This window comes from Pelophylax lessonae, assembly GCF_965119305.1.
Source record: "Pelophylax lessonae genome assembly, chromosome: 12".
Lineage (NCBI taxonomy): Eukaryota > Metazoa > Chordata > Amphibia > Anura > Ranidae > Pelophylax > Pelophylax lessonae.
This window is the reverse complement of record NC_138779.1, coordinates 89,385,026-89,529,204: the sequence shown is the minus strand read 5'-3', so window position 1 is coordinate 89,529,204 and position 144,179 is coordinate 89,385,026. Positions and strand designations below refer to the sequence as shown.

At 41.9% G+C, this 144,179-nt stretch overlaps 3 protein-coding genes across 3 annotated transcripts; 1 reads left to right on the top strand and 2 right to left on the bottom strand.

Moving 5' to 3' along the window:
• Nucleotides 1-23,664: 23,664 nt before the first annotated feature.
• On the top strand, nt 23,665-45,459 carry LOC309568880 (olfactory receptor class A-like protein 4; the record flags this gene model as incomplete). Its single annotated transcript, XM_082274663.1, has 2 exons — nt 23,665-23,757; nt 44,419-45,459. The coding sequence occupies 2 exons, from the start codon at nt 23,665-23,667 to the stop codon at nt 45,457-45,459; spliced, it is 1,134 nt and encodes a 377-aa protein (XP_082130789.1).
• Nucleotides 45,460-55,172: 9,713 nt separating this feature from the next.
• On the bottom strand, nt 55,173-115,879 carry LOC309568879 (taste receptor type 1 member 3-like; the record flags this gene model as incomplete). Its single annotated transcript, XM_082274662.1, has 8 exons — nt 55,173-56,089; nt 59,222-59,336; nt 78,442-78,630; nt 81,597-82,406; nt 91,371-91,671; nt 113,666-113,891; nt 113,996-114,099; nt 115,749-115,879. The coding sequence occupies 8 exons, from the start codon at nt 115,877-115,879 to the stop codon at nt 55,173-55,175; spliced, it is 2,793 nt and encodes a 930-aa protein (XP_082130788.1).
• A 2,693-nt stretch (nt 115,880-118,572) lies between these two features.
• LOC309568799 (taste receptor type 1 member 3-like) lies at nt 118,573-135,498 on the bottom strand (the record flags this gene model as incomplete). The annotated part of the gene is made up of 6 exons (XM_082274581.1): nt 118,573-119,471; nt 120,219-120,339; nt 122,691-122,888; nt 125,049-125,810; nt 129,138-129,438; nt 135,314-135,498. The coding sequence occupies 6 exons, from the start codon at nt 135,496-135,498 to the stop codon at nt 118,573-118,575; spliced, it is 2,466 nt and encodes an 821-aa protein (XP_082130707.1).
• Nucleotides 135,499-144,179: the final 8,681 nt, after the last annotated feature.

The following is a 144,179-nucleotide window of genomic DNA, read 5'->3' as shown; positions in this document are numbered from 1 at the left end:
CAATATAAAAGGGAGACAATACAGTTACACTACAATAAAATACAAGAGGATTAAGAGGGCCCTGCTCAGAAGAGCTTACAATCTAATGGGGTGGGGCAGGTGTTACAAGAGATTGTAACAGTAGGGAATGAGTTGATGGAAGATTAGTTGGCAGTGTGATAGGCTTCCCCGAAGAGATGAGTTTTCAGGGATCGCCTAAAAGCAGCTAGAGTAGGAGATAGCCGTACTGGTTGAGGTAGAGCGTTCCAGAGGATGGGAGAGGCCCTGGAGAAATCCTGGAGACGAGCATGGGAAGAGGAGACAAGGGAGCTTTGAGAGTAGGAGGTCTTGAGAGGAGCAGAGAGGACGGTTTGGGTGATATTTGGAGACAAGATTGGTGATGTAGCTCGGGGCAGAGTTGTGAATGGCTTTGTATGTTGTGGTTAGTATTTTGAATTTAATTTGCTGGACAATCGGGAGCCAGTGTAGGGATTGGCAGAGAGGGGAGGCAGACGCTGAGCGGTTGGTAAGGTGGATAAGCCTGGCAGCAGCATTCATGATGGACTGAAGAGGGGATAGCCTATGGAGTGGTAGGCCTATGAGAAGGGAGTTGCAATAGTCGAGGCGAGAAATAACAAGGGAGTGAATGAGTAGCTTGGTGGTTTCAGTTGTTAAAAAGGGGCGAATTTTAGAGATGTTACGGAGGTGAAGTCTACAAGCTTTTGACAATGATTGGATTCGGGGCTGAAAGGACAGGTCAAAGTCTAGGATTACACCTAGTACCATGACTTGAGGGGAGGGATTGATGGTTGCATAGCTAATTTTGATGGAAAAGTCATGGAGGGGGGCATGGGCAGGGGGGAATAATTTTTAGATATCTCTAAAAATAATTGTAAAGTAATGTAAAGTAAACCACTACATATGACATATGTTCTAACAAGGGATTAGATCATTGTGATATGCATGTACGATGTATTATGTTTACATGTAATGGGGTGTATTTACTACATGTAATGGGGTGAATTTACTAAATGCAATGGGGGTGGATTTACCACATGTAATGGGGTTGATTTACTAAATGCAATGGGGTGAATTTACTACATGTAATGGGGTGGATTTGCTAAATGTAATAGGGTGGATTTACTACATGTAATGGGGTGGGTTTACTACATGTAATGGGGTGGGTTTACTATAGGTAATGGGGTGGATTAACTAAATGAAATGGGGTGGATTTACTACATGTAACAGGGTGGATTTACTAAATGAAATTGGGTGAATTTACTACTACATCTAATGGGGTGGATTTACTACATGTAATGGGGTGGATATACTACAGGCAATAGGAGTGGATTTACTACATGTAATGGGGTGGGTTTACTATAGGAAATGGGGTGGATTTACTAAATGTAATTGGGTGGATTTATTAAATGTAATGGGGTGGATTTACTAAATGTAATGGGGTGGTTTTATTAAATGTAATGAGTGGATTTACTAAATGTAATGGGGTGGATTTACTACATGTAATTGGGTGGATTTACTAAATGTAATGGAGTGGATTTATTAAATGTAATGGGGTGGATTTACTAAATGTAATCAGTGGTTTTATTAAATGTAATGGGGTGGATTTACTAAATGTAATGGGGTGGATTTATTAAATGTAATGGGGTGGATTTATTAAATGTAATGGGGTGGATTTACTAAATGTAATGGGTGGATTTACTAAATGTAATGGGGTGGATTTATTAAATGTAATGGGGTGGATTTACTAAATGTAACGGGGTGGATTTATTAAATGTAATGGGGTGGATTTACTAAAGGTACATAGACTGAGCACTTTGCAAGTGAAGTTGCTCCAGAGCTTAGTAAATCTTAACTGATCCAAAAAGATAGAGACTACCTAGAATTGGCTATTATATTTTTACATTCCTTAAACACCACATGCCTGGTTCATTACTTATTTAACTCATGCATTTATTTATTTATTTCTTTTTGCAAATTGACTTTAATGCCGTTCTATGCTGTATTTAGATTTTGAGGAAAATATCGCATAAGGTGATAGTGAATTGACATTTTCAGCAGCGCATGCGATATTTGGGGTTTGGAGTCCTTATATCCGAGTTTTGTCCTTCATCATTTATTGTTTGTTATCTACTTTTTGTATTCTGTGCATTTTTAATGTATGCCACATTGTTAATATTTTTGTAATTTAATGTTCTTTACTGTCAGTAAGACATTGTCTTTTTTACCCATGCCAAATAATAAAGACTAGTATTTTTATTTATTCATATTCTTTGCATTTACACCTGTCATTGTACCCTTTTTGGTATTGCAACTTCCCTCGCCCGTCTGCTAAATCCCTTTTTGGGATTTAATTTTATGTTCGCTGTAACCGATTATAAAGTGCAAACTGGAGTTTGGCATTCAATTTGTTAGTTTATGTAAATCTGCTAATACATTTACCACCCCCCTCCCTCCCTGGCTGGCAATGACAATAAAAGCTTTGGCCATACTTCTCTTTAAAATTAGGTATTTTTCACTAAACCCACAATAGTCCAAGATCTTTAGTATTTTTTACTTATTTTTTTTATGTCAGTATATAAAACAAAAGCAAGCATTTCATGAAACCAAACCAAACTATTCCTCGGCATCCTTTTTCATGACCCACAAAGGTGAGAAATGGTTTCCATACTCAGTATCCTCTTTCCTATGTAATGATGTCTAGTCAATATTTTGTCTTCTGATGATATTTTATCACTTGAATTTATAGAGCTGTGCATCATTCAGGGAGTCAGGGACCTTTGGCTGACATGTGAGATATATTCAGTATACTCAGGTAGGTAAACAGACACGTCAGTGCACAGGGCAGTGAATCACGCTGTCAGTTGCCCAGCAGCTGCTTTTCTCGGTTATATCCTAAGGGTGGGACTTGTGTCGTTTAATACAATTAGCAGAGCCGAAGTACACCCAATTCTGTTTGTTGATTAATGTCCTTTCAGCTTCTATAAACCGTAATGGCACTCAAGGAGCAGGACAGAGCACGATATGCAATAGGGCCGCGTGTCTTGTAAAGTAGGTCATCATAATAAGACTTTCCTTATGGTAAGAGATATCAGTTTAAATGCGGAATACAGACTAAAGTCCATGGCGATGATTCAACTGAACAAGAGAAGAGGAAAGGAGTAGAAATAAAGAGTTGTTACCCACAGAGACAAATCGGGAATCTTTTTTCATTTTCTATACTGGCAGTAGAGCTGAGGTTTTAGGTTCACTGCTACCATGGGTTCCCGCAGGTTTGAGATTCATTCTTCCAGAAAATTTGAGAATTATTTTTTAACCCCTTTCCCCCGTCAGAACGCAAATATGCAGCTTCACCATCTGTGTTCCATCAGCTGTAGCCGGGTACAGAGAAGACATCCAGGGTCTAATAGACCCTGAATGTCTGATAAAGAGTACCTGTCACCTATATGCTATCACATAGGGGGCTATTGGTCCCCTTTGTAATGGCAATAAAAGTTGTGTAAAAAAAAAAAATATGTATCAAATTTAAAAAAGGTTTTAAACATTAAGCCCTCGTTCACACTAAGGTGACCTGTGAGGCGACCTGGTCGCCTCACAGGTCGCCGTAGGTCGCCTCCCATAGGGAAGCTGCGGACCCGTTTTAATAGGAGCGACACAAGTCGCTCCGACTTAGAAAAAGGGTCCGGAGCTTCTTTGGGGCGACCAGGAGGCGACCGCCATAGACTTCAATGTTATGAAGTCCGTGGCGGCCGCTCCGAGGTCGCGGCGCGCTGCTCGCACCGCGACCTCGGAGGTCGCGGTGCGAAGTAGCGTCGCCTGCATGTCAACGGGGGCTTAAAGGGACAGATAAAAAAACAAAACAATGTGATTGCCCTACACATGTTATGTATCCCTGCGCATGCCAGAGTGAGAGCAATAATTCTAGCATCAGAACTACTGCATAACACGAATCTTTTGAAACGTTGCCTATAAATAAAATATAGGGACCTGAAGTTTTTCACTGTTTCATGGGTGCACACATGCAAAGCCCCTATAGGTCATCAGTTTAGTGTATTGTAGGAGTTCTGGTGCTAGAATTATTGAAATAATTTTGTTTTTTTTTGTTTTTTGTTTTTTTTGGGGGGGGGCAAAAGTAGCTGGTCTTGCCTAGGGCACAAAATAGTCTAGCACTGGCCCTGCTTCCGGTTACTAAAGCCTTAAAGGCGTCAGATTTACAAAAAAATGACAGTATTTAAAACAGCCAAACTTGGCATTTTGAATGCTTTTAAGTGCAAAGAGTACCTGTCACTGCCTATTACTGTCACAAGCGATGTTTACATTCCTTGTGACAGCAATAAAAGTGATAAAAATAAATCAATAAGGCCCCGTTCACACACAAGCGACGCTACTTCGCACCGTGACCTCCGAGGTCGCGGTGCGAGCAGCACGCCGCGACCTCGGAGCGGCCGCCATGGACTTCATAACATTGAAGTCTATGGCGGTCGCCTCCTGGTCGCCCCAAAGAAGCTCCGGACCCTTTTTCTAAGTCGGAGCGACTTGTGTCGCTCCTATTAGAACGGGTCCGCAGCTTCCCTATGGGAGGCGACCTACGGCGACCTGTGAGGCGACCAGGTCGCCTCACAGGTCGCCTTAGTGTGAACGGGGAATAAAGGGACAGTGAAAATTTAAATAAATAAATAAATAAGAAAAAAAAAAGAAAAGAAAATTAAAGCACCCCATTCCTCTGTGCTCGAATGCAGAAGTTGTGCCCGCATATGTAAACGGTGTTCAAACCACACATGTGAGGCACAAGACCCCCTCTGTAAATTGTTAACATTTTTAAATGTGGCCTATGGAGATTTTTAAGTACCATAGTTTGTCACCATTCCACGAGTGTGCGTAATTTTAGAGCATGACATGTTAGGTATTTATTTACTTAGCGTAACATCATCTTTCATATTATACAAAAAAATTGGGCTGACTTTACTGTTCTGTTTTTTTTTTAATTTATGAGAATGTCATTTTTTTTATTTTTAAATTTCATTTGAATGACCACTGTGCAAATCCCGTGAGACATAAAATATTACAACGATCACCATTTTATTCTCTAGGGTCTCTGCTAAAAAAATATATATCATGTTTTGAGATCAGCAACAATAGCAGGGGCGGCCCGTCTATAGGGGGCGCAGGGGCGCCGCCCCCCCCCCCCCCCCCAATCTGTGGCCAAAAGAAAAAAAAAGGAAAAAAAAAAATAAAATAAAAATGTCAGCCCACTAGGGGCGCCGGACCTAGTGGTGGCTATGGGGGGGGGGGGGGGGGGTTTGCACGGCAAGCTGGTCACTGCATTGATGATGGGGGCACGGCAAGCTGGTCACTGCATTGATGATGGGGGCATGGCAAGCTGGTCACTGCATTGATGATGGGGGCACGGCAAGCTGGTCACTGCATTGATAATGGTGGCATGGCACGCTGGTCATGTCTAAGGCCTACATACACAGGGTATCTGTGGCCTATAAATATTAACATCCTGTGTACAGTATATATCTGTGTTGGAGTTACTTCATGTGCAGACCTTTACTAATTTATGAGAATTCAGTGTGCAGGCTCTAAATTATTTTACTTTTTAAATGGCATTGCTTTTCATAGGACAATTACTTCTCTTCAGAATATTAACTTTTTGTTTTAATAATTTTACTGAGTTTTATACCATCTTATACCAGGCCGCTATGTGCCATTTACTATTAATAAATATATAGTGCCAGGCCAGCAGCCTGCTTAGCAGTGTACACAATATAAGACAGTGCAGGCCAGGCCAATTACTTTGTACACAGGTAAAGTGCTATGCTAAGTGGGATTTGTGCTAGGGGGTCTGTACTGTGGGATTAGTGCTAGGGGGTCTGTACTGTGGGATAAGTGCTAGGGGGTCTGTACTGAAGGAATTAGTGCTAGGGGGTCTGTACTGTGGGATTAGTGCTAGGGGGCCTGTACTGTGGGTTTTGTGCTTGGGGGGCTGTACTGTGGGATTAGTGCTAGGGGGCCTGTACTGTGGGGTTTGTGCTAGGGGGCCTGTACTGTGGGATTTGTGCTAGGGGGCCTGTACTGTGGGGTTTGTGCTAGGGGGCCTGTACTGTGGGGTTTGTGCTAGGGGGCCTGCACTGTTGGATTAGTGCTAGGGGGTCTGTACTGTGGGATTAGTGCTAGGGGGCCTGTACTGTGGGGTTTGTGCTAGGGGGCGTGTACTGTGGGGTTTGTGCTAGGGGGCCTGTACTGTGGGGTTTGTGCTAGGGGACCTGTACTGTGGGGTTTGAGCTTGGGGGGTCTGTACTGTGGGGTTTGTGCTAGGGGGTCTTTAATGTGGGGTTTGTGCTAGGGGGCCTGTACTGTAGGGTTTGTGCTAGGGGGCCTGTACTGTGGGGTTTGTGCTAGGGGGTTTGTGCGGGGTTTGTGATGAGGGGTTAGTGCTGGGGGCTCTGTACTGTGGGGTTTGTGCCACTCTCAGTCAGTGTATCCCATAATAGGGTGTCTCTCACAGTATATCCCATAATAGGGCCCCTGCTCCCTATTATGGGATATACTAGTACTGATGGACCCCTTAATATGTGATATATTGGGAGAATTTGTTCACGCAAGCAAAATACAGGGGGCAAAATGGGTGGAGTCTATAAGGGGGGCTTCTGAGAAATGGGAGGTGTCAAAATTGAAGGGCGGGGTCTTGCGCCCCACCATCTTAAAACTTCACCAGCCGCCACTGAACAAGAGACCTCCCTACAGCCAGCATCAATAGGTCCCTCACTCAACAGTAGATCACTCCCAGCAGCAACTGACCCCCAGCAACATAAGACCCACCCCCATTAACAATAGACCTCAGCAACAACAGACCCCCCTGCAATACTATATCCCCTCCAGTTATAATAGATCCTCCAGCAGCAAGTATCAATAGGCCCTGCAGCACACCCCAGCACCCTTTGCCATTACATACAGTCAGTCCTGGAGGTCCCCTCCGCGTTCCCGCTGATAAAAAGCCCTGTATATACTGTATATGTGGATATATAGATATATATCTATATATATATTAGGGATCGACTGATTATCGGCAAAGCCGATATATCGGGGGGCGATATGCCCTTTTCTGGATATATCGGAATCGGCCCCGGAGGTTACCGGCATTGCCGATATTTCGGCAAAGTACTTGTACCGGAGTGATGTCTGCACCTACAGGCATCACCCTGGTACCGGCGTCCATAGCCAATGGTTGGCTGTCTTGTAATGACAACCGATGCGGCTGAGAAGCTGCTCGGCTGTCATTACAAGGAGCGGGAGGGGACGTTCCCCCCCCACTCCTGCCGCCTTCCGCGGCACAACCAGCCTGCACGCCCGCCGAAGGCCCGATCAAAGCCGCATTCGGCTCTGATCCGGTCTCCATTCAAAAACCCGGAAGTGATGTCATGAGTGACATCACTTCCGGGTACTGTCTGGCACCAGATTAAAAAAAATGACAGCATTCAAGACAGCCAAACTAGGCATTTGAATGCTTTTAAGTGCAAAGGAGGGGTTTGGGGTCTTTTAGATCCCCAGATCCCTCCACAAAAGTACCTGTCAAAAAAAAAAAATAAACATTTTTTAAATGTACAAAAATATCGGCCAATATCGGCCCATACCGATATGCATTGGCCAAAATATCGGTATCGGTATCAGCAACGAAAAAACTGATATCATTAATATATATATACATATTCTCTATTTTATCTAATTTTTTCTTTGAAATAAACATAAAACAATGAGGGTAATGAGGGGATCTTTTTGGCAGAAAGAACAGGTACAGGGTAACTGGAATGAGCATCTGTGATCCTCAGGAGCCATTTAAAGTCCATTGCCCCCTAGAAAGTCCCTTTATTTTATCTTCCCTATTGACTCATATGCATTTCACCAAAATTGCAAATATTGGGAGGAAAGTAATATCCCTATTCATCACTCCCATCACTACTGTTTGCTGGACAATCTGGGAAATGCGTGTGCATCTGATTCAAATTCAACTGAACATAAATGTAAGGTTTTTACTCCAAAACAAAGATTTTTACTTCAACTTCAATTTAACTTTGTCTAATTAGTCATATGAAATTCTGAAAAAATCAAGTTTGTACTTTATTCAAGGTAATGCCTACTCCAGCCAAAGCTTTTTTTTTTCCTTTTTGGATAAAACATAGAAATATTGCAGCTTCTGTAAAGTTAATGTAATTCCTTACTGGTTTTCTTAAAGGACCACTTTGCTTTTGTGAAAAAAAAAAAAAAAATAATAATAATAATATGGAATAAAAAATTACTAGACAGGCCACATTGTTATAGAATGTTATTTAAAAATGCATTTCCTTTGTAATCTGCAGCCACTGTAATTTTCTGTAAAATGTAGTACAATATGGCAACCTTGGATAAATGAAATTTCCTGCTTGTGTGATTGGCTCACTGATTTTCCCAGAACAGAAAAAGGTAGGACTGCTACTCCCAGAGAGGATTGCTTTTTTCTCAACAATAGTGTCACCCTCTAGGCACTGTGCATCATAAACAATTGTAAACTTTTTTCAAAAAAACACTTGTTTTTCACATTTTCTCACCATTTTTCCCATCTTAGTGCTGCATAGTTCTAAGCCTTTCACACGCTACCCAAAACTGTTTTCATTCACAGCGGGAGTCGGGCCAGGGGAGGAGCAGCGGCGATCGCCTCTGCTCTTCCCCGATCGTCGGGGAATCCAGTTTGGAGATCCGCCCGCCTGTGTAAACAGAGCGGGCGGATCTCCTCAGTGACAGGGAGTGACAGATCGGAGTGTTCAGCATAGCTGGACATCCGATCTGTCCCTGTCTCACACAGTCACCTCCCCCCCCCACACGTCAGTAAGCACCAGGCATACATTAACCCCTCCCTCTCCAATAAAATTAACCCCTTCCCTGCCAGTGTCATTTTTACAGTAACAGTGCATATTTATAGCACTGATTACTGCAGTAATGTCACTGGTACCCCCAAAAGTGTCAAAAATCTCAGTCAAGGGTCCGATCTGTCCGCCGCAATGTCGCAGTCCCGCAAAAAAAATCGCAGATCGCCGCCATTACTCGTTACAAAAAAAAACACCAAAAATGACATAAATCTTTCCCTTTGTTAGTAAACGCAATAACTTTTGCGCAAACCAATCAAAATACTCTTATTGCGATTTTTTTTTTTACCAAACATAGGTAGCAGAAAACAAATTGGCCAAAAATTTAAAAAAAAATTGGTTTTTACATCTTTTTTGGGGGGAATTTCATATAAAAAAATAAACGCTCTTTTTTTGTTTATAGCGCAAAAAGTAAAAATCGCACAGGTGATCAAATACCACCAAAGAAAGCTCTGTTTGTGGGAAAAAAAGGACGTAAATTTCGTTTGGGTACGGCGTCGCATGACCGCGCAATTGTCAGTTAAAGTTGCACAGCGCCGAATCGCAAAAAGTGGCCCAGACGTAAGACAGCAAAATGCTCTAGTGGTAAAGTGGTTAAGTAAACCCTACTATTGTTTTTAGCCAAGGAAACCATCTTGGCCTCTGTTTAATGTTCAACTGCCCTGGTGCGACACATGTGATCAGTTATGGCACCAGCCATTGGCTGGTCTGACAACCAATGTGACAGTTACATTCCCAGCACATGCCGGATATGTAACTGTTTTTTGAAACTGTTAAATCGATGGGTTTACTTCAGCTTTACAGTGACGGTTATTTTCAGCGGAGTCCAATAGGATTTTAAAATTACAGACACATGGAAAATAATCCTTTTCATCCTTCAGTTAAAGCTTCTATACTGAGCCTTGTGATTAAAATGTATTAATTACCAATGATGCTGTGGACTGGATTCTAATGTAGAAAGTGAATCCTCAATACTAAAATCAAACCACCAAGCAGAGACTACTTGCACACAAACAGCGATACTTGTCTCTATTTCTCTTAGGGATATTCAGTTTGACAGTTGCTCTTTAAAGTCTCATACAACAAACATCATCTAATGGACTTTCATTTCAACTACTTATAGATTTTTCCCAATCAGGATCTAATAATAGCTACCAATAGCTGCACACATTTATTGGAACAATTATGTTAGATGCTGAAAAAGTATATTGTTAATTCTGCATCCAGATGGTACATGTTTGCGCACTGATGTGTACCTGCCTACAATAAAATGATAAATAAATAAAATATGTACCTATAACCATGAAGTCAAGGAAGTAGCGAGCCAAGTGAAGGTTTATTATAACAGTTTACAGTTAAAAGTGGAACTAAAGGCAAAAGAATTATAGAATTATACCCCTGTCAGTTTTTTTTTTTGCCATCTGTGTCCCATTGGGGAGATTTGAATCCACTTCCTGTGTAATAGCCACAACAGGAAGTGAGAGGAAATCTCTCCAAAGTGAGGGAAATTCTTGATGGTTACAAGGGTCACCAGTGTCCCCACTGGAAGATTTTCCTGTTGCAGAGTGTAGAAATCTCCCTACTGCTTCCATCACCCATCATGCTGATTTTATGGCACTTCTGGAGTTAATATCAGCCACTGTGAGTGTGAAAGAGTTGTGCTGTTCATGTCCTCTATTCATTTATCAGTGTATACAAGGCTTTCTCTGATTGGCCAAGGGGGAGATGCCGGCAGATGAGATCATGATTTCCACCTCAACCAAGCAGAGGAAGCCTTGTACTTATTAATGCAAATAAAAAGCTTCTCCTGAATGGTGGAGAAAAACTTAAATTGACTCTTTAATTTCAGCAGCAGACAGCAAGTCATCCATACTTCTGCTGGAACATAGCGGCAATACTGTATGTACAGCCGTGGCCAAAATTTATGGGACTGGCACAAATATTATTTTTCACAAGGTCACCTGCTTCAGTGTTATTAGATCTTTTCGTCAGAGGTTACTATGGTATACTGAAGTATAATTACAAGATTTCATAAGTGTCAAAGACTTTTATTGACAATTACATGAAGTTTATGCAAAAAGTCAATATTTGCAGTGTTGACCCTTCTTTTTCAGGACCTCTGCAATTGCAATTCTCCCTGGCGTGATGGCAATAAACTTCTGGGCCGCATCCTGACTGATGGGAGCCCATTCTTGCAAAATCAATGCTTGAAGTTTACCAGAATTTGTGGGTTTTTTTTGATCACCTGCCTTGTGAGGATTGACCACAAGTTCTCAATGGGATTAGGATCTGGGAAGTTTCCAGGCCATGGACCCAACATTTCAAAGTTTTGTTCCCCAAGCCATTCTGGAAAAGGCATTTTTCATCACCAGACTGTTCTTGGATGGTTTGGAGAAGTTGCTCTTGGAGGATGTTTTTGTACCATTATTTATTCATGGCTGTAATCTTAGGCAAAAATGTGAGTCAGCCCACTCCCTTGGCTAAAAAACAACCCCATACAGGAATGGTCTCAGGATGCTATACTGTTGGCATGACACAGGACTGATGGTAGCGATCACCTTTTCTTCTACGGACAAGGTTTTTTCCGTATTCCCCAAACAAGGGGATTCATCAGAGAAAATGACTTTACCCCAGTCTTCAGCAATCCAATCCCTGTTCCTTTTGCAGACTATCAGTCTGTCCCTAATGTTTTTCTTGGAGAGAAGTGGCTTTCTTGCTGCTCTTCTTGACACCAGGCCATCCTCTAAATGTCTTTGCCTCACTGTGCATTCAGATGTGCTCACATCTGCCAGCTGCCATTCCTGAGCAAGCTCTGCACAGGGGGTGCCCCGATCCCACAGCTGAATCAACTGTAGAAGACGGCCCTGGTGCTTGCTGGCTTTTCTTAGGCGCCCTGAAGTCTTCTTCAGGAATGCAGCAGAAATGTTTTTTTTTATGGGATTAAGTTCATTTTCATGGCAAAGAGTCACTGTTATTGTAATAATGACACTATCAGGGAAGGGGTTAACCCAGGGGCAATCAAAAGGTTAAGTGTGAGCCTTGTGATGGGGATGGACTTTTAATATCAACACAGAGACCTGTGATCCTAAATAGCAATAAATCCATATATAGGAGAGAGAACAATGGTCTGCTGTGTTTACAACAGCAGACCGCCGTTCTCTCTTCACGGGGAGTGATTGTGGGTGCCGGGGGGCAATCGCGGCTGCCGGCCCCCTGCCTCGGCTTCCCTTCTTGCGAGTGGACGTGGGCGCGCCCCCAGGATCGCTTCCGCGGACCGACATATGGGTTCGCGGGAACGTGCTGACGTGGTCGGCAAGTGGTTAGTGTCCTGGACGCATGCCACTGCAGCTTCCCATTTTCGTTCCCTGGCAGAGTGATCTTCCTTCACTCAGCTCCCCACTCAGGAGTAGACTGAGAGAGATGGAGAGCAAGATGCAGTGAGATGGCAGTGGTGGCAGGCAGCTGACAGAATCCAGGAGGAGAGGGGAGGCCGGAATTCATCATGGCTGCTGCAGCACAGGGATGCCTGGGGGTGGGTGAAAGATATACTGCACTGTACATTACTATAATGTCACCATCTCTAACACACAGGCAGCAGTCAGCAGGTTCTCTCTCACAGTTTGTCACATAGCATGGCTGTTGGGTGCTGATTGGTCATAGGTTAACAAGGTCAGCAACCAATAGCCATGCTATGTGACACACTGTGACAGAGAACCTGCTGACTGCTGCCTGTGTGTTATCATAATGCTGATAATCTTAACCTGGCAGTGTTTCTGTGTGTTATCAGGGCTTCTTTCTCAGGGAGTGGAATCCGCTTGTTCAGTGGGGGATCTGTCCGCTGATCCCCTGCTGAACGAAGTGGGCAGATGACAGGTCCATGCCCACTCCGCTTATGCAGAGCGGACACAGACACAGCCCGGTCTGCTCTAAGGATGGCTGGTGTAAACAAACCAGCTATCTGTTTACACCAGACTGTCCTCCCATCCAATCCGCTAGAGGTGAACGGATCCCCTTTCCGTTTTGGTTAGAGGATCAGATTGGAGGTGGGTGTAAATGGACACAAGTAGTGAATGGAGGGTCAGATCAGATCTGCCTGAAAAATAGACAGGTGGACCTGATCAGACCTGTCGGGTGAACCAAACCCTAATATTTCCCCTTTAACTGCTTCCCGCACACCCTCAGTACATTTTCTGCATCACTGTGGCACAGGCAGCCTGGATGACATACATGTTATGTCATCCAGCCTGTTCCAGGTTAGGGACGCGCATACGTGTGCCTGCTGCTAACTCACTCTGTCATTGGCTGCAGTGGGATTTTGTCAGCAGGTCCTGGCCAATGATTTATGGCCGAGACATGCTGATCTGCTGTAGCCAATCACAGCACAAAGTCCTGTGTAAACAAAAACAGGGCTCCATACACAGATCAGCAATCTGGCTATTTCTTCTCCCAAAAACAGTCAGATCTGTAAAAGCAGCACATGTTACACACGTGACACTTGTTAAGCGCATAGTTAACCCCTTCATTGCCCCTTGATGTTGACCCAGCCAGTGTTATCAATATAGTGTACACTATACAGTATTTTAGCTGATCACTGTATTGGTGTCACTATTGATGTTAGTGTCAGTTAAGCCAGCCATAGATGGTTAGAATCTTGCTCAGTTTAGCAGGGACCGGCTAAGACTTGAACCATATATGGGCAGGCTGTCCCATTTTTACATGCGATTATTGTTTCAAGGTGGGGTCTGGGGAGGGGCCAGGGTGGGGTTGAGGGTGGGGCTGAAGGGGGCCCTGTCAGGTAGGCTGTACAGGGCCCCATGATTTCTATTGGCGGCCCTGACTGTGTGACACCCATTTTACTGTGCATTAGGGCAACACACGAATGTGCATGGGCCCTAATTACAATTAGAGCCGCCTGACACACGCATCAGCTTCCCTGCTCACGAGCGGGGGCGGGACCTAGCCTCCTGAGAGCGAGCGACGTAGACCTACGTTGCTTTGCCTGGGAGAAGCTGCCTGCCGCAGTAAATCTGCGGTAGGCGGTGGTAAAGTGGTTAAAGAACCAGAAAACATGAGAGCTTCTAGTAACATTCATATGTACATAAAAGTTTCCAGTCTATGCAGAAACGAATGCTGGGCATAGACAGTTTTCTATCGTTCAGCCAGGGAGCTGAAAGAAAAAACAGATTCCTCCATCCACATGAGTGAGATAGATGGAGGAATCCCTCCTGCTGGGACATTGTATTCTGACATTGGCTCCCACTGCTGTCAAAATACACTGCTCATTGGTTAAAACCACTGGTCAACAAGAGTTTCCAAGCATGTCTGTTCAACAGAAACAGGGAGGGTCACACACAGATTACAATTCGGCCGGCCTTGCTAAACCAACCTAATTTTCGATCCGTCTACACCCAACTTAAAGAGGAAGTAAACCCTTTGAAAAGAAAATTAGAAAAAAAAACCCTGTAAAGACAAAGGCATAATGAGCTAGTATGCATCGCTTATGAAGTACTTACCTAAAAACGAAGCCTCCTCAGTGCCACCCACTCAGCGACAGGACGGCCGACATGTTCGGCCATCCTGCTTCCTGGATCGTCTCCTCCGGCCATCCGATTGGCCGGAGGCGCGATTACATCACTCCCACGCGGGAGCCGCCGTTCACGGCACAGGGCTCTGAAGGACGTCATCGGCTGCATGCACTGTAAATATCTCCTAAACGGTGCAAGTTTAGGAGATATTTATAGCACCTATAGGTAAGCCTTAATATAGGCTTACCTATAGGTAAAAGTCTTTAAAGTGGGTTACAACCACTTTAAGACTACGTTCTACTGTATTTATTCATGGTATGTATGATATTGAGGCTATGAAAATTGGCAATGCTTCATTATAGAAGTACATCCTATAACTTATAATTAATATACTAAGTTTTGAAAAACTTCAGAAATATTTTAGCTTTTATTTCTACTGCTTTTTTACTATCAGAATTTAAATTTAGTCAGAAGAGCTTTTAGCTTACAAGGTTATATAGACATGGAATTTCCTGTTTATTTTTAGAGGTTAAAGTCAGTCTAGAAACTGTAATAAGCTGCATGTATGAATGTGAAAATGCTTTACAGAAGTACATAGTGTGCTATGGTTAGGCATGTTTATAACACAGTCACAGCATACATTGGTGTTGCTGCCCAAAAGCAAAAAAAAAACAATATAATAGAGTTAAATACTTTTTGAATGATAAAACCAGGGCTCAAAATTCCTGAGTTACTCGCCACCAGTTGCCCCACCAAACCCCTATTTTGCCCTGCCCCTAATTCTGCTCTTAAACCCACCCTCCTAAATGATCTCATGAGATGACATTGTTAAAAGTTTTATGCAAGATTAAGTTACAAAAATAAATACTAACAACAAAAGTTATAACAATATTAACATAAAGCCTATTTCATTGATCTGACTGTGATAAATAAAATAAGGATAAAATATAGCTGGGGTATGGTTAGAGGCTCTGTTTCTGTACTTTTATTATTTTCTGTTGAAAATACAAAAAAAAGAACCAATATATGATTGGCTAATATAGACACTTTACACAACTTTGCTGCCTTGTTAAGTAAATATGCGCTAGGTACGGACTGTAGGATTGAAAGGTGTGCTAGGTAATGAGCACAGGCCTGAGAGGTGTGCTATGTACCAAAAGCAGGGTTGAAGGGTGCGCTATGTACTGAGTTCAGGGTTGAGAGATGCACTATGTACCGAGTGCAGGATTGAGGGGTGGGCTACATACCGAGTGCAGGGTTGAGAGGTTCACTTTGTACCGACTGCAGGGATGAGGGGTGCGCAACATGCCAAGTGTAGGGTTGAAGGGTGCCCTACGTACCGAGTGCAGGGTTGAAGGGTGTCCTACGTACCGAGTGCAGGGTTGAAGGGTGCCCTACGTACCGAGTGCAGGGTTGAGGGGTGCGCTATGTACCGAGTGCAGGGTTGAGGGGTACGCTATGTACTGAGTGCAGGGTTGAGGGGTGCACTATGTAGAGAGTGCAGGGTTGAGGGGTGCGCTATGTACCAAGTGCAGGGTTGAGAGGTGCGCTAAGTCCTTGGAAAACCCACCACTTAAACAAATCACTGATCTGGATTGTACAGACAAAATAAAGAGCTTGCTGTTTGCTTGAAAGCCACAAGGCAGTGTAGGAGTTACCTCCCTGGATGCTTCTTCCATCTCCAGGCAGCCTAAGCTGACATTAGCCAAGCTTACCTCATTTGGGCAGTCTACAGATGGAAAAGGAGAAGTTGACAGGGACTTGAGTGCAAAGCATCATGTGTGGTTCCCTTTAAGTTTTTCCAGCAGTCAAACTGATTGCTGAGACCTGTAGTGGTTTTCATCTTCGCTCATAGTTCATTGCATGAAATTGTAACACCACTGACTGTGCCGGATGAGGCTAGCCTGCCTCCTCATGCAAACTGAGCAGACCCGCCCTCTGCTGGAGTCGAGCCATCCAGGCAGCCTCCCCGCATGAGCCAGCTGGCCCACCTCTCCACCCGAGCTGAGAAAACCTACCCCCTGCCCAAGCCAGCCAGCCGCCCGCCCAAGCCAAGCGGAATTGCCCTCTGCCTGGGCTGAGCCAGCCCACCTCCCTGTCCTAGCCGAGGGGACCCGCCCCCAACCTAAGCTGAGCTGGAACACTTGCCCTCAGTTTATTTCCACTCGCCAAATTTGAGCGGAAATTTTGAGGGCTGAAAAATATTATGTTTATTTTATTTTGTGTTTTGTTTGAAGTTGTTTCAAAAGTCTTAAAGCCTAAGTCCCCTTTCACACTTGTGGACTGACCGAGTCCGCCTGTCCGTTTTTCAGGTAGACCAGATCAGGCCACCCATTGCTCTCCATGGAGCGGTTGATTTTAGCAGACATGTGTCTACTGACACCTGTCAGAATTTGATCTGGTCCGCTAACAACAGAATAATGGGGAATGGATCGGATGATTTTCCATTTTCCATGACAGTCCATTTTTATCCGACCACCCCACAGAGTAAAACGGGCTGTGCCCGTGTCCGCTCTGCATAGCCGATTTTTGTTACACCCGTTTATAGCAATCATGCTACTAAAATCACCCGCTATCATCTATCAATAATTGCTAGTTGCGAGTAGTAGTGATTGCAAAGGCTTTGAGCATTGTCCAATCATTAGCAAATAATTGCTACTGCGTGCTACACTCCATTTTTCCTGTCAATTGTTAATTGCTAGCGGTTAATCATTGGGTGACTAAAGGTGATTAAGCAAAATTATCACTTTAGCAAAATTTGCCTATGTGCATGCACCCTCATTCTATAAGGCATTATTGGGGGAAGAAGGGTGTCTGCTTTATATGTAGAGCTACTTTTCTTCTGTACAGACCACCCAAAGAGAGAAAGGAGTTGCTGCATCTTATGGACGCAGAGAGCCAGCTCGGGAGTGAGCAAGCATGAGTGGCCCCACAGCAAGCAGCTTCCTATGGGGGAACTCATCAAGGGGGAGAGGCGCAGAGCACCACGGGGGACCTGACAAGAGGGGAATCAGGACTGCTCTGTGCAAAAAAACTGAACAAAGCACGTACATGTGACGTGTTTGTTATTTATTTATTTTTTTATAAAAAGTTTCCTTTACCATCACTTTAAAGTGTTACTAAACCCAGAACCTGCTTTCACTATATCTGATCACCCACAGTACACAGAACACGGAAATGCAATTATTTTAGTAAATATAAACGGATAAATACCTTTTCTCATCAGCAGTATATAGCAGTCTTGTGACTTGTATCAGTTCCAAGTAAAGCTTGTAGGAGGAGTTTTCATTCTCCTCTGATCCTCTGTCTGGACATGTCTGGACAGTGCTGATTGGCTGTGTGCTGATCACATGCACTCTCCCAAGAATAAAAATAAAATCTCTAGCAATACACACCAAACTGAGCATGTTCAGCCTGTCCCCTGGCTGTGTAAATATCAGACAGGATCAAACAGCCTTTATACACAGTGCAATGGATTAACCCCTTAAGTTCCACAATGAGTATAACATGCATGCTTCCTACATATACAGATTGATTTTACTGTTGTGGGTTTGGTAACACTTTGAATGGGGTGGGGGAGGCACATATTTTTATTGCCCACCAACCATAAATCTTTGCATATAGGAGACTATATTATCACTGGCACAATACCACCAAGCAACCTTATTCTGACATAAAAATGCATCTGGAAATGAACAAAATTCGTATTGTCTCCTTTCACCAAAATTATTCCTACTTCCGCCATTAGTTCTAGATCTCATAACAGCGATACCTAATTCTTCCATTAGTTCCTAATTTGACTTCAAAAGCAATTAGTTTCCAATTTCCTGTTACACTATCTCAGGACATCCACTGCTTTAGGCAGATATTTGTTGTGTTTGAGATAATAATGTATTGATAAATGACTGGATTATGTTACATTGAATTTGTATTTGAACTATGAATCACAGAAACTGTTCCATGTACACGTTATAGAAGAATGACGGGTATAATAAAAGCATACTTTTTGTAGTAACTTTTCAGCCTGAAATCAGACAATAGAAGGCGTATAGCACGTTTGTATTACTCATAAATTTGTCTCAATTTGCCTGCATCAGCCATTTGTCTGCATTAAGAGGATTTTTGCACTCATTTTTGTCAACAGAATGGCATAATGGAACAAACATATTATTTTCATGGCAAATCTAATGGAAGATGATTGCTGTTTTTAGAGATACTTAACCATGGAAAGCCCAGATATGCTGTAACTATACACATGGCCACTAGGTGGTGGTAAAGGAAACTCCCTTGTACCTGTCCATGTCAAAGACGCTGTAAGTTTTTATACTGAAAGAGGCAATTCATTTGTGTAGGTTAAAGTGGAAGTTCACTTCCATCACTGACTTTTAACTATAGGTAGTGTAAATATCTCCTAAACATGCACCGTTTAGGAGATATTTACTGTACATGCAGCCAGTGACATCACTGGCGCATGCGTTCTGAAGGAACGGCCACCCATGTTGTTCCTTCAGAGCTCTGTGCCGTAAATGGCGGCTCCGTGACGTCATCGCTGCTCCGGCCAGTCACAGAGCCAGAGTTGGCAAACCGGGAAGCAAGACGGGTGACGTCTCTGCACAGGAAGGTTTTGTTTTAAGGTAAGTTTAACATAATGTGCTAGTATGTGATGCATACTAGCACATTATGGCTTTACCTTGCAGGGTAAAAATAAAAAAACGTTTTACAGCCGCTTTAAAGATAAATAAACACTGGTTGATTTAAATAGGTTGTTCACTGTGCAAGGAATTTTCCACTTTGCAAGCAAATTTACATACCTAGAATTAAAAAGATAAGTGTCCATACTGTTTAAAATCTAGTAATACACTGTTTCACCCTTCTCTGCACATGCTCAGTTGCACTCCATTTTTAGGCATTTTAGGTACTGATGAATTTGTTGTGGCCGATCTGCTAACAGCCTTAAAGTGGAATTAAACCCCCCTATCCTTTACAGCCAAGTAAGCTGCTTCTGTTTGATCTGCAACTGCTTGCGATGCATACTAGCTCATTATGATATTACCTTGCAGGGGAAACATTTTTTTTTTTTAAGAAGCTTTACTACTGCCTTAATGAGTAATGCATTTCTGGGATGTACACCAATTAGCCATAACTTTATGATCCCCTCTTTTGTTGTCAAAACAGCCCTGTCCCATTAAGGCATAGACTCCACTAGACCTCTGGGGGTTTTCCGTGTTATCTGGCACCAAGCCATCAGTAGCAGGTCTTTTAAGTTATGAGGTGAGATCTCCATGGAGCGGACTTGTTTTTCTAGCCCATCCCACAGATACTCAGTGGGATTGAGATATGGAAAATTTGGAGGCCAGTGTCCAGTGTTTGGAAGACAGGGTCCAGATCTTAACCTGGGACCTCTGCAGTGTCTGGTTGTGGGCTCTTCTAGCTGTACATCCTGAGATGCTGGACAGCTCCCTGCCTGATTCCTTTGACAACCTTACTTTGTATCTTAATTCCAGTGAACCTTGAACTTTTTGCTCCTCACATGAACTTCCTATTTCAACCATTCTCTGTATGTCAGGACCTGGATCACCTGTTGGTGTCACTATGCTTCCCAGAAGAAACAATTTGAAGAGAAAGGATATGATCCTAAAATATTGGAAAATGACATAAAAAGAATAGAGCAATGCACACAAGAAGAATTGGTCAGCCCTTGTGGAAATAAAACATCAAGAACAAAATTTGATTTTGCTTTTGTCACACAATTCTCCAACAATTAAAGGTGGATGACCACCAGCAGTGATCTAGGTCCTGACACTGTACTTCTTGTTTGCCAGATTATTGCGCTCTTTCCAGGCAATATCTTACTTCTTTGCATACCTGATGCTGTCCTTATTTTCGCTAGCACTTATTGTGCATGTGGAGTTTTGGTTCCAGCTGTTTACTTTCCCCATTTTATTTATAGGGAAAGTAATGGGATAAGTGACATTGGCATTCCAGGAGGCATCAGGAGGAGAGTGAATATCATTTTTGCCTAAGCAGGGGCATACTGAATAAAGAAGCAAAATATAAATACCGAAAATACAAAAAGGTTGGCTGTATTGTAAACTGTGTATACGGAGAAAGGGGATGATGGGTGCAAAATGTAACTTTTGAGTAAGTGGTAAAGTTCAGCATTAAACTTCTGTCTAACACCAACTAGCCTTAATGTGAAAAAAAAAAAAATAGATCCATGTTATGCAGCACAGTGCTTGTGCTGTGTATTTTGGCCAGCTGTTTCACCTAAAATACCTGGCTAATCCTGCCTGGTTCTGCCCTCCCTCCTATAAACTGACCATGGTGTATCAAGGCTGCTGAGCCCTGACATTGTGGTTAGTTTATGTGCCTCTGTCATCCGCAGCTCTCCTCTACCCCCTCCCTCCCTGCCTGCTCCCTGATTCTGCCCTCCTGATGATAGAAAACCAGTGTAAAGTCTCTCCAGCTATGTTCCCCAGTGTGATGTGTACCTTGTAGCCGATGTGTACCTTACTCCATATCGCTGATCGGTGCTCATGTGACCGCCTGGACATCTTCTCCTCTCCTCTCCTGCTCCATGCTGACATCAGTGGGAATTCTCGGCCCCTCCCACTGTAGCTGTCAGCCTAGGAGAGAGCGGTGACCTGAGTGCCAATCGGCGCTATGGAATAAGGTACACAGCCTCTTTTTATAAAAAAATCACACACACTGGAGAACATAACCTTAAACAGAGGGGGTTGGAGAGACTTTACAAGTGGCTTTACAACCACTTTAGGAATGCCTACTTGTCTTTCCTGCTATCTTTGCTTACTAACCTGCATAACAAAATGTGTATACTTATCTATTTTTAGCCCGCTCTGGTACAATGAGGTGATCCAATCCGGCCCCTCTGTGTCAGTCAGCGGCAGCTGCAGGGGAGAGGAGGGAGTGCCAACAATGGGTGGGACATGGGAGCCTATGGATGCAGTTACGGCTCCTGGAATTTCCCAGCCATTGTTGAGGGCTCTCTCCTCAACCCTGCAACCGCCACTCACTGACACAAGGGATCACATACTGTAAGTGGACCTGAGCAAGCTAAAAACAGGTAAGTATACAGATTTTCTTTACACAGGTTAGTTAGCATAGCTAGTAGGAAAGAGGAGGGGGCGTTCTTATAGTGGTTGTAAGCCCTCTCATATATCCAGTGAAGTATCCTCCTACATAAGTTTTACTTGTTTATCTGCTGTCTTCTGTTCTCTACATCCATTCAAAAGTGCAGATTTGTGATAAAAAAAACCTTCTGCATCTGTGAAGAGTAGAGAGGAGGAGGTGGAGAGCTGCATTCACAGTGTGTGATTGCTGATTTGAGGAAAGGGACACACCCTCCTCCACACACGGCACCGGAATGAAGGAAAGATACAGAGCTGTGTTGTGAATAGACAATCTGTGTGCTGATCTCCCGCCCTCGACACAAATGAATCTCATGTGAATCTCATGAAAACTTCTCAAAAGTGACACATGATAACAGAGGAACAAGATAGCAGAGATAGGCGCCACTTAGAGCTTTGGAGATAGACAAGTAAACACTACAGATATTGTGCTTTGTTCAGATTTCATGACTGAGGTTGACAAGCTCTTTAGGGCTAGTTACTGTTAGGTAGGAAATCTACTTTAAGGCCCCCTGCACACTGTATGTTTACCCCTGATGCAGGCTCTGACATTTAGCTGCGGGCAGAGAGCACAGGTGCACCATCCAGCCCCACTACCGGCCAGTCACACTTTTTGAGAGGCTGATATTTTCTGTGGTTGGACGGGGTTGCACCAATGCACCTTATGGTACAAACATTGAGGGAAACACGCGTCCTGGGACGAATGCCCGGAGCTGAATACCAGAGCCCCATGCACCAAGGCTAAATGCTCGGGGACATGGGGCCTAATAAAGATAGTGGTTTTACCTACCTGACTATGCTGCTAGGCAGAAGAGTACAAACTACAAAACTGGCTGAACAGAATTACAACACCTTTGCAAGAAAAGACAGTTCACATATGTGTATACCACCTGTTTATTTAGCAGTTTGCATTGAACAGTTTTGCCCAGAGATTTTAAAAGACCAAAAAGTCAACAGTTTAGATCCTTCTTTTAACCTTCAAACAGACAACCTACATATATTAAAGAGATATTAATCGGCAAGAAGACTCAAGGTGTGCAAGGCTGCACAGAATACCGTGAGCTCAGCATTTCTTTGAAAGAAAATGGAATCTGCTGATTCCAGAGTCACAAGTAATTAATCTTAGGGGACAAGCTGTCTTTACTGAAAACCAAAAGTGATGAATCCTCCCTCGCACCATTGCTTTATCTTTCCAGCAAACAAGAAGTCTATAAAAGACTAGGAAAATGAAAACAATGCTGAAAGTATATAATGCAGTAAAATGGAAAGGTTTGTGATTAATAAGGAGTATCTCAAGGCCTTTTTTTTTTCAGCTAATTAAAATTAACAAATGAAATACAGGAAAAGTATATTTATTTGAAGTGTTACTTAAAGCGGAGTTCCACCCTAAAAATAAACTTTACAGCATCAGTTAGAGTAAAACAACCTAAAAAAGAATTGGATAATAAATATTTTTTTTTTGTTTCACTTACTGTACCTTGTTTTTAATGAAAATTAACTTACCTTCCTTCCTCTTCCTCCTTATGCGGCTGTGGCCCCCGACGTCACCTCATTCTTTGCATTGGGAGATGAGCGTCATCAATCCCAGGAGGCAATGGGAATGGCCGGCCGCTACTCTGATTGCTGATCACAATCTACAGCGCATGTGCGAGATTGCGATCGGCATTCTGGGAGCAAGAAACCAGAAAGAAGCTCACAGCAGGGGACACAGCGGCTTCAGACGCCCACACCGGAGATAGCCGCACCCTGCAATCAATTTTAAAGGTAAGATTTTATCTTTATTCAATTACTGTCCTGTACTGTAATGAGGGGTTAGTGTTAGTGTAATTGGGGTTAGTTTAGGATTAGGGGGGTATTTTTAGCTAAAAAATTTCTTTGTGGCCAGAACTCCGCTTTAAGTAAAAAATTTGACTTTACAATACAGGCAAAACTATAAAAAGTCTTACCTGTAGGTGCCTTTGAAAGGGCTTGAATTTGCACAGCATTGGCTTAAGCTGATTACGCAATTGGTACATGAGCAGTCCTCTCTATGTTCAAGGAACACAATGCTGACTCCGACCGGAGTGACGTCATTGAAGCTGGCCATTCAAAATGCCGGAGCTCACAAACTTGGAAGAAAGATTGGGTGAAGATGGAAACGCCTGCAACAGTGACAGCATGCCACTGGAGGGTTTAATTTATAAGGTAAGTCTGCCATATCTGTCATAATTTGCTAGCATGTGGTGCATACTGGCACATTGTGGCATTCACCTGCAGGGTGCACATGCATATTTTTTTTTTTCTTACGTTTACTAACGCTTTAAAGATGAATTCCAAGTATGAATATTTATACATGGTTCAGTTTCAACCAATTTAACTATACTTTTAGGATCCCCCTCAAAGCTGGAAATCACTGAAATAGACACAGCTACTTCAGTGATCTCCACTTGCTACCAGATCCTGTGACAAGTGTCTGTTCTACTGCTTATGGAACATAGGAGGTTGTTCACTTGGCATGGGCACCATTCAGAGAACACTTTGCATTTTCTAATGGAATGCAAACAGTTCTCTGATTGGTCAAAGTGTAGAGGTGGGGCGCTGATGTCACAATCTCTAACTCGTCTAATCAGTGAACGCTTTGCATTAACTGAAAAGAATGCAAAGCGTTCTCCGAATGGCTCCCTTGTTAAGGGGACAGCCTCCTATGTTCGCAATGTAGCAGGGCAGCTGCTTGACACAGGACCCAGAATCTAGCGGAGATCGCTTAACTAGAGGTTCCTACTACAGTGATTTCCAGTTTCCAGGGGGATTTCATAAGTATTGCTCATACATACTTACATTGGTCCAGTGTAACTAAGTAAAATGTCTATACCTGGAATTCATCTTAAAATATTTGCAGCAGGTCTTTATGGCAGATCAGCTGATGCTGTTAGACTTTGGCATGTAACTGGTCCCCAGTGAGGTAAGTATGCACCTGTAGGGGTTAATTTGGCTTTATGTTATAGGTTAGGGGGATGGATGTAGGGGAGGGGGGCATGGTTTGGATATGGTGTAAATGGAGTGTAGATGGGAGCTGTGATGTATGTGATGTACAAATAAGAAAAAATGTATTAGAAAAGCAAGAAAGAGGGTGCACCAACCTAGCACATTACCTTTATAAGCTTCTTATAAATAAAATATGACTAAAACTAAAATGGCATTTTAGTAAATAAACTGACTAAAACTAAATTAAAATTTCACATCAAAATAATATTGCTTTACTCTACAGGTAAGACTATAAAGAGTCATACCTCTTACCTAGATACTGGCATCAGCTTGTGAATTCTATATTTGCATAAGAATATACAAAAAACAATACTTTGTCGCAGTACATTCTACCCTGTACTGCGACGCAGCGCATAAATACAATACACGACAATACATTTCCAATCATACAAATAAATACATTCATTCTGCGGTATGATGCCTAATGTGTTGTGCGGAGTAAGGATACCCCGAGCCATCACATCATGCATGACGCTGCATTACCTGGAAAGCATATAACTAGAAGACAATGACTATACGATTACTTGGCATGCTTCATTCAAACAAAAATGCAGTTCAATAAGCAACAGGTGTAATGGGGGGGGGGGAGGGGTTAGGGGAGGGGAATGAGATCACAAGCCCGAAGCTTTATTGAATGGACAAAGACACAATAAGGGAGAGTGGGGGGAAGGGGAAATCTTCAGACCTCCTCTTCCTTCATGAGATCCATCAAGTTATAGTCTCTGAGCAGACTGTCGACCAGTCTGCGACAGTCCTCAATGGACATCCTCTCCCACTGGTGGATAAGGCGCTTTCTGGCGCACCATAAAGCGTCCTTAAAGCAACACAACACCCGCCAGGCGTTGTCAATGTCCTCCCAGGAAAAAGTTCCACAGAATAGTCCGTTCAGCACAACGAAGTGTGCAGGGGAGGGCTGGCAGCCTTAAGCCTGGTGGGCAAGTCCGGTCAAGTGGCCCGCTGAACTACCGAATCAACTCACCATCCATGCCCAGCTTTTTAGTGGGATTGCGACGGACAAATCTGACACATAGTGACACTTTTTGGGGACCAGTGACACTAATACAGTGATCAGTGCTAAAAAATGCACTGCTACTGTATAAATGACGATGGCAGGAAAGGGGTTAACACTAGGGGTGATCAAGGGGTTAAGTTTGCTCCTAGGGAATGCTTTCTTACTGTGTGGGGGATGGATGTACTAGAGAAAATAAAAAGATCTGTGTTTCAGCTCAGCTGAAACACAGATCTCCATCTTCCCGTGACAGAACAGCCGTCTGCCTTGTTTACAAAGGCAGACCGCCGTTCTGTCATTCTCCTGCATGATCGCAGGTGACCTGCTGATTGGCTCCCGCTGTGTCGCGCCCCCTAGAACCCGTGCACAAAATCACGCATCGGTATGTGATTTTGCACAGCCAGGCCGCCCTGCCACACTATATATGCGGTGGGCGGTCTGGAAGTGGTTAAGCTGGATGAATGGGTCCTGTAGTCCTGCACTAGTTGGGGGATCGGGGGTGGGTGACACATGCTGAGCTCTGAGGGGCTTATGCTGGGACCTGTAGTCCTTCACTTTTGGGGGGATTACATCCCCAAAAGAAAAGGACTGCAAGTCCCAGCATGAACCCTGGCTGAGATCTACACATGTGACCTCCTCCTTTGGGGCCAGCTTACGCTCCCATGACACAAGGGGGAGCCCTAGGGGACCTCAGGGACCCAATACCTTTAAAGAGGTTGTAAACCCATGAAACTATTTATTTTTTTTTTTGCTGCAACCTGAAAGAGAAACCCATAATGAGCTAGTATGCATTGCATACTAGCTCATTATGAAATACTTACCTTAGAACGAGCCCCCGCCGTGCTGCCCACTTACCTGTATGACGGGCGACATGTCCAGTCACCCATCTTCCGGGATTGCGGCATCCGGCCATCTGATTGGCCAGAGCCGCGGGAGCCGACAGTCACGGCACCGGACTCTGAAGAAACGGCACCAGCGGCCGTTCCTTCAGAGCGCATGCGCCAGTGACGTCACTGGCTGCATGTCAGATAAATATCTCTTTAAAGAGGAAGTAAACCCTCCTCTGACACTTTTACCTATAGGTAAGCCTATGATAAGGATTACCTATAGGTACTGTAAATATCTCCTAAACATGTACCGTTTAGGAGATATTTACCTTACATGCAGCCAGTGACGTTACTGGCGCATGCGCTCTGAAGGAACGGCCGCTGGTGCCATTTCTTCAGAGTCCGGTGCCGTGACCGTCGGCTCCCGCACTCGTGCGCGGGAGTGACGTCACCGCGGCTCCGGCCAATCAGATGGCCGGATGCCGCGATCCTGGAGGACAGGCGACTGGACATGTTGCCCGTCATCCAGCTAAACGGGCGGCACGGCGGGGGCTCATTCTAAGGTAAGTATTTCATAATGAGCTAGTATGCGATGCATACTAGCTCATTATGTCTCTCTTGCAGGGTCAAAAAGAAAAAAAAAAAAAAGGGTTTACAACCTATTTAACTGGACTGTATACAGCATGTATATTGATGTATAGCTGCTCCTGGCTCTAAATACTTGTCTCATACCTGTATAATACAGGTATGAGACAGGTGTATAGTGCCAGGAACAGCTAGACATCAATATACATGCTGTATACAATGCCAGGGGGAAAGTACAGGGAAAAAATGTCCACATCATGTCACTTTTTTTTTTTTGGTCACTCACTGGCTGCTCTTCTCCGAGTGACAGTGCCAGGGGGAAAGTACAGGGAATTAAAAATGTCCACATGTCACTTTTTTTTTTTTTGTCACTCACTGGCTGCCGCTGCTCTTCTCCAGTCCCGACCACCTCACAGACACTGTCCACCGCACCCCAGCAGGTAACTTCACTAGATTTAATCTGGATTGCCGCTGACCCGCCGCTGTTGCCCATTGCAGACTTGCAGTTTACTAGGCCAGGCCAGCCACCTCTTCTGCATCGGCCCCACGTTGATGGGATGGAGGGAGGAGCCGGAGGTGGGAGGGGCCGGGTGGCTGGGGCCAGTGATCGGCGCGGAGGACGGCCGACGGTGCTTTGCATGATGGGTCTCCTCTCTGCTCTGGAGACCGCTACGTCACTGGTTGCTAGACGCTAAGCGGCCGGTGATCTAGCAACCAGGTCTCCAGGGCAGGGCCAGGGCAGGAAGTGACAGCGTGTCTGTTACTGTCACTCACTGACTAGCGACATACCGTACCGACGGACGGCGGGACTGACCCCAAACTGAGCGGCCTTTTCTGAGGGGGATTAGACCGGCCCGGGGGGAAATTGCCACCTTGCCCCCCGGGCCAGCCCGCCTCTGGAAGTGTGTGATGGCAGGCTGTGGTACAAAGTCTTTGAGTTCAGGTTCCAAGGCCCTCAACAAGCTCTGTGCAAAGGGGCACTCCCAGAAAACGTGCAAAGCAGTTTCCTCCTGGATGATGCAAAAAGGGCAGTGCCTGTATCTGTACAAGTTTCTGGCATGCATAAATGCCCTCAGCGGCAACCTCCCTTGGATTGCCATCCATGCCAGATCTTTGTGCTTGTTGGTGAGTCCCTTTGAAGAGACATTCCTCCAGACCACTTTGCAAGTGGCTGAAGGTAGGCCTGGAACAGTCTCCGCAATGTCTATGGCTCTGATCAACTTGTAGATAGTTTTTGGCTTCCACAAGTCGGGCTTAACTCCATGCAGCCCCTGCTCCTTGATGAACTTGACAGTGTCCAAGTAGTACCAAGGAGTGTCCCAGTTGTAGGGGATGGAACTGTCCCATTTGTCCCATCCAAGGGACCTCCAAAGAGGCAGGAGGAAAAAACGGGACATGGAGTTGCCACCAGATAATAAAGGGTGACTCCAACACGCCTCAGGAAATATGATCAGGGGACCTCACGGTTCCGATGTAGATCTCCAGCAGTGTGATGTATAAGGTATTATATGAAATGAAAAAGGGCAAACGCCATAGCGTAAAACCACAAAATAAAAATATGAAGACAACACCCAAAGTGATGGGAACACAAAGGTTCTAGTGCAAAAAGGTGAATCAGTGTGGATAAGTGAAGCACCAACACCACCAGACTCAATAGGTACCCCTTACAGAGTGCTGTAGGATAATAGCAAAAGGTTTGAAGGACACCTTCCCCAGTGGAAATGGCCGCTTACCAGAATGACCTTAATGGAGAGCGTAGAAAGAGGGGGGATCCCAATCGTGCAAACCAGGGGAGCGACAGTATGTGTGGGTACTCTTACCAAATCCAGATATTAAATAGGCAGGGGTTCAAATAAACACTCAGCTGGGACCTCCACTGCAAACTTCACCAAAGGGCTCAGGATATATTGCAGGGGTTAGCCAAGGAACACAGAGGAGAGAGCCATAGCGTAAAACCCAACATAAATGCATTGCATAAAAGAAAGACACTTACAAACGTCAGAAGTCAGGTGCATGGATGGAGAGGGATATACAGCCGCCGGCCGGACGGCTCCGCTCGCCCGTCCTTCGTAGACAGATAAGTAGGGATGACGTCAGCACGCCGTGATCTGACGCATTTCATCAAAGATGATATTCTCACCTCCATGCACCTGTCTTCTGACGTTTGTAAGTGTCTTTGTTTTATGCAATAAATTTTTGTTGGGTTTTACGCTATGGCTCTCTCCTTTGTGTTCCTTGGCTAACCCCTGCAATATATCCTGAGCCCTTTGGTGAAGTTCGCAGTGGAGGTCCCAGCTGAGTGTTTATTTGAACCCCTGCCTATTTAATATCTGGATTTGGTAAGAGTACCCACACATACTGTCGCTCCCCTGGTTTGCACGATTGCCCCTCTTTCTACGATCTCCATTAAAGTCATTCTGGTAAGCGGCCATTTCCACTGGGGAAGGTGTCCTTCAAACCTTTTGCTATTATCCTACAGCACTCGGTAAGGGGTACCTATTGAGTCTGGTGGTGTTGGTGCTTCACTTATCCACACTGGTTCACCTTTTTGCACTAGAACCTTTGTGTTCCCATCACTTTGGGTGTTGTCTTCATATTTTTATTTTGTGGTTTTACGCTATGGCGTTTGCCCTTTTTCATTTCATATAATACCTTATACATCACACTGCTGGAGATCTACATCGGAACCGTGAGGTCCCCTGATCATATTTCCTGAGGCGTGTTGGAGTCACCCTTTATTATCTGGCCATTCTTTTTCATATTTCTGGTAAGCGGTACCTGCACAAGTCATATATTTAATTTTGGGTGCTATTCCCAATTTACTTTTCGGATTTACACTATGGTGTTTGCTTCCCATTTGATGGTTCAATTCACAGCGCAACTTGTTTATATATATTTGTTTTGGGGTGTCGGTCGCACTTGAAGTTGCTGCTCTTTTGTTTTGTTTTTGAATTAGCGCAGTTGTTTCTTTTCTTTTTACAGTTGCCACCAGAGTCCGAAGTCCTGTCGACCAAAGTCCTGCGGGTACAGTTACAAGCAAAGAACACCCTCAGTAACGTTGCGATGTCGGGCACGACCCTTACTGCCCTTGAGGGGTTCCTTGAACATGACTGACCGCTTCACTCTGTCCATTTTGAAGCCCCAGATGAAGTGAAACTCCGCCCTGGTGATGGCCTTGCAGGTGTTGACGCGGGGGGGGGGGGGCAGGCCTGGGTGAGGTACTGCAACACAGGGAGGATCTCGCTGCGGAGTACCAGTGTTTTCCCTTCGATGGTGAGTTCTCTGAGGCTCCATAGTCCAAATTTCTGTCTCATCTTGAACAGTCTCTCCTCCCAAGACTTCAAGGCTGTACCCTCAGCTCCAAACCAAACTCCAAGAATCCAGAATTAACAGTATGCTCCAGCAGAAATTAGGGAGGTTTCCCCATATTCCGGTGAGTGGCACACTTAGGAGGTGGAGATGGCTGTCCAATGGACATTGATAACATCATGGCGACAGAACCAGAAGTGAAGCAGTAGTGAAAAATGTATGGGCTGCATATTTAAGGACAGCGACTCGGGGGAAAAAGAATGCTCCATAAAGCGACGCCACCTAGTAATGAAACATCGCATGGATTTGAAGTTCTGATTGATAGTGTCCAGTTTCTCCAACATAAATAGGGCCACGAGAGCTTGTTTTACTGCAGTTATTTGTGATGGAGCAGAGTAAATCCAGCCTTGCATGAGAGCTCTGCGGGCTACCAGAAGGCAAATATGAATCCATTTAAGTAGGCTACTTTGTTTGGATGGCAGTGATGGAGCTGGTGCTGTTTCGCATCCAACAAATGCATAGCATAGGGTCTTTGGAAATAGCAATTTGGTGGACTTGTCCGATATACTTGAGGACTTGATCCCAGAATGAGGAAGTTGATGGACAATCTTACAATTTGTGAAATAGAGTCGATCGGAAGGTGGTACACCAGGGGCATGTTGATTGGGAAGGATCTGTAGCGCCAGAGTGGAAAGGGTAGTAGGCCCGATGAGTAATCCTAAATTGTGTTTCATGCTAAATTTCACAGACCAGTAAGGAACAGACTTTTTGGTAGCCCGCCAGGATCTTTTCGTGGAAAGTCCTCATTGCCAAGGACAGATATCCAAGGTTTAAAGGAAGCAAGACAGTACTTAGTCGTTTGGTGCCCTATAAGGTATTAATAAACATCCGAAATTGAGTATTGGCTGTGGCGGAGCACTGACGAGGGCTGAAGCAAGTTCTGAGATAGCCTATTTATTAGTTGGTGATAGTGGAAAGCCTGAGATTCAGAGAGAAAGTATTGTGTAACCAAGTTCAGAAAAAATGTAAAGATTTTTAATTTGTAGTTTAATAGTACTTTTCTCCCAGTGACTTAAAGTGCCTAGGATTCAAGGCAGTGATATTGGATGCATTCAGTTGGGCCATTTAACCAACCAGCATGTCCTTGGAGTATGGGGCATTTTAGGGGTTGATTCAATGGAAATTGTAAGTGATTTGGTCGCTGATGCTTCTAAAACATAATAGTGGACTTCCTATATGACCATGTTAATGCAGGCAATTTTCGTTACCTTGGCTTATGCTGCAGTGACTGGAATTGTTAATCACCCAGCTATTGTAAGATACTTAGGGGTCATACCATTTGGATTCCTGTTCTTATTGCTCTAAAAGCTAGATCAGGCATAAGGGTTGCTATGTTAAAAGAAAACTCAAATTTTGTGTAAACATATGCTATTTAAATAATTCCAAAGACTGAAATCTGGGCACAAAAAAATAATTTAAATATATTCTTCAATAGAAGCAAAGGATATACAGTAATTCAACTTTGTGTGCACCAAATGCTTTTGAAAACACAGGTTTTACCTTATAGAATGTGCTGTACATAGCCTGTGCAGATAGCAGAGCTGTGGGAGGGACCCAGTAGGCCCCTAACCAACTAAAGGCTGCCTGTACCTATAACTGGTCTTAGTGGTAAGGAGCACTGGAAGGGCGGACGCAGATCATAAAAACGAAGAGTTTTCCAGACACAACTTACCAACCAGCCAGCGACCAACCGAATTGACCTGTCTAACAGTATGCGTTAGAAACAGGGGTTTGGTTGCACACATTTGCAAATACATGCGTAAGCTGCAGGCCCCGACAAAGCACCCTGTGATCTGCAGTCCCTAACTCTACAATTTGAAGAGTCTCTACAATGAGATGCTTACGCATGTATTTGCAAATGTGTGCAAATACATGCGTAAGCATCTCATTGTAGAGACTCAGCACTGTCCTGACCCTCTGTCTGGACAGTGCTGATTGGCCCTGTGCTGACCACATGTACCCTTCCAAGGAAAAAAAAAAAAAAAACTTCAGCAATACACACCAAACTGAGTATGTGTAGCTTGCCCCCTAGCTATGTATTATCAGAATTTGGTTTGGGGGCTGTGGAAGAAAGGGAAGATCAGAGAAGACAGGATCAAACAGCCTTTTTATACAATGTGCAGGAATTACCCCTTAGGGAACTTTCACACTGCTCTGTAGCAAAATCGCAATTTCGGATGCGTTTGCTGTGCGTTTCTGGTGCGTTTTTGTGTTGCCTGCACTTGTGAAAAATGGATGTGACTCAAAAACACACCAAAAATGCATTGTTACCACAATCTTGCCACAATTTCCATGTATTTCAATGGGAAGCTGCATTTTGGTGCAGTTTTGAGATGCAGCTTGCAGGACTTTTCAAAACGCACTGCACCTGTAACGCAGTGGTGTGAAAATTCCCATAGGATTTAAAGGGAAACATTTTTCTTGCGTTTTTCATGCAAAGAACAAAAAAGCAGGAAAAATGTATCAGTGTGAAAGGGCCTTTAGGTTACACAGTGAGTATAACAAGCATGCTTTACTGCAAATGCACACTGATTTTACTGTTGTGGGTTTAGTAACACTTTAATGGTAATAAAAATGACCTTTCCTTTTAATCTACAGATAGATAAGATTTTTGTACCATTGATTAAGAACTCCTCTTTTCTGACCCTGTAATATTATTCACCATGTGGTTATGATTTACAAGAATTATTGTCCCCCTGCTCCCTGATCCTGTAAGAGGACAGATGTCAGCACGGAGCATGAGGTCATACAAGAGGTGGTCTGTTCAATGGAATATGGCATTCAGATGTCAACGTAAGCAGCACTTTCTGTTTTATGTGGATGTAAACCCCATTCATGAAATTTGACCTGGGCACATATATCTGAAGTGTTTACCTATCTCATTCCAATGCCCTAGGTCCCGTGTCTTTCTGCTGCTCCATTCCTCTGAATGATAACTCCCGACAAGTTCCCGAACACATGAGATAAAAGCAGCTGGAAATCTGTGTCGGAGTGGGTGCATAGAGATAAATATTTGTCACAAGTTAGCCTGTAGTTTTGTTTGTATACTCCTACCTCCTTGCTGCAGTGCTTCATTCTTGCATCTTTTCACATGTGCTGTTTGGCTTCTCTGTTCTCCTATGGGCATCACCTGCTCCACTTTGGGTTATATCCTTTTCCTGTCTATTACTTCCTGGGTCACCTCCCTGTTTGCTTCCCTATATATATACACATGCTCAGTGCACTGCTCCTTTTTTGAGCAACTTCACTGTTCTCTGAGCTCCCAGCTGTATACCCCTAGGCTATTGTATCTGATTCACTGTGTACTGACCCCGGCTTCGTTTTTCTTTTTTTCCCTGTTTGCTTGCTACCTGTCCTGACCTCAGGTTGTCCCGTGGATATCCTTTTGTCTGCTGTGTACTCTGCACATGCCAGCAGTCTCCGCATCTTCAGCTGGGCCTACCTGGGGGCCGCGACCTGGTTCCAGCCTGCTGCAAGTCCATCCCCACCATCAGGGGCCCTGGTCAAGAAACAGGCTGGGGCTTAGAATGCCCTGGGGAATCCTGAGCTGGGGATCTACAATGGCTCACTACCACAGACCCGCTGACAAGATCAGCAGAGAGCTGGTCTATTCACAGCACAGCTGCATGTTTCTTCCTTCCTCTGCCTATGTGTAGGTGGGTGTGTGCCTTTCCTCCAATCAGCTGTCACATAGTGGATGCCACAACTCCACACCCAGTGCTGGAACAGGAAGAAAGAATTCTAACACAATGTTCACTTTCTAAACAGTGTAGAAAGCTGGTGACAACAGATATGCAAATAACACCTATGTAGGGAGATTTGTTTCTTCTCTGTGTATTATCTGAGGCTGTTCACTTCACTGGGTAAATGGAGAGTTTACATCCACTTAAAGGAATCATGCACATGGGTGTATGAATTTATGCTACATTATGCAAACCACTGACTACCAAAGTAGATCAAACAGTGTTAACCATGCCCCCCCTCTGGACAAGTGTCCTGATCCTGACCTTTATATCTATAGCACAGAGGTAGTTAAGGAATTGCAATAATTTTTTCTACATATTTCATATGTAAATTGCTGACCCAGAAAAGAGGTTATTTTTTTTTTTTTTTAAATGCCAGTTTACCTTTAAAAGTAGTAGAATTAGCTTGTCATGAGCGTGCCCTAGTAGAAACTAGTTCTCCCGCAGTATTTTTGCCAAGACAGTGGAAATTTCCTGTTTACTGATTAGAACAAGTCATGTTGACATGTGTTTGATCTGAATTTCACAAAACAGATTAGGAGGCTGTGGAAGTCTCCTGTGACTCATGTTAGCCACTAATAGGACACCATGGGACCGGCTTCAGTCAAACATAGACAAGCAACAAGCACACTCATTTACAAAAAGTAGAGCAAAACTGGGGCAAGATAGAGCCATTACCCAAAGTAACCTGATTGATTTTATTTGTGTATAGAGCCTTATTGGTTGCTATGAGTATAGTGAGTTCTTAAAGGCAACTCTTCCTTTGTCAATTTTCAGGCCAACTCCATTTTTGGGAAAAAATAAAATAAATAAAAGCCAAACATCTGTACTTGCAGTATACAGGAGTCCAGCAGATTATAGTAAGGAGAATGCACGACAGACCCAAGGGATTCATCAGAGTAATAAAACTGCCCATATATAGTTAGATTATTCGATTTTCATTTGAAAGTTTGCATGAAATTCTAAAAAATCATTTTTCAGAACATTCAACATTGAGACAACTAATTACATTTAAAACTCTTAAAAATGTGGGATTCCCGTATATCCTTCCCCTTTGATTTTTCCCATCATTACAATCAAAACCAATCATTGATTTGTTTCCATCAACCATTAGAATGTGGGTGGGGCTTAAGGCGTCTTGGTGGGCTCACTAGGAAGATGCACTTGCTTATGCCTGGCAGGAGTGTACGGTCACGTGAAAACAACATTAACCACTTCCCGCCCGCCCTATTACAAAATGACGGCGGGAATGTGGTTGAGTTATCCTGACCGGACGTCATATGACGGCGGCAGGATAACACCGCTCTGGGCGCCCCCCGGCGATCGGTGATGCGAGGTGTCAGTCTGACACCCTGCATCTCCGATCTCGGTAAAGAGCCTCTGACGGAGGCTCTTTACCATGTGATCAGCCGTGTCCAATCACGGCTGGTCACATAGTAAAACAGGAACAGCCGTTGATCGGCTTTCCTTAGTTCGTGCCTGACAGGCACGAGTAAAGGAGCGCCGATCGGCGGCTCCCCTGACAGGGGGGGGTCGGCACTGGTAATCAGATCATTGATTACCAGTGCAGACCCTCGGGGGGGGGGGATGCCACTAGAACCACCAGGGATGCCCACTATGACCCCAGGGATGCCCACTATGACCCCAGGGATGCCCACTATGGCCACCAGGGATGGCAATCAGGGCTCAGAGAGCCCCCCATTGCCCTCCCCATCAGTGATGCCCACCAGTGTCCTCCCTATCAGTGCTGCCCACAAGTGCCCATCATTGCCATCCTTTAGTGTCGCCCACCAGTGCCCATTATTGCCCACCAGTGCCGCCTATCAGTGCCCATTAGTGCCCATCAGTGCCGCCCGTCAGTGGCGATCAGTGCCGCCCATCAGTGCCCATCAGTGCCCACCAGTGCTGCCTATCAGTGCCCATTAGTGCCCGTCAGTCCCACCTATCAGTGCCCGTCAGTGCCGCCTATCAGTGCCCATCAATGCCGCCTATCAGTGCCCAGCAGTGCCGCCTATCAGTGCCCACCAATGCTGCATATCAGTGCTACCTATCAGTGCCACATATCAGTGCCTATCAGTGCCGCCTATCAGTGCCGCCTATCAGTGCCGCCTATCAGTGCCACCCCATCAGTGCCACCCCATCATTGCCTCCTCATCACTGCCTGTCAGTGCAGTCTCATCAGTGCTCATCAGTGCAGGAAAAAACTTATTTATTTACAAAATTGTATAACATAAACAAAAAAACTTTTTTTTTTTTCAAACTTTTCTGTCTTTTTTTATTTGTTTAGCAAAAAATAAAAATCGCACAGGCGATCAAATACCACCAAAAGAAAGCTCTGTTTGTGGGGGGAAAATGATATAAATTTGGTGTAAGTACAGTGTTGCATGACCGCGCAATTGTCATTCAAAATGCAACAGCGCTAAAAGGGGAAAATTGGCCTGGGCGGGAAGGGAGGGAAGTGCCCTGTATTAAAGTGGTTAAGGTACGACACCATACTTAGAAGCAGGCAACAACTCACACAGCTAACTCTTCTGTACAAGGCTGCTGTTAAAAATCACAGGGCCCCAAACAGCCTACCTGACAAGGCCCCCTTCCCCCATCGGAAAGTGACCGAGGACATAGATTTATCAGTCCCTTTCTCTGTAGCCTCAGCTGCACAGATGATTGAATAGGAAGTGCTCTGAGGCTTGCTGCTCATTCACATACTGAAACATAGTAAACCTAGCTTACCATGCTTCAGTGATGAATGGACATAGGAGTGATTGGTAGTGATCGCTCACTGTGTTCATTTAGAAAAGAAATTACATATTTACTGGCCCCTTCCCCTCTCTCCATTGCAGCAGTGCTGCGGTGGAAAGGGGCACACATGGAGGCCCAGGCAGAAGATGGAAGGGGCCCATGTGCAAGAACCAATTTGTCTGCAGTGCAGCCAGAGGCGGAAAGAGGAGGAGAAGCTGGCAGCGCTGCAGGGGGAGACAGAAGAGAATCTGTGTCTGCAATAAGACAATACAATCGGACCTCCTGCTGAACAGGTGCCTGGGCCCCCCTTTTGAACTGATGGGGAAAGGGCCCAGTACAGGAGGGCTGGCTGTATTGCCTTATTAGCTTCTTTTTTTTTTTGGTCATGCTCCAGGCTGCCTGTTGATTGCAGTTGAACATTGTCTGCAATCGGACGGCCAGACGTAAGAGAATTGTAATCATCCTGGGGTCTGCCTGGAGCTGATTTCTCTGTTTCCCACCTGTGTTAAAGAGCTGGAGCTAACATCATAAGCCTATGTGACCTTCCATAATAGAGTGTCTAGGCTCTTATTGGTGGTGGTGGGAATTTCACTTGGTGGAGGTTTTACATCTGATCTTAAAAGCGCAAGAGTTTCTTCATGTGTTATCATCTCGTTTGAATTTTTGGTCTATGAAAGAAACTGTTTACATTCAGACTTTCATTATTTACACGTGTTCATTTATGTGGTTTAGTGCAACAATTTTATTGTATGTTATTAGCAGCTCTGCTTCTGTACCTCGTGGCCAAACTTATTATACTGTTAACTCAAAGCGCTATGGACCCAGGCACTTTTTAGAGTACCACTTCCCATTGCAGAAGGATCCAGGAGAAACACACAGGACTTAGGGCTTTGGAGAGAGTTAAGAAAACACTGCAGGTATTTATGTTGTGACGGGAGTCACTTCGGTTAGGGGGCCCGTGGAACACTGCTTAAGGCGTATTTCCAATGCATGGTATGGATCAGTTTGGCGCTTTTTCACTGCATGGTACCACATGGTATGAGTTAGAACAGTTCGATACGGTTTGGTACAGCGGCGCTTTTCCACTACATGGTATGGCGTCGGTACGGGTCGCTTAAACAGTACCACCTCGGTTGGGGTTTCAAGTAGGCCGTACCGATACCATATCCCACAATCCTTTGCATGCAGCATTGATTGTTTGTCACTACTAGCCACTTATTGGTCAGAGAATCGTTGTAATCCCAGCCACTTACTACTAAGTACTACAACAGTGGAAAAGCAATTTGAGCCAAGTAGAGCCTATACAGTGCTGAAAGATGCCTACTTGTACCACGCAGTGGAAAAGCAAAGTGAGCCGAGCTGGGCCAAGCAGTGCCGAGTGGAGCCGAGCTGGTATTTGCAGTGGAAAAGTGCCATTAGAGAGGTTGGGAAATCCCTGTCTCAGCTCCCTAGGCCCCTCTTATGTGTAAGTCACCCTGTGTCTTTTAGGGGCACAGGGTAACCAAGAAAATGATGGACAGCTACTTTATGGACACTGAGAATGTGGTTTGGATTACTTCAAATGGGACAGTAATATTTATCCACAATATCTCTCAAGAAATCTATGATACATTAATTCCACTGAATGATGGAACTTTGTATGAGCTTTGCCATATAGCCTGTTGTAGACCATTGAAATGAAGTCTGTGACTCCTGAATAATCAAAGCATTGCTTAGATGTGGATTCCATGTTTAATTGTTAATTGGTACATATGTTGTCTCCTGCTATTGTCTGTTTAATAAGGTGTTCTGTGCTTATACTTAGGATAATGTGTAATGTACTTTGTTTTAGCCTTGTTGCTGGCCAGTCTGGTCAACCAGGCTGGTTTAAGTGCTGAGTTAGTTAGCATGTTAATTAAATCACATTCAGCTATTAGTTATTAGTCAGGAAGTAGAACACTGTTTGTGTTGGTTGTTCCCTAGTTATGTTAATTCTATTTATGTATTCAATTTCATCTGCATACTATAATGTAGGCAGGCTCATCTGACCTGGTGGGGTATATATTCTGTGTGCGTTTGTTCAATAAAGAGTTCCAGATCTTATACAAGCTATTCCCGGCTAGTCTTGTATATTGAGGCTAATATCTGATATCTATGTTCAAGACTGGAGGAAGCGGTATACTGACGGAAGCACACAAGCACACTCCGGGTCAGTTCTGTCACATATGTGCCTAGGTTAAATTTTATGAATCAGGTTTACATCCACTTTAAAGTTAATTAATTACTGTATAGACACACTGTATGCAAATTATGGTTACCGTCTGTAAACCTATACTCTGGGCACATTGCCAGACTGTCTATGATAACAGTGTTGCCACAGAATGAGACTGTCAGATAAAAAGCAAATGTTTAAGAATCACTCTAAGTTAAGCCACAGTAAAGCACAAAGTAAGTCCAAAATTAAAGGGGGGTCTTTACCGCAACCATTGTAATAAAGCATTGTAAAACACATTTTGATAGATATATAATCATTTTTATACATCAGACCAATATGAGGGACAAATGAGGAGGAATAAGGGACAGATGAACTTTGTTTAAAAGACTGACAGTCCCTCCAATTTAGAGACAGTTGGATGTGTATATATCAGACAAAAAAAAAGGAAAACTAAGGAAGAATAAGGGACCGAGGGTTTGGTTTTAAAAGAGGGGCAGTTCCTTCATATGTGGGGCAGTTAAATGATATGCCTTTTATTATCTACAACTGGAGTACTTTGATTGATTCCTTTAAGAAATCATTTTTTATTGCTCTGGTTTTCTACTGTACCTAACTTATGAGGACTGGAGAAAAGGAAAAAATCTGTATTGCTTTCAGCAACAAAATAATTATTAGCTGTCATATGATGTGTCATTGTACATGGGACATTAGAAGTACTAGGACATAAAACAGTAAGTAAGATTTTGTGTACTAAAAATATATGACTGTAGCACCCTCCTAGTTAGGTGCTAGTCAGGGAGTGTTGTTTTGGCTCTGTCTGCTTATCAGAAGAGCAGCAGGCAAAACATATGTGCACTCTGCTTATCACGGAGCAGGATTTGCAGTCATGTTCACTCAGTGTGCCCAATGTGTATTCATTTGGTCTTAGGGAATGTCCCCAGGTGATCCAATGGGGAGGCAGGTTGAAAGCTAGAGGAAACCTGACCAATGGTACACAGGCTTTTAGTACTGTCCCAGTGGGTTGGCACAGACCGTGGTGCATTATGGGACAGGGTATAAAAAGCCATGGGAACATGAGGTAGAGGTCTTTTGGCAGGAAGCCAGGTCCCAGAAGGAGGGTGTTGGCTGCCTCCTCTTCTGCAACAGTTGGTGGTGGTCACAGACAGTCTGCCTTGTTATATCCTTTGAAAAAGTCCTGTAGGACAAAATGCATCAGGATCGTGTCTTTACAGCCAGACTTGCACATTTCTCTGCTCTTACCATTGGAATGTTTGTGAGTGTTTCTTCCCTTTTTTAATAAATATTTTATTGGGGTTTTACACTATGTCTGTCTCCTTTGGTTTACCTCCACATGGGTCTGGTTATCTGTGAGTTATCCTGTCCATCTCCCCTGTTGGATACACACCGAGGAGACATCCGTGGTTGCAGATTGTTCAAGGAATCCTACCTCATCCTAACAGCTCCTTTTGACCCTCATGCATATGGTATTTAGGGTCAACAGCATCTGGTGAGCGCATTTATTTGTTGTTGGTGACGGGACATCATTACAACGACTCACTTTTGTATTTTGGAATATTCTACTCACACTTATCATTTGGAACCTGAATATGGACCCTTTTGATTATATTCTTTTATAGACTGTCACATATTTTTTTATATTTTTTTCTCCACTGTGAACTGTTGGAGTTTCTTGTTATTACAGCGCTGCACTTTATTTCACTATTTTGTATATCAACCTATTTGTCAGTTGTTTGTGTCAGCAGCTTTTACACTGGATTGGTTAGCGGTTTATTTACCCCTTTTTTACCAGAGGCGTGAGACTGAACCCAGAGGTCCAGGAGAAGCTGATTACAGGAGTTTGGGCACAGCAGAATCTGGAAAAACAGTGTCCGTGAGTACAGAAGAACTTGCCCAGGGGTCTGCCCAGGAAGGGAGCCACTCAGAAGTGCAGAGTCAGTGGATGGGTGTGAGCTAGCCCAGTGAGAAAGGGGGTACTAGGGGAGTACTCTGAAGAGAAACGTAATGAAAGCACTTATCTCATCTTCATTCAAGTGGCAGGATGAAGCAGCGGCCTTGCCGCATTCTCAAGTCGAAAGTCCCCAGTATTGTGAATAGTTAACAGTTTGAGTATCCCACTCATCCCTTCTCCCTTCCCAATTTAAATAAAACCACAAAAACAACAACCCCTAGACTGATCATTGACTGAGCCAAGAACCTAAAGTGATACGTTTCTGCAACCACTTGCTACGGGTAACCCAGGGGAATCCTTAAAGCCCTAATATTCAGCAGTCCTCTAGGGGGCAGTACTACATGCGGTTTTATTTGTTTTATGGCGTTCATTTTTGTGCATTGCTGAGTGTTTTTAAAGAAAATTTTGCTGTGTGCACTGCATGTATTTTTCATGATCTTGTGTTATAAAAAAAAAACTGCTGGTATACTGTGTTTGTAGTAATAATATACAACAGGGGTACTGAATTAAAATTAACGGATATCCGATCAGTAAAATGTTCTTCCAAACGAAGTCAGAATCGAAAGTTTGTGTGATTCCTTCACATCACAGCCCCCTCCTCCTAAATCACAATCCCATTCTTTCAACACATCCTCTTATCATAAGTTGCTTCCACCCAAAATAGGCATAAAAAGACTTACATAAACAATATGTAAGAACAACAATGAATCGAGCGTCCTGCTCGTGCTTATGTGAACGTCACTTCCGGTACACTTTCGGATCACTCCGTCTCTGCCCTACGCGTTACGTCACATGTGTATATTTATTGTTTTTGCACCGCCGAATGAGGACTTTATTTATATATTGGATCATATTGTTGTTGCTTTATCCATTGATTTTATTTGACTGATGTGGTATTTCACTTTATATGTATTTATTTGAATCACACAGTACACAGTCATTTGCACTTTATTATTTATTTGTGTGTTATTATACACATTTACACTTATGCGAGGTAGCGCTACACTACATTTACATTTTATTAGTTCTAGCCCAGACATCCACTTTGAAGAGGTTGAGGATGGCTGGTCTAAGTCCACTTTTGGTAAGTCTTTCAAAGCTTAAAAATTAAGACAAATCTGTAACTTTTGTAATTTGGATTCAGTTATCCCACTAAGCACTAAAGTGTCGCTCTAAGTGATTATGGTACAGTAGAGAAACTAACAAATCACCATTATCCTGACGAATATTCATAATATTTTGTCATTGTCTGTCATCGGAACTCTCTTGAATGTCTCATGCATGTGTCAGGAATATAAATGTGAGTGATCCCAGGTGTTAATCCTTAGAAAGAGAAAAGGTTTTGAAATTCTCAGTGGTCTTGGGATTAGTCCAGAAGCCAGCTCTCAAGAAATAGTTATCTAGTTGCTAAGCATCCAATGCTCGGGTTAAATTGGCTGCAAATGGGATTTATCAGCACAGTTGTTGCTCCTGTGTAGAAAATGACAAGTCAGAAGAACAGCGTGACAATAATAGACTCTGATTTTGGATATTGGAGCAAGACCTTTTTATAAAATTACAGGTATGTTCTCTCCTCTGGCCTAGATTCACTATGGATATTGCAGCAAAGAATTCAAATTTTGGGGCAAGCAAGGTTTACCAGTCTGTTGTAAATTGTTTTTTTATTTTTTAAAATAAAGTCTCGTACACATGATCAGATTATCGGATGAATTTTCATTTGTCTTTTGTTGCATGCTGATCTCACATCAAAAGTGAAGAGGTTACTTTCATATGAAAAATCTTGTCCAAGAGAATTAAACTTCAGAAGTAATGTAATGTGTTGAATTGTTTTGTATGTATTCTTTCATTTCCTAGCATGCGTAGTCTTGCTCTTACAATTTTTTTTTTTTGACGAAAATTGTACTAATTAAATGAAAATTGGACATTGTGTTCACATATGATAAAAATTTTAAAGCCTGCACATCCAGTTTTTGTCATCTGAAAATTTGTAATCGGCTGTTGAAAGCACCATACTAACGATCTGAAAATCGTCAGGTCGTTAGATGAAATTCTACTTCCGCTTTTATTATCATGTGTATGGGCCTTTAGTGCTAAAGAGTGTTAAAGAAAGAGATTGTTTTTTTTATTTCTTTTGGTTTGATGAATTCCTCTTAGCTTTTTGACTGAAGGACTTGTCTAACCAAAACTGGTAGATTCTTGAAGGTATATTTTCTCACCAGTTTCTTTTATGTTTTGGAGACCCCAGTTTTGAGATATCTGCACGCAGCCTATGTTCTCCCCTGATCATGCAATTATAACAATAACAGACCTTTTATCTAGCACTCACCTTAAAAAAATAGCAAGTGCACTGAAATGACTTATCAGTCACAGAAGCTGGTAACAGACACCTAAGTAGGGGAGATTTTATAATTGAAATCTCTGAATCACTAAACTGTGCAAACTTTTGGCATGTGTGACTCACATTAAAGTACTGTAGATGTAAACCCTAACTGAATGACATTTCGTGTGTTAAAGCATTGTGTATTGTAAAAAAAAAAAAAATTGTTTAGGGGGTTTCCTAATGATGATAATGGTGGGCCATACTTGCATAATGTGCCTTTGGCTGCTGGTAGTCTCTATGGAAAGTCCATGTGAAAAGGTGATAACACAGGAGCATAGCTAGCCTAGTAGACAGAGAAAGAGCGAAGTCAAACCATAAAAGAAAGTGCTTGAGCAAATACCTTCATGTTAGGGCCACTAGGTATTTCTTTAATTAAATATTGAAAATTACTTTTGGAAATACATTGACATATTGCATCTTATATAAGGCCTTAGTAAGTTAGTTGGTTATACTTTATTTCTAATACAACTGAAAAATATAGGTGTGACATAGCAAATTAGGCTAATATCATCCTGCTGCTGGTGAGTTCTGGCAGGCATGCGGAGGAAGACACAGTAAAGAGGTGAAACACTTACAGGTTTTTATGTGTCTTTACCCCTCCAGCTGGAGGAGCAAGGGGCCACTCCTTGCTCCTCAAGGTGCGGGGCTGACACATACAAAACAGGTAAGTGTTTCCATGCCTATTCTAAAGTTCCTAACTCTAACAACTTCTTGCCAACAACAGGATCACAAGTGTGACATTTGCCTTAATCAGTTGGAAAATTGTTAATTGGATTGTATATATTATGACCGTATATATTTCAAGTCTCTATGGTAGAAAGTAGGGGGGATGTACAATCATGGAAATATGTATGTGAGCGTGTGGGGAAGGGGGGGGGGGGTAAAATCTTGTTTTATAAACAATGACCATTCGCTGGTATAACTTTTAATACTATTTTTGGCATTACCTCACAATCAAAATATATATAATATGAATAATATCATTTATCTATTTTTTCTTTATCAGGCTATTCCCAATATTTATGGATATACTAACTTCCTTCACAGAAAACAACTAATTGAAATGGCTGATATACCAATAGATATTGCTTTTTACATGGTCTTGGTAGTCTTTGGAATTCTGGGCAACTCATTGGTGCTTCTGACAGTAATAAGCAATGCTATAGAGAACAAGACTATGCCAGCTTCCGATATGATACTTATGAACCTCACTGTCATTCATCTTTTATTATCTGTCTTTCGGAATGTCCTGGTTGTTACATTCCAGATGGGAATAGATCTTCTCTTCTCCACTTCTTGGTGTCGGGTCTTCATGTTCATTTGGACCCTCTTGAGGTCCATGAGTGTCTGGGGCACATTCTCCATGAGTGTTTTCCATTATATCAGCATCAGGAACCATTATTTTAAATTGAGAGTAAACTCTTTCATCACCACCATTAAAGCTCTAGCCGCACTTTGGACATTCAACAGCTTGTATTATATACCAGCTTTAGTATATTCTTCCCGTGGCCAATCTAACACCACATTTTCAGTACAGCTGATAAGCACCAGTACCAGACCTGTAATGGGCTGTGTATGGAACTTCCCAAACCCTAATGCAAACCTGTTCTTCGTCACTGCATCATTGGTTATTCATGAAATCATACCTGTTATTCTTATGGTGGCCACCAATGTAGGTACTCTGTACACTTTGCAGCAGCATTCAAGGGCCATAGCTGCACAAAAAACCATTAATCGTGTGGCTTCTGAGAAGAAAGCAGCCTTAGTGATCACCACTTTGGTTCTTTTGTTTGTCATTTGTTGGGGAACCAACGTTGTGGCTGTTAACTTCTACAACTTTACAAAAGGGGCAGCTGCTTCCACCTTCCTGATGCCCATGGCTAACTTTGCTGCCTATGTTTTCATGGGCTTCAGCCCTCTGGTGTTGTTATTTGGACATAGCAAGCTACGTAGAAAACTGATTAGCCTGATATGTAAGCAGTTTAATCGTCAAGTTAATCCAGTAGGCTCTTCACCTAAGTTTACAACGACTACTGGCAAGTGTTAGGTAGACTTTTAGATAGACTAGTCCTTCTTATAAATGGCTTGTTGTATAAAGTTGTCTAAAGACAGTTAAAGTCCAATCATATTTATGACCTGACAATGGCTAACAAATTAGAATTTTACTTTTTTCATCCACATGCCTTCTGTGAGAAATGTTTGCTGTAAGTAAAGTAAAACTGTAGGTGATACCTTTTGTGTGACTAACTGAATATAAATGAATGTGCAAGCTTTCCTTAAAAGACTTCATCCCCTTCTCCAAAGCATGCTTGGAAACCATGCCAGAAAAGGCAAAAGTTTGCGCCTCAAAATATATTTAGCTAGCCACATGAAGTTTATCACGTACATTTTTACTTTCCTACTACTGTCTAAGGCTAACACAATAAAACACATTACTTCTCTAAGTGTCCAGTGCCATCTTAAGAGCCTTATAGGCCCCTGGGCAATGCAGTGCACTGGGGCCCCCTGCCTACACAATCACCCATGAGAATACACATTACAGGGAACACTATATACTACAAGAGAGTACAACTACTACCTGGAGTATATACCTTACTATATACATATTACAGGGACCAATATATACTACAAGAGAATACAACTACCTGGAGTATATACCTTACTATATACATATTACAGGGACCAATATATACTACAAGAGAATACAACTACCTGGAGTATATACCTTACTATATACATATTACAGGGAACACTATATACTACAAGAGTCTCTTGTAGTATATAGTGTTCCCTGTAATATTTATATAGTAAGGTATATCCTACAGGTAGTTGTCTCTTGTAGTATATATTTGTCCCTGTAATATGTATATAGTAAGGTATATACTCCAGCCTGAGCCTAGTTGTACTCTCTTGTAGTATATATTGGTCCCTGTGATATGTATATAGTAAGGTATATACTCCAGGTAGTAGTTGTACTCTCTTGTAGTATATAGTGTTCCCTGTAATATGTATATAGACTATATACACATTACAGGGAACACTATATACTACAAGAGAGTACAACTACTACCTGGAGTATATACCTTATTATATACATATTACAGGGACCAATATATACTACAAGAGAGTACAACTACCTGGAGGATATACCTTACTATATACATATTACAGGGAACACTATATACTACAAGAGTCTCTTGTAGTATATAGTGTTCCATGTAATATGTATATAGTAAGGTATATCCTCCAGGTAGTTGCCTCTTGTAGTATATATTGGTCCCTGTAATATGTATATAGCAAGGTATATACTCCAGGCAGTAGTTGTACTCTCTTGTAGTATATAGTGTTCCCTGTAATATGTATATAGACTATATACACATTACAGGGAACACTATACTACAAGAGAGTACAACTACTACCTGGAGGATATATACCTTACTATATACATATTACAGGGACCAATATATAGTAAGGTATATCCTCCAGGACAGGTAGTTGTCTCTTGTATCGATCATGCCATGGAGATTTGAGAGAGTTAAAAAAAGAAAGAATATCATATCAAGCAGCCTGGCAGCTGGGCTGGCTGCCTTACCTTTCACAACGGCTGCACATGGGAGGAGGTGGGTGGAGGCAGAGGCGGAGCCAGTCTTCTAGGCGCGGAGACGGAGAGGAGAGGAGAGGAGGACGAGCCGACGAGGAGGAGGATCCTCCTCCGCTGTGCATCATGGCTCTGCTCTGCTAACGTCACTGGTTGCTAGATGCCAATCAGGCTGGCCTTAGCAACCAGTGTCTTTGCAGTGCAGACTCGAGCTACGGCCACCGCCGGCGGACAACAACGGGGGAGGGGGGGCCCTAGACAACCAGGGACAGTAATTGCCACCATCCATGTGGGGCCCCTTGGCAAGTGGGGCCCCCGGGCAACCGCCGGGCATGCCCATTGGAAAAGACGGCCCTGTAAGTGTCTTCTCTTGCTGACTTTTGAGTTTAAATGCCATAGCAAGAGCAACTGCAATAAATTACATGAGACCAGTCTGGGCCAAGCACAAGTCTATAATACATGTTGAGAAAATTCTATAATTTCTTGGTGCTTGGATGCATACTTTGATGTGTGTCACTAGATAAGCTGCTACTATGTGACCTTGATAGAGATATGTGAAACATTGAATGTATAGGTAATTATACTGTATAGTTGCATCACAAATTTGAGAGTTAGATAGTGGATTTGCACAGAGCAGCCCAGATCCTCCTCTTCTCAGGTCCCTCTTCGATGCTCCTGGCCCCTCCCTCCTGTTGAGTGCCCCCACATTAAGCAGCTTGCAGCTTGCTATGGGGGCACCCAAGCCGAGTCACAGCACAGCTCCTTGTGTCCACTCAGACATGGAGCTGCGACCCGGCCCAACCAACTTTCTCTCCTCATATGCTGACTGACTTTGATTGACAGCAACGGGCGTCAATGGCGCCACACTGCTGTCTCAGCCAGGGGAGTCCCAGGCATCCAAGACACTCCTACAACATCGCTGGATCTAGTTAGGGCTCAGGTAAGTATTAGGGGGGGCTGATGTACACAGAAGGTTTTTTTTTTATCTTAAAGGCATAGCACACATTAAGATAAAAAAAAACCTTCTGCCTTTACAATCACTTTAATGTTGATCGAAACTAAAATACATTTATAATCGTTTTTCTATAAAATGTTGTGATCATTTGTTTTTACCATGCTCAAAAAATATTGCATTGTAAAATGCTTGGATATACCAAACATGCCAGAACCACGCAGAAAAACGATCAAAAGCTATTCATCATGTCTGATTGTTTCCTCTTTCCTCTGCTCCAGTCTTGAAAAAATGAAAGGATGTAATTAAAAAATACCCACACATGATTACATTTTTGTGGACACAGTCAGACTAAAAAATTCATGGGTAACTTCAGTGTTGACACAGAAGGCCATAAGGTGTTTATGTAATATATTGGGTGTACATCTAGGTTTAATAAAATGCTTGAAGAGTGCTGCACAGACAAATACTTAAATCAATATACTAAATGCAGGTGATAATAATGGTGAAATTAAATAGTGTAAAATATCCCGTAAAATAAGTCCATAAGTTTCCAATAATAAGGTGAAAAAAGGAGCTCCAACAAAGTGGTGAAAAAATCCCACAAGAAATTTCCACAACACTGCTGTGCATATATTCCACCACCGGATAGATTGGTCTCTCACCTCAGCCACAGACCCATAAAGGGTCAAAGAGCACATGAATCAGCTGTAACGATCAGGAGATTCCCTTTCTTACTCTCTCGGTCAGCCCAACATAGATCGATCAAAGTGGGAATAGATGCATATAAAAGAAGGGGACAAATATAGTGCTCTCCATCTGATAACGATATTTTATTGAAGTAATATGAATGGTACTCACATTCAGCGGCACTCCGCGGTGGACGCTCGTATTGCAGACAGATACACACTACACTGGGACCAAGGGAAAGCACGACGTCAGTTACGCAGGCTCCGCCTCCCTATACGCGTTACGTCAGAGCTAGCCAATAGCCTTCGACTTCTTCAGTAGGGGTGGAGTCTGCTTAGCCTGTCCTGCATTATAAAGGTACCTCCTCCTCTAAGGGCTCATTCCGATTGGATATAGTTTATACAATCCGCCCTACACTTTTACACAGCCTTGAGACACCGGAACCAAAAATCGAGGAACTCGATCTACAGTGTCATTCTGTACATATACATGAATGGGCGAAATTGCAGATGTAATAGAGCCAATCCGATCCATATCTAGAAAAACAGGTAAATGAACTCGGAGACCGCGTAACTGAGTATTATTTCTGGTTTTCATCACTGGTTGGTTTGCGCTGATAATTTTTTGTATATTATTACAGGTTACTAGGTTACAGGTTACTAAATTGTTGAAGTGCTAACAGGTAATCTTATATAAAATGCTACCTTATACTAATAAACAATTCGTGCCAGAAAGCTTTGTTTTATTTAAAATTAATTTAGGTATACTTCTAGTCATTTTTGTTTCTCTAGTTTTGGGGAGTCATGTATTTATTGTGGCCTGTGTTGTCATTGGGGAGGATTTCCCCTCACTTCCTGTCTAAGTGATGCTGGACACCAAGATGGGAGATGTCCCTGATAGGGTACAAACAACAACAAAAACACATTGTTTCAACTGAACGGGGGAGGAGCAGAACATTTGTCAGATTTTTTTGCTCTCTTCATTAACCTTAATAAATTTCAAGGTCTTGACAATGGTCCCGAGCAGAGAATGGGAAATCTTCTCTGTGGAGGAGCAGCCAACAATGAAAAACCCATAGTAACATTCCAACCTCCCTTACTCTAAAAAAACAAATTGAACTGGTTTACGTTACCGCAAGAGAACCATGTTGTTATAGCATAATAAACCTTTATGGATATAAAGCAATTATATTACAACTTTCATTTGGAGATGCCAGACCTATAAAATGTGTAATTATATTTTACAATTGTATCGTATATGAACATTTTTCTCAATACTATTTAACAATATCAGCCCTGACATGGTCATGTGATGTGCTGTCTGGGGAGTTGTAATAATCTTGTTTGTTGTAAAAAGTTGTAATAATCAACATGTTTGTATGGACTTTTCGGTATTCAAATTTTTCACCCAAAAGTGCCTTTTCGCCTAATATGACCCTTGGGTATAACTTTTGGGAATAATAAATTATAATCTCCTTTAGGAAAAGACCTAATGTAATGAGCGAGATTAGTCATATGTAGATATAATTTATAAATGTAATAATTATTATTAATTTATTAATTATAATAATTTATTATACAGTATCTCACAAAAGTGAGTACACCCCTCACATTTTTGTAAATATTTTATATCTTTTTATGTGACAACACTGAAGAAATGACACTTTGCTACAATGTAAAGTAGTGAGTGTACAGCTTGTATAACAGTGTAAATTTGCTGTCCCCTCAAAATAACTCAACACCATTAATGTCTAAACCAGTGGCAACAAAAGTGAGTACACCCCTAAGTAAAAATGTCAAATTTGGGCCCAATTAGCCATTTTCCCTCCCCGGTGTCATGTGACTTGTTAATGTTACAAGGTCTCAGGTGTGAATGGGGAGCAGAGGTGTTAAATTTGGTGTTATCGCTCTCACTCTCTCATACTGGTTACTGGAAGTTTAACATGGCACCTCATGGCAAAGAACTCTCTGAGGAGCTCAAGAAAAAGAATTGTTGCTCTACATAAAGATGGCCTAGGCTATAGGAAGATTGCCAAGACCCTGAAACTGAACTGCAGCCAAGACCATACAGCGGTTTCAAAGAACAGGTTCCACACAGAACAGGCCTCGCCATGGTCGACCAAAGAAGTTGAGTGCATGTGCTCAGCGTCATATCCAGAGATTGTCTTTGGGAAATAGACGTATGAGTGCTGCCAGCATTGCTGCAGAGGTTAGGGGTGGTGGTCTACATGGCTGTTGTCCCGGAAGGAAGCATCTTCTTAAGATGATGCACAAGAAAGCTCGCAAACAGTTTACTGAAGACAAGCAGACTAAGGACATGGATTACTGGAGCCATGTCCTGTGGTCTGATGAGACCAAGATAAATGTATTTGGTTCAGATGGTGTCAAGCGTGTGTGGTGGCAACCAGGTGAGGAGTACAAAGACAAGTGTGTCTTGCCTACAGTCAAGCATGGTGCTGGGAGTGTCATGGTCTGGGGCTGCATGAGTGCTGCCGGCACTGGAGAGCTACAGTTCATTAAGGGAACCATGAATGCCAAAATGTACTGGGACATACTGAAGCAGAGTATGATCCCCTCCCTTCAGAGACTGGGCCGCAGGGCAGTTTTCCAACATGATAACGACCCCAAAGACACCTCCAAGACGACCACTGCCTTGCTAAAGAAGCTGAGGGTAAAGTTGATGGACTGGCCAAGCATGTCTCCAGACCTAAGCCCTATTGAGCATCTGTGGGGCATCCTCAAACGGAAGGCAGAGGAGCGCAAGGTCTCTAACATCCACCAGCTCCGTGATGTTGTCATGGAGGAGTGGAAGAGGACTCCAGTGGCACCCTGTGAAGCTCTGGTGAACTCCATGCCCAAGAGGGTTAAGGCAGTGTTGGAAAATAATGGTGGCCATGCAAAATACTGACACTTTGGGCCCAATTTAAACATTTTCACTTAGGGGTGTACTCACTTTTGTTGCCAGCAGTTTAGACATTAATGGCTGTGTGCTGAGTTGTTTTTAGGGGACAGCAAATTTACACTGTTATACAAGCTGTACACTCACTACTACTGAGCAAAGTGTCATTTCTTCAGTGTTGTCACATGAAAAGATATTTACAAAAATGTGAGGGGTGTACTCACTTTTGTGAGATACTGTATATTATCGTATTATGTATCAAATGTACTTATTATGACCTCCAGGGCTATCTAAAGGAAAATATGACAGTATTTTTTTAACATATGTTTTAGTAAATAGAGAACCTCAAAAACGAATGCAGTCCTTACTACTTCATAAGTGACACCAAAGAATCTTTGATATCAAAGTTGTTTCTGTTGACCACTTAACTTCCGACCAACATTTACAATGTATTTCCTAGAAGACTGTATTCAAGCATCTTACTTAGTGGGCACTCCTTAGCTCGCAAAACAAGTAGAGAAAAATCTCAGCCACCGTACCATACAAGCCAAGCCTGTGATAGGGGATAGCAGCCTCAGCCTAATTCCTTCCATGCCACCAATGACAGAGTAAAGAAAAGGGAGAGAGTAGGCAGGGGAAAAGGAAAGAGAAGGGGTGGGGAGGGAGGGAGGTAAGGAGGAAGAGGGAAAGGGAAGAAGGAAAGAGAACAAAAAGAAATAGGTGCAAATATTATTCATAATAGTGAGTAATGTCCAATTGATAATTGAGACTAGGAATGTGGTTGTCAAGTTTAAATACCCGGTACCTACCTTTTACATAGAAGGGAAAAACTTACTCTGCCTGGGCGGGTAATTGATTCTTTCAATGATTTGAACTCTGAGAGACTGAGTACTGGAAAATTGGGACATCCTTGATGAAAATCTGCTCCAGAGCATTCTAAACCTCAGACTAGGGCGAAGGGTTAGCTTCCAACAGGCAAATTACCCTAAGCACACAGCCAAGGAAACAAAGAAGTGGCTATGGGGAAACTCTGTGAATGTCATTGAGTGGCCCAGCCAGAGCCCAGACTTGAACCCGATTGAACATCTCTGGAGAGATCTGAAAATGGCTGTACACCGACACTCTGCATCAAACCTGATGAAGCTTGAGAGGTCCTGCAAAGAAGAATGGGAGAAACTGCCCAAAAATCATACTCAAAAGAACTGTAATTGGTGCCAAAGGTGCTTCAACAAAGTATTGAGTAAAGGCTGTGTATACTTATGTACCTGTAAATGGGATTGTTTTTTTTGTTTTTAATACATTTCTCTTTATCTCTGCAGCACTCCACCAATAAGGCCTGTATGGTAGTGTGGCCAGACAGAAGCCACTTCTCAGTAAAAGGCACATGACAGCCTGTCTGGAGTTTGCAAAAAAGGCACCCGAGGGACTCTCAGACCACGAGAAACACAATTCTCTGGTCTGCTGAAACAAAGATTGAACTCTTTGGCCTGAATGGCAAGCGTCATGTCTGGAGGAAACCAGGCACCGCTCATTACCTGACCAATACCATCCCTGCAGTGAAGCATGGTGGTGGCAGCCTCATGCTGTTGGGATGTTTTTCAGCGGCAGGAACTGAGAGACTAGTCAGGATTGAGGGAAAGATGAATGCAGCAATGTACAGAGATATCCTTGATAAAAACCTGTTCCAGACTGGGGCAAAGGTTCTTGTTTTAACAGGACAACCACCCTAAGCAGACAGCCAAGATAACAAAGGAGTGGCTATGGGACAACTCTGTGAATGTCCTTGAGTGGCTCAGCCAGAGCTCAGACTTGAACCCGATTGAACATCTCTGGAGAGATCTGAAAATGGCTGTGCACCGACGTTCCTCATCCAACCTGATGGAGCTTGAGAGAAGAAGAATGGGAGACTCTGCTCAAAAATATGAGTGCCAAGCTTGTGGCATCAAACTCAAAAAGTCCTGGGGCTGTAATTGGTGCCAAAGGTGCTTCAACAAAGTATTGAGCAAGGGCTGTGAATGCTGTACTTATGTACATGTGATTTTTTTTTTGTTTTTTATTTCTAAAAAAATTGCAAAGATTTCAAACAAATATCTTTCATGTTGTCATTATAGGGTATTGTTTGTAGAATTTTAACCACTTGCCGACCGCCGCATGACTATCTACGTCGGCGGTCAGCCCCTCACAGGCAAACTAACGTAGGGCTACGTTGCTTGCTTGTGAGGGTCTAGGGAGCGAGCGCGCGCCCCCGGAGGCGCGCTCCCGCTCCCGCGTGGTCACGGACCCCCCCGCGCGTGTGACCAGTGGACCCGATGTCCGCCGGCCACTCGGCGATCGGCGGGGGAGAGGGAGAATGTCAGGCAGCTTGTGTAAACAAGCTGCCTGTCATTCTCCTCGCTGCAAAGACACTGATCACATGGATCTACTATGTAGATCCATTGATCAGTGTCCTTACAGCTGAAGCCACAGCCAATCACAGTAGAAAGCACGCCCCTAGGGACACACACAGCCCCTCCCTCCCAAATAAAGTTAACCCCTTCACTACCAGTGTATTTTTACAGTAACAGTGCATATATATAGCACTGATTACTGTAGAAATGTCACTGGTAACCCCAAAAGTGTCAAAAATGTCAGTCAAGGGTCCGATCTGTCCGCCGCAATGTCGCAGTACCGCAAAAAAAATCGCAGATCGCCGCCATTACGCGTTAAAAAAAAAAACAACAAAAATGACAAAAATCTTTCCCTTTGTTAGTAAACGCGATAACTTTTGCGCAAACCAATCAAAATACGCTTTTTGCGATTTTTTTTACCAAACATAGGTAGCATAAAACAAATTGGCCGAAAATGTTAAAAAATTTTGATTTTTACATTTTTTTGGGGGGGAATTTCATATAAAAAAATGTGAAAAATATTGTTATTTTTGCAAAATTGACGCTCTTTTTTTGTTTATAGCGCGTGATCAAAAAATCGCACAGGTGATCAAATACCACCAAAAGAAAGCTCTGTTTGTGGGAAAAAAAGGACGCCAAATTCGTTTAGGTACAGCGTCGCACGACCGCGCAATTGTCCGTTAAAGTCACGCAGTGCCGAATCGCAAAATACCCCCTGGTCGGAATGGGGGTAAAATCTTCCGGGGCTTAAGTGGTTAAGGAAAATAATAATTTAATCCATTTTGGAATAAGGCCATAAAATAACAAAATGTGGAAAAAGTGAAGTGCTGTGAATACTTTCCGGATGCACTGTATACCCTTCCTACCACAGGGAATTCCTTATCTCCACGACTAAGCCCTATGGGTATGATGAAAAATGTCGGGGGGCGTGGCCTGGATGGGGTTAGGCTTGGGATGCTATCACTTATTACACGCTGGGCTTGTATGGTGTGCAGTAGCTGAGATTTTTCTGTGGATTACATGGAGTCAGGGCATCCTCAGTGGAACACACCAAATGGGGGTCAAAGATGCCGAAGCAGAGACCTAAAAGTCGGTTTAGGTTTACAGCACTCTTTAGCTGCTTATTTAGCTTAGCTCCTGCCGATTTACATATTCACTAAAATCAAAACATTGATTCTGAAAGGTATTTTATTATGTTAACAAAAGTTCAGGAAAATTAGTCAAAGAAATTTTGTCTATTCATTTGCCTTTTCGCCTTGACTGTTTGGAATACAAGTGCTGAACTTTTTAGTGTTGTTCATTTCCTTTTTAAAGAGCAGAATGTAGCATTTCGGGAAGAAAACAGCAGACAGAGCCCCCAGACAGCTGCTCAGAATAAAAACCATCTGAACAAGAGATTTGTAGCCAATGTCCGTGCTGACGTAAGTGGGTATAAAAATGATCCAGGCAAGAATCACAGTCAGCATGGCTATGGTGATATCTCTTGCCATGTGATACTGGTGGATGGGTTTTTCAGCCATAAAAGAACATATAAAGGATAGCAAAACGAGCAGCCCATTGTAGGCAAACATCAAACCAAACTGAAGAAGTGGTTCGTATTCACAACTAAGATAAATAGCCAAGGAACTCACATCAAGTGATGCCAGCTTTACCGAGAAGGGTTGGGAGGACTTCACATACAAGGCACAGAAGAAAAACTGACCCAAAAATGTACATATTAGGATGCTCCATCTTCCTGGATAAAGTACCCAATAGAAACAGGATCCCGTGGACAAGGAACTAAACTGAAGCTGTATTGATTTTACCAGTATAGGCCCTAGAAATGTAGTGAAGCTCAAGGAAAGCATGGGCTGCTGTAGAAAACACATTTTGTCAGAAGGTTCTCCAATATAAAAGAAAATGGAGCAACACATACATACCAGACCTAGCAGGGTCATACAGCTCTCAATTTTACCCGAAGCAACAAGCAGAGGGGTGTGCCAATTCTGGAATAAGATCACAGCCACTGTACCAATTATGACCATAATTAGTCCCATGAATATAAGAAGGGCAATCACATAATAGTTCCTCCATGTTAAAAAGATAAAAGCTGGATTTTGGCAGGCTTTGCTTCCTGACTTGGACCACTGACCAGAAGGACATGGTGTGCATTCTGTAAAAATTATAAGGGGTGAACACAGTTACATGTCAGAAAAGAACAATGGGGATTTTCAATTAAAAACTTCCTATCTAGAGCACTTTAGACTCTTCTGTACCTTTTTATAAGGAATGAAAGGGGTGGATGGTTAATAAAATAAAGCTCTGATCACCATGAAAAATCATCCCGAAATGGGGATAGTGGAAAGGTATGAATAGGATGGGGCATTAAATATGTTTATGGTGATCCATAAACTGGCAACATTAGTTTCTATACAAAACATAAAATTTTTTTGAACATTGGATTAAAATTATTTTCCAGAAATAGAAATAATTACAGACATTTTTAATAAAAAGATTTTATTAACAATAAATTCCTCTATTGATAATGTATGTCTTTGACACTGGGGACTATGCGTTTTGCAGTCACTCTACTTCTTCAGGACCCACAAGGAGCAGTACAGTCAGAAATACTATTCACAGACATAAAAAATTCTCACCCAAGCTTGACTGGGATCAAGACCAAGCAAGCTGCAATAGAGGTATTTGCTGTCGGATTAACACTCTTTCTGGCGCATGGGGGAAAAGGACCACGATAGCTGGAATCACACAGAGTACCTATAAAATTTTAGTTTGATACAACTGTGACAGTGTTCATGCTGGACGGATACCCAGAGTCTGTGCGGGAGACTTAGACCTTGGAAATATTTTGATATCAAGCTTTCCTGTCTGCTGTTGGCATATTAGTGTGGACTTTCTTCTGGTGGTTCCCAAGTTTTGGTTAAATACATCCTTATGATAATAGATACAATGTATAGACACATATCTCTATCTTATCCAATTTAAAATTATATAGGCACTCTGTTGAACATCAACTATCCTGGTCCTTTTCTCCTATGGGCTGGAAAGCGCATTAAACCGACAGCAATTACCCCTATTGTTGCTTGCTTGGACACTCAAGCTTGGATGAGAATTTTAAGTTTGGGATTAACCTTTCTGACTGTAATGTTCCTTGTGGGTCCTTTTTATGAAATGTCTGTAATTATTTCTATTTCCGGAAAATATTTTTAATCCAATGTTCAATAAAAATGTGATATTTTTTTATAGAAATTGATGTTACCTGTTTATGAATCACTATTTTTAAAGTCTCACCCTATTCACACCTGCATTACTTTAACTGAAAATTGCGCAGTCATGCAACACAGTGTACATAAATTAAATTTATGTCATTTTCCCCCCATAAATAGAGCTTTCTTTTGGTGGTATGAATACTACTGGGTTTTTTATTTTTTGTGCTATAATCAAAATAAAGTCTGACAATTTTGAAAAAAAAAAAATATATATTTTTACTTTCTGCTATAAAAACATGTCCAATAAAAAAATAAAATTAATTTCTTTATAAATTTAGGCCGCAATGTATTATACTACATATGTTTGGTTAAAAATAATCCCAATAAGCTTATATCTTGATTGGTTTGTGCATTTTATTTATTTTTGTATACTAGCAATGGCGGCAATCAGCCCTAGACAATCTGACACTAAAGGCTCGTACACACTTGATGAAAATCGGACGAAATATCCTCCGATTTTTCTCTCTCATGCTCAGCGTTCATAACCGTTTTTAGTTCACAGTGCAGAATGTTCACGAAATTTCTCGTCCGATTTGTTTTTTTTTGGAACGTTTGTACCTAGACTTCTGGGTCATCAGCAACTTCAGATCATGCGCAGTCTTTCGTATCCGATTTTTCGTGGACTTACTGCATACACCTTAAACGAAAATTGGTCGTGCTGGGGACGGACGATAAAAATTTTGGTGTTTTTTTTTTTTTGTTGAAAATGTCGGCATCGGGTGCTGAAAGTTGTGTACACACTAGCCGAAAATCGTACGATTTTACCTCGGATGGGAATTTTCGGCAGATTTTCTACTAGTGTGTACCCCACTTAACTAACACTTTGTGGGAACCAGTGACACTAATACAATGATCAATACTAAAAATATGCACTGTCACTGTATTAAGGACAGTGGCTGGGAAAGGGTTAGCCATTTAGGGTCGAACAAAGGGTTAGCAGTGCGCCTAACGTGTTTTTGTGTGTACTTTCAGGTGCTTTTATTTTGGGATGTACTGGATTTGCAGGGAAACAAAATCCGCCATATCCCTGCTGACAGGACAGAGCTCTGCATTCTTTACATATGCAGAGCTCAGTCCAGCCTGTCTCCTCGCTGATCAGCAGGTGCTGGCAGACATCCACTGGCCAACAGCCGCTGATTGGCATCTGTTGTGACTAATCACAGCAGAAACGGAGCGCCCGCAAGTGCAGACCTACGTGTATATGTGATTCTACCCAGAACAAAAGCTTTACTGCTACAGGGCGGTTGGCAAGCAGTTAAATGTCTATTTTATAAGTACCTGGAATAGAGTTTTGCTTTAAATATTGACTCATCTAAAATAAAGTTTCCCAAACTGTCACCTTGTCCATTCAGGGGGCTGTTGGTTGCTAGCCTTGAGGGAGGACTTTACACGCGTAACTGTTACCAGAAGCATTTTGCAATAATGGCCACACAGGAAGGAGTGCAGTGGAAATGTTGGAGAGGTAAGTGTAAAATGTAAATTGTGCACATTGATCAGCTATGACTAAGGCCAGATTAGGCCGAAATCTGTAAGTGGACTGTGTAATGTAAGCTGTTTTTGATATAATAAACAATAGAAATAATTATTGGACTTTGCATTATAGTATTTTATTAGTGAAGATGAACTGCAGCCTCTACCAAGCACCAGCGTTTACTTGATTTCCATGGCCTGCTCAGCTACAGTAGGTATGTTTCTGCTTATGAGTGTAAGGCTCCATACACACCTAGCGGTTTGGAATTATGAGCAGAACCGTTCCGATCCTGCCTGCGATTCCAAATTGCATGCAATCACAGCAAAATGCAGTAGGCGTTATGTTCATGGAACCTAATACGTGATTCAATTTTTCCGCAATTGTCATGTGACAACAAAGCATGGCAATTGCGTCACAAAGCGTAACTGGAGCATGAAGTAAAAAGAAATTTCTCCAATGGTACATAGACAGAAAAAAAGAAATAGATAAATATAAAAAGACATGGTAAAAGTAAAAAAAAATAAAAAATACTGGATAGAGTGAATACCTGTGGAGTTTACAAAGGTTCCCGCAGGACAAGTAAGACATTCAAAGCAGCAGAAGTCTTTGATCAACTTGACCTGGCCTTCTGAGCATTTCCGAGAACACGTAGACTCTGGGACCTGCAAAAAAAAAACATATAGGCATAAAAGGAAGTCAAAACATTTATCCTGATTTCAAATATCTTGTTCCCCTATTGATAATAATTATTTAGATTATTTTGTGTTTTAACTTTATTATAGTTAGCTGACAGTGTTTTTTAATATCGAACTATGGAGGGATAGTTCAAAGGAGAGTTACAACTCCTAAAAGAGACACGAGGGTTCAGGAAAAGGTTATAGCTAAGCTCTTCTGGCCCCTGATTAAATGCTTGAGCCTGCATCCAATGACATCTCTATTAAAGGATCTGTCAATGCAAACAATGTGATTTAAGTTATAAGTGAAACGTGGAGGGCTCAGTCAGCTCTTATACACGTGCATCTCAAAAACTTAGAATGTAATCATTTATTTCAGTTTTATATAGATGCGTTACACACAATAGTAATATATGTCAAGGATTTCTTTTTTCAATTTTGATGATTATGGCTTACAGCTAGTGAAAACCCAAAATTCAGTATCTCAGAAAATGAGAATTTTACCAATAAAAAAAAAAAAAAAAAAAAAAAAAAAAAAAGAATTTTAACCCCTTAAGGACAGGAAGGTTTTACCCCGTTAATGACCAGGCCATTTTTTGCGATACGGCACTGCGTTACTTTATCTGACAATTGTGTGGTCCTGTGACTCTGTACCCAAATAAAATTGATGTCCTTTTTTTCCCACAAATAGAGCTTTCTTTTGGTGGTATTTGATCACCTCTGCGGTTTTTATTTTTTGCCCTATAAAAAAAAAAGGGGACAATTCTGAAAAAAAAAAAAACAATATTTTTTACTTTCTGCTAAAAAACATATCCAATAAAAAAAAAAATTTTTTTTCATCTATTTAGGTTCATATTTAAAAATAAAATTCCAATTAGTGTATATTGATTGGTTTGTGCAAACTTTATCACGTCTACAAACAAGGGGATAGATTCATGGCATTTTTATTTATTTCATTTTTTTTTATATTGGTGGCGATCAGCATTGTGGCGGACAGATCAGACACCTAACTGACATTTTTGAGGGGACCAGTGACATTACTATATTAAGGTACCATGGGATATGTAGTCCTTAGAAATTGAAGGTAAACAGCAGGGAATGAGCTGGAAAGCAAGCAGGTAATCCACAAAGTTGTAGAAAGAGATGGCCAGCAGACAGGTAGAACTCTCAACATGAGAGTTTTCATCTTGCGTTGTGAAAAAAAAACTACTGTTTGTATTGTTTTTACATTATTGATGCTATAAAATTAAAGTGTATGCTGTAACTACAGTATATACAGTATCTTCCTATAGTTTTTTTTTTTTTGGGGGGGGGGGGGGTTAAAGTAGAACTAAAGGCAAATCCTTTTTTATTTTTTTGATAGAGTAAGAGTTATAACCACTGTCAGTTTTTTTGCCATCTGTGTCCCTTTTGGGAGATTTCCTTACACTTTCCATTCCATAGCCAAAACAGGAAGTGATAGGATACCTCCAAAAGTAAGAAAATCCTTTTTGCCACCAGGGTGACCAGAACTGGTGTCCCCATTGGAAGATTTCCCCTACATTACTGTTCTAAGGACGACGCAAAATTTTGGATTATCTTTTACTTTAATTTTCTATGATAAGCATGATAAACAGGGGGGTAATTCTTCCTAACGGGGGCACAGACAGCAATAACAATCTGACGGTTACTTTAATCCTTTTCCACTCTATCCAAAAGAAAAGTTTTGCCTTTAGCTGTACTTTAAGTGTTTTTGAGGAAGGGTTATCCGTAAACCTAGCCTTCCACCTTCTAGATCAGGGGTGTCAAACTCACTTTAATCGCGGACCGCATCAGCATTATGATTGCCCTCAAAAGGGCCGGTTGTATCTGTAAGACTAGATGTCAAGAGCATCCCCTACCCTTACATAAGACATCAAGAGCCTCTCCACCATCAAAAGTTGAGTCCCCCACCCTCCTTTACATCACAGGGCACCTCCCTTATCTTGTGCTGCTGCTGGGAAGAAGCTGGAGGCATTGCTGGAAAGCAGAAAGTATAAGGTCTGGAGGAGGACTGGAGCTCTCCTGCAACTACAGGAGAGGTGTGAGGGCCACATAAAATGGCCTGGAGGGCCGGATTGGGCCCACGGGCCTTGTGTTTGAGCATTATTTTTTATTTTTTTATTTTACCTTGTTCTTGCAGCAAGAAAAAAACGTTTTCTTAAGCTGGATACACACTATCCAACTTTTGTGGTTAGATTTCCTTCAGATTTATCTTTTCTATGTAGTGCAAGGGCCTGCCAGATTGCATACAAATTGAAAGTGTTTAGGTTTGACCTCATATTATATGGTTTTGGTAAGTCTAAAGGAAAAAGTCTTCAGAAAACCTTATAGTGTGTATGGCCCTTTACTCCCTGTGTCATCACCAGGCTTTTAAACATTTTTGCAGGAGCTGCTGGAAGGTCAGTTCCTGTAGTTCTGCCCCCAGGACTATATCTCACAAGAGCCCATTCCCTACTTTATTATAGGTAGCCTGGGATCACCAGCCTGCCGTTTGGAAAAATGAATCCGTCTTTATTGTTTTTAAAACCAAGCAAACAAAACAGCTTTCTTCAGCAAAGTAAATGCAAGCAGACAACAACACAATGGCTCACTGCCAGTATACCAGTCCCACATTAGGATTTGGGGGTCCTTTCTTCTTCACGGTAACTCAAGGGCCACAGGGGCTAAGCAAACAACGTCTGAGTCGCCATATAGTGCACATTTTTCCATAGCTGTGAACTACTCTAATCCACCTCATCCACAGGTGCTGACTCCTTTCTTTTCCTTTTTAGGCCTCCCCTGTAGGTGGGTTAACCCTTTCAAGAACATACTTCCTGTAATAAGGGTTGGAGGCTCATTTCCACCCAAAGTCTCTCCCAATGAGACTTAGCAATATTCCTGAGAGCGCATTTGTGGCTGGCCTTCTCCCCAACATTAGTGCTTGACCTCCAAATGCGCTTCTGGAAGAATGCTCAAACATTCCCATAGACACACTCCTAAACCTTGTGGACGGCCATCCCAAAAGAGTTGAAGCTGTTATAGCTGCAAAGGGTGGGCCAACTCAATATTAAACTTAGACTGAGATGTCATTAACCACTTGTCGACCACCAGAAGTACTTATACTGCGGCAGGTCAGCTCTATTGTGCGAGCGACGTACCTGTACGTCGTTTCATGCAATAGCCAGTGGGCGCGCACTAACTGGCCAGAGGGGGAGCCAATCAGCGGGTCTGGCAGACGCGATATCCGCCGGCCACCAGCCGTTTTGTCAGAAATGAACACAATAATCTTGTGTTCCTGCTATTTAGGAAGATGGATCTCTGTGTTCATCTAGTGAGTCCATCCCCCACACAGTTAGAATGCATCCCCTAGGGACACACTTAACCCTTTTATCCTTTTATCGCCCCTGGTGTTAACCCCTTCCCTGCCAGTGTCATTAGTACAGTAAGAGGTCATATGTTTAGCACAAATTACTGTAGTAATGTCGCTGGTTCCCTCAAAAGTGTCTGTTAGGTGTCCGATCTGTTCGCCTCAATGTCGCAGTCTGGCTAAAAATCGCTAATCGCCACCATTACTAGTAAAAAAAAATAAAAGAAATAAAAATGACAAATCTATCCCCTAGTTTGTAGACATGATAACTTTTGCGCAAACCAATCAATATAGACTTATTGGGATTTTTTTTTTTACCAACAATATATAGCAGCGTACATATTGGCCTAAATTGATGAAGAAATTTGATTTTTTAAATTTTTTTATTGGATATGTTTTATAGCAGAGAGTAAAAACTATTGTTTGTTTTTTCAAAATTGTCAGTCTTTTTTTGTTTCTAGCATAAAAAATGAAAACCGCAGGTGATCGAATACCACCAAAAGAAAGCTCTATTTGTGGGAGGGAAAAGAACATACATTTTATTTGGATACAGCCTCACAGGACCGCGCAGTTGTCAGTTAAAGTAACGCAGTGCCGTGTCGCAAAATGGCCTGGTCATTAAGGGGGTAAAACCTTCCGGTCCAGAAGTGGTTAAAGTTAATGTGCGATTAAAGGCCGGTGTCCCAACAACTTTTGGTAATATTGAAAACATTACCAATGAACATTTTCTGGAATGCCTGTGGCAATGAAAGCTAGACAAAAGGTCAGCCGCAGGAACAGTCAGTAAATGGTCGTCCCTTCAAAACAGAGTTTTCTCTTTATTGCCGATGGCCTCCTCTCCACACATACTCAAGCACAGAAGCTCAAGCAGCAATAATTCCAGGAATCACATTTCTCCTCTGAAAAGCATATTTTTTATTGTAAATATTTAGTCACATTTGCAATAATGCAACAAAGCCTTGAATATTCACTTGGGGGATTTTTTTGCATTAATATTTTAATAAGCAGAATAAATATAGAATGATATACGAGTGCAGTGAAATAACGGTGTGTTGGTGCGTCTGTCATTTTCTGCCTTGTTATGTTTATTTTAGTAGCACTATTTTGCATTATTGATTCTCTCTGGCGATGATAGCATGCTTCACTAATACAGTCATTTTACCTTGACACACTGCAGGTTATTGACTTCAAGCTGTCCTGTTTTTCAGAAAGGAAAAACGCAGTGCTAGCAATTAATTTACTCTGGAGTGCTACAGGGTCAGTCCACCAAAAGGGATATGTGGAATATGGTAAGCTGAAGCTTAGCTTCAGCAAAAATTAATTTTTTATTATAGTGAAGAATAAATAAAAGCGGTATCAAACCCTAAAACAAAAAAATATATATATTGCAGTTTACTTTTCCACCACTTCAAGTCTGCAAACTTTGACTCCCTGCCTGCCAAGTACAATTTTCAGCTTTTAGCACTACTCAGGCATGCAACACTGTACCCAAATGACATTTTTATAATTATTTTTAACTGATAGAGATGTCTTTTGGTGGTATTTAATTACCACTGTTTTTTCTATATAAATGAAAAAATATAAAAAATGTAAGAAAAAAAGTTATCTTAGTTTCTGTTTATAACATTTTGTCACTCAGCTCCTCCCCTCTCTGAGCCTGTCACTCAGCTCTGCCCCTCTCTGAGCCTGTCACTTAGCTCCGCCCCTCACTGAGCCTGTCACTCAGCTCTGCCCCTCTCTGAGTCTGTCACTCAGCTCCACCCCTCTCTGAGCCTGTCACTCAGCTCCTCCCTTCTCTGAGCCTGTCACTCAGCTCCACCCCTCTCTGAGCCTGTCACTCAGCTCTGCCCCTCTCTGAGCCTGTCACTTAGCTCCTCCCCTCTCTGAGCCTGTCACTCAGCTTCGCCCCTCTCTAAGCCTGTCACTCAGCTTCGCCTCTCTCTGAGCCTGTTACTCAGCTCTGCTCCTCTCTGAGCCTGTCACTCAGCTCCACCCTTTTTTTTTCACATCACTACTCACAAGATGAAAAGGATGAATCATGTGAAAACAAGACCCCGAGTCTCACAATACCTCTTAGATTGCCCACTGCTGGATAATTCCAGAGATCTGTGTATGACAAAACAGTCTGTGCACACCCACCACTAGACCACTGTGACGGTACTCACCGACACTGGGAGTGACAGACAGGTACTTAATGGACACTGAGAATATGGTTTGGATTGCTTCGAATGGGACAGTGGTATTTGTCAACCATATATCTCAGGAAACCTATGAAGACTGCTTCACACAGTCAGGCTTATAACAGATGCTAAAATCATCATCGCAACCACCTGTATTCCACACATTGTTGAATATGCTGATATACTCACCTGTTATCTACAATGGGTTCTGTGTTTACACCTATGACAATGTGTATTGTACTTCAATGTCAGAGATGGACAGTCTGTCACTGGTGGTCTCTTCCTGTTGTCTGTGTATTAAGGTGTGATGTCTGTTCTGTTAAGCCTGTCTGTCCCATTGTTAACCACTTTAACCGGTTGCCGACCGCCGCACGACTATATACTGCGGCGGTCAGCCCCGGCCAGGCAGAGTGACGTATGGATACGTCACTCGCCTGTCACTGACTTGCGAGCCAATTGCGGGCGGGCGCGCGCCCGCCGCGGCTCGTTCACAGACAAGTCAGTGCGTGTGACCGGCGGACTCGATGTCTGCCGGTCACACTACGATCGCTCCTGTGAAGGGAGAAAGGTGGAGCGGCTTATGTAAACCAGCCGCCTGTCATTCTCCCTGTGTAAAAATGAAGATCAGACGGTTCTACTATGTAGAACCGTTGATCTCTGTTTTTACACCAATAGCAATGTCCCTGCACAGTTAGAATCACGCCCCTAGGACACACTTAACCCCTCCCTGTCCAATAAAGTTAACCCCTTCCCTGCCAGTGTCATTTTTGCAGTAACAGTGCATATATATAGCACTGATTACTGCAGTAATGTCACTGGTACCCCCAAAAGTGTCAAAAATGTCAGTCAAGGGTCCGATCTGTCCGCCGTAATGTCGCAGTACCGAAAAAAATCGCAGATCGCCGCCATTACGCGTTAAAAAAAAAACCCACCAAAAATGACAAAAATCTATCCCTTTGTTAGTAAACGCGATAACTTTTGCGATTTTTTTTACCAAACATATGTAGCATAAAACAAATTGGCCGAAAATGTTAAAAAATTTAGATTTTTACATTTTTTTTGGGGAATTTCATATAAAAAATGTGAAAAATATTGTTATTTTTGAAAAATTGACGCTCTTTTTTTGTTTATAGCGCATGATCAAAAAATCGCACAGGTGATCAAAAACCACCAAAAGAAAGCTCTGTTTGTGGGAAAAAAAAGGACGTCAAATTCGTTTAGGTACAGCATCGCACGACCGCGCAATTGTCCGTTAAAGTCACGCAGTAAAAAATCGCAAAAAAAACCCTGGTCTTTTAGCAGCCAAATCCTCCGGGGCTTAAGTGGTTAAGACCGGAAGGATTTGCCCCCTTAATGACCAGGCCCTATTTTGCTATTCAGCACTGCGTTATTTTAACGGACAATTGCGCAGTCGTGCGACGCTGTACCCAAATAAAATTGACGCCCTTTTTTTCCCACAAATAGAGCTTTTTTTTGGTGGTATTTGATCACATGTGCGATTTTTATTTTTTGCGCTATAAACAAAAAAAGAGCGACAATTTTGAAAATAAAAACAATATTTTTCACATTCTGCTATATAACAATCTCAAAAAAAAATTTAAAATCACAATTTTTTAACATTTTAGGCTAATTTGTTTTATGCTACATATTTTTGGTAAAAAAAAATCACAATAAGCGTATTTTGATTGGTTTGCGCAAAAGTTATCGCGTCTACTAACTATGGGAAAGATTTATGTCATTTTTATTGTTTTTTTTTTTCTAGTAATGGCGACGATCTGCCACTTTTTGCGGGACTGTCACATTGCGGCGGACAGATCGGACCCCTAACTGACATTTTTGACACTTTTGGGGGTACCAGTGATATTACTACAGTAATCAGTGCTAAAAATATGCACTGTTACTGTAATAATGACACTGGCAGGGAAGGGGTTAACCCTGTGGGTGATCAAGGGGTTAAATGTAAGCCTAGGGAAGTGATTCTAACTGTGGGGGGGGGGGGGGGCGGGGGGTGGCTTCTGAAATGACCATAGAGACATGTGATCCTATATAGAAGGATCACATGGGCTCTATAGTCATTGCAGGGAGAAGAACGGTCGGCTTTGTTTAGGGATTGCTCCCCCAACGGTTTGCTTGTTTATTATGTATTCGGTCTGACCAGACTTCTGAGGCTGAGCACCCCACCCCCCACACACACCTGTACTCTATCAGTGTCCACTATCAAATAGATATAGGAGGAGTCCCTTGTAGTGCATTAGCACATCTCTCCCAGCAAGGAGTGTGGTCTCCAAAGGTTAGAGAGGCTGGATTCACCCCTTTTTTTATGGATAGTGTAGGACCCACTGATAATGGGGTACTTTGACGTAGTGGTGGGCTTGAGCACGATATGGCCATATGGTGGGACTAAATCCCCATTTTTATTTATGGATTGTCTCCATATTTGATAGTCATTTCTTTTGCATGTGTGCGCTATTCTTTTTTAATATACATGTCGCTTGGTCCATAGCTGCACTGGCTTTAGATATACATGTTCAGGGTTTGCCCCCCCCCAACTTTTTGCTTGTTTATTATGTATTCGGTCTGACCAGACTTCTGAGGTTGAGCACCGTGACCCCACCCCCCACACACACACACACACACACACACCTGTACTCTATCAGTGTCCACTATCAATTAGATATAGGAGGAGTCCCTTGTAGTGCATTAGCACATCTCTCCCAGCAAGGAGTGTGGTCTCCAAGGGTTGGAGAGGCTGGATTCACCCCTTTTTTTATGGATAGTGTAGGACCCACTGATAATGGGGTACTTTGACGTAGTGGTGGACTTGAGCACGATATGGCCATATGGTGGGACTAAATCCCCATTTTTATTTATGGATTGTCTCCATATTTGATAGTCACTTCTTTTGCATGTGTGCGCTATTCTTTTTTAATATACATGTCGCTTGGTCCATAGCTGCACTGGCTTTAGATATACATGTTCGGGGTTTGCTCCCCCAACAATTGTGGGTGTCAGACGGCAATCAGAGCCGCCTGACCCATGCATTGGCTTCCCCGCTGCCGAGTGGGGGTGGAGCGTGCCCCCTATCACCCCCTATGTCGGTTTGCGCAGGAGAGCCGCCCCGCCTCAGTAGAAAGGCGGCGGGTGGTCGGGAAGTGGTTAATTGTTAATGAACTCACATATTGTTTCTGTCCAGATGGCTAGATTATTCGTTCTGGTTAATTCTATTTCTGTATACAATTTTATCTGCATATGATAATGTAATCAGGTAACCCCTGATGGGGTAATCTGATCAGGAGGGGGATGTCCATGCTGTATATAATATGTGTGAGTTGTTCAATAAAGGAGAAGGTTCCTTAACTTGTACAAGCTAAGTTGTCGGCTAGCTTTGTATGGGGGGCGGCTAGGATATTTGTTATCTACGTTCAAGACTGGGAGGAAGCCCTATACTGACGGAAGCCCACAAACACAGTGTGGGTCGCGGTTCTGTTACAAACACGCCCCGATTACTCGATTAATTTCGTCCAGGGAGGGACTTTCTCAAGAGGAGAAGGTGACTTGGCGGCTTGTTTTCATGTAATTCATCCTTTTCATCTTGTAAGTAGTATTGTTTTTAATAATTTCTTTTTTTTTATTACACTATTTTGGCTGCTTCCTTCTTATTTTATACTTACCCTGGGGATGAGAACTGGTGCAGTGTTCCAAGAAGTCAGAGAGTGTTTCCTGGAGGAGAGCTGACAGTTTGGTTGATACCCATGTGTTTGTAGCACCCTTCTAGATAGTTGTTTGAATTAAGTAAATTTAATTCTGGCTTACTGTTTCTAGTGCAGCTGTTTTGTTGTTAGGTAAATATAGTTGTGCTTACTGTAATCAGTGTAGCTGCATGTGATTAGTTAGGTCTGTTCAGTGTTTCAGCTGCTGCAGGTTTGATTGCTACCGCTGTTTTCTGCAGAACTTTGGATCTCTGTAGAACAAAGATGTGGAGCAAGGCAAATGAGCAGCACACATATTTATGCAGCCCTAGCCAATCGCAGGGAGGGTAGCCCTGGAGGCTGCTGGGCATCTGTATAAATACTCTGAAGCACAGAGCAGTCTTGTCTTGTCCTGGCTGTGGGGCAATTACTGGGATAAGGAACCTGGCCAATTTCCAGTGGCTCCTACGAGGGTAGCTTTACACAATAAAACAGATCTTTTAATAGAGAGGCATAGAGATCTGGTGAGTTGCAGGCTAAGGGGTGTGGATCACTGAGCACTGAATGAACACCGGTATATGAAGATTCCACAGTAGAGCATTTTGGAGACACAAGTGGATATTATGGACTTATAATCTATAAACATTTATTTTATTTGCTGCACAAATGGTTGGCATGAGAACATGAGGGTGATTGAAGTTCATTGAGTTATACTATATATATATATTTTTTTTTTTTTATATATATATACTGTATATATATATATATATATATATAATGGTGTGCTTTATAGATTCATGAGTTGGATATGTATTTTGGTAATTTGAGGGGTATGAATTAATTATTTTGTACACAGCGCTGTAATCAATTCCTATTAATTTTAAGTGGGATTGTTGTAGGATTGTGTGGTGATTTTTAATTGCTGAAGTAGTGGAGCTGGTTTCTTCCTTTTGTGTGCTTTAGTTTACACTTTTTATTCTGTGAAGTTCACTGTCACTTTATTTGGAGCACGCAGTAACGGAGATTCATATCTACTATCTACATATCTATATCTACATACCTCTGGTCTGGTCTGGTGACCACACAGAAATTATGGAAAATGTCCCCAATATCTACCAAAAATGTAAATACCAGTATTAGATTGACTAATTCTTTAAAGGGGTTGTAAAGTCAGGAGTTTTTTTTTTATCTTAATGCATTGTATGCATTAAGATAAAAATCCTTCTCTTTGTAGCAGTCCCCCTTAGCCCCCCTAATACTTACCTGAGCCCCTCTCTCTATCCAGCGATATCCACGAGTGCTACAGCCATCTAGGGCTCTCTCCTGATTGGCTGAGACACAGCAGCGGTGCCATTGGTTCCCGCTGTTGTCAATCAAACTTAGTTAGCCAATCAGGAGAGAGAGGGAGTGGGGCCAAACAGCAGCTCTGTCTCTGAATAGATACAAAGAGCTAAAGCTCTGCTTGGGTGTCCCCATAGCAAGCCAGGGGCCAGGATCTCCAGTCAGGGACCCAAAAAGAGGAGAATTCGGGCTGCCCTGTGCAAAATCATTGCACATAGGAGGTAATTATAAAATGTTTGTTATTTTAATAGAAAAAAAAATGAGACTTTACAATAACTTTAAGCAAACAGTTTCACTTTACCCATTCAGGACAAAGTGACTATTGAGGAAATTTATCAAAACTGGAGCAGGCAGAATCTGCAGCAACTGAGTATGACAACCAATCTGCAGCTAATTCAGTTAAAGTATATGTGAACCCAAACCTTCTAAAACAACCTATTCAGTTTAAAATAAAAAAGAAAGGCAAAATATTTGTGGATACATTATAAATACCCTTTTTTATACCCTTTTTTTAAGTGATCACATACCGTACCCTCTGTTCTCAGCTGCATACGTCACTTAGAGAGCTAGGAGAGGAGAAACAGCATTACACTGGTCTTCCCAGGTAATGGCTGTGTAGGGGAAGGGGGGTTTGCTGAGTTCCCACCACAGCCAGCAAACCGACCACACTGTGCTCTCGTGTGGTCAGTTTTTAATAGAAAAGCAGAGGGCCTGGCAGAAACACCAGGTATGTCACACAATGGAAAAAATACTAAGAGAACAGGATACTTTTTCATACAAGTACATGGTACAGCAGGCACATACCAGGAATAGGAAATGTTGGTTTTACATATAAGCTTTGAAAATGAAAGATATAAACTGATGGGTTGTCATGCACAGCTACTCCAAATTCTGTCTGCTCCAGTTTTCAGAAAATTCCCCATTGTCTCCTGATGGTCCCCCCCAACAAATGTACTTACCACTCTACACTCCCATGCAGCCTCTACACTGCAGGAGTCCATACTGAGTAAACTCCAGTGTCAGAGCTTAGTCGGGTAGATGATGTTACCCTGTGATAGTGTTTTGTCCTGGAGAATTTGTATTCAGGCCTAAGCACTGTCCCATAGGGGAGATCACATGGTCTCCTGTTCCCATTAAAGCAATAAAGCAAAGAGAGGGAAGGTGACTAAAACGTGAATCTGTGACTATACCTTGCTGGGGAAGATGGCTATCAGAAAATTCAACATATTTGTTTCAGATTGGTCTTTAACCTGGCTGTATAGTCAGGTTTAAACAGGATCTACATCCCTTAGTCTTGTAATTAAGCCCCTTTTTATTTTAAAACACTATTTAAAGATGCACATGCAGCCTACTTTATGAAACATGGTCTTCCAGGGCACCATCTCATCAAAATACTACCAAACCAGCCTTAAAACCCAATGCCAGACAACGTTTTTAGTTAAGGATAGAGTGGGAAAGGGTTAGAAACAGTGGTGGCTGGTGCATTAAAATTTGGGGGGGGGGGGGGGCGGCAAAACCAACACCCCCCCGTGGGACCGCCGTCCGTCAAATCTACCACCCCCTCCCGGGACGGAGGTCTGGCTGCCCAGCCAGACAGCCAGCATCCTTACCTCCTCCTTCCCCGAGCGGCTGTGAGTCTCCTCCGGCCGTAGGTCTCCTCCCTCTTCCTGGCCAATGGCCAGTAAAATCGCTTCTCTTTACAGCCAATTGGGAAAGGGGTCTCACGGCCCACTTCCTGATTGGCTGGGAGGGAAATCAGTGTGATAATAGCGAATATTAATTTGCTGTTGTCATACAGTACAACTGGGTAGGTTCAGGGCGCAGTGCTCTGCGCCCTGAGCCCACCCTTTTTTTGAAGCCTATTAGAGCCTCTGGCTCTAATCACGTGCTTAAAAAAAAAAATAAAAAAATCCCCTATTGGAATCCATGCATCCGGCGCCCTGCATGTAGATTATGGCGCTGGACGCATGGATAGGGGAGGCGGCGCCCCTGCGCCTCCAATGGACGGGCCGCCACTAGTTCGAAACCTATTGCTGTCTGTGTCCCCATGTGGGGGACTTATCTGTATCTATACTTTCCTTTTTTTTTTGTTGTCAGACAGAACAGGGAAAAAAGGGAAATATTCTCCACTTGTCTATTTGAGGGGTTTCAGACAGAACAAAAAGTGAGGAGGAAATTCCTCAAAGAGGACACAGACAGAAATTGCAGGGTGTGTGAGGTTTAGAGACTTTATTGCTCGAGAAGGAATGAGTTGGGAGCATTGGAACTGAAGCGGGATTCACAGTGTGAAATGGAATATATAAAGTAAAGTGCAGTGAGTCAGGTTAGGCTGTCCTCTTGCACAAAGAGGCCTCCTGAAGTTGCTTTGGACAAACTATAGAATTAGAATTAGAGATGGAGTCCCAGACTGATGGTTTAGCCTTCGTTCACATTAGGTCGCTCCGACTTCGAGGGCGACCTGTGAAGTCGCGTGCAGCGCGACTTTGGCGCGACTTGCACGGACTTCACACAATGGAAGTCAATGCAAGTTGCCTCCAGGTCGCCCCGAAGTAGTACAGGACCCTCTTTCTAAGTCGGAGCGACTTGTGTCGCTCCTATTAGAACGGCTCCTGTACTACACAATGGGAGCGTGAGGACCGCGACTTGTCAGCCTGAGTCGTACCAGTGTGAATGCGGTCTGAAAGTCTATATATCTGTATTTATTCATAATATTTCTGAAAAAAAAGGCCTGGATTCTTTCCTAAACATATCATTACTGGATACTAATATTTATAGGTAAAGTTCCTGTACATAATATAACTGGATACTAATGTTTATACGTAATGTTGATCCAGGAATATCTGATTGCCCCTTGGGGGATCATGAAGGATTTTTTCCCCTGCTGGAGCAAATTGTTTCATGCTTTGTTGGGGTTTTTTGCCTTCCTCTGGATCAACTGTGGGCATAGGATTGTGTATATGGGATTGTAAGATTTTGTTTTTCATTTTATTGGTTGAACTTGATGGACTTTTGTCTTTTTTTAACCAGACTATGTAACTATGTATGTAACTATGAAAGAAACAAACCAACACACTTCAGCGGTTCTAAAAGACTCGCTTTCATCAGGGCTCAATGTACTGGTGAAGCCCCTAACTGTGATGTGTATTCTAAAGTGAACCTGTCCTTTAAATGTCCTAACACTTCTTGTTTTGCCTAAAACTTAAAGGCTAACTACACTTTCGTGGGGGAAAAAAGTAGCAAATAAAGAAAAAATAATATAGGGTATACAATTTTGACACAAGTCATATTGTAATTAAATGGTATTAGGAATGACCTTTCCTTTTCAATCTGCAGCCGCTGTAATTGTCTGAAAATGCAATACAATATGGCTACCTGGAGCTGTTCTGTACACAGACTGTGTACTGACCACACCCCAGAATCATCATTTCCTGCTTGTGTGATTGGCTCACTGATTTTCCCAGAACCCTGCCTAAGATATAAGTCAGATTTCAGGCATCCCCTGCAACATAAATATCATTTTTGGTGGGATACTCCCTATAGGAACACGTCTAAAGGGATGCAGGCCCAGCAGCTTTCCTCATTAGTGCTCTGCAGCTGCACAGCTGATTGATAATACGAAACTACTCAGCACAGAGGCACGAAGGAACAAACAGGGATTTCTTCAGAATAACAAAAGGTAGGAATCTGCAAAAAAGGTTGGTATAATTCTTGCGATGTACATAAATCACCCAGGCAGGAATGTTTTTTTTTCTCAACAAATGTGGAGTTAGGCTTTAACGCTTTTGCTTGGGATGGGCTTTTTAGGGCAGCTTTACATGAACCTTTAAACAATTTCTGACTGCCAGCTACCTCCAACCTTTTGCCTTTTAGGGTTATTGAACTCTTTGAACACTCAATGCAAATAAAAGGAATCTGAATAGGACATGTTACTATTATATATTCTGATAAATGTTATACATGCGTTTGTGATGGACAGTTGACAGAAATGTCCCCAGGAGGTCAAAGCTGCAATCTGCCTGGGCAGTTAAATGTACCATTCATAGAAAAATAATGGATCCTGAGGGCAGATTTGTTCTACTTTACTGGTTAATAAATGAAGCCATAGTGGAAATAATGTCTAATAAAATACACCTGTCACTTAGAGACCCTGTCAGGTCTCTAGATGTTTTGAGCCAGTAAGCCTCAGCAATAGAAGACAGCGTTTTTGTACTACCTCTTCTCTATTTCAGCCTTGCAGCATCAGAAATCCTCTTTGGCATTTTAAATTTGCAGGAGGGTTGGATGCCTGTGTTCCCCACCGTGCATCGGTTTCTTCCTCCAAACCCTTATATCACTGCATTGACGTAAGGGGTCAGAGGAAGGAAGCGGTGCATGGGGGAGAATAACTATAATAAAATGTGCTATTCTATTTCTTTGGGATTCCTCGAATCGAATAAGGTCTATTGATGAAAGCCCAACTCTGGGAAACAAAACAGTTATCCCCTGCAGTGGGGCTGCGCCCGAGCTTCAAGGGTTAATTGCTTGTTGAAGTCCAGGGAACATAGAAAAAGAGATCTGCTAAAGGCCCGTACACACCTAGCGATTGTCGGCCGTAAATATTCGGCCAACGTCCGATCGTCGGCTTGTTAGTATGATGCTTCCGACAACAGACTGCGACTTTTCGGCCAAACAGAATCTGGTGTGCAGGCTTTAAAATTTTTGTTGGCCAACACCAGAACGGCCGATTGTTCCTCAGTCAGTACAGAATTCGGCCGACAAACAGCAGATGAGCAAGACTGGGCATGCTCAGAGAAGAAAAAACACACGGAAAGTTAACCATCACATGACATCACTTCTGCAGTCGGCTGTTGTTGGCCGACAAAATTCGTGTGCAGTCTTTAGCACTTTTCAACCGACAGGACAGCACCGGACAAAAGACGGCCGATCGTTCGGCCGACAATCGCTACGTGTGTACGGGGCTTTACCTGATTCTGCCACACTGCTAGACCAGGCCTTGCACTATCTTCTCCCCTACGCTCTGGCAGTCTAAAGTCCTGACATCATCAAGACCAATGCAGGGTCCATAGGCGTGCGCACAGGGTGTGCCAGGTGTGCCTAGGCATACCCTAATCACCCCATGCAAATTAGCATTATCACTCTGTGTGTCGGCAGGAAGATGGGAAAAATATTCCTCTTATTGGCTGTTTATGCACTTCTCTTTCAATGTGCTGGCAGAGAGATCAATGGGTCATATAAATGTAGCACTGCCCCCTAGGGGACTGCTAGATATAACACTTTTTGGATTCCCCTGGGTTACCCGTAGAAACTGCTTGCAGAAACGTATCACTTTAAGTACTTGGCTCAGTCAATGATCAGTCCAGGGGATGTTGTTTTGTAGTTTTATTTACACCTGGGATAGAAGAAGGGATTAGTGGGATACTCCAACTAATAACTATTCACAATGCTGAGGACATCTGACTTGAGGATGCAGCAAGGCCGCTGCTTCACTCTGCCACTGGAATGAAGGTAATTTAAGTGTTCCTTCTTGTTATTATCTTCAGGGTCCTAACTTGGCACCCCCTTTCTCTCTCCCAGTGTAACTGACACCCATCCACTGACTCATACTCTGGAGTGGTCCTCTTCCTGGGTAGACCCCGGGCAAGTTCCTCTGTACTCACGGACACTGTTTTCCAGAGTCACCGACGCCCCCATCTCCACCAGTCAGCTTCTCTTGGACCTCCAGATTCAGCCACACTCTCTGGTTCACCACCTGTGACCACCATCCACTGCTGCAGAAGAGGAGACAGCCATCACCTTCCTTCTGGGACCTGGCTTTTATACCCTATCCCTTAATGCATCACTCTCTGTGCCAAACCCATGGATAGTATCAAAGCCTGTGTGTCATTGGCTGGGTTTCCTCCACTGTCCAAAGTGCCTCCCCATTGGACACAGTGGGGACACTCCCTCAGCCCAAATGCATCACACACTGAGCACATGGAGCAGGCCTAACTATGAATCATGCTCCCCTGATAGGCAGAGGGCATCTATGCTTTGCCTGCTGCTCTCCTGACAAGCAGGAAGAGCCAAAACCACTCTCCTCACCTAGTATCTATCTAGGAGGATGCTACATATATGTTGGCACACCTGTGTTTGAGCTTTATGGTGCACACCCTAATTACATAGGCTGTGCACCCCTGTGGCAGGGTCCATAGACACCGAAGGACAGTCCACCGCCAGAGCATGGAGGAGTGCTGTCAGCCTGGAGTGGAGGATCAAGTAAGTTAAAGTGTTTCTCCTCTCCCCTAAACAAGCAGTTAACCCTTGCAGTGTGGGCACAGTCCCACTGCAAGTGATCAGTTTCAAATTTCCCAGAGTTGTGCTGTAAGGTTCTAGAGAGTTGATAGCACCCAGAAATAATAATTACTTGTCTCTTTCCAAACAAAGCACACAGTATTTCTTAGCATCCAATTAGAATATATAATTGATTTAACTTGAGTAAAGTGAAAATTGATTGGTTACTTTGGGTTGCTGTTGTTTGCGCATTGTTGCTTTTGGCACTGCCTTGTTAAGTAGCCTTTAAGAGAATGAAAGTTCAATTGCAGTTCAGAAATTGAAAGGAAAAAAAAAAGACTAGGTTGCTATAGACAACACGGGGAACCTTTCTGTTTCCTAAGGTTCTTTGCTCAAAAATGTCACAATTCATGCCTTGTCAAGCTTTTATACTTAGCTGTTCAGCATCATCTTCTAACAGAATACCGCCACCTAATGGAGGTAGCTGGAACTGCTTTTTAATAACTACAAGAATTATTAAAAAGGATAATTAAAGTCTATGTGGTTGCCTGAAACATAAATCACATGTTTGCTCTATGCAACAAGTGTAAATAAATAGGCGCAGCTTCAAGAAACTGACAGCCTTGTTACAGCCTTGTGGAAGAAAAGATGTGTTGGGCGGCCTATCCAAATCTAAATTCTTACAATAGATGAATTTATGTGCATATGGCTGGCTCAGCTCAGCCCAGCCAAAAAAACATGCCTTACCCTTTTACAGGAACAGGGTGATTGAGATGATTGGAGAACACTATATCTGACTCAGCATAGGCCATGGTGGACCTCTGCAGAAAGACCACTGCTTTCACAAAGAGAATGAGGGTCCTTCTCTGCAGCATGCTGGCTGGACAGGTTTTTCTGCTCAGAATGAACTATTAGGTTGCTGGATCTTCCTGGCAGAACATTCCTGCCCAAAAAATGCAAGTATGGTCCATATAGTGTGCGAATTTACATGCATATATGCTTACACTCATAAAAAATTCTTCTCTCTCTGACAATACCTAATCATAAATGTGATTAAAGCATGGATTTGCACATATGTGGGTAAAATACTGACCAGCAATGCAGTATTTTGTCTTTTATTTAATGATGTAAATGTGGCACAAGCTTATAGATGGTCACTTGTCTGTTCAGGCCCATTGGAAACAATAGGCTTGAATTAGATTAGCAGGGCTTTTTTTCCTTAAAGGACAGGTGCAGGAACTCCCCCCTTTTGAATCACCCCATGTCTCTTTCCCCTACCCACCTCAAGGCACCGTCCCTTGTTTCCTCCCCGCTACCCACCTGCCAGTACCACACCTCTTAGAGAATACAGAACCAAGTATCATTTTGTGGTGCTAAGAAGTTTTTATGGAATTTGTTATTGATAACTAAAAAATCAGTAAAATAGATCCCCTGCAGCTAGCAAGTAGACCTCCCAGCAACAATAGACCCCACCAGCAACAATAGCCTCCACCAGCAGCAATAGGCACCCCTCTCCTCACCAATAGCAGATCCTCCTCACAACAATAGACCCTCCCCCAGTAACAATGGACCCCCTGCAAAAAAATAGCACCCCAGCAACAATAGACCCCCAGCAGCGACAGCAGATCCCTCCAGCAGTCAGCATTAATAGACCCTCCAGCAGCCAGCATCATTAGATCTCTCACAGCAACAATTGACCCTCCAGCAAACATAAGACCCCCTCCCCCTTGTAAAAAATAGACCCCCATGCAAAAATAGATCCCCTCCAGTGACAAAAGATCCTCCAGCAGCCAGCATCATTAAATCTCTCTCTTAACAGTAGAGCCCTCCCAGCAACAATTGACTCTCCACAAAACGTAAGACCTCCCCCCCCTGCCCCCCCCCCCCCCCGCTAAAATAGACTGATCACATGTGCAGCACCATCGCAACTGTACGTAGATCTAACAGAGGCGAATATGTCAGCTTCCTTGGCTGTAAAGAATAGAAGGGTTCAGTCCCACTTTAAAGGAAGTTGAAAAATAACAGCAGAAACAAATAGTAAAAAAAAAAGTTACAGGGGGAACCAGAAAAACAAAAACTGCTTTGTTAATGCCAGTGACAGACTGCATCATATATGTCATTTTTTTTTATTTTACTTTTAGTAACATTTTAAATTGATGGGTTTAGTTCTACTAACTTTTATATATACAGACTAAGATTTGAAAACATGAATACCCCGAACACCATATATTTATAGGGGCACTTACCTTCATACTGTACCATACAATCTGAGACCTGTTGATGGTCAGCTCCTTCCAGAAAGTTCCCACAGTGTTGAAAGGTGTATTTGTATTATATGTCCATGTTAGTATATCATAACCAATATTTATTTCCCCAGAAGCATCAAAAGTGATATTAGCAAAAGTGAAGTTCTGACTCTTCAATTCTAGCAGAAGCTTAAAAGAGAACACAACAAAAATAAAAGATCATGTAGAAAAATGGGCAACGGAATAAAAGGTATGTCTGCCAAATCAATATCTCTATTTGGAGAGATCACCAGTTTCAGGAATATCAGAGAACCTGGCTCCTTTCACCTTCAATGGTGATTACAATGCCACACAACTTAAAGAGTATTCTCCGTATTGTAATATGTTTGTAATGCAAGAGCTGTAAATATTACATGGGATAATGTTCCCTTTGTATATGAAAGTAGTGAAGCCACACGTCACTGATCCCTTGCGTACACATATCGGGAATATAAAATGTTGGAATAAGTATATTCTTTAAAGGTCAGTAAACTCTGTATATTGACTGGATCTACAACATACAAGATCACTGAATGTCAATGGTTTATCTAAATAACCTTACAATAAGGGGAGCATCATCATATCCTTAAAATTGATTTGAGGTCCCTTGCCTTTTCTCCCCTCTAGTCCGGGATACCAGCAAACCCTTGCGTACAAAGCGGTATCTATTCGGGGCCTCTAGTGGGAGGACTAGGGTATAATGGCATTGTCGCTGCTGATAGAATACATTTTTTGTATGTGCTTCACTAATTTTATATAAAGAGAGTATGGGGAAGTGGCAAAACCCAGAGTTTACACAAGCGAGCGGATCTCCTAAGTGACAGGCAGGGTCAGATTGCAGGGTTCAGCATAGCTGAACCTGCGATCTGTGCCTGTGTCACACAGTCTCCTCCCCCCACACACGTTAGTAAGCACCAGGCATACATTAACCCCTTGATCACCAAAAAAAGTTAACCCCTTCCCTGCCAGTGTCATTTTTACAGTAACAGTGCATATTTTTAGCACTGATTACTGTAGTAATGTCACTGGTACCCCCAAAAGTGTCAAAAATGTCAGTCAAGGGTCCAATCTGTCCGCCGCAATGTCGCAGTCCCGCAAAAAAATCGCAGATCGCCGCCATTACTAGTTAAAAAAAAAAACAATAAAAATTACATAAATTTCCCGTAGTTAGTAGCTGCCATAACTTTTGCGCAAACCAATCAAAATACGCTTATTGCGATTTTTTTTTTACCAAAAATATGTAGCAGAAAACAAATTGACCTAAAATGTTAAAAAATTTTGATTTTTAAATTTTTTTGGGGGGGAATTTCATATAAAAAAAATTTGAAAAATATTGTTATTTTTTCAAAATTGTCACTCTTTTTTTGTTTATATCGCAAAAAGTAAAAATCGCACAGGTGATCAAATACCACCAAAAGAAAGCTCTATTTATGGGAAAAAAAGGACATAAATTAAATTTCGGTACAGCATCGCACGACCGCGCAATTGTCCGTTAAAATAACGCAGTGCCGGATCGCAAAATATGGCCTGGTCAGGAATGGGGTAAAATCTTCCGATCTTAAAGCAGTTAAAAATACGCTCATTGAGAATGTTTTTGTCAAAGACATGTAGCTAAATAAATTTTGGCCTAAATATATGACAAAAATTGAATATATTGGATATTTTTTAACTGTCAAAGTAGAAAAATATTGTTATTTTTTTCAAAATTGTCGCTTTTTTTATTAATATTGCAAAAAATAAAAAGCGCTGAGGTGATCAAATACCACCAAAAGAAAGCTCTGTTTGTGGGAAAAAAAGGACGTAAATTTCGTTTGGGTACGGCGTTGCATGGCAATTGTCAGTTAAAGTCGCACAGTGCTGAATCGCAAAAAGTGGCCTGGACGTAAAGCAGGAAAATCCTCCGGTGGTAAAGTGGTTAACAGTTACAGTTAGTTAAACAGCTTAGAAAAACCTTTCTCAAGAAGTTTCCATGCTAGGGATTTCTTGAGAAGTAGCAGATTGATATCTTATCTGATGGTGTCTGCGTATTTCTGAGATGATGTCTTTCAGGAAAGCTTAGATGTGTGTGTGCGTGGGGGGGGGGGGATGTATGTGGGCATCTCTTGTCATCTCAGATTGGTAACCTTTAGATACTATAAGTGACCACTGACCCCAGTGATCTTTTTGGCTGTCAGTAAGGCTGGTGTTATTCCCCCTGACCACCAATGACCACCTGTGTGATGAGCAATCGTCCTAATGACCACTTTTGTTACAGTGAACTCTTTCCACTTATCCATATTTCAAAAAGAGAATCTTCCCACCTATCCCCAATGTAACAGGGCATACTTCCCCTTGATCACCAATATAAGGGGCATTCTTTCCCTACTGACACTAATGTAACAAGCAATTTTCCTCCCAATGACCACTGATGTAGAGGGCAGTATTCCACTAACTACCAGTGTATGGGGGAGCTTTCCACTGACTACCATTGTATGGGGGAGCTTTCCACTGACTACCATTGTATGGGGGAGCTTTCCACTGACTATCATTGTATGGGGGAGCTTTCCACTGACTACCAATGTATGGGGGAGCTTTCCACTAACTACCAGTGTATGGGGGAGCTTTCCACTGACTACCATTGTATGGGGGAGCTTTGCACTGACTACCATTGTATGGGGGAGTTTTCCACTGACTACCATTGTATGGGGGAGCTTTCCACTGACTACCATTGTATGGGGGAGCTTTCCACTAACTACCAGTGTATGGGGGAGCTTTCCACTGACTACCATTGTAAAGGGGATCTTCTGCACTGACCACCAATGTGAGAGAGCATTAAACTGACCACCAACCTGAGAGGGCACGTTTACGATGACCACCAGTGACGACACTACATTTTTCACTGTCTTTGTTCTCTATGTATCAATTATACCAGGTATGCCACATTCTATAGTAATTTATTCATTGATTATTTATTTGTTCACTTATTATTATATCTGCAGGTTACTGATCACACTAATGTAGGTGTAGATTATTATTTTAGACATGGAAATTATTTAAAGGGTCCCCCAGGGTAAAAGGTTCGAGATAGACTGGCATATATAGATATAATATATATTTTCAATGAATTCACTACTTACATGCCAGGGAAGTATATCATAGACATCCTTGCACTGACCATGTAGATCATGCACAATATTATGAATAGCTTGGCCAATGCAGTGGACTGCAATATATACTCGATATGCCAGACCAAGTGCCAGAGGGTCCTGTAGCATTGTTATATTGTCAGGCGTTAACAAGCTGCATGATTCACATTGTTCCAGAAGGTCTTTAGTCTGGAAAACATACTTCTGGCTGATATTTGAATTTGATGTGCTACCATTGAAAAGAAGCTTATTTTCCTGCTGAATCAGGCGTAGAATATGCTGCACGTAGTCTTTAAACCCAGGCAATGATTTACTTGTTGCAGAAAAACCAATGACTGTACCAATGGACCGCATACCTGGCATCTGCTGGACAGATGTAGACTGGGACCAGGTTGTTGTGGCAATCCAAACCATTTTTAACTGGGAATCTATAACAACTTTAAAGAACAGTTCAGCTTCCTCTGCGTTAAAGAACACGATGGTGACATTAACTCCTGTGCTCTGAAGTTGAAGAATAAGATTCTGCATAGATGTATTAAAATTTGGGTTGGTTTTATTCTCCGGTATATAAGCTTGGTAGGCAATACAAATGCCAGCTTGGGCAGCCTCAGCATTGAACAGGAAGAGTCCTTGCTTACCGTATTCATTTTTGCTAGCCACTGTGCCCACCCAGTTCCACTGAAACTCTTTTAGAAGGTTTACAATTCCATGAGTCAGGGTTATATAACCAGGGATGGTGCGAAGAAATGATGGGTAGATGGCCTTGTCACTGAACTTTTCATTGGAAACCTGATAGCTAATCTGAAATAAAAACATAAAGTTGGCTTATATACAACCATACATGGCTTTATTCACTCTTCTTTGCAGAAGATAAACAGCAAATTCCTGGAAGTCTCACAAACTATATCCCTATAGATTATGAAGAATCACAACAGGGAACCTATAGGAACCAAGTTTATTTATTTATGTATTGCTCCTTTTTACCAGTTTACATTGAATATGAAGGTAAATAAGATTTCAACTTGTTCTCCGATCCTCCTTTTTCTGTATAAGCATGTTATTGCAAATGCTAAATGTTGCTTAAAATGTCTACAGGTGAACATTGGACTTTCATGCCTTTAGGGCATGAGAGTCCAACGCTAGCCTGTTCACCTGTAGACATTTTGTGAGGCAAAATAGTCCATTACAACTGGTCAGCATTTATCTTTCACTATTCTGATTCAAAGCCCCCCTGCAACTTCCATGGCCCCTTTCAATAGCAGATTAGCAGTTTCACCCTGAAATTCTAACCCTCTCCCCCACCTTGTCATTCAGAAATCTGTGCTATTCAACAGCCACCGCCTGATTTCTGAATTAAAAGACTCCTGGCTTCACCCATCCAACTGCGCATGTGAACATTGGGCAGCCTCCATTTCTGGGGTTGTACATCTGTGAGAGTCAGTGGTGTATTTAGGTTTTGTGCTGCCCTAGGCCTGACCATAAGACTGGCGCTATATTAAAAGTGTAGCGCAAGGCGACGGAGACCCTTTTCATGCGGGAACCGGGAGGAGGCTGTTTTTTTTTTGCTGCCCCCCTGCAAAGTGCCGCCCTAGGCCTGGGCCTTGTTGGCCTAGGCCAAGATACAGCACTGGTGACAGTATTCCTTCAGTAACAGCGGCTTTATTCCATCACAGATACTCTCTCATACCCTTGCCAGTGGCCAAAGCAGGGTTCCTGGTTTACGCTTCATCACTTCGGGCTTCCAGGCAACCCAGACTGGTATGCCTAGCACATGTCATTTTTTGTGAGTGCAGTTTTATTCATTTAATAAATTACTTCTGCTTAATATATATACTACACTACAGAGTTTTGCTATCTTGTCTTTTCTTTTTGTTTATCAGTGATTCAAGAGAGCACCCACTCTAGTCCAAAAGCAGCACCCACATAGTTAGATCATTGCAGATTATTTTTTGGGCTACCCACGTTATTATCTTTCATGCTAGTTCTAGATCCTCACTTAATCAATCTATTTTTTTTTTTTATACTTTGTTTTTATTTGCATATAAAATTTCAATATACAACAGTATTCCACCAATTTGATTTAGATTCACAAATTACATAATAAAATTATGCGAAAAAAAAAGAAAAAAGGAAATACAGTAATTCATACATTAAATATCATACATTTTTTCCCTCCCCACCCTCCCCCCCCTCCCAGGATTCCTCCCCTTCTTGCCAGCAGTTTCCATTCAACAGTGCCTCACCATGGTAGATATGCTTAACTATTTAATTCAATATATTTAGTTGATTTTTTAAATTCTATCCATTTCCCCCATTTTCTTTTCATATTTCTTGGGATCTCCTCTTGTGTATTACATACATATTCCATATTATAGTTATTATTTATCTTTTTACACCATTCCTTTATTTTCGGGCTCTCCTTTTCTCTCCACTTTTTTGGTATGGTTTCTTTTGCTATATTCAGCATGGTTGGGACCAGAGTCATATTATATTTTTTTAAAGGTATTGTTGTTTTATGAAATAGGCAGGCCCATGGATCGTCCGGCACTTTTATTTCGGTGATATCTTCAATCAGTTGTCTAACCTCTAGCCAGAAATCTTTTATCTTGGGACAATCCCAAAATAAATGATATATTGTACCTATGTTGCCACAATCCCACCAGCATTTGTCTGTCTTGCCTGGTTGGTATTTATTTATCACTTCTGGGGTGATATACCACCTAAATAGACATTTATAGTTTAATTCTGTAGTACTTACGTCTATGGCTGTTGATCCAACCATCCCTAGTACAGTCCCAAGTTCCTGTCCTTGCAAATGTGTCCCTATTTCTTTCTCCCATTTTACTATATATGGGGGTTTTTCCAGACTGTGCCATTCCGTCAGCATTTTGTAAATCTGAGAAACTCCGTGCCTTTGCATGGGAGAGTAGCTCAGTTTCTCGATGTTGTTAAGATTTTTTTCAGACCTAATCGGCTGTGGTAATGAGCTGACAAAATGTTTCAGCTGGAGATATCTCCAATCGTCTATTTTTATATTATTATTTTCTTGTTTTAATTTCTGAAGTGTTTTTATGTGACCTTTGTGTAAGATATCTTTTAATTGAGTGTTCCCTATGCAATTTCCACCTTGTTCTTCTTCCCCGGGTGGGAAGTATTTAGTGCCATTTAATGCTATCATTGGTGAATTGTATTCCCATTTCAGTTGTTTGTTTATCCCATCCCATATTTTATATACTACCTTTGTCAGTTCATGTGCTCCCTGTGTTTCCCTATATTTTGGTGGGATCCATATTGTTTTGTGTAGGTGATTATTATTTTGTGTGCATTCTATCTCTACCCATCTTTTTTCCCTCCTTTCTGTTTTTGTCCAATCCACCATTCGTGTAATAATTACCGCCTTATAATACCTTTCTATATCTGGAGTTGCTAATCCTCCTTGTGTTTTGCTTCTTGTAAGGATCTTGTACTGTACTCTGGGTTTTGTCCACTGCCATATATACTTTGTCAGTAAGGTTCTGATTACCCTAAAAAAAGTTGCGGGGATGTTTATTGGCAACAGAGAGAAGGTGTAAAGGATTTTTGGCAAGATAAACATCTTAACAACATTGTTTCTTCCGGTCCATGAGATTTGACCATTTGATTTCTTTCTTATTTCTGTTTTTATTTCGTTCAATAACGGTATATAATTAGCTTGGTATAATTTTTCAGTTTGAGGTGTTAAGTATATCCCTAAGTATTTTAATTTTTCTTTTGTCCACGTATATGGGAAGTATGTTTTTATTATTTGTTCTTCCTGAGTATTTAACCCTATATTCAAAATCTCTGATTTTATTGGATTTATTTTAAAGTTTGACAACTTTCCATAATCTTTTAACTCCTTTTGAATGTTTGGGAGGGTAATCCTTGGATTTGTGACGATGAATAACAAGTCGTCAGCGTATGCTGCGACTTTGTGTTCATCTTGGTTTACCATCACTCCTTTTATGTCTACATTTTGTCTAATTTTTGCCAATAATGGTTCCAGGGTTAACACGAACAATAGGGGTGACAGGGGACATCCCTGTCTCGTCCCATTACTCATTCCAAATTTCTCTGATAGACTTCCGTTTATTTTGATTTTTGCCGTGGGGTTGTTATATAATGCCTCTATCCATTGCCTCATTCTTAACCCAATCCCTAAATTTTTTATGGTTTCTTTCATGAAGTCCCAGTCCACCCTATCAAAAGCCTTTTCGGCATCAATTGATAATAGGATGGAGGGGGCCTCATGTTTTTTTGTTTTTTGTAGAAGAAGCAGGGTGCGTATCACATTATCCTTCCCTTCTCTACCTGGAACGAATCCGGTCTGGTCCGGATGGATCCACGTTTTTAGTAATTCTTTTAATCTCGTTGCCAAGATTTTCGCAAATAATTTTGTGTCTGCGTTTAACAACGCAATTGGCCTATAACTAGAGCAAAGGGTTTGATCTTTCCCTTCTTTCGGTATGACCGTTATATATGCCATAAGAGATTCTTCTCTTAGTTCTTCCTTCCCTATTTTATTCAGGTATTCTTGCATTTTTGGTATTAATATTTCTTTAAATCTTTTATAGTACTTTATTGTGTATCCATCCGGGCCCGGACTCCTTCCATTTTGAGTGGTTTTTAATGCTTCTCTTATTTCATTTTCAGTAATTGGAGCTTCGAGAAGTTCCAATTTATCTTCTGGGATTTTGGGCAGGTTTGCTTCCTCAATATATTTTTGGATATTTATTATTCTTTCCTGTCTTATTTTTGAGGTTTCTTCCTTCCGGACGTTGTATAAAGCACTATAAAAGGCATTAAACGCTTTAGCTATTCCTGTGGTTGGATTAACTGTTTCGTTTTTACTGTTTTTAATTTTTTCTATGTAATTTTTTGATTTTTTCTTTATCAGTAATCTTGCTAGGGATTTCCCTGGTTTATTTCCAAATTTGTATCTGTATCTAGCTATCTTATTGAAATGATTTCTAGATTCTTCTTCCAATAGATCTTTTAATTCATCTCTTTTAATTATAAGGTTTTTCTCTATTTCTTTTTTAAGTTCTTTTTTATGTTTTTGTTCTAGATCGTATATTTCTCTTATGAGTGTATTGATTTGATTGGACCTCTCTTTCTTTTTTCTTGATGCACTGGATATTAATATTCCTCGGATATACGCTTTATGTGCTTCCCAGAGTGTAGCGGATGATATTTCTGGCGTGTCATTCTTTTGAAAATATAACTCTAGTTCTTTTTCTAGTCTATTTCCTATTTCTTCCTCTAGAATTAGTTCTTCGTTTAACCTCCATGTTCCCATACTTTTGTGGTGGGTCGGTGTCTTAATTGTTAAGGTTAGGGGAGCGTGGTCTGACAATGTGGTTGTACCTATTTCTGTAGTTTCTATAAATTCCAATAGGCGATGGTCAATAAAAAAGTAGTCCAGTCTTGAGTACATCGAGTGTATTGAGGAATAGTAAGTATAATCTCTTTTTTTTGGATGTTGAACCCTCCATGCATCTACTAATTGACTCTGGTGTAACTTTTCCCTTATTTTCCTTAGTTTTTGTTCTCCCAGCATCCTTACACCCGATGTACTGTCGACGCTTGGGTCTATACAAAAATTTATATCTCCTGCCATTATCAGATAGCCTTTTTTAAAGCTCTCTAGGTCATACAGGATTCTCCCCAGATATTCACTTGGTTTTTTGTTTGGGTTATAGATATTGGCTAATGTCAGCTCCATCCCCCTTATTTGTCCCTTAAGAAAAATGTATCGACCATTCGGATCTGTTTTCATTTCTTCTAGGGAGAATTCTATATTTCCAGCTATTCCTATTGCTACTCCTCTTGCACGCTCTATTGGTGAGTCCCCGTAATACCATTTAGGAAAGTGTTTAGAAAAAAGTTTTATATTCGAGTGGAGAGAGATGTGCGTTTCCTGCAGAAAAGCGATATTTGCTGCTTCTCTCCTCAACTCTTCCAATATTTTATACCTTTTTATATGGGAATTTAATCCTCTTACATTGTATGTTATTATTTTTAGTTGTTCATCTTTCATTTTTATTTTTTCTGCTCGGTCCAGCTCCTCCTCGAACACGGAGGCGCTGGATCGATTTAAATTCTGCTGACAGCATACTACCAATGTTGTTGGTCTGACAAACTTTTAAAATTTCTTTTCCTTTTGGGCGATGGAGAGTTTCCCTGTCCCTTCCCTTCCTCCCATCTCTCTCCCTCCCCCCCCCCTCCCCCCCGCCTCCGCCCCTCTCCGTCTCATATTGATATTCTTTTGATCAGCTTTTGATCTTAGGGTATTTAGTTGTTTCTTTGGGTCATTCTCCCTGATACCCATTTCCTTTGGGGTGGTGCTCTAATGGATTAGCACGATATGTCTCCTTCCTCAATTGGAAGGACATTCCGGCTTTGGGGGGGCTATCCTACTTCCTTTGTATAACTTATCTCCCTTCCCCTCCCTCCCCCTCCCTCCTTCCCCCCCCCGGCCCCCCTTCCCTCAGTCCCCCCACACAGTTCACATCGATATGAGGGTAGGAGAGAGCCCCTCAGCGTATGGCAGGAGAGAGAAAAAAAAAAAAAAAAAAAAAAAAAAAGGTTCTCTCCCGGTTTGCATTATTTAGACAGTATTTCCACATATTTTATCTTTTGTTTTTTCTAGCTAATGTCCATTGCTGTTCTTCCGTCTGTGAGTTTCTTCCTGGTTCATCTTCCCTGTCACCTTCATACCATCCGGGCAGGTTTGGCTCCTGTATATCAAGTTTTTTGCAAAATTCTTGAGTTTCCTCTGGAAAAGTGAGTTTTGCTGATCGTCCATCTCTTTTTCCTATTAAACTAGCTGGGAAACCCCAATTATATCTGATTCCTTGTTTTTGCATCTCTTCTGTCAAGGGCTTTAAAATTCTTCTCCTCCTCAATGTTTCCGGTGCCAAATCTGTAAATATCTGTATCTTGTCATTTTCTGTATTTCCTGCGTTTAGTAATGATTTATTCTTCTTTAGGTTTTCCCATATTTGTGCTTTATCTGTATAGTTTTGAAACCTGATTATCACATCTCTAGGTGATTCTGCTGGGACTCCTGTCGGTTTTCTTATGCGATGGGCTCTTTCAATCAGTAATTGGTCTTCTTCCCCTCTACCTAATACTGGGTTTAAGATTTTTTGAAGTTTTTCTCCTAAATTTTCTTCCTGTGCTGTATCCCTTAATCCTCGGATCCTCAAATTTTTTCGTCTTGCTCTGTTCTCTTGATCCTCTAGTTTATAAGCTAGATCTCTGGCTTTTTTCTTGGTCTCATTTATTTCTTTTCTCATTCCCTGTATTATTTTTGTTTGGTCCTCTTGTTTTTTCTCTAGTTCTTCTACCCGTCCCAGGGCGTGTCCCAGATCCATCTGGACACGTCCTAGGTCGGTCTGGATTTTAACCAATTCGATTTTTAATGATTTTTCCAATCCTGCGAACATTTCTCGCATTTCACCTTTTGTAGGGGCATGTTCTTTTGTTTCTCCCTGCTCTTCCTCTTCTTCCTCATCATTTTCAGTCCTTAGGCTTAACTCTGAGTTTGCTGAACTGATTGGTGATTTAGCTACTTCAGCTTTTTGACTTTTCTCCGCTTTCTTCTTGTCTGTTCCTTGTTGTTTTTCCTGAGATGTTTTTTCTGAGGAGTTTTCTTGTGTCATAAATTTCCTTTTAATCAATCTATTAACCTCAGGATCGTATGTAGCATATGGTTGTTATTGTTTTCTTTTATCATTAGTATTATTGAAATTTTGCCCTGAGCTTTTTACTGCATTAGGAGCAGGGTAAATTAGACTGGTGTTGACTGTGTTTTATATTTTTGGATCCCAACTCATTTAGTTGCAGTGTCGTAACCATGCCATTGTTGAGTGTGGGCATTTCTGGCAGCACTCCCCACATCTAATCAAGGCAACTATGAATGCACATTGCTGAAGACTGGCTGTAGTCCCAGCACCTAGGAGGTAGCGATGCATGCAGGAATTTGAGGTTCTATATTCTACTCAGTACACAGGCTGGGAGAGCTGCTTGTTGGCGGTAGTCACAATGACGCCATTTTGTAGAGTATTTTTAGTTCTTTGCTGTACAGTGCAGTAAGTTGTGCAGGGAGAGGAAAGCAATGTGGATTCGGGATTTAGGATTTAGAAAATGTAACTGCATGTAAGCAGGTGCTTGTGGAGTGTCATTGAATGTATTTTTGCTGTGGTATTCACTGCACTGTGTAGTTATACAGACAGTTAATGGCTGCCCAGGATTCAAAGGGGTTAACTGTGCCTAAACTCTTTCCCGTGCTTTCTGAGTCCTGCCTCCTGCTGTAAGCCACATAAATACAAGGGAGGGCTCAGGGTTCGCTCTCTCTCTTACACATGTGATTTACAGAGGAAAGACTGCTACATCATGTAGTCCTACTGGAGCACGTGGCTCCCTTCTGGGTCACCTTGCTGGGTTTATCCCTGGAATAGGAACCTACCATCACTGGACTCTAGCTAAATGGATTTTACTTCTCTGAAAGGTATGAACCTGGGCAGCCTTCATTAATTAGTTAGAGCTGGACTCTGGTTCATGTTTGCTGTACTATTGAATTGTGTTGCTGAATCTTCAGTAAAGCTGTTAAAGTAGAAATATATATATATATATATATATATATATATATATATATATATATATATATACATATACAGTATATATATATATATATTTTTTTTTTTAATACAGGGAGGGAGGGTTATAACACCTGTAAGGTTTATTTTTGCCATCCTTGTCCAGTTTGGGAGATTTTTTACCTTCACCTCCTGTCCCATACCCAAACAGGAAGTGAGAGAAAAATTCTGCAAATTAAGGAAATCCCTTGGGGACCCCCAGGTCACTAGAACTAGTGCCACCATTGGAAGATTTCCCCTCTATTACTTTTCTAGGGACAGCCCGAAATTTGGAAATGTCTTTTACTTCCACTTTCGATGATAATGGTAAACAGGGCAAATAGAGAGGATGACTCTCCCTAACAGGGATACAGAGAGCAATAAAAACTGACAGGTGTTCTAATCCCTATCCCCTCTATCCCTTTAGTTATACTTTATTGTTTTAAGCCTGGTATATTCAAGGAGTGCATGGTGGTACATGGCATATCAGAAAAACTGGGTCTGTAATGCACAATGGGTTATGAAGCAAAACCACTACTAAAGGGTAACTCAGCATGAACATCGAAGCAGGAGAGTAGTTGCTATGGGTAACTGGTAACTAATAGAAAGTACAAAGCAGCCAGTCATGAAGCGTGTTACCTGGCGGAGGTGACAGGTCCTTCCGTAGAGAGGGGGGTGGGTGATCTGGCTTCCTCCCTAGCAGTCATTTTCCCAAAAAACAACCGAGACTGAATCCAAGTTACGGAGACCCCATGTACCTGGCCGCAAGGTACAAGAGAGTGAAGGAGTCGAGTGAGAGCATGCATGAGGTCCATGCTAGGTGGGACCTCATTCTGTCACTGGAAGGGGCAGAGGTACACTGGACTGGTGGAAAGAGCATTGCTCTTCTCTAAGCCAGGGTACCACCATAATGTTGTCTTCCACATGAACGCGGCTGCACTTGGTCCCGGGCATTGATGACCACATACACAAGGAAAGGTACCCCCACGTGCAGGACCAGTAGGCCCCGCCTACATGCATGCTATTACTAAACATTTAACATCATATCTCCCCTTTATACTTTCACTGTGTAAACCAAACATTATAAATGGGACACTGAGCTTACCTGGGGTAACAGGAAGAATCCGAATAGTCTTGCAGTTGCTGCAACCATTTCTGATGTTGATGGCCCAATCACAGCCACGACTTGTTCCTCAAAAGTTGTGTAGTTACAGACTACGGGGATAGAGCTATCCTCTCTCTCAGAAAGAAATCTCAAAGCTGCTTGTACTGTGGCATCTGTATTACAGCAGGTATCGTATATCTCATATCCAAGACTGGTATTGGGCAGAATAGTACTGCTGTTGTTAATTTCCTCCACTGTAAACTTCATTGCCAATAACCCAATAAACTCATGGACATTGAAGCTGTTGAAAGAGGGATTGACACAACACAAGTTGGCTTTAACTGTGATAGAAATAGGAACTGTGTCTTCAATATAGGAAAAAGATATTTACAGTAAAAGTGGGTAAGTTGTGCAAGATCCAATTGAATGGAATAGTAATGGTTAAATCAGACATGCTATTGACACATGTCCATGTTGTCCTTATTCGTTTTTATCCACATACAGTATATTGATTTATTGATAATGCAATTTGTAAGAAATTGATCTGCTGCTGCATGATGTCAAGCAAGAATATTTTTCAAATAATTTGCCTAAGCTTGTGATCTTGACACCATGGCATACTAAGGATATAACAGCAAAGCTGAATAAAAAAGAAATGCATACACATCTCTAACTTATCTCAGTCTTTTCTGTGTGAGGCGTACTAAAAGCAACTATGGAAAACTAACATTAGTTCTGGGTGAAGTTGGCTTTTAGTTAATATAAAGATCCTTCCTTAGGCCTTGAGTAAAAAAATGCCACTTTTACAGGTGTCCAACTTATATTTTTACCAAAAAAGGGGTTTGGTTCCTCAGGCCAAAGGGAAAGAAAGTGGGATTTTGTAGGCAAATTGTAAAATATATCTGAATTTATTGGAAAATTGTATACATCAAACAAAAAGTAAATGAAAGTGAAAGAAAGGAAGTGGATATGATACATGATCATATGGGTACTGTACAATCAACATTATGAACTATTTTACTTAAGACTCGGAGTGGTGATTCCCGGTTGTAGAACTGGGGTTCTGACACGTTTCGGCATTAATGTAATAGCCCTTATCAAGGAAAAAATCACCAAACTCTATGAAGTGAAAAGTGAAGAAAATAGCAAAATATTAGTGACTGTTGTGCTGAACAAGTATATTACTGTATAATAATCACATCGTTTTTTCTGGTTGTGTACCTGAAATGCAGAGATGATTGTCCCCATAAAAAATTGGTGGGAGGGGTTTGTAGTCCGCAGTTCCCAAGGTTGCTACTGGATCCTGAGCCGGTTTAGTCTGGAAAGTAAATGAGGTGTTAAGGCAAGCAATTTGCCAATTCTATATAATAATTAATTAAATAAATGAGGGATCAATTACTGTAACCCAAGGATGGTGTGTCCAGATAGGTGGGGGTGGGTGTTCTGAAGTATATATGTATATATACTGTATATATACCACTCTCATGCCCCAGATTTCCGGTCTTCTGGAAAATAGAAGAGGGAGTATGTGTATGTGACCAAGATGTTTAAAAAGCGTGGGGAGGGTCATGTTTGTAAAAGAGAACTTACATAAGGTTTGCTGGAGATTGGACAAATTTTTTTTTTACATTTTTTATGGGGACAATCATCTCTGCATTTTAGGTACACAACCAGAAAAAACGATGTGATTATTATACAGTAATATACTTGTTCAGCACAACAGTCACTAATTTTTTGCTATTTTCTTCACTTTTCACTTCATAGAGTTTGGTGATTTTTTCCTTGATAAAGGCTATTACATTAATGCCGAAACGCGTCGGAACCCCAGTTCTACAACCGGGAATCACCACTCCGAGTCTTAAGTAAAATGGTTCATAATGTTGATTGTACAGTACCCATATGATCATGTATCATATCCACTTTCTTTCTCAATTTTTACTTTTTGTTTGATGTATACAATTTTCCAATAAATTCATATATATTTTACAATTTGCCTACAAAATCCCACTTTCTTTCCCTTTGGCCTGAGGAACCAAACCCCTTTTTAGGTACCTGTAATAGGGATGATGGCAATCAAATATATCTTACTACATTATATCTCTAAAACTCTACCATCAACTTATTATTTTATGCCTTTAAACTCAGTTCAGTGTTAGCCTCTGTGGCTATGCAAGTTGGATGTTTAGATCAGTATTTTAGGAGCATCAATTAGAGGCATTAAAAAAAGTACCAAAGTTGCGTATGTAGAGGACCTTATGAGCACAATTTATGTGTGAATGCACATAAATGCGCGCTTATGTGCTTACATTGATTCTAGTAGCTAGAATACATGAATATTCTATCAATAAAGCGAGTTTACTCAAATGCTTCTAAATACCATACGCCTGTAATTGCGCATAAACACACATAAACGCAAGTGAAAATACACAAACATGGAGAATTTTTTGTCTGCCAATTTCGTACATTACATTAGGTACATACATTTCAACACCTCTGTGTATGAGGCTTAAAGATTATCTCCTTTTTTGTTGAGAAAAAAAACAATCCCCTCTGGGTGATCTATGTACATTGCAGGGATTTTACCAAACTTTGTTGCAGATTCCTACCTGTTGTCAATGTGGATGTGCAGAGTGGATCTGAATGGGAGTGATTTTTCATTATCAATCAACTGATACACTTGCAGTGGTCTAATGAAGAAAATTGCAGCGTCTGAATTCCTATAGAAATGACTGATCCTTTGGGAGTATCTCACCAAAAATGAAATTTGTGTTGCAGAGGGTGCCTAAAATCCAACTTGTACCTTAGTGCAGATATCTGGGAATTCTGTTTCATAGAAAAACGGTGTAGAATGACTCCAGGTTGCCATATTGTAATTGAATTACAATATGACTTATATAGCAATTGTAAATTTTATATATATATATATATATATATATATATATATATATATATATATATAGTAGCAGAGCATCCCATAGAGAGCTGGAAAAAGTACTGTTCGGGGTTTATACATCTCCAAGGCTCCTCTCTTACACATTTAGGGATCTCTGATCCACAATCCAGTTCGAGTCTTGGTCCTCTCCCAATTTAGGCTCACCTGTGACAGACAGCCAGTGCTCTTGGCCTGGGAAATCGGACACCTCTTGTCTGTGAGAGCAAAAGGTTGGTAAAAACTTACAAGCGGTATATGTGGAAGCTGACAAGCTGTAGGCTTGCTCAGCCTGGTAGTTAGGACCTGTATATATTGCATAGTCAGTGCCGAGGCACAACAGCACCTTTATATAGAATTGTAAATATCACAAATAAACGCTGCACTGTTTGTCACTACCTTCTTGGAATTGGTATCTGTGCCTGAGAGATTGCTTATCCCAGGGAGCTTTGTACCTGCTACCTGTTCCCCAGTAGGGATGGGCTCTGTGTTCGAGTCAAATGTAAATTTGACTCGAACATCAGCTGTTTGTGTGTTCGCAGAAATGGGGCACTCAGTGGGAAGATTGCCTGCCGATGAGCGTTCCATAACGTACTGCATTGTTGCAGTGCATTGATTGCTGATGATTGGCCAAAGCATGCACCTGATCTGTATGCTTTGGCCAACCACAGCACAATGTCCTGTCAGAGCCATGATTGGGCAAAGGCAGTGTGCCTTCAGCCAATTATGGCTCAGGGGCTAAGTCTACACCCCACACTATATAAGGCTGCTGCTTACACGGCAGCCATGTATAGTGGGTTACAACAGAGACTAGGCAGGTAGTTAGTGGATAGTGTGTTGAGTTAGTTTAGTGCAGTCAGAGTAGTGTACAGGTATACTCCACTTTTATAGATATGTTGTAGTCCTGTGTCCCTTCTTGGTGCTCCCCATGTTTTGTATCCCTGTCACTTATAGTTCGTGAGCAGTGCCATGCCAAGCTGACCAAGGTTTCCTATAGACGCCAATGTTAAGGACAGGGAGCAGTGCTATGCCAAGCTGACCAATATTTCCCATAGACCCAATGTTAAAGACAGGCCGACATTTTGATTGCCAGATTTTTAGAAAAGGGCTACAAGAAGAAGGAACTAGAACATATTAAACAAATGGTCAGGAAAATGAAAAGAGAAGATCTAATCATAGAAAATAATAATAGAAAGAAGAACAACGGTAACAGGTTTGAATATGCATTCATCACAGGCTTCAACAAACAACACAAAGATATGGAAAAGATTATTAGAAAACACTGGCCTATTCTCAGAGCAGACAAAACTCTCAAGCAAATCCTGCCCATGAAACCGTCATTCATCTATCGCCGTACAAGGGACAATATTTTGTACAAACAAAGGGAGTAGCCATGGGGGCTAGATATGCCCCCAGTGTAGCCAATATTTTTATGCAAAAGTGGGAGGAGGAGCAGGTTTTTAGTGTAAATAGACCTTTTTTAAAATTTTATCGAAGATATATTGATGATATCCTTTTAATATGGCAGGGTACCCCAGAATCATTGCAACTTTTCTTCGATGAGATTAGTGATAATGGATATGGAATCACGTTCACGGGTAACTGGGACCTGAATAAAATCTCATACTTAGATCTGGAGCTCTTTAAAAAGAATGGCAAGTTACAAAGTAAAACCTTCTTCAAAAAAGCCGATGAAAATGGGTACATACCTACACGCAGTTGCCACCACCAACGATGGCTAGGTAATATACCCAAAGGCCAACTACTGCGAATTAGAAGGAATTGCAGTGACATACAAGACTTCGACAATCAGGCCGACATTTTGATTGCCAGATTTTTGGAAAAGGGCTACAAGAAGAAGGAACTAGAACATATTAAACAAATGGTCAGGAAAATGAAAAGAGAAGATCTAATCATAGAAAATAATAATAGAAAGAAGAACAACGGTAACAGGTTTAAATATGCATTCATCACAGGCTTCAACAAACAACACAAAGATATGGAAAAGATTATTAGAAAACACTGGCCTATTCTCAGAGTAGACAAAACTCTCAAGCAAATCCTGCCCATGAAACCGTCATTCATCTATCGCCGAGCTCCCACCCTAAGAGATAAAATTGTGCATAATGTAATCAATCCCCCTAAAAAGATCCTATTACCTACAGCCTACAATGGTTTCTTCCGATGTCAGAAATGTCTTCCATGTAGAAACAACAGGAAACAACAGAAAAAAACAAAAAGCTTTAAATCCAATGTCACAGGTACAGAGTATAAAATTAAAGACACCATCACATGTACGAGTACACATGTCACATATGTGGTGGAATGCCCTTGTAAATTGCAGTACGTCGGAAGAACCACACGACCCCTCTTCGTAAGAATTAGAGAACACATAAAGAACATCAAAAAAGGGTTTGAAAAACACACTTTATCAAGACATTTTAAAGAGGTCCATGCACAGAATCCAACAGGAATGATTTTCTATGGAATTGATAAAATAAAAACGATTGGAGAGGCAGCAACAAAAGAAGAATGGTATCAAAGAATGAAACAAAATGGATTTTCCTAATGCGCTCTCTCCGCCCTGAGGGGTTAAATGCCGACATCGATTTAAATTGTTTTATCACAGATACATAACTTATAATTTTATTCCTTTTGGACTTTAATCAATAAAAACAACCTCTTTGTTTTTTACTTCCCTTTTACACATTTTTTATGTGATTTTTTATGTGATATTTTTTATTAGCTATTTTTACAGTTTTTACTTTTTACATATGTTTCACATATTTTTTTATGCACATTGTGGCCTGTTTTTATACGTCTTCTTCCTTCTTTTGATACGTCTCCTTCTTCTTTTATGGATATTACATCATTTCTTTTATGGATATTACATCATTTTTTATGCGAATTTTTTTAGCCTTCTCATCCAACATCTTCCTTTTTTTAGCCTTCTTATCCAACATCATGTTAATACTTTTAAACAAATTATACCATCTTTGATGTTGGGGATCTCCTCCAATCTGTTAAGTGACTGTCTAGTCTTCTCTGGGTATTTTTTAATCGGTTTTAACTGTTTTTTAATTTTTTGGCCCAAACACCAATTCCATACAACTATCCAGATTATGAAGAGATATGTATATCAGCTCATCAAGTGACTTATTACTATATATACAATAATTTTTTCTCTTTTATATATTTTTTTCCCATTTATACTTTCATAATATTCCTTTTTGACCTTTTCATCCAACATCACTCTACATTTCAAGTTTTTTAAAAAAACTATTTTTCCCCCATTTGTGGATTTTTTTGTTGTCCCCTCAGAAATAATGGACACGCTATTTCCAAGAAGCTTGATTGTTTATCAATCTCAGATCACGTGAATTTTTTTCTACCTCTTGAATTCTTCTTCCCACACTTCTTTATAGCCGTTAATATCTCACGGGTGCACTTCAACACACTTTTCTTATCACTCCACCAGTGCTATTCACTTATTGTTTTATTTATGTCCATATACCAAACACTTTTATTTGGACACTTAGGATACACTTATCCACTCATATTTCGACGTAAGCACCTATTATTATTTTCTTCAATATAATATAATTTTTGTGGTCATAATATCACCAATGCCTTTGGGCACTCTTTACTTTCTTCCCACAAAACACTTTTTCATCACTTCTATGTTTCCTTTCTTCATTAAAAATATATATATAAAAAAATGTCTGATGCCCCTTTTTAATTTTAATTTTTTTATCTTTTGGTTTATACACTCCCTCTTAAATATATATTTTTATATATTTTTATGAATTTTTTATACATATTCGTTCCTAATAAAATTATTTATTAAATATCTTTTGCAATTTAAACTAGATCCACTAGATGGCAGCATGATCTAATATGATGATTATTATAGCCATAGGTATGCATCCCATATTAAGCCTGCACATTCCACATTTCTTCCAATATCGAGCAATTACTGGCAGATGTGCATTAGGGCAAATGATTGGCCGATGGGATGACTCTGGCTATATCAGGAAGACGAGGTCGACTGACGGGTACCGCTCCCCGTAGACGTCCTATGACGAAACGTACGTAGGGCGGAAACCCACGTCACTTCCGGTCCGCAGCTCGCCTAGGCTTGGAACGCAGAAGCTTCCCCGGCGCAGACTGCCACTATCTGAAGGGATCTGCTGCATCTACTATTCAAGCGTGAGTCGCTACTATCTTCTTGTATACCCGCTCTTCACTTATCACACTAAGAAGCCTTTTTCTTCCCTTTGTACCCAGATGGGATCTTTTTGGTCCGTAGGGACCGTCAGCAGGCAGGTTTGAGTATCACACCTACATCCTGCCTTTTGGCTTACACTATATATATCATCTGTGGCCTTAGGGTAAGTGTGACACCTAGTGTTTGAATTGGAGAATTACATCCCAAAAGGTATACAATTAGCATTCTCACTGCTCCTATGATTTATGATTGATTTTCTACTTATTTATTCAGCATTATTTATTTAGCATCACCTATCTATTCAGCATTTTTATTCCACACTATTTATTCAGCATCACCTATTGGAAATCACAACCACTAATCCGGTATATATACTTTTTACCATATCTCACATTTGTTATTTATTTATCTATTTATTTATTGTCTCGGCTTGAATTTTTTATATTTATTTATTTACATACACAATATTTATATGTGACATTTTGTACGCACTAAGCACTTTTTCCTCTTCACCCGCATCTTTGCACATGCGTTAGGTAGCGCCGCATTCCAACTTTTCACCCCCACACTATATTTCTGCCCCTAAGTTACTTAGGGGTTCGGTTGGTGGCTGCAACCTTATATTTCACTGCCTGGCAGTTCTCATCCATAGCGCTGGTTCTCCAACCCCCCGTTTACCACTTACTGAGTGACTGTGTCACTACAACCTAGCAGCAATGGATATTTTTAAGTATATGAACTCCAGAGCAGTAAACATAGAGGAAATTTTTGACCAGGAGACCATTATACAAAGGCAAGATATGGAAGGATCTTTTAAAGAGTTAAAACAGAATATGGAAAAACAACTGAGGGTCTGGTGGGATATTGCCACACTGCAAAAGTATACCAAGGAAGGTATAGCACCCAGGAGGCTAAGATGGGACATATCCCCCAATGACCACATTACAGATCCTGATCTCCTGGAACAATGGTATGGTTTCTTCAACAGAAGTGAAAAAGAACTGCTGGCCATAATCATTAAGAGGAGGCAATACAAACTCAAAAAGATTGAAAGCACAATTATAAAAATTAAGGAACAACTGGCCCCATATTCGGAAACCAATGAGTATAAAAATAAAGAAAAAGCGTTGCAAGAAGCTGTACAAAAATACGACAAAACCATACAAGCTAAGAAACAGAAGAAATATAAGAGGGATATTCTAGATTATAGAAACAACACAGTCTATAAATGGCAATCCGACGAATTATATAGTGGTTTGGGCACTAGTGTGGACCCTGTCCACTTGACATCCAGGGAACCGTCTGAAATTGAGGAAGAGGAGGATGATACATGGATGGAGGTCACTACTCCTGTGACCCCTAGGACTCCCAGAACACCGGGAAAATTGGGAAGACCACCTTATGAACAGACTGTAGAACCAAGACCATCAAGAAATGGCCCACAACCGAATGTACATTATGATAGAACGCCCACTCACAACCAATATCGGGTTGATACCTACAATAGGTTCTCCCCTCTCGACTATTACAATGAGGAACACTACGAATATAGAGAACCATTTACCAGAAGGGATTTTTTTCCGAGAGGGAACAGAGGCAGACCCCCAAGAAATTTCGGAGGCCCACAGAGAAATCCAAATTTTTGGGACAATCAGAGGAACAACTGGAGACCGCCACCCCCGAGACGCGATCATCCAGGTGGAACACATGGAGGAGGACACAGACCACAGAGGGGACGCAACATGAACTGGAGGGACAATGGAAGAAGAACCTACCAGGAGAGAGACTGGGACCCACCCAGGACACAAGGAGGATACCATCCATACAGACCGCAACAGGAGAGAGATGGGGATCTACCCAGAACACAAGGAGGCTACCACCCATACAGGAGGGAAGAAAACAACGTGTTCAGGGAACAAGAAAGAAACGTAAACCGCGAGGAAAACGAGGGGGGACAAAGAAAAAGAAGAAGACGTTTTTAGGAAAAGGAATTTTTAATCTCAGCACAGTCACTTTCGATGAGGATGAACTGAAACTCTTGGACCTTGGCCTCAAATATGCTCCAAACAAAAATCTGGACAAATTTGAGGCATATATAGATCTCCAAAAATGCATCCGCAAGCTCAATATTAAAAAAATTTTTGCCCTTAAGAAAGAAAAAAATGCAAATACGAAAAACGAGGAATTTAAACACACAACCCTAAGAAACAAATCAACATTTAACCCCAATTTTTCAAATTTTCAAAAGAATGGTAGAACAAGAAATAAGAGATTTAAAGATACGGAATAGGAAGGAGGAGGAAACCTGGAACACCATAAAAAAACTGGAAAAGAGGAAGGGAATTTTGATAAGACCAGCGGATAAAGGAGGAGGCCTGGTTATATTGGACAAGAAGGAATATGAGGAAGAAATGGAAAGGCTCCTCAAGGAAGAAAACACATATAAAAAACTCACAGGAGATCCAAAGAAAAAATTTGAGAAGGCTTTAGACACATATATAAAGAAAGGGAAGGAAATGAATATATTAAACAAAAAGGAGGCCCAATATCTTAAACTGGAAGTAGCAAGGACCCCGGTCATATATTACCTCCCCAAAATACACAAAAATGAAACAAAACCACCGGGACGTCCAATTGTAAGTGCAATAAACTCAGTCCACTCTAGATTAGGGGAATACCTGGACAAATTCATCCAGCCATTAGTACCCCAGGGTAAATCATACCTCAGAGACAGTAAACAGTTGTTACATGATTTAGAAAATCTCGAGGTAACGGATGATGACATCCTGGTTACAATAGATGTTAATTCTCTGTATACCAATATAATACAAAAGGATGGCTTAGATGCCGTGGAGTGGGCACTGAGTAATTTCACTGATTTTAAACAAGCACAATTGCACTTTATTCTGGAGGGACTCGAAATGGCTATGAACTCGAATTATTTTTGGTACAAGGGACAATATTTTGTACAAACAAAGGGAGTAGCCATGGGGGCTAGATATGCCCCCAGTGTAGCCAATATTTTTATGTAAAAGTGGGAGGAGGAGCAGGTTTTTAGTGTAAATAGACCTTTTTTAAAATTTTGTCGAAGATATATTGATGATATCCTTTTAATATGGCGGGGTACCCCAGAATCATTGCAACTTTTCTTCGATGAGATTAGTGATAATGGATATGGAATCACGTTCACGGGTAACTGGGACCTGAATAAAATCTCATACTTAGATCTGGAGCTCTTTGAAAAGAATTGCAAGTTACAAAGTAAAACCTTCTTCAAAAAAAACGATAAAAATGGGTACATACCTACACGCAGTTGCCACCACCAACGATGGCTAGGTAATATACCCAAAGGCCAACTACTGCGAATTAGAAGGAATTGCAGTGACATACAAGACTTCGACAATCAGGCCGACATTTTGATTGCCAGATTTTTGGAAAAGGGCTACAAGAAGAAGGAACTAGAACATATTAAACAAATGGTCAGGAAAATGAAAAGAGAAGATCTAATCATAGAAAATAATAATAGAAAGAAGAACAACGGTAACAGGTTTGAATATGCATTCATCACAGGCTTCAACAAACAACACAAAGATATGGAAAAGATTATTAGAAAACACTGGCCTATTCTCAGAGCAGACAAAACTCTCAAGCAAATCCTGCCCATGATACCGTCATTCATCTATCGCCGAGCTCCCACCCTAAGAGATAAAATTGTGCATAATGTAATCAATCCCCCTAAAAAGATCCTATTACCTACAGCCATCAATGGTTTCTTCCGATGTCAGAAATGTCTTCCATATAGAAACAACAGGAAACAACAGAAAAAAACAAAAAGCTTTAAATCCAATGTCACAGGTACAGAGTATAAAATTAAAGACACCATCACATGTACGAGTACACATGTCACATATGTGGTGGAATGCCCTTGTAAATTGCAGTACGTCGGAAGAACCACACGACCCCTCTTCGTAAGAATTAGAGAACACATAAAGAACATCAAAAAAGGGTTTGAAAAACACACTTTATCAAGACATTTTAAAGAGGTCCATGCACAGAATCCAACAGGAATGATTTTCTATGGAATTGATAAAATAAAAAACGATTGGAGAGGCAGCAACAAAAGAAGAATGGTATCAAAGAATGAAACAAAATGGATTTTCCTAATGCGCTCTCTCCGCCCTGAGGGGTTAAATGCCGACATCGATTTAAATTGTTTTATCACAGATACATAACTTATAATTTTATTCCTTTTGGACTTTAATCAAGAAACAACCTCTTTGTTTTTTACTTCCCTTTTACACATTTTTTTATGTGATTTTTTTATGTGATATTTTTTATGTGATATTTTTTATTAGCTATTTTTACAGTTTTTACTTTTTACATATGTTTCACATATGTTTTTATGCACATTGTGACCTGTTTTTATACGTCTTCTTCCTTCTTTTGATACGTCTCCTTCTTCTTTTATGGATATTACATCATTTTTTATGCGAATTTTTTTAGCCTTCTCATCCAACATCTTCCTTTTTTTAGCCTTCTTATCCAACATCATGTTAATACTATTAAACAAATTATACCATCTTTGATGTTGGGGATCTCCTCCAATCTGTTAAGTGACTGTCTAGTCTTCTCTGGGTATTTTTTAATCGGTTTTAACTGTTTTTTAATTTTTTGGCCCAAACACCAATTCCATACAACTATCCAGATTATGAAGAGATATGTATATCAGCTCATCAAGTGACTTATTACTATATATACAATAATTTTTTCTCTTTTATATATTTTTTTCCCATTTATACTTTCATAATATTCCTTTTTGACCTTTTCATCCAACATCACTCTACATTTCAAGTTTTTTAAAAAAACTATTTTTCCCCCATTTGTGGATTTTTTTGTTGTCCCCTCAGAAATAATGGACACGCTATTTCCAAGAAGCTTGATTGTTTATCAATCTCAGATCACGTGAATTTTTTTCTACCTCTTGAATTCTTCTTCCCACACTTCTTTATAGCCGTTAATATCTCACGGGTGCACTTCAACACACTTTTCTTATCACTCCACCAGTGCTATTCACTTATTGTTTTATTTATGTCCATATACCAAACACTTTTATTTGGACACTTAGGATACACTTATCCACTCATATTTCGACGTAAGCACCTATTATTATTTTCTTCAATATAATATAATTTTTGTGGTCATAATATCACCAATGCCTTTGGGCACTCTTTACTTTCTTCCCGTAAAACACTTTTTCATCACTTCTATGTTTCCTTTCTTCATTAAAAATATATATATAAAAAAATGTCTGATGCCCCTTTTTAATTTTAATTTTTTTATCTTTTGGTTTATACACTCCCTCTTAAATATATATTTTTATATATATTTATGAATTTTTTATACATATTCGTTCCTAATAAAATTATTTATTAAATATCTTTTGCAATTTAAACTAGATCCACTAGATGGCAGCATGATCTAATATGATGATTATTATAGCCATAGGTATGCATCCCATATTAAGCCTGCACATTCCACATTTCTTCCAATATCGAGCAATTACTGGCAGATGTGCATTAGGGTAAATGATTGGCCGATGGGATGACTCTGGCTATATCAGGACGACGAGGTCGACTGACGGGTACCGCTCCCCGTAGACGTCCTATGACGAAACGTACGTAGGACGGAAACCCACGTCACTTCCGGTCCGCAGCTCGCCTAGGCTTGGAACGCAGAAGCTTCCCCGGCGCAGACTGCCACTATCTGAAGGGATCTGCTGCATCTACTATTCAAGCGTGAGTCGCTACTATCTTCTTGTATACCCGCTCTTCACTTACCACACTAAGAAGCCTTTTTCTTCCCTTTGTACCCAGATGGGATCTTTTTGGTCCGTAGGGACCGTCAGCAGGCAGGTTTGAGGATCACACCTACATCCTGCCTTTTGGCTTACACTATATATCATCTGTGGCCTTAGGGTAAGTGTGACACCTAGTGTTTGAATTGGAGAATTACATCCCAAAAGGTATACAATTAGCATTCTCACTGCTCCTATGATTTATGATTGATTTACTGAATATGTGTATTTACTGCGCTAACCTAATATTATTCTGCAACAAAAAGTGCACGTGCAAACGTGTAAACAATGCTCTAATATAATAGAATAATAAGTAATAAATATAAATGTGCTGACAATAAATATGTAACCTTTGTGAACCAATACTGTTCAATTTATATCAATAAATATGTAAACTTTGTGAACCAATAGTGTTCAATTGTGATATATCATCCACTAAAGTGCATATAAAACCTGTAAAAATTTCCAATTTACGTGCAGTCCAAGAATAAATATTCATAAAAAAATTACACAATAATAGTCCGTGAAATAAATCAACTTTAAAGTGCAAAATCGTGCTCAAATAAAGTCTCTGAAGTGCTGGATGGGATCGTGCGTGACGGTGATTCTTGGGATTCTACCACTCTGTGCCAAAATGGGGTAAGGTAGCACACTTACCAGATGGTGTGGATTCCAATGGCGTACGCGGCGCCAAATGGAATCTATAACGCTTTATATCGCTGCTCCTGTATATAGATGCGGGGATGGACGTTCTCCTTATGGATGGGGATGGGCACTCAGCATGAAAGAAAGAAGATATATGCTCCTCATAGTGTAAAAAGGTTTATCCTATCTGCAGAAGAAGAAGATCCTGGTTGAACAGCACGAAACACTGTTGCTGTTCCCGGATTAGAAGTCCTAGGTGTAGCAGCACAGTAGGGGGGGACCATATCATAATACCTGCTGGGGAATAGCAGAGCGACGTATAGAAGAGGAGAGCCGAGACGTGAGACACTCAGAGCCCAGCCGTGTGATTAGTGGAGTGTGCGGACACACCGAGCACCACTTCCCCAATCCTCTCCTTGGGTCCCACCTTATATTTCACTGCCTGGCAGTTCTCATCCATAGCGCTGGTTCTCCAACCCCCCGTTTACCAGTGCTATGCCAAGCTGACCAATATTTCCCATAGACCCAATGTTAAAGACAGGGAGCAGTGCCATGTCAAGCTTACCAAGATTTCCCATAGATGCCAATGAGCACTGAAAATTGGTCTAGGCAGGAAGGTGGTGAAAGTGCCCTGTATTTTTAAGTGGTTAAGGAGAACCCTATGACAGAAAAAAAAAAAAAAAAAAAAAAACGGCGTAGGGTCCCCTCCAAAACCCATACCTGACCCTTCGGGACTGGTACAGATTTTAAGAGGAACTCCACGCCGAAATCCATACCAGACCCTTATCTGAGGATGCAGCCATGTTGATGGGGACAAAGGCCTCTTTCCGACAACCCTGGGCTGTGGTTGGTAACAAGGAGGCCCCAGATCTCGCCCCCCCCCCCATGTGAATGGATATCGGGTTAATCGTAACCCTACCCATTCACCAAAAAAGTGTAAAAAAGTTAAAACCACAGAACACAGTTTTTGGACAAGTCCTTTATTTACCACTTAAGGACCGGGCCTATTTCTTACACTTGTTGTTTACAAGTTAAAATCAGATTTTTTTGCTAGAAAATTACTTAGAACCCTCAAACATTATATATATTTTTTTAGCAGAGACCCTAGAGAATAAAATGGAGCTTGTTGCTTGATTTTTTATCACACCTTATTTGCACAGCGGTCTTACAAACGCATTTTTTTGGGAGCCCAATTTTTTTCTATAATGTGAAAGATAATGTTATGCTGAGTAAATAGATACCCAACATGTCATGCTTCAAAACATTGGTACTTAAAAATCCCCATAGGCAACATTTTAAAATAAAATTCTAAAGGTTACAAGTTTAGAGTTACAGAGAAGAGAGATTTTTTTTTATTTTCTATTTATTTTATCTTTTATTTTTTATTTTTACACTGTCTTTTTAAAAAAAAAAAAAGTTTGATCACTTTTATTCCTATTACACGGAATGTAAACATCCCTTGTAATAGAAATAAGCATGACAGGACCTCTTTAATGTGAGATCTGGGGTCAAAAAGACGGCTGTTGCTATAACAATAAAAATGAAAAATTCCTTAAAATATTGTGCCTGAGGGGATCCCGTTAATGTGCCTGTAAAGTGGCGCATCTGTACGATGTATGTAGCCTGCTGCAGCAATACTGACATTTCTAAAGGAAAAAAACATAATTTAAACTTGCTCGCGGCTGTAATGTATTGTCGGCTCCCGGCAATACAGATAAAAAAATGAAAAAAACGGCGTAGGGTCCCCCTCCAGTCGATACCAGGTCCTTTGGGTCTGGTATGGATGTTAAGGGGAACCCCTAAGGCAAAATAAAAAAAAAGAAAATCGGCTTGGGGCCCCCCCCAAAATCCATACCAGACCCTTATCCAAACAAGCAGCCTGGCAGGTCAGGAAAGGGGAGGGGGGGACAACCCCCCCCCCTCCTGAACCATACCAGGCCACATGCCCTCAGCGGGGGGAGTATGGGGACAAGGGCCTCTTTGCAACATCCCTGGGCTGTGGTTGTCTGGGTTTGTGGCTGGAGGGCTTATCAGAATCGGAAAGCCCCTTTCAACAAGGGGGCCCCCAGATCCCAACCCCCTTCTATGTAAATGGGTATCAGGTACATTGTACCCATACCCGTTCACCAAAAAAGTGTGAAAACCACTGGAAACAGTTTTTAACAACATTAAAAATAAAAAAATAGTGTCCCTCAATGTAAATCCATCATTAATCATGACGCCTGCCGACCTGAAAAATAGAAAAACTGCAAAAAACGCTTCGACTCCTAAGAGGCTACCTGCCGTATGCCCAATCTTTGGCTTTGACAGTTCTTTTATAGACAAGGTGTGGGGCCACCTGGTTACGTCACCCGGCGGCACCACCCCTTCTGACGTCACGTGATATCATGTGACGTCAGAAGGGGTGGTGCCACCGGGTGATGTAGCAGGGTGGCCCCGACCCTTGCCTACAAAAGAACTGTCAAAGCCGAAGATCGGGCATACGGCGGGTAATCTCTTAGGACGTGAAGCGTTTGTTTATTTTTTTTCTATTGGGAATAACCTTCTTGATCCCCTTCAGTCTGGATTTCGCCCGCAACACTCCACAGAAACTTCTCTCCTAAAACTTACAAATGACTTACTAACAGCTAAAACAAATGGTCACTACTCAGTACTCTTACTCTTGGAACTCTCTGCTGCCTTTGATACTGTTGACCGTCACCTCCTTCTCAAAAACTCAGTTTGCTCGGTCTCCGTGACTGTGCTCTCCATTGGTTCGAATCTTACAATTCCACTTACTCCCCTGCAACTCCTCTTACCGTTGGGGTCCCCCAAGGTTCTGTCCTTGGACTGCTACTGTTCTCAATCTACACCTCCTCCCTGGGTCAGCTAATAGCCTCCCATGGCTTCCACTACCATTTCTACGCTGATGACACCCAAATCTACCTCTCTACCCCTCAGCTCACCCCATCAGTCTCCTCCCGCATCACTGATCTACTAACAGACATATCAGCCTGGATGTCACACCAGTTCCTTAAACTGAATCTATCTAAAACCGAGCTCATAATATTTCCTCCTCCACGTGCCCCTTCCCCTGAATTCTCTGTCAAGATCAATGAAACAACTTTCCTTCCATTCCTTCCACACATGCCAGGGTGCTAGGGGTAACCCTGGACTCTGCACTGTCCTTTCAGGCTCACATCCAATTCCTGTCCAAATCATGCCGCCTTAACCTCCGCAACATCGCTAGAATACGGCCCTTTTTAACCAACGACACCACCAAGCTTTTAATTCACGCCCTGGTTATCTCTCGCCTCGACTAATGCAACTCCCTCCTCATTGGATTACCTTTACATAGATTATCCCCCCTTCAATCCACGATGAATGCTGCTGCAAGACTCATCCACCTTACCAACTGTTCAGTGTCCTCCACCCCTCTCTGCCAATCCCTTCACTGCCTTCTACTTACCCAACGAATAAAATTCAAAGTGCTAACAATAGTTTACACTGCCATCCACAACTCTGCCCCCAGCTACATCACTAACCTGATCTCAAAATATCAACCAAGCGGCTCTCTTCGGTCCTCCCAAGGCCTCCTGCTCTCTAACTCCCTTGTCACCTCTTCCTATGCTCGCCTCCAGGATTTCTCCAGAGCTTCTCCCATTCTTTTGAACTCTCTACCCCAATATGTCCGACTGTCCCCTAATCTATCCATCTTTAGACAATCCCTGAAGACCCTTCTCTTTAAAGAAGGCTATCCGGCTACAAACTAACACACTGTTTCACTTTCCCCATCAGCTCATCCCCCATAGCTATTACCTTTTGTATCAATTGACCCTCCCATTTAGATTGTGAGTTCTAACGAGCAGGGCCCTCTGATTCCTTTTGTTCCAACTTGTATTGTAACTTTAATGTCTGCCTTCATTTTGTTTAGCACTGCGCAAACTTTTGGCTCTGTATAAATCCTGTATAATAATAAAAATAAAAAAAAATAAGTACCAGTGGGTGGAGGGTGGTTTCACAGACACTGTCACTTTGCATTCTGAATGGGAAAAGTGGCAGTGTCGCTTTGAAGCTGAACTCCAGGAATGAGACAAAATCTACCTTTGCAGTGGGCTCCCCTGTACTGCAAAGGTTAAATGCTTTTTTAATCTAGGGTTGCAGGGACAAGGTGCCTTATTTATCTTATCCCTGACTCTGACAGGGTCCCTCAATCAATACAACCCATGCCCCACAAGGTCCTTTCTAAGGTGCTTCAGGTTGTGGTCACAAGCTCGTCTCCTCACATATACGATGCAGGTTTAAAATCCCTTCAATCTGCTTGATGGTGCAAGGGACTGCTCACAGTCTGATGATTGAGGACAACACAAGAGCCTGCTAGAGCCAGCAATAAGGTAATAATAAGCAACACAACTTTTCTCTTTACTTAAAGACTAAACAAGCGCTTAACTGCAGCAGTGCAGGGGGCCCACAGGTGTACATTTTGTCTCATTCCTGGAGTTTAGCTGAAGGAAATCTGTCTGTAAGATGTACACTTTCTCAATCATCTTTAATGCCTTATTGGGTAAATGTAATTTCTACTATTCACCTTTAAAGGTAAATAGTACTGTCAACTTTCTATAAATTTGGTGAATGGTGCCACTGGGGACAGTGAGGGGAGGTCTCTCCCCTGAGAATACAGACAACAATAAAAAGAGGACACATCTTTCTTTTAGAAAGGGAACACAGTAGCAACAATTTGGCAGGGGTTAAGTCCCTCATTGTTGTACACAAAACCAAAAAGAACAATTTGGCTTGACTTTCATCATTATTGACTTGTAGGTGGGGTGCAGCATGGTGCAGCGGCAATAATTCACACACGTCAGGTGCAATAATAAACTTGTACAGCACAGTTCTAAACAATCCTGGAGGGATGACTGCCCAGCCAGGTACACTCACAGTTAGAGCAACGTAAACAGAGTAGATTTCATCTGGAATGTCAGCCTGTAGAGAGGGGCAGAATGTGGCCTGGCCATTTTGTGCCATAATCGGAAAGATGTCCAGAGGAGATGCGACCTTACGCTTTCCCTCCTCATCAGGAACCTTTCCCTAGAACTCTCCCTAACAGACGGAGTACCTTTCCCTACACTACTCACTCTAATAAAGTGTGCCAAACCCAGGGGGCCAGGGTCATAAATAGGCTCTGGCTGACCCAAGATGGCTGCCAGAGTCACATGGGGCAACAGCATCCAACCGGATTACTTTCCCAGTGACCCAGGAAACCATAGAGGAACTGGGTTCCTCCTGACTTCCTCTCCAGCTGCAGAGCCAGTGCGGTTGAGCGCCACCTGCAATTGAGAAAATAAACTGCACCTTTCTACAGACTGGCAAAGTGCACCTGCTTATGCCACCTAGGTAGTGCTAAGGGTATAATTAGATTAGCTTAGCTATAAAAAAACATGACTGTATAATAGTATAAGTAAGAAACCAATGCACTGGAATAACAATTTCATACGCATGATAAACAGACTATTTAAATATTTTTATATGTGAAAAGAGAAAGCCACCTTGAATTGGGAACACTGATGGGCCCCAAAAAACAGGTCTGCTATTCGGAAGGAGCAAATTGGTTAATTGCCCCAAGCCAGTACACTTGTTTTTTTTTTTTTTTTTAAATATTGTTAATGATTCTGCACTTTTGCCTTTTTCATGTGTTTTTGTGCCTTTTTTTTTTTTAACAGAATTGACAGTTTTGCAGTACACAGTGTACATAATCCGGGAAAACAAATACACCCAAAATAAAACTGTTGTCACCCATTTGGGTCAAGGATTTGATAATTGAAGTATGATTACTGAAGGAGGAAGTGGAAGGAAGTGGAGGGCTGAGTAGAGGAGGGGTAAAAATGGAAACAGGAGGATACTGGGCAGTTAAAGAAAGGAACCTGGTAAAAAGGGGGGGGGGCGAAGAGAGGGGGGAAGAGGGGGGGGGCACCATCACAACTCACTTTCTATTACCAAATAAACGTTTAGTCGTAAAGGATCTGGCTTCCACCCAAGCAGTCCAGAGTTTATTGAATTTTTCAGGGCATTTTCGACTCATAGGCTCCGTTCACATTATAGCGTATGGATCACGGGCAGAACCGCCGCGGTTCCGCCCGCGATCGGGAGATTATTGCAAATCGCGGGACGCCTGTGCGTTGCCCGTTGATTTGCAATAGCCCCCCAAACGCTGAGCGATGTTGCCGCGATTTCCGAAAAAAAATCGCGGGGCGCAATACGACCAAAAAAGTACAAGAGCTTCTTTGGATCGTATTGCGTCCCGCAATTTTTTTGCGCGATGTTACCGCGATTCGGCAGGCGGAAATCGCGGCAACATCGCTCAGCGTTTGGGGGTCTATTGCAAATCAACGGGCAACGCACAGGCGTCCCGCGATTTGCAATAATCTCCCGATCGCGGGCGGAACCGCGGCGGTTCTGCCCGTGATCCATATGCTATAATGTGAACGGAGCCATATAGGTAAGTTTATACAGAGGTAAGGTTGAATCAATCGAAGACCTCCACTGCAAGACCGTGAGTGGGGGGGGGGGGGTCAGGCTGTTTCCATTTGGAAAGAATGACTTTCCTAGCCACATAAAAGATAAATAACTGTTTGTGGGTGTTAGGAGCAACTGTGTCACAATTTCCCAAAAGGAGTATCCTTGGGTCCATCTCCACAGACAGGCCTCCCACAGAGTCTATTACACAGAGCTGTTTTTGTGCTTTTTAGGATCCCATTTAACTGACTGGCATTTAACTATTGTTAAAATTAATTCGACCTCCCTAAAGCCCCGTACACATGGGTCAAATATCAGGAGGCATCGGGCAGTTAAAAAAAATGGCCGATGTTCGGCCCGTATATATGTCAGCCGGTCTGACAGAAACCAGCCGGTCAGACCAGCATGCTGAAAAACCAGCGGCTGAGAGCACTAACCGGAGTGTTCTGGTGGGGGGGGGGAGTGTTCTGGTGGGGGGGGTTGGGGGGCTGTCCCCCTGTCAGAATACAACAGCTCAGTGGGGAAAATCACGGTACTAACGTTGGATCATTAGTACAGTGGCTCCAAGCGGAGCTGCCAGTTTTTTATTCAACCTGCTGGGTTGAACGAAAAAAAACTATTAGTGTGTACCAAGCTTAAGGATTCCTGTCACTGCTTTAGGTAGTAAAGCCAGAATAAGGATGGCTTTCGTAGAGCCTGTATCTTAAAGTGAACCTGTGTTGTTGCCCATGCGTGTATCAGGAACACGTCACTCATTCTCTTCCCCCATGTAACAGCGTTGATGTTTATCATTGGCTAAAACAACAATGGTAAGTATCAGTATCTGTGGAGACTTCAAGGGCATAGCACCGGTGTAACGTTAGAAAACCATACCCCGTGAGAAATCCATACCCACGTCACTTCCTGTCAGGAACAGCTGAGCAGCGTAGCAGTGCGCATGCTCACAGCTCCGGATACGTCATTGAACAGCTGAGGAGATGACTAGTGCGCATGTACGGAGGGTATGGATTTTTCGCGGTAGTGTGTGTAACGTTAAACCGCATCAGCTGTTGCAGCGATTACATTAAAACATCTCGGCTGCAACATGAATCAACTCCGCTCCTACCCCTGTCACTTCCCTGATCTCGGCTAGTAAATGTAAAAGCGGCGGCGGGTGTATGAAATCTAAATGACGGAGATCTGGGCTCCGTGATCCGCTTTTACATTTACTAGCCGACATCAGGGAAGTGACAGGGGTAGGAGCGGAGATGATTGATGTTCAGCGGAGATGTTTTAATGTAACCGCCGCAACAGCTGATGCGGTGTAACGTTATAACACACATTCCATACATTCCATACCCTCCGAGCATGCGCACTAGTAAGCTCCTCAGCTGTTCGCTGACCGGAAGTGACGAGGGTATGGAATTTTTATGGGTATGTTTTTTTCACGGAACACCGGTTTACTTTAAATCGCAAATCAACTGCATCCAGTTCATGCTTATACTTCAAAGATATCCTTTTTCTAAAATAGAACAAATTATTCCAGTTTTAGTGAGCTGATAAAGGTTACCTTTACCCTGTAGCAGTACAGTCTGGAAGCCCTTTCCTAAGCATGAGCACCCTGCTCTCCCCTTTGTACTTCCAGCTTGTGAGTAAGCGAGATTGTATTTTCACCATTGCCAAGTGAATAAAGTGGATTGTGGGGCAAGGCTCCCTACCCTTTCTGATCAAAGTACCCTAATAAGGAAGCACTTCACACCTCTCTAAGGTGCTACCCTGGTAAGCATACTTTGATGCAAAACAGAGAAAGGGGTGTGAAAGTATGTAATCTTTTCTGCACAAAATCTAATATGAGCAGGCTATAAGTAATTAAGGGGGAGTAACATTGAATTTAGGCTTCTCAACCTCATTGGCTTTGGAACAATCGTACCCCAAATAGCCTCTGTGGATAGATTCCAATCCTACTGGATGCAAAATCCAGAATGACTTTCCCACCATATTCTAAAACCCTTATACTATAATATTTAAAGTTAAGTAAAGTTGGGTCCTATTTATTTTGTCTGTGTACTCCAGACCCACTTAAGTTATTAAGCAGCACTGAATAACACACAGGACACTTGAAACGACTGTGTTATACGTGCCCTTATCAGAGAAAATAAAAAGCTTACTTTTTGCATTTGGCAGTTCCATCATTTGCCCAGCTGCCCGACTTGTTGACTTCATTATGTATAGCGAACAGGCCGCCCAGTTTGAGGTCCCCAGGTAAGTTGAAAAATGTTTGAGGGGTTGCATCTCCCATCTTCAGTGACGGACAAAACGGAGAACAACTGAGTAGTAATAGAATAACTAGAACACTAAGGGTGGACATTTCCACATGGAATTCAGGAGCGACCACTCATTTGTGCCCTAGGCATTGTAGAAAATGCATATGGTTTGATTAAAGTGTACATGGAAATGAGCTGATGTTTGCACTTATAAATTTGTGTATGATGCTCTACTTTCCAGCTGGCCATGTACAAACAGACACTGATTAAATATGTGACATGCTAATGATGAGAAAAGAGCCAAATTAAATGTGTACATAAAGCCAAGCCTTTGTTTTCTGCAGATTTAAATAGAGCAGAAAAGGGTAGAAAATGGGAAAAATACACACCAATACCATGTCAACCTTTACACAGACCAAAAAGAATAGACCAAAAAATGATTACCGTAGTTGAACCCACAAGCACTTTTTATTTCACCCCTACTTTTCCTTTATACTTGCTTTTCAAAAAAAATAAAAGCAAATATTTAGAGTAGCCTTGCTCAAAAAAGGTTCCGTGGAAGCCTAGGGTTCATCCCAGGGCCTTCTTTAATATTGATTGGACCCTGGGCAGTCATTTTCTTGCCCCCTCCCCCACCATGCAATTTCACTCTCCATCTACTCTGAGACATACAATAAATGGCAGCAAGACTCAAAATCAGTTTACTAAATCAGATCAGGCAGCAATTGGGATTGGTTGCCAGAGGTTACAGTGTATCGTTACCACTCGCTGACTGGCTACTAGAGGTTACAGCATATGACTTCTGCTTGTTGATTGGTTTCTAGAGATTACTTTACAATAATACGGATCACTGATTGGTTGCAAAAGGTTACAGGACATCCTTACCACTCACTAATTGGTTGCTAGAGGTTACTGCACATTATTACTGCTCACTGATTGGTTGCTAGAGATTAATACATATCCTTACCGCCCAATGATTGGTTGCAAGAGGATAGTGCACATCATTACTGCCCACTGTTTGGTTGCTTGCCTACACATCATGGACAGGGGAGGTGAGGGGACCCATCAATAGATAGAAAACTCCCAGGGATTTTAGGACTCCAGGGATCAGTGGCAATGCTGGGGAGGGGGGGGGGTGATCAGTGGCAATGCTGAGGGGTATATGGGATCAGTGGCAGTGGTGGGGGGACAGGATTAGTTAGGATGGCAAATTCTGAATCATGTAGAACAAAGCTAGAAATCTTTGGCAAGTATATAGTGGGGGATTCTACACCAACCACCAATGTGAGGGGGGATTCTACACTGATCACCAATGTGAGGGGCAATTTGAACTGACCACAATGTAACAGGGGTTTTTATGCCCCCACCAACATAAATAGGGATTTCTACACTGACACCAATGTAATAGGAGCATTTACACCAACCATCAGTGTAAGGGGGAATATACAATGACCTCCATGTAAGGGGGAATTTACACTGACAACCATTGTTGAGGAGATTTGAACTGACCACCACTGTAAGGTGACACTTCTACACAGACCACCAATGTTAGGGGGGATTTACACTGACCACCAATGTAAGGGCAATTCTTCACTTACCACCAATGTAAAGGGAAATGTACATTGATCACCAATGTAATGAAGAATTTACACTGACAACCAATGTAAGGGGGTCATTCACACTGGCCTCTAGTGTGAATGAAAGGATTGTACACCAAGCCCCAATGTAATGAGAAGATTTACACTGACCACCAATGTAACTGAGACATTTAGCCTGCATTCACATTTCTTGTGTCAGGAACTCATGCAAAATCACTTTCCTGACACCACAGAAATGCGCTGCCCTTTAGCTGGTACACAGCAGTGGCATTAATTGTTAATGACACCCTCACACATCTGCTGAAATATGCGTATTCACATCCACCAAAATTCACAGTGCTGTGCCACCATGGCATTTTGAAAAAGGGTTCCACCTCCATTCTGCTTACCTTTGTAGAACAGGCCTGATGGTAGGACTAATGACCACAGTTGTAGGCAGGACTTTCAAGCATGCCTCTTTAACTCCCCAGTGGGCAGCATTCAGCAGAAGTGAAGGTGGATATGACCCCAGGGGGGTCATGATATACAAATGAATGCTGCCTCTATTTACTTATCAATTCAGCTGGTCCGCGGCTATATACATATTAATGCCACAGGATTTACATATCATTGCAGGTTATTTACATGTATACACAGGGTCTGCAGATGAGTCATCTGTACACGGCAATAGGGCAGAGCTGGGCAGCATTAGTAACAGAACTTCACACTGAGATATCGGGATACAGCATGGGACTAAAACTTCAAGGGACAAGGGAATTTAAACTGGGATAGTTGGCAAGTATGAGGCAGCTGCCTTGGGCCCCACAACAATGATGGTCCCAGGGCAGCTGCCCCTTTTGCCCTGCCCTAAAAATGGCCCTGGTTCATCCTGAGGTTTCTAGAGATTCCTTAATCAGTGAGTAATGACAAATTGATTTTTTGCCTACTGACCACTAATGTAAGGGGGCACTTCTACAGTCACCACTAATGTGGAAAAACTATGATTTTTACTGTCTGAATTTCTTTAATTTTATTTCTAAAATGGTGTACAGTTAAGGAGGGTGCAAAAATTATCTGACCAGTCTGTCAGATATAGTAGGTGTACCATATAATTTATACTTATTTAAAACATCTAAAATGTAGTAATCATGCTAATGTTTTACTAACTAAAGCTATAATTATTTTAGCAAGGGTTTTACAAGACCTGAAAATAATTTTAAGGGAAATATTTTTTCAAGGAAGGCCAGGATATTTAGTATGGTAAGACACTTTGTTGGTTAAATGTTCCTTTTTTTTAGAAGTCTATACATCAGACCACAAAGAGGAACAACTGTAGAGGAAATAGTGATGGGTATGTGGTTCAAAAAGAGGGACGGTCCCTCTCGTAGTCCTATGGAAAGTTTGGTCTCCGTGCTTCAGGGTTGAATAAAGTATGTGCTGTGTATGTGTAGGCCAACAATTGACTTGGGGAGGGAGTTTGTTGGGGGGGGGAGGTGTTTTCAATTCCAATTGGCCGCCACTGCTTTATAGGGTAATTAAGAGACAGGCACACCTTCTGGCCCTTCAGCTTTAGTCCACAAAATAAGTATAAGAACACCTGCTAGACTGGGGTCTTGGAAGTGAGAAGTCCTAATTCAGTTTGAAGTCTCAAGCAGAGGGAGAGCTCCATTGGATGTGGATCATCTTTGGTAGGATGAAGTGTTGTGAATGTACCTCCCTGTTACTTTTGAAGATTTCAAGTGCAGCTTGGATAGACATCTGTGTATGAAGACACACAGATGTCTTCCAAGTCACACCCAAAGTCGCACTGACATGCGACTTTGAAATTGTGCGATTTCAGATGTGTGAACGGGGGCTTAGAGATCTTTCTGGGAACTCTCATCCAGCATGATGGGTGGATGGCTGGATTGAGCTTTCAAATTCCTTGACCCCTTTTAGAAAACCTTGACTATACTTTTGTGACTTCACAGTCTAGTGAGTCTAGTGAGTTTGCAGCCAGAGACAGTTTGGAGTTTTACTTATGAATAGAAAAAAAGGCATTCGCTACTGGCTTTCATGCTGTTCAGGGACCCTTTTTGAGCCTGCATAGAAAAGTCTTAATATTTATCTGTCCCACTGTCCATGCTGACAAAATCTATTGACCTTAAAAGTTAATCTTGCTGCAAAAAGGAGTGCCGGATGTCAGCGCTCCCCGCTGAGCCTAAAGGAGTTGTAAAGTCAGAAGATTTTTCACCTGAATACATTCTATGCAATAAGATAAAAAGCCTTCTGTGTGTAGCAGTCTCCCCAGCGCCCCCTAATACTTACCTGAACCCCCTTCCTATCCAGCGATGTCCACGAATCTCTCAGCCATCTGGGACTCTCTCTCCTGATTGGCTGAGACACAGCAATGGCGCCATGGGCTCCCGCTGCTGTCAATCAAAGTCAGTTATCCAATCAGGAAAGAGGGAGCGGGGCTAAACAGCAACTCTGTGTCTTAATGGACACACAGAGTTGCATCTCGGCTCGGGTGCCCCCATAGCAAGCTGCTCGCTGTGAGGGCATTCAACAGGAGGGAGGGTCCAGGAGCACAGAGGAGGGACCCGAGAAGAGGAGGATCCGGGCCACTCTGTGCAAAACCAACTGCAAAGAGGAGGTAAGTATAACATGTTATTAAAAAAAAAAAAACACAAGACTTTATGAGCACTTTAATGGTTCCTTCCACAGGCCCCTTATGTCACTTGGGTAACAGAGACAAGGGGAAAGAACCACAGAGCACAGTGGGGGACCATGTATCCGACACACCCAAGAGAATGCCAGATGCTGAAGAGTCTTCAGCAAATGTTTTCCTTTAAAGTCAGTGGAGTTCAGTGCCATAGGTGTTGGCACAGGCTAGTGTTTATGTCTTTCTTTGCAGGCTTGGCTTGTGTTTCTTCTTTTTAACACAGAGTCATTTTAAGACTATAAAAAGATGAGCTATAACAGTGATCAAAATTATTTTTAAATTGAATGCATCAACACATAAGATAAATATGATTTTTTTTATTTATTTTTTTCCAAGCCCAAACTTACAATGCAAAGTTATAGTAACTAAAGTTGTAGTCTAAGCTACACCAACACCATATTTTTCTGAAGTTGAAATATATTTACAGCTCTTCCTATGCTTACTTGATTTTTTATGCTCCTTTTTAAAACAATAACCATATTGAAACAGATATATATTTACAGCTCAAAAAAGTTACTTTGGTAGTCAATCTAATTAATGTATACTTTAAAGTACTCCTCTGATGCCATCTGTGGATTAAACAAAAGAATATAGCATTTGGGAGCAAAATAACCCACCATTATACCAAATGAACTGATAAGAGTAACTGCCATTTGCAACAAAGATTGACTACCATCTGTAACTTCAGCATAAGCGGGAACAAAAATGATCCATATCAGCAAATAGGACAATGTTGAGAATGTGATGTCTCTGGCCAGGTTGTATTGGCCAGGGGGTGCCTGTGCTACACAATTGAGCATAAAGGATATAAGAGCCAGCAATCCATTATAGCCAAACATCAAAAAGAAAGCTAGGACATTGGATATTTCACATTTTAGATATTTATAGAGGAAAGTGACCTCACTGCTTAGAGGTGTATTGACCATGCTTAGAATATGCCAGGTGCAAAACAAACCCTGAATGAGGATGCCAGAGAGTAAAGAGACCCAGGTCCCTGTGGTCTTCAACCATTGGATATATTTAGTGGGAACTTCTTTAAAGTCTGTCACCAGCATAACTTGAAGGGCCTTGATGGAAAATGTTGACAGACAGCAAGTGAGGCTCATAGCTAGGAATGGCTGCTGTACAAGACACACCAAATAGGCAGGTTTCCCTATGAAAAGAACCATGCTGAGTAGTACAGCCACTAGAGAAGTGAGAGCAAAGAAGCACATATAGCCACCAGAGGCCTGAACAAGCGGAGAATGCCTGTGTTTGAAGAATAGAATGAGGGTTCCCAGGATAAAGCATAGGAGGACAAAGGAAAGCAACAGAAGACAAATGACAGCAGTGTCACTCCACTGTAGATACAGGTAGGTGGGGTAGCTGCAGCTGATGCTCCGTACACTGGACCACTGACCCGTTGGACAAGATTGACACTGGAAGTCATCTGAAAAAAGATGATGGTTACAATTTCACTATTATACAGTAATTATTATCTGTGTGCATTTTGTAATATATGTATGATTGTATACCTCCAAAACAAACTGACACAAAACTCTCAAATAGTTAACTTATACTCATAAGAAAATAATATCTAGATCAGGCATGTCCAACCTGCGACCCGGGGGCCACATGCGGCCCGGAGCCCCAGGCAATGCGGCCCACTGCCCCCTGACAATTTTTTTTTTGCTGGGGAGGAAGGAAGTCAGGTCAGGGGCATGGCCACAGTGGCTTCCAACTAACGGTAGGCAGATGCTGCCTCAGGGGGGAGGGGGGGGGGGGATGTGAGCATGTGCAGTGTTTCTGACTCCTACCACCATGACCACTTCAAATCACTGAAGTGGTCATGGTGGTTAGAGTGTTCCTTTAATATCTCTCAGAAGAAGCAAACCTCCATATACTGATTCCATTTCATTTGATCATCCTCTAGTTGTGTTAAATTAGTGCGGGGGCTGTGGCCACGCGGGAAGGGCGCAGCGGCATTTTATTACTTATATACCTTAACTATAGTATATATTTTATATGCGGCCTGAGAAAACTTCTCTACACTCAATGTGGCCCAGAGAAGGCAAAAGGTTGGACACCCATGATCTAGATGATCTCAAATGCTTAATGCCTACCTCCAGACCTCAGATAGTTAACTTATACTCATAAGAATATAATATCTAGATGATCTCAAATGCTTAATGCCTACCTCCAGAAGACTGAAATAATCCCTCCTGACAATCAATACAGTCAAAACAGCATGAATGTGTTCCTTTCACTCTCTTAATCTGACCAGGTAAGCAGTCACCAGAACACTGAGATTCTGGAACCTGAAAAAAGATTACAAATATTCAGAGCCATGAGACTTAATCATGTTTATTAAAAGATAACTGTACTTGTAAAACATATTAGCTTTAAACATATTAAAGGTTACAAAGTCACTTCTAAAATATAACGATTTTTTTGTAACTCATGCTTAAAGGGCATCACAGGTTCAGGTCAATTTAAACATTGCATTGTTTACATTGACCCTATCTGTAGTTTAATATATAACTTCAGACCAGGGCTTAGAACAATTAAGGAATCTGTTGCAGTTTAGCTACCTTTTTTTACTGCTAAAAATCATAAATACCAGAGAAAAACACACCTAAGAGGAACTGTAATTTCAATGCGTAATCCAACGGTACAAACACAAGGAAATCTTTAAATGAGCTAACTGGGGAGGCAGCTCTCAAAATCACAGGTCTACCTCAACTGGTACCCAGAAGCAACTCAAGATATTCAAATAGACACCAAACCACAAAATAAAAAAAAGTCCAAAGCACTTTTAATAGTCCATAATACATTTACATAAAAAAAAAAAGCCAATACTTTTTGGGGCAACATAAATCTCTCTTCTTTACAGTTTAGAAGAATGGAATAAGGACTTGAACGGACTCAAGGGAAACGACAATTAAATGAATTGTATATAGTTTAACACCTCCTTTAGGGCTAGAAACAGCAGCAGTAGATTATAATTTCAATCCAAAAAGAGAGTTTACACTAGATTCGACTTGAATCCCTTTGGTTGCAGTCTCCTTTGTGTGCATTATTTTAAGCCCTGATGAACAGAATGTTTCGTTACCCCAAAATACGCTCGTTGGTTTTATGTATGATGAACTATTCAAGGCATATTAGCGTCTTTCACTTTGTGGTTTGGTGCCCACTATACTTCGTGAATGGTCATTTTTGTGCTTCAATTGTCATTTAATTCCTAGAGATCACATATCAATAGATCATGCAGGCAGCCCTTGCAAAGGTTTACCCACAGTGTGGAAAACACAAAGCAGGATCCGGAAAGAGAGCAGGAAAGGCATCAGGGATCAGATGTGTATTCTGTCTTTGCGTGCCCAAAGCTAAATTAAATAGAATCTTGTGATCACCACTGATTAAATGAGTATCTTGCAGCATAGACATTCTTATTTATGGTTCCTGGAACTAAAGTCATTGAACCAGACAGGTAACGAAGCCAGTGCTTTGTTTTCAGCTCTTATCTACAGTTACAGTGGAGGTACAGACAGGCTGAATGTAACAATGCAACAAAATGCCTACATTGGCTGAGGCTGTGATGACAGGTCACAAAGTACAGAGGAAAAATAGAGGTCACACCTGCAAAATTATTTGTTAATTTGTTATACCTTTCTAAAATAAAATTATATAATTAAATAAAAAACTGTATAATTAAAATATGTTTTAAAAGTACACTTATAAGGTTATTTAATACAAGAGGAGTTTGCATGAATAGATAGAAGTGCTAAGCTAGGTTGTACCTACAGTGGGCGCAGTGGGATACCACTTCTGGACCTATTTTGGCTTGGAGCATGTGGGTACAAGTTTCAGATCTGTAGTTTAAAGTATTGAAATAACAGGGCCAGCTTGACAGTTTGGTAGCTTGCATTTTCCCCATATCAGGTTTCTTTTATAAAGTATGTACAGGTAGATAGGCAAATGCAGCTTTCCTTCAAGTACATTAAGCCTGCATTTAAGATCAGTTTATAGATGGGATCAGTTTATAGATGTTCTGAGATTATTCATAGTTTACAGAAAAATGCAATTGATCTGCAGTTGACCATTTTTTTTTTCTAACCTCCTCTTAAGCTGCATCAAGTTGTATTTGCATAACATTGACTTGAATGGGGAGAGAAGCAGTTCTGACATGAACAAGAGCTAATCAGAACAGGTCCTTTAGTATTGTGATTGTTCTAAAGCATATGATCTTTAGTTGTGGGGGGCTCAATCCTATACCCTTTTGATGGACTATGCTTTATACTCCTGTACAGATGCAAAAGTTACACTTACAGAATATCAGCCTCTAAACTCCTAGTAAGCCTATTTTGGAAATCTTCTTGATGTAGATTTACATAACAATATCTTTATAATTCCTCTTGGGGTTTTTAGTTTTTTTTTAATCACACATTGTTTTATTTTTAGAGGAAATCATAGTGGGCTTGCTGGGACCTCTGAATGTGTTTGCCTGGGGGGGAAGTTTCTGTTCGGACCTTTAACTAACAGTTCAGTGGCCTTTAATTTCAGATTCAGAAAGAAAATATAAAGACATTCCTTGACTAGAAAAAAAATCTACTACTAAAAAAATGCAAAACAGAAATGGATGATATGTACTGAGAGATAAATATTTTCTTACCAGGTTTTTTGGGGTTCTCCAGTTAATGAGAGAACTATTTAAATTCAGTTCCATATTGTAAGATCCAATTATGCTGAAGCCCAACTCAGACATGCTATGAGTAACAATATCATATCCCGTGTTGGGATTTCCATAACTGTCAAATTTGAACGATGTGTTGAAGATGGAAAAATTCACTTTCTTCACTTCTTCTAGCAACTACAGAGAGAAATGGTTATAGACAATTATAAAAGTCAACTATAAAGAGTAAACCACTGCACTGGGGGCAGCAATTGCTCTGGCCTTACATTTGGATTGGCTTGTCATACAGTGCTTGTTGCAGCTGTTGTTGGGGACTAGGGCCCTTCACACCGTATTCTTGGATATAGGCAAAGCTTACATTGACCCCTAAATGAATGGGGTCACTAGAAGCCTCCAATGATTTAGGAATAGCTCACTCCAATTTAAAGCTTAGCCGTAGACAGATGAATAAAGACCACAATTTAAATTGGTTAAGTATTCATTAAAACAAAATAAATGATATATTTTAACTAGAGTCGGGATATTAGCTTCCTTTAATACACTGTGGAGGAACATAGGGAGTGCTGTCAGTCCAATATAGTAAGCTTGATGTCAGGAGAGAAGAGAAGAATGGGTAGAGTGATGACCTCATTAGTATGACCTCATTAGAATGTCCAATCAGCAGGCTTTGGGAGGGCCACAGTCTGGTAGGAATGCCTAGATTACAAAACCAACTGAACATAATCTTATCAGTTGAGACTGTTCACTGTTTAGCTGTTTGCCTGAGGTTTAGCTTTAAGATGTAGTTGGTCCCTAGGGATAAACCTCATTTGTGGGCTTCCAACACCTTAGCATATCAGTGCAGTTTATGTTGGGCAACATATATATATATAGGTTCAAACTATACAACCAATAATTATATACACAATCACTAAAAATTATAGAGTTCTAGTGACACAAAAGTGTACTTGTGCAAAGCAAAATTATTTATAAAGTGTTAGGGAGTGCAGTTAATTGCAAATTAAAGTGCTAAGTAATAACTTATTATAAAGATTCAGGTAACAAACATTAGTGAACGAATAAATTAATTTTTGATAAATAATATTATTATAATTATATTGTTGTTCAAAAAAGTGCTTTTTTAAGGTGCTCAAATAGTGGACCGTGATCCAAAACAGTTCATGCAGGATGGTGGGTGGTAATTGATTGAATATCAGGTGCTCCAGTGAATAAAGATGGTAATCGTTGCCTCTTACCAGAAACAAGTGGGTCACACAGACCCAAAAAGCTTCTGATCCTTTTTCCTTAGGTGGATCAGACCATAGGACCACCTCCTCTCCACTTGGATATTAGTATGATTTCAACAAAGTATTATGCTCCTTCTCCTCACTCCTCCTTTAATTACCTCAGGTAGGTATACATCAAGCCCATATGCAAGGGAGACAGATAAGAAGCCACAACTAGTGTAATACTGTCACTTTATTACACCAATAAAAAATGGCTGCTTACTATTAGATGCGCCCACCTGGCACAGGGCAATGTGCATTGGTTGCTATAGGTAGCAGGATCGGGGGACAGGATCTGCAGTCTCCTGGTATTCTCCCTCCTAGTTTACCTCTGTAGCATGCAGCGGTCCGCCGTGCGTTCCGGTGTGCGTTCCAATGCGAATAGGAGGTGACTCTTTCCTCTCAACTTCCGGGTTTAGCAGAGACCACAATGCATTTCGGTTATGCTAGCGTCATCAGGCGGTCCACCATATATAAGAGCTATTATTTTAAATATTTATTCACAATATTTTGTCACTGTTGCCCAACATAAACTGCACTTCATCATTGCATTTTTATCCAGCTTTATTATTGTATTTTACAATTAAAAGGGCAGCAGATTATAGTACCAATAAACCCTCAAGAACTAAGCGCCTTCACACTGATCCCATTGATTAGCATATCAGTAGTCAAATGCATTCAAACAAACACCTATTGCATTCTCTTAAAAAAAAAAGAGGAGGAACATTTTTTTTAAATATACTAATGATAGCAGATTGGACTGTGGTGATATAAAAAATGTTAGAATTGTGTAATAATTAGGAAATATTAAAGCTCATACCAATTTAGACCTTATTCCAAGCTTGTAAATGTGTTACTGTTTCAGGTAGAAAAAGCTTAATAAATACAAAATTAAAATATGTTTTATAAATAGGAGATGTTCACATCCTTGGAAGTCAGGTGACATGTCTTCAGAATTAGTTGGCCAATGATGAATACCCGTGCTACCCCATTATTTATACAGGCTTGCTCAATTTCCATTTGGAAAAGCGATGCTATATAAAGTTACATGTTAGTAAAATCTGGACCTTACCTTCCAAGCATAGAGGTTGGAAACCTGGCTGTTGCACTTTATTAAAGTACAGTTAAGAAGACTGTGCAATGCATAAGCCACTGCGTACCCAGCAGTGTATACACTATGTGCATACAAAGCAGTCAGTGGACTTAATATACTGCTGATTATGTCTGGCTTGAGATCAATGTTTTCATAACCTTCACTGGTCCCCAAGGATGAGGAGATGAGGGCAGACTGTGATATCTGTGAAATTGAGTTTTTTAGAAATTCCTCAAATCCAAAAACATAGTGGGCATTTGGAAAGAATCCTATTACTGGGCCAATGCGTTCAATGCCTGGCATAGACAAAATAGCTTCTGAAAGTACCCAGGAGGCACTTCCTATCCATACTTTTGTCACATTACGCATAATGACTTCTTCGAAAAGGGCTATGGACTGGGTTAGAGAAGCAAAAATCAGCACCACGTTGACATCAGCCTGAGCTATTTTGTCCAATATGTCCTCAACGACGGTGTTTGTCTCAGAGCTTGAGAGGGTCGCTGGGATTAGACCTTCATAGGCAACACAGATACCTTTACCCATGGCAGAAGAAGAAAATTGCTGTAGAGCTGTCGTGCCATAATCATCATCACTAGCCACAACAGCTATCCAGTTCCACTTGAAGCGTGTCATTAAATCAACCATGCCATTAACTTGCTTACTGTCGCTTGGTATGGTTCGGAAGAAGGCAGGATAGATCGTTTTATCGCTAAATATATCAGAAGTCACAGAATAACTGATCTGAAAATCCAAATAAAAGGGACAAGAAGTTCAGCTTTATTTGAAAGTGAATGTCCTCTGAAATGAAAAATACATCAAAATATTTTATAAAACTCTTGATGATTTTTGCCTTATCGACAGGGTATACGTTAAAGCATGACATATTTTATATGTGAAAATACTTATGTAGTGTCTTGACCAATGAAAAATGTTTTAGTTTAGCAGAAAACATAGTCATTGCCAGCTTAAAGTGTATGTGAGGGCAACATTTGTTTGGCATAGTGTAAAGAAAGATTTGACCCTCTCCAAGATCTTATTGTGATTGGTGTCCCATCTGGAGAAAGTCACCCTTCTAGTCTTTCTAGTGACCACTGTAACAGAAAAAGATGGTAAGGGGGGGGACCCAAAGTTTTAGAGTTGTCATAAGAATTAGAGGTGAGGGGAAATCTTCCCATGGGGACAAATGTTCTTTGATTACTGTCTAAGATAGGAATTCTCCTCACTTCAATCTCTTACTTCCTGTTGCTTTTTCCAAGAAAGGAAATAAAGGTAAATCTAAACAAAGGGACACAGACATCAAAAAAATAATCTTAGATAAAAATAATCTTTTAACCCTTCCTACTCTAACCAAACCTAAAAAGAATTTTGGCTAAACATACACTTCAATCTTTTCCCATAATGCATATATGCAGTGGCAGGGCAGGTGGGCCCTAACATCCAACTGTCAAACATAGGTCCATGGGGGTCCAAGGTTGTGTGCTGAGAATGCTCAGTGTCTGTTTGCGACCAGGAGCCAGTGCGGCAGACTCCTGATCATGTGATTACTGTGGGAGCCAATCACAGCAATTGTGATCAGGATGCTGCCTCACAGCATTAACACCCAGTCCAAAGGCCATCTGAAGACAACATATTTTGAGTCATTATGGCAGCATTTATCTTAAAATCATTTTTTGCATGATTTTTACAATTTTATATGTTTGCTTATCATATTTTTATTTTCTTGTTATATTAGGGATTTGTAGATGGACCACTAGATAGGGCTATGCATTTGACAACAACTGTTCAAATTTGTATATATAGCCAATATATATATAATATATATATTAGTTATGTTAAAAATACTTTAAGGTAAATCCTGCAGTGAAATCCACTGTATCTGCGAGGGAGCAACATTGTCAACCTAGGATATCAAATTTTTAAAGGACATAAGTATATAGAGACAGAGGGTGTAACTGTACTCGACTGCACACATTTCATTGTACAAAAATAAGTATTATTTCTTTCATCTATTGCTTTCATATTTCATGTTCTGAATTACCATCTTGTAAAGCTCTAAAGTGCTAAAATACTTTTTTCTTGCTCCATATAATTAATTCATTTTTTTTAAGTTTTTAGATTTTGGGGGCATTTTCAATATTGGGAATGTTAAACCCCAGCAAGATGTATGATCAATTATTCACCTAGGGCCAGGTTTCCCATTAGGCACTATAGGCCTGGGCCAGTGCCTTTCCTAGAGGGCCGCCTGCCTGCCTGCACATGGGGGGATCTATGGGGGTGCTCATCTCCTGTATATATATTTCCAGGATTTCTTTTTACTCAGCTCTTATTGTTATTTTTACTCAGCTGTTATTGTTCGCACCAGAACACCTCGAACAGGGAAAAAGTTCTAGCGAACATGCCTGTAAAGTGGCGCATCTGTATGATGTATGGAGCCTGCTGCAGCAAAACTGAAATTTCTAAAGGAAAAAAATGTAATTTAAACTTTGGGGCAGGGAGGGCTCTGCCCCCCATCCCTAAATGCACCTTGTCTCTATGTTGATGGGGACAAGGGCCTCTTCGTGACAACCCTGGGCTGTGGTTGTCGGGGTCTGTGGGTGGGGGGCTTATCGGAATCTGAAAGCCCCCTTTACAAGGGGGCCCCAGATCCCGAACCCCTCTATGTGAATGGGTATTGGGTACATTGTACCCGTACCCATTCACTAAAAAAGCTTAAAAAGAGTAAAAACCACTGGAAACAGTTTTTGACAAGTCCTTTATTAAAAAGAAAAAAAAATAGTGTCCCTTGATGTAAATCCATCATCAATCAGCATGCCCGCCAACCCGAAAAATAGAAAAACTGCAAAAAACGCTTCGCCACCTAAGAGGCTACCCGCCATATGCCTGATCTTCGGCTTTGACAGTTCTTTTAAAGGCAAGGTGCGGGGCCACGTGGCTAAGTCACCCGGTGAGCTTCACATTGCACTGCTGCCTGTCTTTAACATTGGCATCTATGGGAAATCTTGGTTAGCTTGGCATGGCACTGATCCCTGTCTTTAACATTGGCGGCTATGGGAAATATTGGTCAGCTTGGCATGGCACTGCTCCCTGTCTTTAACATTGGCGGCTATGGGAAATATTGGTCAGCTTGGCATGGCACTGCTCCCTGTCTTTAACATTGGCGGCTATGGGAAATATTGGTCAGCTTGGCATGGCACTGCTTCCTGTCTTTAACATTGGTGTCTATGGGAAATATTGGCAACCTTGAGATGGCACTGCTCACGAACCATAAGTGACAGGGACACCAAACATGAGGAGCACCGAGGGGGGACCCAGGACTACAATATATCTATACATTTTTAAAGTGGAGTATGCCTGTACACTACATTGACTGCACTACACTGACTGAACTCAATATCTACTAACTACCTGCCTAATCTCCATTGTCATACACTACACAGCTGTTGTGTAAGCAGCAGCAGCTTTATATAGTGTGAGGCCTGAACTTAGCCCCTGAGCCACGATTGATTGGCCAAAAGCACTCTGCCTTTAGCCAATCATGGCTCTGACAGTACATTTTGCTGTGATTGGCAAAAGCATAAAGGTCAGGTGCATGCTTTGGCCAATCATCAGCAATCAATGCACTGCAATAATATAGTGCATTACGGGGCGCTCATCGGCAGGCAAACTTCTTGCCAAATGCCCCGTTTGTTTGTGTGTTTAGCGAACACACGAACAGCTGATGTTCGAGTCGAACTTACGTTTGACTCCAACGCAGAGCCCATCCCAACTTATAGTGTTTACCAGGCTTAAGGCTCTGTTCACACCAGTGCGATTTCAGATGTCACTTGAGTCGCACAGAATCGCATTACAATGGAAATAACATTGCTTTCAATTGTGCCCATTCACATCAATGCACAGTGTGATCTAGGAAAAGGTTCCTGTACTACTTTAGTGAGATTCCAGCAAGGTTTTGGCCCCATAGAATACGCAAACCACATCCAAGTTGTACTACATAATCGCAATGCAAAACTGGATCAAATTTGCAGTGTGAACCAAGCCCCTCCCACTTAAAAAAAATTCTAGACATACTTGAGGCATAAGGAAAGCACTGAAGAGCTTCATAGTGACAGTGGCCACCTCGTTGGATGAAGGTCCGATCACAGAAATGACTCTGGTTTTGTAGTCTGTAAGATTGCACTTCATTTCTAAAAGTTCTGTCCCATTTTTAGTTAAGAGGAGCAGGACCGGGTGCAGAGCAGTCAGTGTATTAAGACATGTATCATAGATCTCATACCCCAGGGTCCATCCTGGAAGGAGGGAAGTGCTGTTGTTTATTTCTTCCAGTGTAAATTGCATTGCCAAAGCCTGGAGAAAACCTGTAGGGTTTAAGCTGAAGTAGACAAGCCTTAGTAAATATAACAGTATATTAAACTAACCTGTATTGCACGCCATCATAAAAAAGTAACAGCGTAGTTTATAGTAGGCACATACAATCCTCTGTACTGCAGAACTCAGACTGGGAGAGGGAGAAGCAGCACAAGAAGCCAGTCAGTTGTGCCGCAGTGTTCATGTTCTAACATGTTATTGGAGGAGAGAGCAGAGTTACAGATAGGGTTGCCACCTCATCCCTTTAAAACCAAACACATATTAATTACACAGGTTCTGAGGCTAATTAACCACTTGACCTCTGGAAGATTTACCCCCCTTCAGGACCAGGTAGTGTTTTTTTTGCTAAACCGCACTGCGTTACTTAAACTGACAATTGTGTGGTTGTGCGACATTGTACTAAATAAAATAAATAAAAAACAATGTCCTTTATTTCCCACACATAGAGATTTATTTTGGTGGTATTTGTTATTTTTATTTTTTTTGCGCTATAAACAGAAAAAGTAAGACCAACAATTTTGAAAAAAACCCAATATTTTCGACTTTCTCCTATAAAATATATCCAATTAAAAAAATAAAAAAATCTAATTTCTTGATAAATTTAGGTCAATATGTATTCTACTACATATTTTTGTTTAAAACAATCCCAATAAGTGTATATCGATTGGTTTGCGCAAACGTTATCGCGTCTACAGACTTTACTAACACTAGTAATAACACTAGCACACTAACATACTAGTAATGGCGGCAATCAGTGACTAATTGCAGGACTGCAATATTGCGGTTAGACAATAGGACACTAACTGACATTTTTGGGAACCATTGACACTAATACAGTGATCAGTGCTAAAAAAATCTTCACTGTCACTGTACTAATGACACTGGCTGGGAAGGCGTTGAACATCAAGGGCAATTAAAGGGTTAAATGTGTGCCTATCCAGTGTTTTGGTGTACTAGTCTGTGGGAGGTGCTTTTACTAGGGGAAGTAATAGATTTTATTCCCTGCTTTGCTTTGCAGGGAAAGAAAATCAATTTCTTCCCCGCTAACCTGCTGACAGGACATAGGCAGAGCCCTGCTTGCTGAATTGATTACATAGGCAGAGCCCTGTCCTGTGTAAATTCATGATGATCGCTGCGTGTCAGTGGTAATCCATTGGCCGCCACCTGGTGATTGACATCTGCAGTGTTAAACCCCTTGCCGACCGCCACACGACTATATACTGCGGCGATCAGTCCCTCCTGGGCAAAGTGACGTACCGGTACGTCACTCGCCCACGAGTCTCTAGGGGGGCGAGCACGCGCGGTCGGAGGCGCGCTCCCGCCCCCACTCGTTCCCTGACATCCCTGCGCCAGTGACCAGTGGCTCCGATGTCCGCCGGCCACTCACGATCTCCTGCTGGAGAGGGAGAAAAGCAGTCGGCTGATGTAAACACAGCCGTCTGTCATTCTCCCTGATGTAACTGCAGAGACTATACGATCCTGCTATGTAGGATCGTATGTCTCTGTGGTTACATCACAAGCCACGCCCCCCACAGTTAGAATCACGCCCCTAGGGATACATTTAACCCACTGATCACCAATAAAGTTAACCCCTTCCCTGCCAGTGTAATTTTTACAGTAACAGTGCATATGTATAGCACTGATTACTGTAGTAATGTCACTGGTACCCCAAAAAGTGTCAAAAATGTCAATCAAGGGTCAGATCTGTCCGCCGCAATGTCGCAGTCCCACAAAAAAAAAAAAAAAAAAACGCAGATCGCCGCCATTACTAGTTAAAAAAAAAAAAAACAATAAAAATGACATAAATCTTTCCCGTAGTTAGTAAACGCAATAACTTTTGCCCAAACCAATCAAAATACGCTTATTGCGATTTTTTTTTTACCAAAAATATGTAGCAGAAAACAAAATTGGGCTAAAATATAAAAAAATTGTGATTTTTACATTTTTTGGGGGGGAATTTCATATAAAAAAAATGTGAAAAATATTGTTATTTTTTCAAAATTGTCGCTCTTTTTTTGTTTATAGCGCAAAAAGTAAAAATGGCACAGGTGATCAAATACCACCAAAAGAAAGCTCTGTTTGTGGGAAAAAAAGGATGTCAATTTCATTTGGGCACGACCGCGCAATTGTCCGTTAAAGTCACGCAGTGCCGAATCGCAAAATAGGCCCTGGTCTTTGAGCAGCAATATCCTCCGGGGCTTAAGTGGTTAATCACAGCACGCATGTGCCCTCATACCCAGAAGTGTCAGATCATGTACTAGGTACGTGATCTGGTGCAGCCGATCCACCTTGCTGTCATATACTGTATTTAAGTTATAAATATGTAATTTACCGGCCCCTTCCTTTTCTAAATGAACACAGAAAACACACTTGCTCACTGTGTCCATTCATAACTGAAGCATAGCAAACTGTGTTTACTATGTTTCAGTTTATGAATAAACAGGAAGCCACTGCTATTCATTCACTGCCATGTGCAGCTGAGGTGGCAGAGAAAGGCATGTGTGGTCGAGCTTTTGGGTGCACAATCTAGTGCAATAGGTTGTGCACACCTTTGATCCACAGGCATTCCCAGCCGATGCTGAGTACTCCTCTTTCCTGCATCTGCCACTGGCTGACACAGGGGATCACGTGACTGGACTGGAGCAGACCAAAAATACGTAAATATATAAATCTTTCTTATACAGGTTAGTCACCATAGGTGTTAGGAGAGGGCAGGGAGCATTTTTAAACTAGTTACGTTTAGCCTGGAATTCCAATTTAGAAGAGAAGTATGGGATTTGTTTTTTTAATCATATTTACCTAGCTGGATGCAGCATTGGTCCAGTACTGCATTTATCCTCTGCTGGCACTAAGACTTACAGCTTCATGAGCAGAGAGCGGATGACTGTCAGTCACCAGCTCTCTGCTCTGCCCCTCCTCGCTCACTGGAGTGCTGGGCCGTGGAGAGGGCGGGAGAAGTCAGCTTGCTGAGAGCCTGAGCCAGGTGCCGGTCAAGGCATGTGGGTAGATCCCGATCATATATTCGCAATCTTTCCAGAGCCTGGACCGGCTATGTGACGTCAGTCAACAGCGAGCTTCTGGCTGTCTGCTGAAAACAGATGACAGGAGTGCAGAACAAACTGCACTCCTGTGATCCACAGGAGGAGTTCAGCCAAACAAGCTTGGCTGTACTTCTCCTTTAAATCTGAACAACATCCTCTAACAAACTATGGCCCTCCAGTTGTTCAGGAACTACAATTCCCATCATGCCTAGTCAGGTCTGTGAATGTAAGAGCTTTACAATGCCTTATGGGATGTGTAGTTCTGCAACAGCTGGAGGGTCATAGTTTGAGGATCCCTGCAACAGAATATCCTACTTTATTGCTAGAAGTTGATGTCTGGTCATGGCTAGGTAAAAGGAGCAATCTATGACATTTATAAGTAAGCCTAAAAAGCATTCCTTACTTTTAGTTTTGTGTGCAAGCACTTGAAGCGGTTGCTTTTTTTCTGCTGAACTCTGTACATAAATATGATAAGACATACAGTAGCTGCATATATGAAAACTAAATTTGCTTATACTAAGTGCATGTATATTTCTGTATGAAAACTAGATTTCCCCTAAAGTAGCGACTCTCAACCTTTTTTTTCAGTCTTGGCACCCTCTAAATGTATGCAAAATCCCAAAACACCCCGGTCTAAAATGTAAAAAATGTAAATGTTACTCATCAATGGGAAACCTGAGCAAAGGACGATGCACACAACCACCTTGATAAAATTACCTTCACATCAAAATCACCCTCTTCTTATTAGAGGTTCCCCATAACGTCAGAGTCTTCCCTATATGCCACATTCCCCATTATATGTTATGTCAGAGTATCCACATCACATCAGATTCCACCCATCAAGTCTCCTCATCACATCAGAGCCCCCCCCCCCCCCCCATAGTTACATAGTTGGTAAGGTTGAAGAAAGACACCAGTCAACCCAGTTCAGCTTGTGTTGTATGTGTGTTTATGTCAATACCCTTTCTCATATCCCTGTATATTGCATCCATTAAGATGCCCATCTAAACGTTTTTTGAAATTAGCGACACAACCATCTGTGGAAGGGAGTTCCACATCCCTACCATTTTGACAGTAAAGAACCTTTTACTCAGTTTAAGGTTAAACTTCTTCTCTGCCAACTTCATTGAGAGGCCACATGTCCTCCTAAGTGACCTGAGACTGAATAGTTTCCTCCTTATGCTAGAATCGCCACTGAGATATTTCTATATTACTATCATATCTCCTCTTCAGCATCTCTAGTCTAGGGAGAATATGTTTAATGCTTGTAGTCATTCCTTGTAACTGAAGCCCTCCAATCCCCGTTTTAGCTTTGTTGCCTTTCTCTGGACTCTCTCCAGTCCCAGCACATCCTCCCTGAGGACTGGTGACCACAACTACTGTAGGTGGCCTTCTCAAGGTGAGGCCAGACCAGTGTTGTGTAAAGTAGGAGAATAAAAGTTTTTTTCTCTTAAGTAGATCCCTTTTTTAATGCATGCTAATATTCTACTAGCTTTGCTTGCTGTAGCTTTACATTGCATGTTATTGCTGAGCCTGTGATCTATTAGGACCAAGATCTTTTTCCATCCTGGATTCCCCTAAAGGTCCTCCCCCTAGCAAGGAACTTGTGTTCATGTTTTTAGCCCCCAAGTGCATTACTTTACATCTTCCAACATAAAAACCTCATCACAAAGTCCCTTAATCACACAGCCCCTCTTCACATCAGAGGGCTCCAGCAGCACAACAGGGGGCAGGAGGTGAAGCAGATCTGGATGAGCCAAAGTTATTTCCTTCCTGACTGCTAGGGCAGCCCTGAAATGATCAGCGTCATGAGTTGCCAAAGTGCATGTGGGTTGGCTGGCAACACCATAGCAATGTATGATGCCATGCATCCTGCTCTAGAGCATCACTGGCTGTTATGGTGCTGATGTCCAGCTTGCCCACATCATAGCACCTCATGACACTGATCCAGGTCAAATTGTGTCCCATACTCTTAGCACCCCAGGGGAACCCAAATTACATCCCAGCTGAGAAACACTGCTCTAAAGGAAACTTATAATGACCAAACTTTGAGGCTTACACCTCCTGAGTATAAGGCCCCTTTCACACATGCTGTCCGTTTGTCCGTTTTTCATCCATCCGTTGACGGATGAAAAACAGACATCAATATATCTCTATGTAAAAACGGATGACAACGGATGATCATCAGTTAACATCCGTTTTCATCCGCTTCCGTCAATGTCCGTTTTTTTGAACGGATGAATGCCCAATTTTTTATCCGTCAAAAAAAGGGATCGGACGAAAAACGGATGACAACAGATGAAAAACAGATGTCAACGGATGAAAACGGATGACAACAGATGACAACGGATGAAAAACGGATGACAACAGATGAAAAACGGATGTCAACGGATGAAAACGTATGACAACGGATGAAAACGGATGAAAAACGGATGACAACGGATGAAAAACAGATAACAACTGACGAAAAACTGATGAAAAACGGATGACAACTGACGAAAAACGGATGAAAAACGGATGAAAAACGGATGGAAAACTGATACATTTTGACGTGACTGAACTGATGAACTGAACGGACCGTATGTGTGAAAGGGGCCTTACACTTGCCTGGATGTAATAATAATCAAATGACTTTTAAGTCAGTGACAGGGCAGATGTATGCAGATTTAGATTACTTATTTTCAGCATGCTTGTTCCAGGTCAGTGTTTCCTGTAGTGTTGAAGCCATGGTCATTCAGGTAACTAGCATTATCTGAAGGATATCCATAATTCTTCTAGTATAGTTTTCCTTAAATAAGCCAGTTATAGGTCTTCCTCTTATATGGCGTATGACCTTACCTTGAACACGTCAGTGGTTCTGGTTTCCAATAATTATCCAAGCCATTAACAGTGGTGTGGAAGGGGAACAGACCTCCAATCATGATATCGCCTGCCTTTCTGAAAACCTGATAGGCTACTGGCTCGTCGTCCCCCAGGATAGCCCCCACACTGAATCCCAGCGATAAGACTGCATATACTATCATAGCTGTGAGTCGTTGACAATGAATAGAAATTATGGGAACGTCAACAGCTGCCAGCTATCGTCTGCACACCGGACTGAAAGTAGAATGCAACAAAGATAGAATCAGTAATCTTTTGTTATCCCGGAAGACTCTAACCCTAAGATTTGAGTAACTACAAGCCCTTGTTTTACACTGGACACACAGGATGTACAGTCAAATGGTGAGGTTTGTGGAGACATCATCACCTGGAGAACTAAGGAAACATTAAATACATTTGGCTGCCAGAAAACCTTAAAAATAGGGTTTTCTTGATCCGAAACTCCATGTACGTCTATGGGCAGACAGATGTAAACAGATGTGTATTCATTTATATCTGACTCCCTCCGAGTCCATCCAGGTCCAGGAAAAATTGGAAAAGATTTGTGTGTCTCTGTGTTTCTCAGCAGTATTCATGGATCTCCTGCTGATCGAACAGGATGATGCCTGTGTGAAAGGGGCCTTGGGCTGATAACCAAACAGGTGTGCTGAATGATAATATACTTAAAGGGACAGTGCTGATAGTAGGACAGTGCAGAGTGAGCAGAGAAATGACTTCATCTGCCTGCTGCTTCTCATTTGCTGTCCAGTCAACAGTTTAGTAATAAGGAGATGACATTACTGTATTCCTTAACTGTAACAGAGAATACAATGTTATCCACCTGGCTGTGCTTTATGGCAAATATACAGGTAAAGTAAATCTCAGGAATGAATGTATAAAAATACAAATCCTTGGCAGGTAATGCTGATGCTATATTATATACTATATTCATCTGCATATTTAGATGTTTGCCTGGAGTTCAACTAGAAAGACAGCTGTGGTGTCTAATTAGTAATTGAAACTAACATTTAACAACACTACCATTTTAGGGAGGTAAGTGTTGGCAATACAACTTGTATAAGAAAAAGAAAAAAAGTGTATGCTCTTGGCTGATAATACTAGGATGAACTGCTGCAACCCAATAGTCTGAATACTAAACTGCTGAAAACGTGTTTGAAAAAAATGGTGCGCAGTTACTTTACATAATAATATAATATTGAATAAATCACTAATTATCACTACTAAATGGTGTATATGCAAAGATAAAGTGCAAGTGCATGAAAAATTATAAATTATATTTTCATGGACATCAATAAATGATTAAACTCCCCAATTGGGCTACTCTAGGGCTTTGCTGCTACAATCTCGGCTGCCAGCTGTCTCGCTCGCCTCTCAGGGGCCCCAGACGGCGGCACTACGCATGGGGTGGCTTTGCCGGTCTCCCTGTGATCCATGCCTTACCTTCTCCCCCCCTGGAACTCGGACTTCCTTAGCCCCCCCCCCCCCCCCCGGAGACATGGACCCCCTCCCTTTTTTTACGGGGGTCGACTGGCGGTCCGGATGCTCTGCTCCCCCTTGTGCCCCTGCGGGGGTGCCGGGGGTGGGGGTCACCTGGGCGGCCGACTTGACTCTAAGACCTAATATACAGTTTGCCGCACCGCTCAAGCGGCTGATGTTTGTGAATTGTTTTTGCCCCCTTTTTTTCTTTATTTTTTGTCTGGTGTTTTGGTGGCTAGTTTTTTCTGTACATGCAAGATTTGAGATTCTCATTCTGTTTGTGCTCCTCCTGCAGGGTGTACTGTGCTCAGCTGAGGTCGGAATGGGTCTCTCTCTCACTCCCTTTGGCGGTGGCGCACGGTCCTACTAGAGCGATATCATGGCTCCGATCAAGGTAATATCATATAATATACGGGGTCTGAGCTCTCAATTTAAGCGGGGTAAGTTATGGCTTGAGATGAGGAGGCTAGGGGCACAGATCCTCCTGTTACAGGAGACGCATTTCCGCTCACAAGCGGAACCTCGTTTACCTACCCACCTATATAGTCAATGGTTCTTATCCACTCTCCCCGGGCAAAGTCAGGGGGTGTGGTGTTGGCGATACACCGAAATTGTCCCTTTCAGCCGATCGCTCACCTCTCTGACCCCCAGGGACGGTTTGTCCTCCTTAAAGGCACTTTGTACGGTCAGGCTATTACAATTGCCTCCGTGTATGCCCCCAACTCCGGCCAGCTGACCTTTCTGGACTCCGTCCTGGAGACATTGACTACGTTCCGTGAGGGCATGCTGATTATGGGGGGGGGGACCTTAACATGTGCTTAGACCCTAGTATAGACTCTTCCTCTGCACGATCCGCGGACTCCCTGTCCGCACACCGTCGATTCTGAAGACTGCTCCACTCCCATGCCCTGATTGACTGTTGGCGGCTTCTACACCCATCGACCCGGGACTATAGCTATTAATCCTCCGTACATGGCACTTACACGCGTATAGACTTTTTGTTCCTTGACCAGCCCCATTTAGACACCCTCACCAAAGCTTATGTCGGGATCCGCACCATCTCGGACCATGCCCCTATTTCGCTCTCGTCCGCCCCCCGGGTTCGGGCAGATAGGGCCTGGACATGGCGCCTGAACGAGAACATCCTTGATGATGCGGTGGCCTTGCAGAAGGTCACGGACATGGCGACCCTGTACTTTACGGAAAATCCTCCCGGAGAGATTTCCCCCTCCTCAGTCTGGGAGGGCCATAAGGCGGTGGTCCGGGGGGAACTTATTTCCCAATGATCACGCCTTAACAAAACTTGCACGGGAGAATTGTCCCACCTCTTAGAGGACCTGCGTAGATCTGAACTGGCCCATAAAAAATCATTGACGACGGACTCCTTACAGACCCTTCAGAAATTGCGGGAGGAGGTCGCTGCCCTTCTGGACACCCAAATTCGTAAAACGTCTGCGGTACATATCTCACAAATTTTATAAATTTGTCAATAAATGCGGTCGGATGCTGGCGCGGGCGCTCCGGGGTCACCAGACGACCCGCACATACCTAAAATTCAAATGGCCCCCGACTCCTACACACAATATCCCTCCAAGATAGCTAACGCATTCCGCGACTACTATGCCCGTCTCTACCACATCACTGAGCCCCTCTCTGCTGAGGCTCTTTCTAACAAACTTTCCCGCATCCGGGATTATTTAAAGATGTACGGGGTCCCCAGACTGCCTGTCCGTGACAGGCTGGATTTGGAGCGCCCTATTTCGGAAACGGAACTGGCTTTGACCAGGAACAGGAACAGGAAGAGCCCTGGCCCCGATGGGTTGACGAATGCCTATTATGTTAAATTGGGATCCACACTTCTCACACCGATGTGCTCCTACTTCAACGCATTGGCCAGTGGCACGGCTGTGGCTGGGGACTCGCTCCTGGCCCACATTGCCGTTCTCCCGAAGGAAGGGAAGGATCACACCTTGCCCAGTAGCTATCATCCCATTTCCCTACTGAATACGGACATCAAAATCCTGGTGCGCATATTGGCGAACAGAATGAAACTTCTTGTCCCCTCGGTTGTTCACTCCGATCAAACTGGCTTTATAGTAGGAAGGGAGGCCAGGTACAATTCTAACCGGGCCATGCAGCTTATCCACTGGGTAGGGTACAGTCCCAGCAGCACCATCCACAGGGTGGATTGGGACTATATGATGGCGGTCCTTAGACGATTGGGCCTCGGTCCTCGCATGCTCACCTGGATATCGGCTCTTTATGCATCCCCAAAAGCTAGGGTCAAGGCTGGGGGCTTCTTGTCAGACCCCCTTCCCTATTCATAATGGGACTCGTCAGGGCTGCCCGATCTCGCCCTTACTCTTCGCCCTGACGTTGGAGCCCTTTCTTTCAAGGGTCCGGTCGAACCCCGACATCAGCGGTGCAGTGGTTGGATCGACGGAGCATAAACTCTCTGCTTACGCGGATGATGTCCTTTTTTATGTCACTCAACCCCTGGTATCCCTGCCAAATATTATGTCTGAATTACATGACTTCCGTCTGGTCTTGAGCTTTAAAATCAATTTGAGTAAATCAGAAATCCTACCCTTGAATGTTCCCCATGCACTATGTGATCTTTTTTTAATATGACTTGCATACCTCTTAACTTTCTAAAATGGGAATGAGGGGCACCAATTAGCAAAAGTATGTAGGCATATGACACACCCCCAGCCATGCCCCCCTTAAAGTAGAATTGTACAAAAAAAATGATTGGTTAAACCCACAATTGCTTTTTTATCACTAATATTCCTTTATTTAGGCTTTTGGAATTTACAAATGCAGCAATTTAGAAATCGAATGAAAGGTTTAGCACTGTAAAACACTTTTTGATAGATAAGTAGTGTATTTTATTTACAACTATATAGATCAGATTGAAATGAGGAAGAAAGAGGGACAGAGAACATTGTCCTGAATGAGGGACAGTCCCTCAAAATCAGGGACAGTTGGGAGTTTGCAACTTGGGCAAAGTGCATGAGAGGGACAGTGAGTTATAACTGTCAGTTTCAGTTCCCTGTCTTGACTGCAAATTCTATTCATGGCATGCGTCTTCTCAAGTGTTAGTGTGGTCTCTGCACTCTTGTTTCTCTTCCTCCATTAACACAATAAAATTGTATTTAGTAGCAGTGCCTCATAGGATGCAGCAGATACTTTATCTGGTCAACTTGTCCACCTGACTCAAGCTTTTCTGAAGCCCTTTGCTCCCATAGTTCTCTGATGTACACTTGTAGCATCCTCAGTGTACAGAGTAGACAAACTTAGTTTTATCTCCCTTGTAGTCGGAAGAGCTGGAGTTAATTACATGGGTTGTGCTGTTCAGAGCTCCAATGGCTGGGTCTCTGTTACCTCCCCCTGGCTTCTGGAACAGGCTAGATGTCTAGAACTTGTAGGGTGGAGGAACAGAGACTAAGTCTGAATATTTATGGAGTCTCCCCCAATCCTTAGGTAGGTAAGGCCCAGAAGGCGGGGAGATAGCCCATATATATTTTGGTGCCTGGCAGTGAGGGAGTCCAGGGTCCAGTTATCTGGAGGGGACCCCTGTGCTGGGGGGGCTCTGTCCCTGAGCAGAAGGAAGACGCTAGTGGAAAAGAGAGAGGGCTTAAGACTCACACAGCTTTTGAGCATCAGCTAGGTTTAGCTGGAGCTACCCTGACAGTCAAGAGCTGGGCCTTCTTAGCAGGGACTTCAGGATTAACCAAAGAGGGACTGAGTGAGTAACTTTCATTATTCACACTCCAAACTTGGACAGAGGAGGGGAATACTCTGCCAGCTCATAACCAGGAGACAGCTTAGGGATAGTTCACAGCTGTTAAAGCCATCCTACATCTCTAGCTTGGGACCAAAATTGGCCAGGTGCATCAACATTTCCTTACGGAGCAGCACCTGCATTGAACCGTTGGGACTTTCGTTATTGAGTCAGTTAATCCATAAATCCTACGGCAAGACAGCATTGTGATATTAACTCCTAGATGCCAGAGACAGTATCAAGTCCTCAAGTTTGTATTCAAGCTTTACAGTTCTTGGCACCCCATGTCTTCCCATCCCTATCCAAGTTCATCTCCTAATAAACCAAAATACAAAAGAAAATACCCTGGACTGGTTCTTAAAGTCTGTGTGAATGTTGCAAAGTTCCTGTGGCCTTAAGTGGAGTAAGGGAAGACACCAAAAAATCCCATGACCTTTAGGGGGGTAGCCCCACACAATCGCAAATTTTCATTCGCTATTGTCACACAATGGGTGGGCTCGGGACGCACAGCTCTGTGCCCCGGGTCCACCCTTTGCATCGCCCTATTAGAGCCTCTGGCTCTAATCAGGTGTTGCCAAGTAAAAAAAAATCCCATTGTACTCCATGCGTCCGGCGCCCCTGCATGCAGATTAGGGGGCCAGACGCATGGATGGGGGGCAGCGCCCCTGCGCCCTGCATACACCAGCCGCCGCTGGCTTCCGTTGTCGGCTGCCTCCTCTGCATCTCCCTCCACAGCGAAGCCGCAGCTGACAGCTCAGCGCGGGATTGGGTTGGATCGGCTTCAAACAAGGTATGTATACTGATTTCTACTTTACAGGGCTAGATAGGTTAGTGTCAGATCGTGGATGTCTGTAGATGCAGGGCTTTTAGTGTTGGGGTGGACTTATCCTTTAACTTGTGGTATCTACAGCAAGCCATTTTCACTGCATTGATTAATTGCATGCCTATACACAAATAACCGTGCAATATGAAATTCAGTGGTGGATGTATTGAGGCCAAATACAGCAATTTAAGTTGCAGTATTGTTTCTACCTTATTTATTAGGGCAATTGAAGTATGAAGTTGAAATTAAGGATTCCATCATTATGATTTATAATGCCTGCCTTTGACTGGTAAAAAATGGGAGCTCCAATGCACCATGAATTATGAAGGAATAGTGTTCATATCATCCACTGCGTGGGACCTTGCTTTTACTGTCGGCTGCCTTGTAAACAGTTATGTACTTTATGGATTACATGAATGATAGATGTATTTGTATTTATATTTATAGCAGGAACTGGGTGAAATCTGATTTTTCTCTATTATGCCTTGGCAAGAAAGATGGATTGGATAATTAGGAAGTATTGAACATAGTTACCCTTTATCAATCATTTTTACATTAAATTTATGGTCAGATTTATCATGATGCACTTACATTTTCTTCTGCTAATTGAGAGTGTTGTCATGTTTTAATATTTAGAGAGGACTGGCTTTCATGCATATTTTAGAGGATTTTTTCATGGGGAGGGAGTAAGATATTTAAATGTTATGCACTGATTCCACACTAGATTTCTGTTCTTTTCCTTTTTTATACAGTATATAGAAAACTAGGAATCTCCTTAAGACCGTATCCATATGACATGCTGTTAAAGGGGCACCTAGCCGCGCTTTCACACCAATATTTGTGAGCATGCAGTGTAATAAGTGCCTATGTAACAAGTGATAAATTAAGGGCCATTATTAATACTTGTTACATTGGATTTAACAGAATACGTAAATACTATTTCAGCCCTTAAAACAATTGTTGCCTCAGTGTTTTGGCTAACAGTACATTTTGAAACATATAGCTATCCTTTATCTCATAGGATAGTCTGCTGCCACCCACCAGTGCTTTAGTACAAAGGAAGAATGGCAGTCTGCCTACGTAAACAAAGCAGGTTGCCATTCCGTCAATACAGAAGGCATGGATCCTGTGTTCCTATAAAGCAGGAACACTGATTCATGCCTTTCACTAGTAAAAGCACCTCCGCCACTACACTGAATAACAGGCTAGGTACACCCTTAACCCTTTTATCGCCACTGATGTTAACCGCTTCCCAGCCAGGGTCATTAGTACAGTGACAGTGCATATTTTTAAGCACTGATCACTGTATTAGTGTCACTAGTCCCCAAAAAGTGTCAGTTAGTGCCCGATTTATCCGCCACAATATCGCAGTCCCGCTATAAGTCACTGATCGCCACCATTACTAGTAATACATAAATAAATAAAAATATCCCATAGTTTGTAGACGCTATAAATTTTGCGCAAACCAATCAATATACGCCTTTTTGGATTTTTTTTTCTTACTAAAAACATGTAGCAGAACACATATTGGCCTTAAATGATGAAGAAATTTGATTTTTTTTCTATTATATTATGATATTCTATATATCTATGATATTTTTTATTGGATATGTTTTATAGCAGAAATTAAAAAATATTATAAAAGGAATATGGAGTGGCACTATAACAATGTAAAGAACAGTGAGACAATATATATATATATATATATATATATATATATATATATATATATGATAGGGCTCTTGAGAAAGTCAAGTGATTGTGACGCAACGCGTCTGGAGGAGAAGTTCGGAATTTCCTCGCTGTTACAATCCTGGGACCTCACGGTCCAGTTTTCTGTCATATTCGTATTTGTCTATGTTTCTGTAAGTTACTACTTTTTCCAGTAAAGTCATTATTATACTTACTACACCATGGAGACCTTATTTTATATGAGTGGAGAATTGTCTACAATGGAGTGAATCCCCTCAACCAACGATTGTTTCTTGTGACTATGCAATGATAGGTTGCCTTAAGGTGAGTGGTCACTGCAATTAATGTTGGCTAAAGGTTGTTGGGAGACTGCACCGTTATCAGTATAATTTTGGATCACAGTATTCATGGAGTAAACAGAATTTTTTTTCATTAGCGTTGCACATTACATTTGTTTTAATTTTTGGGGCTTTAGTATTTTATATCTTTTTGGAACGGTGATTTATCATTTCACTTGTTGGATGGTGTACATTATTATCCATGTACTTTTTTGCACATTCACTGTAATATTGTCTAATAGTTTTATTATGATCGTTTGCACATGCACTTTTATTTACAAAAAGGTGTCCGATAATATTAAGAAACAAAATAATATATTCAAACACTAGCAGCGCTAAATAAACAAACTAAGGAATAAAATCCAAAGTCCTTAAATGGGTATTTCCAGGTCATGTGGTGAGTTGGTTAAACGCAATCCTTTTATCACAGGGAGGGTGTGAGGGGTCCTGGCCGTAGCACCTGATTTCCACCACCACTTTGTGCTCCCCCCCCTATTCTTAAAACTCACCAGAGAATGGTGAATTAAGATCCTTCAAGGAATTCCACCACTCGATTCCAACATTGGACACTGGATCACTTTTCCTCTATTTGGCTGTACACTCTCCTCCGTTGCCAACAAAACATGTAAGTGAACAAGAGTGGGGCGACAATAGTGTAATTCCGCCAAAAACGTTTATTAAACACTAAAACAAACCAAAAGTAGCCCCACT